The sequence below is a fragment of the Nerophis lumbriciformis genome, linkage group LG18, assembly GCF_033978685.3.
Source record: "Nerophis lumbriciformis linkage group LG18, RoL_Nlum_v2.1, whole genome shotgun sequence".
NCBI classification, from domain to species: domain Eukaryota; kingdom Metazoa; phylum Chordata; class Actinopteri; order Syngnathiformes; family Syngnathidae; genus Nerophis; species Nerophis lumbriciformis.
In genome coordinates this window covers 27,005,247-27,149,425 of record NC_084565.2, presented here as the reverse complement: position 1 = coordinate 27,149,425, position 144,179 = coordinate 27,005,247, and the positions used below count along the sequence as shown (strand labels likewise).

General features: G+C 39.8%; 3 protein-coding genes across 3 annotated transcripts in view; all 3 read left to right on the top strand.

Moving 5' to 3' along the window:
- lingo3a (leucine rich repeat and Ig domain containing 3a) overlaps positions 1-15,444 on the top strand; it is a 116,844-nt gene extending 101,400 nt beyond the window's left edge. Inside the window, exon 2 of the mRNA XM_061977920.2 lies at positions 11,674-15,444. Coding sequence (XP_061833904.1) covers positions 11,686-13,566 — 1,881 coding nt within the window. The 5' untranslated portion in view covers positions 11,674-11,685 and the 3' untranslated portion in view covers positions 13,567-15,444. The remainder of the gene's footprint in view (positions 1-11,673) is intronic.
- A 19,529-nt stretch (positions 15,445-34,973) lies between these two features.
- Positions 34,974-39,040, top strand: LOC133618104 (protein mono-ADP-ribosyltransferase TIPARP-like). Its single transcript, XM_061978573.1, has 6 exons — positions 34,974-35,031; positions 36,915-37,392; positions 37,500-37,659; positions 37,737-37,924; positions 37,984-38,232; positions 38,343-39,040. Exons 2-6 carry the CDS (start codon positions 36,995-36,997, stop codon positions 38,728-38,730), a joined length of 1,383 nt encoding a protein of 460 aa, XP_061834557.1. The 5' UTR covers positions 34,974-35,031; positions 36,915-36,994; the 3' UTR covers positions 38,731-39,040.
- Positions 39,041-82,062: 43,022 nt separating this feature from the next.
- On the top strand, positions 82,063-140,641 carry atp8b3 (ATPase phospholipid transporting 8B3). The gene is made up of 28 exons (XM_072915051.1): positions 82,063-82,075; positions 82,123-82,173; positions 89,563-89,654; positions 89,733-89,846; positions 99,257-99,355; positions 99,851-99,912; positions 102,801-102,873; positions 104,707-104,777; positions 104,856-104,947; positions 105,017-105,175; positions 108,361-108,449; positions 114,182-114,375; positions 114,470-114,678; positions 121,620-121,651; positions 121,749-121,905; positions 124,580-124,768; positions 124,848-124,960; positions 126,482-126,649; positions 126,808-126,919; positions 126,997-127,072; positions 127,155-127,278; positions 132,501-132,687; positions 132,761-132,984; positions 133,115-133,198; positions 135,301-135,525; positions 135,610-135,748; positions 137,439-137,569; positions 137,641-140,641. Exons 1-28 carry the CDS (start codon positions 82,063-82,065, stop codon positions 137,827-137,829), a joined length of 3,468 nt encoding a protein of 1,155 aa, XP_072771152.1. The 3' UTR covers positions 137,830-140,641.
- Positions 140,642-144,179: the final 3,538 nt, after the last annotated feature.

Sequence of the window (144,179 nt, the reverse complement as noted above, 5' to 3'; positions counted from 1 at the left end):
ACCAGATGGCAGTATAAGCCACCAGGAGGCGTTCCGGGGTTAAAGAGAGTGAAACTCCAATGAGCGGTGGTGCCCGGCTGATGACCCTCCAGCTGACCAAAGCGCTGTAGGAGGCGCGTCAGGCATAATTGCCCAGCAGAAACAACACCATATCTGTACAATCAAACCAGATCGGCATAAGACCCCAATTCAGTAGTGTACACAATTTTGGAAATAAGAGCTAAAAGGTGCTGTCCACGCATGTGGCCACTAAAGCCTTTAGAGGTTAAGCAAAAGAGCATGAACGGGTCAAAAATAAATTGCATGTTTAATCTGCGTATATACTTTATTTATACAATATTTTCTGTGATCATCACAAGCTAACTCTTTATTTTTGACAGGCATAATCACAGTATTTAAGTTTGTTAACGGCATCATGTATACGTAAACACAATGTTAGAAACAGCTCCATGATCACAAACATTTTGTTCGATTGACGCAGCATTTTGGTTTAAAAACTGCATTTGTTGATCCCACTGTTCTATTTGCTCTCATTCCATTGGGCATTTACAAACCCCGTTTCCATATGAGTTGGGAAATTGTGTTAGATGTAAATATAAACGGAATACAATGATTTGCAAATCCTTTTCAACCCATATTCAATTGAATGCACTACAAAGACAAGATATTTGATGTTCAAACTCATAAACTTAATTTTTTTTTTGCAAATAATAATTAACTTAGAATTTCATGGCTGCAAATGTGCTAAAGTAGTTGGGAAAGGGCCTGTTCACCACTGTGTTTCATGGCCTTTCCTTTTGACAACACTCAGTAAAGGTTTGGGAACTGAGGAGACACATTTCTTAAGCTTCTCAGGTGGAATTTTTTCTCATTCTTGCTTGATGTACAGCTCAAGTTGTTCAACAGTCCGGGGGTCTCCGTTGTGGTATTTTAGGCTTCATAATGCGCCACACATTTTCAATGGGAGACAGGTCTGGACTAAAGGCAAGTCAGTCTAGTACCCGTACTCTTTTACTATGAAGCCACGTTGATGTAACACGTGGCTTGGCATTGTCTTGCTGAAATAAGCAGGGGCGTCCATGGTAACGTTGCTTGGATGGCAACATATGTTGCTCCAAAACCTGTATGTATCTTTCAGCATTAATGGTGCCTTCACAGATGTGTAAGTTATCCATGTCTTGGGCACTAATACACCCCCATACCATCACAGATTCTGGCTTTTCAACTTTGCGCCTATAACAATCCGGATGGTTCTTTTCCTCTTTGGTCCGAAGGACACGACGTCCACAGTTTCCAAAACATTTTTGAAATTTAGACTCATCAGACCACAGAACACTTTTCCACTTTGTATCAGTCCATCCTAGATGAGCTCAGGCCCAGCGAAGCCGACTGCGTTTCTGGGTGTTGTTCATAAACTGTTTTCGCCTCGCATAGGAGAGTTTTAACTTGCACTTACAGATGTAGCGACTAGCTGTAGTTACTGACAGTGGGTTTCTGAAGTGTTCCTGAGCCCATGTGGTGATATCCTTTACACACTGATGTCGCTTGTTGATGCAGTACAGCCTGAGGGATCGAAGGTCACGGGCTTAGCTGCTTACGTGCAGTGATTTCTCCAGATTTTCTGAACCCTTTGATGGTATTACGGACCGTAGAATGGTGAAATCCCTAAATTCCTTGCAATAGCTGGTTGAGAAAGGTTTTTTCTTAAACTGTTCAACAATTTGCTCACGCATTTGTTGTCAAAGTGGTGACCCTCGCCCCATCCTTGTTTGTGAATGACTGAGCATTTCATGGAATCTACTTTTATACCCAATCATGGCACCCACCTGTTCCCAATTTGCCTGTTCACCTGTGGGATGTTCCAAATAAGTGTTTGATGAGCATTCCTCAACTTTATCAGTATTTATTGCCACCTTTCCCAACTTCTTTGTCACGTGTTGCTGGCATCAAATTCTAAAGTTAATGATTATATGCAACAAAAAAAAATGTTTATCAGTTTGAACATCAAATATGTTGTCTTTGTAGCATATTCAACTGAATATGGGTTGAAAATGATTTGCAAATCATTGTATTCTGTTTATATTTACATCTAACACAATTTCCCAACTCATATGGAAACGGGGTTTGTATATCTAATGTATGTGCAAACAAAGCTGTGAAAATGTAAATGTAATCCCCATAATAGTCGCGTGTACATGGAGAAAGCTGACACGCCATCAGTCTCGTTGCAGCAGATAATGCAGGTAAACAGGCCTAAATGTGCTAAAGACCTGGTGAATGGTAAAGGCCGAGAGACCCGGGGAATTAGGGTTTAATCCGCTCGACTGTGAAATGAGAGAAGAAGAAGAACGAGCAGCCGTGGAGTACAAATGAGCAGCAGGTGTGATGGCAGGTGGCTGGTGGCCGAGACGCTTATGTGTAAGACGGTGCACAGATGCAAGCAACCCCGCCGAGGGCTGCTACAGGACAGGTGTCTGTGTGTATGTATGGCTTGACGGAGATGGCGTCGCTATGACAACACCAATTGTTGACTCATAGATGCAATCTTCAAGCGGTGAACTTTGCGGATCATTATTATTGTGCGGCATGAGGCGAGCACTTTAAATGTCAGCGCATGCTGTTTAATCAAACACCGGCGCCAGGTATCACTTCCCCTCAGACAGCAGGCAGACGCCGCCGATGCCTTGCATCATCCGAGACGACACACTACGGCAACCCGCCTGGCGTCTGACCCGCGATGCGTTCACTTGCCGACTTATTAATGAACTCAATGTGCTCTCGGAAAATGAGGATCAAAGGGGAACTGCACTTATTTTAGAATTTTGCATATCCTTCACAATCATTATAAAAGACGAAAAGACAAAAGTTTTTTGTTTTTTTTCTTGCATTCTAACATGTAAAAAATCATCTCTTTCTTGGTGGCGAGCAATGCAGCTAATGGGAGCAATCAATTCTACCTCTCAATCACTTTAAAAAATGCGTTCCGTAACCTGAATAATAACCAAGCTGTAGCGACATTGTTATTGTAAGCGCGAACACTGAGGAACTCTTTTTCTAGCGTACTAACTAGAGATGTCCGATAATTGCTTTTTTGCCGATATCCAGATATTGTCCAACTCTTATTTACCGATTCAGATATCAACCGATACCGATATATACAGTCGTGGAATTATTAACACATTATTATGCTTAATTTTGTTGTGATGCCCCGCTGGATGCATTAAACAATGTAACTTTACCATGAATTGATTAACGTGGACCCCGACTTAAACAAGTTGAACAACGTATTAGGGTGTTACCATTTAGTGGTCAATTGTACGGAATATGTACTGTACTGTGCAATCTACTAATATAAGTTTCAGTCAATCAATCAAAAACAAGGTTTTCCAAAATAAGAGAACAACTTCAACTCCAGTTATGGAAAAAAGTGCCAACATGGCACTGCCATATTTATTATTGAAGTCACAAAGTGCTTTTTTTTTTTTTAACATGCCTCAAAACAGCAGCTTGGAATTTGGGACATGCTCTCCCTGATATAATCCTGATACCCATTACAACTATGGGAAATACTATACTTTGACTTTCACAAAGTGCATTATTTATTATTTTTTTTAAACATGCCTCAAAACAACAGCTACAAAAACAATGAAGGCACACAGCTTCAGTCCAGAGTATACTAGCCTACGTCCGTGTTTTACCGGATATGTACTGCTCCGTACAGTGGTGTTTTAAAAAGTCATTAATTTTATTTTTTGAAACCGATACCGATAATTTCCGATATTGCATTTTAAAGCATTTATCGGCCGATAATATCGGCCTGCTCTAGTACTAACACATCGGCATGCTTCGGTGTTAGCCGCATCTCTGTCTGGACTGGAGCCTGCAGTGCCTCAGACTGGAAGTCTCTGCAGAGAGTGGTGAGGACGGCGAAAAGCCGCTGCCTGACCAGGGCTCAGAAAATCTGCAGAGACTCCTCCCACCCCCACCAAGGACTGTTTTTACTGCTGGACTCTGGAAAGAGGTAGTCACCTGAAATGGTTTTCACTTCACAGGTGTCATAGTTTTGATGCCTTCATTGATAATCTACAATGTAAATAGTCATAAAAATAAAGAAAAACGCATTGAATTGAGGTGTGTCAAAACGTTTGGCCTGTACTGTGTGTGTGCGTATATATATATATATATATATATATATAATATATATATATTTATATATATATATATATAGAGTCGAGGTTTCTGTGGTTTGTCCGTTATACAGTGCTATATAGTGATATAGCCTCTGTGTTTTTCCTGACCTAACGTATATATATATATATATATATATACATATATACATATACATATATATATATATATATATATATATATATATATATATATATATATATATATATATATATTTCTCGCTCACTTATTGACTGAAAGAGCGCGCACTTGCTGATGATGTCACGTTATCGATAGGAAAATGCATTTTTAGACAATATGATTTGCCTGAGCGACGAGGAGACGGCGAGAGTAACAAGCGGTAGAAAATGTAGAAAATGGATTAGAAAGGATAGATTAAAAAAAATAAAAAATAAAAAATACATGTAAATATATATATATATATATATATCTGCATATATATATATATATATATATATATATATATATATATATATATATATATATATATATATATATATATATATATATATATATATATATATATATATATATATATATATATATATATATATATATCCATCCATTTTCTACCGCTTAATCCCTTTGGGGTCGCGGGGGGTGCTGGAGCCTATCTCGGCTACAATTGGGCGGAAGGCGGGGTACACCCTGGACAAGTCGCCACCTCATCGCAGGGCCAACACAGATAGACGGACAACATTCACACTCACATTCACACACTAGGGCCAATTTAGTGTTGCCAATCAACCTATCCCCAGGTGCATGTCTTTGGAGGTGGGAGGATATATATATATATATATATATATATATATATATATATATATATGTTTGTTTTTTTTACTTGCCACTTTCCGCGGGCCGTACTTTGGGGACCCCTGCTACAGTAATTACATTGGACAACCTGACATTTTTATTTTATTCATGTACGGTTTGTGTTTTGTTGATTACATTCTGTCAGTGTTATTTAAATGTGTCTATGTTGATAGGAAGGAGTTGTATTTCATTTTACTTACCGCTATTGCAATACAATTGGCAGGACGAGAGAGAGTGATAGAATGTGGAGAGAAGGGAGTAACAGTGCATGGAGGAACAGAAAGAGAACAGGGTGAAGGCAGAAGTTGCAGAATTTCGACCTCATTATTTGTCAAATCCTAGTTACGGCTCTGGTTCCAGTTAGAAACCGGCCGCCGGCTCTCTGGGTTCGACCAGATAAACAAAACCAGACGTCAGTTCCAGTTCCATCACTCGTGCGCCAACATTTGAGTGACCAGTGATGTAACCTTATGTGTCAGTCACTCTACCCTCTGCTGTGAGTTTGCCCTGCGGCCCCTCCGCTTGCATGACCAGCCTTTTTTTTTGACGATATGAACGTAGACTGGTGAAGTAGACATGTTGCAGTATTGATTTACAGAGAGCATAATGCAACTCACTGATTAGTGTCCAACTACACTGTATTCATTGTAAGTCTGCTCCCCTGCTATCGCACAGCTCAGCTGGCATTTTTAGACATTTAGTTTAATTTATGTCTGAGCCAGGAAGGTGAAGGATGTTAAAGTGGTTGTTAAGTTCTGTGAAACAGGAGCAGGTGGTCATTAAAATGCTTGTAAAGGCATTTTTACCTTGTCTTTTGTGTCATGTAAAAAGCTTTAGCAAACTTCTTTGATCAAATACATTTTGCACTAAACCCATTTGCAAGACGGAAACCAGCGACCTTAGTGCCCTAAAGTAGTACATTTAAAAAGGATTTTCCAAGTACAAAAGTTAATGCTAGAGTCACGTTTGTCCGTGTTATATCTTTCGTTAATACCTTGAGCCATGAAAGTACCCCACTAACAAACCTAAAAAGGTCATTCCACAATTTTATACAGTAGGGTGCGTGATCTCACAATGCTTAGTGCAGTGGTTCTTTAACCTGGGTTCGATCGAACCCTGGGGGTTCGGTGGAGCTTCCGCCGCGGAGGTCAAGACACATCCGACTCATCTTGTAAATAAAAACTTCTCCCTATCGGCGTACTATGGATACCCCCAAATATTGTTCCATCTGATTTGCAGGTGTGTCATTTGTTGTGAGTTCATGCACTGTGTTGGTTTTGTTCTTTGAACAAGGTGATGTTCATGCACAGTTCATTTTGTGCACCAGTAAAAAAAACATATAACTTTGTCGTGAATTTGAAAAAAATAAAAACATTTTATTTATCACTAAAGAAGGGTTTGATGAATGCGCATATGAAACTGGTGGGGTTCGGTACCTCCAACAAGGTTAAGAACCACTGGCTTAGTGGGTTGCAGATACCATTTTTGCAGGCAAACGTTTTTGTTTACCACCAATGAAAAATGGACTTTGCAAAATAAAAGCAAGATACAGTACCAAGACTAAGTAGACCCTATTCCAAAGACTTGGTTAATTGATCAGTATAAGCATATCCACTAGCTAAGCAATTTCAATCAAATCAAATCAAATCAACTTTATTTATAAAGCACATTTAAAATTTACCACAGGGGTAGCCAAAGTGCTGTACAATGGGCAGGTTAAAAGATAAAACGAGTACCGAGCAAACACAACACAACACAAACAGAACACGATAAAAAATAAATAAATAAAATAGAATAAATAAAAACATAAAAACATAAAAACAGGTTCACAGCAGGTGTATTATGGGGCGCCATTGCAGGATGGATATCACTCAGTGTTAAAAGCCATGGAATAAAAGTATGTTTTTAAGAGGGATTTAAAAACAGGAAGAGAGGAGGCTTGTCTAACACTCAGAGGTAGGTCGTTCCAGAGCTTGGGAGCAGCAACGGCGAAAGCTCTGTCACCTCTAAGCTTCAGCCTTGTGTCAGGGACCGTCAACAGTAGCTGATCGGCTGATCTTAAGGATCGGGTGGGGCAGTAAGGCTGAAGGAGGTCGGAGAGATAGGTTGGCGCGAGGTTGTTTAGACATTTAAAAACAAATAAAAGGAGTTTAAAATTGATTCGATAACGCACATGGAGCCAGTGAAGGGACGCTAAAATAGGGGTGATGTGCTCACGTCTGCGGGTCTGTGTTAGCAGACGAGCAGCAGAGTTCTGCACGAGCTGCAGGCGGGCGAGGGAGGCCTGGCTAATGCCAACATACAGGGCATTACAGTAGTCAAGACGAGTCGAGATAAAGGCGTGGATTAATTTCTCAAGATCATGTCCTGATAGAAGCGGTTTCACTTTCGCTATTTGGCGTAATTGATAAAAGCTTTTTTGTACGACGCTGCAGATTTGTTTTTCGAATTTAAAATCTGAGTCGAACTTTACCCTCAATGACCTGTTGCAGAGTTCTTGTCCTCGTTGCCGAGTCAGTTTTCATACCGAAGAATTTCGTAAGTCTGTAAAGGCTAATGGACAAACCAACTTTAGGTGGCTGCTTGACCTGCAAATTTTCCATCAAAAAGAAAAGACCATTATTTCAACTATATCCTGGAGATAAGTTGATTGGCAACACTAAATTGGCCTTAGTGTGTGAATGTGAGTGTGAATGTTGTCTGTCTATCTGTGTTGGCGACTTGTCCAGGGTGTACGCCGCCTTCCATCCATGTGCAGGTGAGATAGGCTCCAGCAACCCCCGCGACCCCGAACGGGACAAGCGGTAGAAAATGGATGGATGGATGGATGTTTACAAAAAACACCCTAAATTCAAATACTTTGATCTTATTTCTATGGATGTTCTCATTCATCCAGGTCATTGTATTCGGGCACTCAAACGATTGCAACTGGACTGTTTGGTTTTGTCAGGCTTGGTAAAAAGGATAGGACTCAGATGCAGAGTAGGGAACTTAGACAGGCTTTTATTTTGACAGCTACCTTTCACCTCCAAAGTCAAGGAATACATTATCTATTTTAACCAAAAACTAATCGGCAAAAAAGGTTCCAAAAAAAAATAGGAACAACCGAAAATCACTCCGAACGGAGGAAAACACAAAAGCAAAGACAAACTATAATTGGCGCCGTATATGCTAAACAAAAAACGCTCCAACAGGAGGAAGAAACAACAGCTATGAAAAATTCTACACTATCTAATCTAATAAAGTTTTAACAAAAATTGTCACTCAAAAATTTGAGGAAAGAATGAAAAATAACTGAAACTCACTACTTCGGCTGAATAAACTAAATAACAAAAAATCACTCTGCTGAGGAGGAAGAAAGGAAAACTCAAAATTGCAACGAAGGGATTCAGGATCAAGGAACATAAGCACAAGACGAGGCAAGGCAAGACAAGGCATGGACATGGACATGGACATGGAAGCTAGAGAGCACGAATAAACGAGACAATCTGGCACAGAACAAAGGGAGGAGTGGGCTTATAACACACATGAGGGTAATAGGGAACAGGTGGAAACAATCAGGGAACCGGGATGACGTCAGACTGATGACACAAAAGGAAGGGCAAGTGACCTGAAACGAGAGGAGAGTTACTTTTCAAACTAAAACATGCACATCACAAGACAGAAAAAAACAAGACAAGACATCCCTCACCGCGGTGTGACAGGTTTGGCTCAAAGATTAGATCAGTCAGATCTCGTCTTGCGGCTGATGCCAAAACCCCCAACTATTTATACTCCAAATTTGATAATATGGCGCTTCTTCTGCGAAAGCAATATTCACTTTTTTGGATCTTACACGTCACTCCAAGACGACAAGTTTGTTCTTTGTTTGCAACCTGCAGCTAGCTCGGCTGACGCTAACGCTAGCAGCCTGCTCAATTTTACGTGTGAAACAGTATAATCATAATCAGAGTCAGAAATACTTTATTTAATACCCGAAGGGAAATTAAGATTTTCAGCACAATCCCATTCAAGAGCAGACAAACATTACAGGGAGACAGAACAGGAGAGAAAGGTGAGAAACAGGTAAACGCTGGGGGGAGTGAGAAAAAAAAGTCTAAGCCTGGGGGTCCAGGCCGAGGTCAAGGAAAAGAAAATCTCATAGCCATAACACACGTGTGTAGGAGGGAAACATCAAAGAACACAAAGGACATTAAAGACATTAAAAGAGCAGAGGTGATGCAACCAGCCACTTCTACACACAGTCACAAAAGTAAAACAACAAAAACATATACACTGTGGTGGCCTCTGCGGTGTTCCATGCCATCGTCTGCTGTGGTGGGTGGAGCATGGCCAGAGACAGGAGCAGACCCAACAAAGCAACCAAGAGAGCCGCCTCCACCCTCAACCGGCCACCAACTCTGGACCAGTGTCCAGTCCGCATGGATGAGCGAGGATACGTACAAAGAGACTGAGGTGTCCGATACTTGCTCATTCAGCCAAGATACTGTGAAGCTTGTCCAGCTGCGCAGCCCTGCTTTGATTCAAACTTATCAGTTTGAAAATGCCATGAACACGCCAACATGTGTCAGGTGATGGAACAGAAAGTGTTCATCTAGACCAGTGTAACCATACCCATAAAACACTCCCTACAGGGCTGCCAAAAAATATCTGTGTCTTAGCTGATTGATTGATTGATTGAGACTTTTATTAGTAGGTTTCACAGTGAAGTACATATTCCGTACAATTGACCACTAAATGGTAACACCCGAATAAGTTTTTCATTTTGTTTAAGTCGGGGTCCACTTAAATTGATTCATGATACAGATAAATACTATCAGATATATACTATCATCATAATACAGTCATCACACCGCAGCGGTACTCAGTTGTAATGCACTTTTTCACCACGTGTGGCAGTAATGACAATATCAACCAAACAGATGAAGACTGCAGCTAAAGTCATAGAGAAGTTTCTTAAGCGCAAAAATTATGACTTAAGTGGTGAAGGTGTGTTTTGATTTGCACACTTAAATTTGTGTTAAGAAAGATACTTATTAATTTATTGTAGTTATTTCAACACTACATGAGCGTATGAACATTTATTTTTCATCAGTTATTTAGGAGTGCCTTCCTATTCAGTATATTCGGTTAGTACTTATTATTCTAATCAGCCTGACCTCAGCCAAAGGTTTATGTAATGACAAATAAATCTTTGTGATTAACACGTGGTTCCATATAATTTTACAAGGTTGTAAACTGTAAGTAAGATAGATATAATTATTGAATATTATTAAAATTCAAGAGTAAGAAGACTGATTCAGGGTTAATTTTTTAGTAGGCCTTTGTCCCCTGTGTAGTGGAAAAGTCAAGCCCCGAGTGAAAAAAGGTTAAGAACCTCTGTTCCAGACCATTCGGCATCCTCATTAGATCACTGATCTGATGTTTTTGGCTTTGCATCACGTTGTAAATTTTAAAAAAGTAGGGTTTTTTTCTCTGACACGATCGTGGTGAACGATTGTGCCAGTTAATAATGAATCATTTTTGCACCATGTTTTAAACTTGTTAAGAAAATAACAAAAACTCTACACTTGCAGTCTGCGTAAACACACTTCAGATACAGTTTTTTCATTTCCGCCACCACACCCTTTCAAGCCCTATTTTAACATTTCTCAAATGCTGGAACAAATCCGCCCTTGTGCCCCTGGTTAGAGTGTCCGCCCTGAGTTCAAACCCCGGCCGAGTCATACCAAAGACTATAAAAATGTGACCCATTACCTCCCTGCTTGGCACTCAGCATCAAAGGTTGGAATTAGGGGTTAAATCACCAAAAATGATTCCCAGGCGCAGCTACTGCTGCTGCCCACTGCTCCCCTCACCTCCCAGGGGGTGAACAAGGGGATGGGTCAAATGCAGAGGACGAATTTCACCACACCTAGTGTGTGCGTGACAATCATTGGTACTTAAAACTTAAAAAAAATAATTTGGTCTACCATAAATAGAATTGGCAATACCAGCTGTATGTGAATGGAGCTTACAGCATCCTCACTGTCCTTCTTAAAAAAAGTTAATATGCTCCTTTGTCTGCCAGAGAATAAGAAGAAATAGCAGGAGGGAGCTGTGTTGCAAATTTAGCAAAAATTCAGACGCCTCTAGATTCTCTTATTGAAAAAAGCGACTAGCAACAAATTCAAAGGCTTTTCATGGCCTTTTGGAGACTCGAACATGAAAGCACAAATTGCTCTTTGCAATCAACCGCTATCTAAAAGCACACACAGGTGGCTCTGTCTTGTTTGTATTGCTTAAAAAACAAACAAAAAAAAGACAAAATAGGCGACAGAAGAAAGATAATTTGTTTAGATTTAATTTACCATTTGTGCTATACATAGGCCATGGACAGTTAAGCAAATTAGACAAGGTTGTTTCATTTTGATGTGACCAATTCCTTCCTCACCCTGTGTGTCTATTTTTTTTTTTTTACATTTGGTTACTGGGTACTTGCTAAATATTAAAGAAAAACATTTTTATCACTTTTATGACCAAAATGTTAATGTCCTATCGTTCATCATGCTCGACCAGGAAGTAGACTGGCAAGATTCAGACAAACAACACAAATACTGTTTAACCTTGACAGAGGTCTGCTATCCTACTTGTAATTGTCTTTCCATTATTTCCCCATCTTTGTTTTCTCAGGTTTTTGGCCCGATGATTGTAGCCCGAAAAGGAAAAGGAGGCAGCAGAACCAGGACGGCCATGGAAATCAACCTCAGCCAGAATGTGGCTTGGCTCCTGCCTTTCTTCTTCCTGCTGGTGATGGTCAATGTTTGGTCCTCCCAGGGCCAAGGATGTCCTCAGCGTTGCGACTGCATCGGCAAGCTCAAGACCGTCTCCTGCCGCGGTAAGCGTCTGTCTACACTACCTGAAGGCATCCCTATGGATACCAGAATCCTGGACCTGAGTGGGAATAAACTGCGCTGGGTGGAGCATGGTGACCTGCTTCCCTTCCTCCGCCTGGAGAGGCTTGATCTCAGCGAGAACATGATCAGCGTTTTGGAACCAAATGCCTTTTCTAGTCTCCAGAGTCTGCAGTCGCTTTCCCTCAGGGCTAACCAGCTGAAACTGGTCCCCATGGGGACTTTTTCACACCTGTCCAATCTCACCTCACTGGATCTTAGTGAGAATAAGATTGTGATTCTTTTGGACTTTACTTTCCAAGACCTTAAAAGTCTGAGGAAGTTAGAAGTTGGAGACAATGATCTGGTGTATATTTCTAACAAGGCCTTTTTGGGTCTGGTGGGACTGAAGGAGTTAACCATTGACAGGTGCAACCTGACGTCTGTGTCAAGCCAGTCTTTGTCTTACCTTCACAACCTGGTCACACTGCGACTGCGCTACCTCAGCATCTCCACCTTAGAGGACCAGAACTTCCGTAAGCTAGGAAACCTGAGGGCCCTGGAGATCGACCATTGGCCCTTTTTGGAGTTCATCTCCTCCCACGGCCTGCAGGGTCTCAACTTGTCGTGGCTGTCTATCACGCACACCAATCTCACCTCTGTGCCCACCTCTGCCCTACGCAGCCTCTCTCACCTCACCAGCCTCAACCTGTCCTTCAATCCTATTTCCGTCCTGGAGTCCTGGGCACTGAGGGACCTTCTCAGGCTAAAGGAGCTCCATCTGGTCAACACCAGGCTGGTGACGGTGCAGCCATACGCACTGGGCGGTCTCAGACAAATCCGCCTCCTCAACCTCTCAGCCAACAACCTTGTTACCCTGGAGGAGGGTGCTTTCCAGTCGGTCAACACTCTGGAGACCCTGCGTTTGGACAGGAACCCATTGGCGTGTGACTGCCGCTTACTTTGGATCCTTCAGCGCAGGAAGACGCTTAATTTCGACGGTGCGTCCCCCGTGTGTATGACGCCTGTCGAGGTGCAGGACCGAGCTCTGAGCGCCTTCACGGACTCAGCCCTCTTTGACCATTTCACATGCCAGAAGCCCAAAATCCGCAACAGGAAACTGCAGCAGATATCGGCTCGTGAGGGGCAGGTGGTGTCGTTCATTTGCAGGGCGGAAGGAGAGCCCACACCGGTCATATTCTGGATATCCCCTCAGCGCCGTCGCATTACCACTAAGAGCAGTGGCCGCTTGACGGTATTAAAAGAAGGCACCTTAGAAATAAGGTATGCGCAGGTGATGGACAGCGGAACCTACATTTGCATCGCCAGTAACGCTGGCGGGAATGACACTTATTTCGCTACTCTCACAGTCAGTGGTCTCCCGCTCGACGCCGCCCTAATGGCCAACCGCACCTACTACGCCGGAGACCTTAACGACACCAACCTGAACGATACCAGAGTCTTTCTGAAGTTCACTCTGGACCTCAAGACCATCCTCATCTCCACGGCAATGGGCTGTATCATGTTCCTGGGCGTCGTCCTCTTCTGTTTCATCCTGCTCTTCGTGTGGAGTCGCGGGAAAGGACAACACAAAAACAATTTCTCAGTGGAATACTCTTTCAGAAAGGTTGACGGACCTGCCACCAGCGGAGGGCAGGGGGGTGCACGCAAGTTTAACATGAAAATGATTTGATCCAACAGGTGGAGGTGTACTTTTTTAGTACTACCTTGCTAAAACCTGTGGGGGCATCAGGACTCAGCGCCTTGCCTAAGAGCACCTAGAAAGGGGCAAACTAGTGACCGATGTACAAATTCAGCCGGGGTAAGCTCTAGCTCCCCCATGAGCTTGAACAGTACTGTTAAGCATTCTAGAAAATGAATGAATGAACTTCTCCTTTCCTTGATGCTCTTTTTAAATGTCAGACACATTCATCATTTGGTCTTTGTGTTCGCAACATTAAACACAACCTGAGTATACATTTTGGGGAAAAAGACAGACTTCACTAAAAGAAAACTTGTTGGAGGAACCAAAAAATGTCTATTTTTACGAGAATTTAGTCACATTTCTTACGACAAGTATCATCAAAGATCGGAATAGTGAGTGTTAGCATGTCTGTCCGACAGACTGAAGCAACTTTTTATGTGTGGAGTTTGAATGTTCTCCCTGTGCTTGTGTGGGTTTTCTCCCACATCCCAAAAATGTCAGGCTAATCCATCCATTGACTACCGCTTGAAGCAATGAAGAGGTGGGGACTTGCGGAAGATGCCTCCTGTGAGTGTGGGGACCCAGTCCAGACAGTAGAGCATATAGTAACTAGTTGCCCCAAACACCGGCCACCGAATGGCGAACAAGGTCTGATTGACCTGGACGATGACACGTTGACCTGGCTTGCCTCAACAGAGCTGAAAATCTAAAGACACACGACAGAAGACAGAAGAAGAAGACTACCGCTTGTCCCTTTTCAGGGTCGCGGGGGGTGCTGAAGCCTATCTCAGCTGCAATCGGGCGGAAGGCACGGTACATCTTGGACAAGTTGCCATCTCATCACAGGGCTAACACTCACATTCACACACTAGGGCCAATTTAGTGTTGCCAATCAACCTATCCCCAGGTGCATGTCTTTGGAGGTGGGAAGAAGCCGGAGTACCTGGAGGGAACCCAAGCAGTCACGGGGAGAACTAACCGGAGGCTCTAAATCAGGCCTGGGAAATTATTTTGATTCGGGGGCCACATTTAGAGAGAAAAAATTTGTCTGGGGGCCGGTATATCTATTTTTAGGAACACTAGTACCAAACCTTACAATAATGTCTGATTAATGCTAAAAACTTAATGACAGACCGCCTTAAAAAACGTAATGGAATTTTACATTTTTCTATGAAGGATAAAACACTGAATATTGACAAAATATGAACGTCTCCCCCCCTTTCGATCGACACATTTTACAATCAAGTGAAACGCAACAAAAATGCAACAAACAGTAAAATATGAACGCGAAGGGTACAAAATAAACCCACCTACAATCTGATACATCTGATATTTGCTGAATTCCCTCCAGGTATCAATAAAGTACTTCCTATTCTATTAAATTCTATATATTACTAAGCTTTAGAACTTTGTTGTGAAAATCTCCTTCCGCGTCTGTGGAAACGCTTCCCGCCCACACTGCTTGGTGCCTCGTCTGAGCTGCTGTGGCGTAGATGACCATAGTAATTAATTAGATGACCATAGTAACTAATTAGATTACCATAGTAACTAGTATATCATCCAACCATTGAAATACTTTGTATAGTTGAAGACTTACGGTCATTAGAAAACATCACTGCACATCATAATGGCAGCTACAGTTTCCATCTTAAAGCATACTTGCCAACCCTCCCAAATTTTCCGGGAGACTCCCGAAATACAGCGCCTCACCCGAAAACCTCCCGGGACATATGTTCTCCCGAAAATCTCCTGATTTTCAGCCGTAGCTGGAGGCCACGCCCCCTCCAGCTCCATGCGGACCTGAGTGAGGACAGCCTTTTTTCACGACGGGAGGACAACAGGGTGACAAGAACTAAATCATCCAGACTAGAGATAAATTGTATTATTATGTTTATCTTACCTAAAAATAAATATATTTATTAATTTAAAAAAAACATATATATATATATATATATATATATATATATATATATATATATATATATATATATATATATATATATATGTATGAAATACTTGACTTGGTAAATTCTAGCTGTCAATATACTCTTCCCCTCTTAACCACGCCCCTCCCCCCCTTACCACGCCCCCCCACCTCCCGAAATCGGAGGTCTCAAGGTTGGCAAGTATGTCTTAAAGATCTAAAAAAATGATTTGGGAATGTCCGGCGGGCCAGATTAAAAAGCTTAACGGGCCGCATGTGGCACCCGGGCCTTAATTTGGCCAGATCTGCTCTAAATTGTCCATAGATATAAAATATTTTTCAAACGCTTGAACATGGTGAGAAATCTTCCAATAAAAAGATTGTGACCAGAATGAAGTGGTAACTCTACAGGACGATAGATATAGTTAGGGATGGGAATCAAAAAACTGTTCAGAACCGGTTCCGACTTCTCAGTGTATCGTGTACTTGGAATGGCTTGCCATTTGTTCAAACGATTCTCTTATCCATCCTTCCGGGTGGGGATGACGTCGTGTAGTGACGTCACATCTCAAAATGGCAGAGCCCGTGTGCAACAAACGTTCTATAGCTGACTACATTTTACAAGAAAAGACTGCAACAGCGCTACTTGTAGAAGTCATAAGGCTGCTAGTTCATCAAGAGGACATGCGAGCAATATGCTGAACGCATACCATGCGCTGAAACTGAGCAGCGACTAAATTTGTGGTCAAAAGTTAGCATTTTCGGTCGGTGAATGTTCAATTGTAGTCAGAAAAGTAGCATGTTTTCCTGAAACCGTTGATTGGCAACACTAAATTGGCCCTAGTGTGTGAATGTGAGTGTGAATGTTGTCTGTCTATCTGTGTTGGCCCTGAGATAAGGTGGCGACTTGTCCAGGGTGAACCCCACCTTCCGCCCGATTGTAGCTCAGATAGGCTCTAGCACCCCCCGCGACCCTGAAGGGAATAAGCGCTAGAAAATGGATGGATGGATGGATATTTTCTCTCAGTCATTATATCATACAGGTGAAACTCATAAAATTAGAATATGGTGTCAAAGTCTATTCATGTTAGCAATTAACTTCAAATGTGAAACTAATATGTGATATTAACTCATTACACGCCAGCCTTTATTTGTTATAATTTTGATCATCATGACTTAGAGTTTGAAACCTTACTTTTTCTGAGATTTTCAATTCAAAGTTTTCATAAACTGTAAGCCTTAGTCCTCACAATCATAACCAATAAAGACTTGACATATCTCACTTTGCATGTAATAAGTTAATATCACATGTTACAACTAAATGTTACATTCTTGTGTCATTTGCAGATGATAAAATTCTACAGAAGAATATTAATTTATTATATTAATTTACAAAAAAAAAAAAAATGTTTTCTTCTATACTATATACGATTTCACTATAGGCTTTGTAAGGTCATGTTACCACTAAACTAAAAAAAAAAAAGTATGCTAATCCACCCTTTCTTCTCTTGTTTCCCCCAAATAAGAATCGATAAGAGAACCGTTAAGGAACCAAATCGTTAAGCGAAAGGGTAATCGGAACCGGAAAAATCTTATCAATTCCCATCCTTAATTGGGTTCATATTTATTGAAACAAATGTCTACTTAATAAACAGTGTAAACATAAATAATGGGTTCCAGCCTTGGCAAAAGTCCATATTTTAGTAAAAGATTGTCTTCGCTTTGAACACAAAACAAAGAACTATACAGTAATGTATATCAAATAGGGATGTTCGATAATGGCTTTTTGTCAATATCCGATATAGCCTTAATTACCGATACCGATATCAACCGATACCAATGTATACAGTCGTGGAATTAACACATTATTATGCCTAATTTGGACAAACAGGTATGGTCCTTTTTTTAAAAATTAATTAAAATAAAATAAGATAAATAAATTAAAAACATTTTCTTGAATAAAAAAGAAAGTAAAACAATATAAAAGCAGTTACATAGAAACTAGTAATTAATGAAAATGAGTAAAATTAACTGTTAAAAGTTAGTACTATTAGTGGATCAGCAGCACGCACAATCATGTGTGCTTACGGACTGTATCCCTTGCAGACTGTATTGATATGTATTGATATATAATGTAGGAACCAGGATATTAATAACAGAAAGAAACAACCCTTTTGTGTGAATGAGTGTAAATGGGGGAGGGAGATTTTGTGGGTTGGTGCACTAATTGTAAGTGTATCTTGTGTTTTTTATGTTGATTTAATTAAAAAAAAAATAAAAAAAATAACCGATACCGACAATAAAAAAACAGATACCGATAATTTCCGATATCACATTTATCGGCCGATATTATCGGCATACTTGCCAACCTTGAGACCTCCGATTTCGGGAGGTTGGGGGGGGGGGGGGGGGCGTGGTTGAGGGCGTGGTTAAGAGGGGAGGAGTATATTTACAGCTAGAATTCACCAAGTCAAGTATTTCATATATATATATATATATATATATATATATATATATATATATATATATATATATATATATATATATATATATATATATATATATATATATATATATATATATATATATATATATATATAAGGAATACTTGACTTTCAGTGAATTCTAGCTATATATATATATATTTATTTTATTATATATATATATATATGCATATATATATATATATATATATATATATATATATATATATATATATATATATATATATATATATATATATAAGAGAAACACTTGAATTTCAGTGTTCATTTATTTACACATATACACACACATAACACTCATCTACTCATTGTTGAGTTAAGGATTGAATTGTCCATCCATGTTCTATTCTCTGTCACTATTTTTCTAACCATGCTGAACACCCTCTCTGATGATGCATTCTGCTTCGTCTCCTTGATGTGTGCGCAGTTGTGCACTGCACTCTCTAAAAGCCGTAGATGTTAGTGTCACATATGCATGTACAGTAGATGGCAGTATTGTCCTGTTTAAGAGTGTCACAACATTGCTGTTTACGGCAGACAAACTGCTTTACGGTAGACGAAAACGTGACTGCTGTTGTTGTGTGTTGTTACCGCGCTGGGAGGACGTTAATGAAACTGCCTAACAATAAACCCACATAAGAAACCAAGAACTCGCCCTCGATCATTCTACAGTTATAACGTGATTGGGCAGGCACGCTGTTTATATTGTGGGAAAGCGGACGTGAAAACAGGCTGTCGACACGTCCCTCAGGTCCGCATGGAGCTGGAGGGGGCGTGGCCTCCAGCTCCGCCTGAATTTCGGGAGATTTTCGGGAGAAAATTTGTCCCGGGAGGTTTTCGGGAGAGGCGCTGAATTTCGGGAGTCTCCCGGAAAATCCGGGAGGGTTGGCAAGTATGATTATCGGACATCTCTAATATCAAACAAACATAACTTGGGGTGATAGATCCACTTTCTATCTAATAAGAAAGTCAAAATAACAACTAGCTGATCCGTCCTGATTTGCAGTCGCCTTGCCAACACGCAGCACTGTCACTAGCCCTGTGGTGCACTCAGTTTGAAACATTAACATAAACTTTAACAGCCAGCTCACTCTAATGATTAGAAATAAAATAAATATAATGCACTAATCGGTTAATCGTCTGGTGTGCAGCGCAAGAAAGGGAGAGGGGGGAAGGCAGTGTCGACAACGCTGTGGATACTTTCTGGATGTTTCAAACCACACATCGCTTGCCCATTGCTTCCTTTGGAATCATGTCGAGCTCGCAAAACTATAAAAATACTTAAAAGCTCACAAAGTAGCAATTAACACAGTAGCACTGCTTTGCTGACTGAATGAGCACCTGGGAGCGATCAGCCCGCCCACAATGGATGTGCTGCAAGGGCACAAAATGGCTGCACTGCAGGCACACAATGGGAGGATGAAAAGTTCATACACTAACAAACGTTTTTGTATAAGAAAGCATATTTTTATCAAAGTAAATCAAAAAGTTTGTACAATGAGGGCTTCGTAAGTGGAGGTGCCACTGTATCACAGAAATAAAGTCGTAATCTTGACGCGAAAAAGTCACAATTTAACGAGAAACGAGAAGAAGGAGAGCTTAATGTATAAAATTGTAATGTTATTCATTGTACAGCGATGATGAATCTACATCTTTTTTAACTGAATGAATGTCATGAGAAAAACAAGCGGCAATCTCCAAACACTTTGAGTAGCAATTTGTTTGGAAAATGCACGCACTTTAAGTCTTTGGACGAGCCAATTAAAAACAAAAATACATCAAATGAGTACAATTCAAGCCTAGTAACGACTGCCTATTCAATTGTCATTCATGACAAACGTGGACGATTTCAAGTGTATTTCCAGGGTAGTGTTCTTCACTGAAATGCCATGGACTTGCCAAATATAATTGTGTTTGTGTACACGTTTTTTACTACCAGGCCTATAAGCGAGGGAGTATTTTGTTGGTATCATCAATACGAGAAGTATTTCCCACTTTCACAATTAAAGCAGCACATGCAAGTGTGCTAAAATGCACACTTGATCCGCAAACACTGTGTGTTAATGCTAAATGACCTATAGTGTAAAAAAGGGAATATACTGTATACATTATATTGTACTATACATTTAACAGTTTTGGCATCCTTGCTTGTTTTCTACTCACTTTTTTTACTATCCGGCTTTGGCGGGGTTTTTCTCATCAAGACAGATATTGCGCTGAGACATGAATGCTCCCCGAGCTCACACAACAAATCAGAAAAACTGTTTATTTCTGGTTTGTGTTGACTGGACTTTTTATTTATTTATTTGTAATTTTTTTGGGGGGGCAGCAGCAGGTAACGTTTGAGTTGTGTGTCCTTGTAGACCAGATGGGTTAATAATGACATGTGTGCTGGAACAAAACACTGCAATGAAAACATTTGTGTAAGAAGAATGAGGGTTTGCAAAAGCTCAAAGATCATTTCTGGTAAAAAATAAATAAATAAATAAATAAAATAAAAATGATAATCTGAATTACCGTATTTTTCGGACTATAAGTCGCAGTTTTTTTCATAGTTTCACAGTGCGATTTATATATGTTTTTTTCCTTCTTTATTATGCATTTTCGGCAGGTGCGACTTATACTCCGAAAAATACGGTAATAAGCACATACTAGCATATATTGCTATGGTGGTTGTCAGATGTGTTCAAACTAATACAATATAAAGCTGAATGGCCCTAAAATTGGTACAATTTCGAGCTCATCCTGAATTTGTCTGGGAAAATATGTCTCAAAAGTTCAAACTAACACTTCACACCACTTTTGTTTTTAGCTCATGCTCAGTGGCCTTGTGGTTAGAGTGTCCGCCCTGAGATTGGCAGGTCGAGTCATACCAAAGACTATAAAAATGGCCCCCATTACCTCCGTGCTTGACACTCAGCATCAAGGGTTGGAATTGGGGGTTAAATCCCCAAAAATGGTTCCCGGGCGCAAACACCGCTGCTGCTCACTGCTCCCCTCACCTCCCAGGGGGTGATCAAGGGTGATGGGTCAAATGCAGAGAATAATTTCACCACACCTAGTGTGTGTGTGACAATCATTGGTACTTTAACTTTATATTGTTTTTATTTCTGAAGGTTGCCAGTAACAACAGAGCAGGGGTCGGCAACCCAAAATGTTGAAAGAGCCATATTGGACCAAAAATACAAAAAACAAATCTGCCTGGAGCCGCAAACATTTAAAATCCTTATATAATCCTTATATAAGTGTTATAATGAAGGCAACAGTGTCTATATTAGCTATAATAGCCTACTATCAAAATGACTGTGTCGCAGGCTAACGCAAAACTTCGTTGACAGAAATGTTGAAATGTAATATTTATTCTACACATTTTTACAACATTGGAAAACATTAGTAACACTTCTCCGAGGGTGGAAATGACTGTCTTAGAATGGCCAAAGGTATAGATGTGTGTGTCCAAGTTAAAGGAAACGGCAGGCTGTCTTCTTCTAATGGATTTATGACAATCTTTGCAAGCTGGGTAACGTTTGCTGTGGTCTGGAACAACATGGCACACAAACAACATCAGACATGCAGCCAATATTACATACAGATAATGTGTCATGAGACATGCAAATATAAGTTAAATACACAGAGGACATAAGTAAAGGAAATTAAATGAGCTCAAATATACCTACAAACGAGGCATAATATTGCAATATGTACATACAGCTAGCCTACATAGCATGTTAGCATCGATTAGCTTGCTGTCATGCACTGACCAAATATGCCTGACTAGCACTCCACACAAGTCAATAACATCAACAAAGCTCACCTTCGTGCATTCACTCACAGCATAAAACGTTTGGTGGACAAAATGAGACAAAGAAGGAGTGGCATAAAGCGCGTCTTTCTGTGGCAGCGTCGGAGAAAGTTGTACATGTAAACAAACTAAGGTGAGTTCAAGGATCGCTGAAATTAGTAGGACAAAACGGGGCTGGCCAAATACTCTCATCAGTGAAGCATGTTTATTGTAAACAGTGGGATTTCTAACAATGAGGAAGGTTTGTGTCATGTTTGTTCTCCTACAGAAAATATATAAAACAACAAATATATATTTTTTCCATTTTCACACATCTCTAAAAGAGGTCCAGGGAGCCACTAGGGCAGCGCTAAAGAGCCGCATGCAGCACCAGAGCTGCGGGTTGCTGAACCCTGGCATAGAGGATAAGACCTTGTGTGTGAAGATCTGTCACTTCACTTCTGGTTGTGTTACCTTGGTTGGGGTTTGATTCCTGTCGGTGCTCTTATTTTTGTTCCCCTTCCTGCATTTATCCCTGAGCGCTCGTTTCCCTCACCTGTCCCTGATTGGCAGCCTGGCACACCTGGTTGCAGTCGCCAATCAGCCTGCTATTTATGCCTGCCTCGCCCTCCAGTAAGGGCTCGAGGATTGACTATGTTTAGGATCTTTTGCATGCATGACTGCTTTTTCCTATTTTGAGTATATTAAAAGACTCTTACCTGCACGTTGTTCTCCTGTTTCCTGCATCCTGGGGTCACAACTACCGCAGCCATATGCCAGTTCCCCACAGAACCCTCGAGCCTTGACTGGAGGGCGAGGCAGGCATAGATAGCAGCCTGATTGGCAACTGCAACCAGGTGTGCCGGGCTGCTAATCAGGTGAGGGAAATGAGCGCTCAGGGAGACATGCAGGAAGGGGAACAAAAATAAGAGCGCCGACAGGAAACAAACACCAACCAAGGAAACACAACCAGAAGTGAAGTGACAGATCGTCACATGTTGCGACATAAGAAAGGGTTTTGCAGCGCGGTAAAATATGAGCAATCGAATTAAATATGAAATAGATAAATAAAAAATAAATAAATATATTTCCCCGTGAATTCTAAATAATTCCATGATATTTTTATGAAATGTTTCCAACTTCCTGGAAAAATCCTGGAATTTTGCATCCCTTGATATGAATCAATATCAAGGTATAAATGACTCAAAAGTGTTGATTTGGAATATGTAATAAGAATACCAGTTAATAAACAAACAAATTGATTGATTTGACATTTAATTTAAGCTGAGTTTAAATGGAAACTGGACTTTTTTGGTCATTTTACCTATCATTCACAATCCTTCAGTAAGACAGGAACACATGTTTTTCCTTTTATATGCATTCTAATTTGTAATATACAGCAAGTACCAGGTGACTAACAATGCAGCTAATTAAAGGACTTCTATGGTACCCATAAACCCTTGAAAAAAACATTTAAAAAACGCCAACAATACTCCATTTACATGTCAAGATCTGAATATCAACCAATTATTAGCGATATGGGGGCTAACGTCAAGGAATTACTTTTAGCAGCGTCGTGATCATAGATAGGTAACTATCTTATGCAGCTATTGATATACTGAGCTGGTGAGCTGCTGCTGCATCGCCTTTGATTTGGAAAAAGTTAATTCTAGATAATAAATCATTAGACATTTAACTTAGACCCTGAGATGGCAAGAAATAAGCAAAAATAATCTAGTGTGCACCCACTTAAAAAAAAGTTGTTTACCTGGTTGAAGATTATGATTAATTCTTCAACAAAACAGGAAGATATGAACATCCCATCAGTCGGCATCCCAGTGAGAGCAGACATTGTGCAGTAAGTGATTGTTTTATTATGTTTGCAGTTTGTATTCCTTGTTTGGCACTTAGGAATAGTGCTAATAGTAGGCCACCTGTTCAGTTGCCTTGTGGTTAGGATGTCCGGTCGTGAGTTCAAACCCCAGCTGAGCCATACCAAAGACTATAAAAATGGGACCCATTACCTCCCTGCTTGGCTCTCAGCATCAAGGGTTGGAATTGGGGGTTAAATCACAAAAATGATTCCCGAACACGGCCACCGCTGTTGCTCACTGCTCCCCTCACCTCCCAGGAGGTGGAACAAGGGGATGAGTCAAACGCAGAGTGTACTTTCACCACATCTAGTGTGTGTGTGACTAGCAGTGGTACTTTAACTTTTGCTGGATCTGCTAATCACACAGCTAATAAAACTTGTAGCTCATCCTCCTTATATTCAGGCTCAAAAATATAAGGTCATCATTTGACCCAAAGTAGTTGTTATTGGCTCTCATGATTAGCAGAAGTGTTGTTGAAGGAAATAGCAAACGTTGTGATGCGTCTGTGAAATTAATGCGTCGCCGTATGCTTAAAATGAGCAAGATATGTAAATATTACATGAATGTACCTGTAACTACATTATTTATTTTCCTACAGTGTGTATATAAAACGTTGATGGAGGATTTTGGAAGTATTTTAGCGCACTTTATAGGCGGAATAGAGCGAATCCCATTATCTCCATTGTAAGCTGACTTTTCCTAGCCTTTATTTACTAGTTAGAATGCATAAAAAGAAAAAGAAACCACATGTGTGTTCTTGCCTTGCATTGTGAATGATAGACAAAAAATTCCCAAAAGAGTGAAGTTCCCGCTTTAAGAAGAAGGCATGGCACGTTTGCTCATGTTGCTGTGCTGCCCTCTGTTGGTTCTATACTAAACTGCATTAAACCAATACAATAAGAAGCATACTACCACTTACAATATCACATTTGGTCTCACTGAACATCTTAGACATAAAGTGCATTCTGTTGGCTTTAGATGGTATTAAATAATGTATTTAAAAATATATATTTGGACAATAAGGGGCCATTTTAGTTTTAGAATAAAGTACTACTTTGCTTCTCTCTGTTGGCTTTACATGGTACTGCATACTATTCAAATAAAGTACTACTAGGGTCTACTTTTTTATTTTAAAACATGGAAGGCTGCAATTTTTTGGTCATGCTAAAATCACGACATGTAAATATTGACTTTATTGTCGATGGATAATGTATTGCTGTTTTGTAGTATGTAGTTTTATACACATTAATAAATACAAATAAAGAGGAAGCACAGTGTTTAAAAAGCATGCAATGTGATATCTGGTCTTTTCACCCATTTTTTTTTAAATTGCAGACATTTTTTTTATTCTCCATGACAACTACGACACTGTGAGATGATGGTCCACCTTAATCAATCCATTTGTATAAAAAAGGCTATTTGTTGTATTTGTTAATTTGCTATGAGAAACATATTTGGTAAAAAAAACTAAATAAAGAATGGTGTGAGCAGACATAACAAATATGGTTGTTTGACTTTGTTTTTTCCAAAATACACTCAAATCACAACATGCATCCTGAGCTGAGATTAGATGAATATGTTTTAATGTATTGTTATATGATATTATCATAGTCAGTGAAGAATATGTCCATGTTCTAGCCAATGGTGTGTGTAATTGTGTTGAAGTGATGATACCCACAGCTCTCAGGCTATATCTTTCCCCCCACACCACTGAACAAAAATGTCAATACAGCAGGAAGGTCTGTCATATTTTTAGACATATTTGACATTACATTTCAGAATCAAAATCAGAATCAGAAATACTTTTATAATCCCCGAGGGGAAATTAAGATTTTCAGCACAATCTGTTACGTACGGCAGGGGAAGGAGACGACACAACGGCAGGGATCAGTACAGTAGGTTTATTGAAGCTGATGATATGTTGGGGTGTGTATGCTACTCTAAGTGAATGGTGAATGGTTACCAGAGGTTGTTGTTTGTGCGTGTTGGATGAATCCTTCAACAGTCCAGAGGGGCAAGGCAAGAAGACAATCCATGGGCAAGCCAGAGATCTGGAGAGAGGCGACGAGGTCCGTGTCCAAGCGGGGGTCGAGGATCGAGGGAAGCAGTCCAAAGTCCGGTGGGAAGTCTAGGCGCACAGCTCGATCACAGGATACTGAGGTAACACTACGGGGAACACAGAGGACACAAGACACGGGCAGGGGGAAAGCACAGACAGAGCAGGAACGAGGAGGGAAGCCAGAGACGGGATGCTTACTACAAAGAGTGAACTACGTTCCGGCACTGGATCTTCGGGTCCGCTGGTCTTTATTCCGTCTGCCCTCATCAGACCCAGGTTCGGAGATTGCTGATTGCCTGCAGCCATGCAGCGCGAGCAGGGGGCGTGTCCAGGCTGCAGATGGCATGCGGGATTGCGCATGCGCCGTGACACAATCCCATTCAAGAGCAGACAAACATTACAGGGAGACAGAACAGAATCCAGGCCAACTTCCGGCGCCCCTTACAAACAAAAAGGGGAGAAACAGGTAAACGCTGGGGAGGGGGGAAGGGGGGAATATTCAGTCGAAGCCTGGGCCCCTGGAGAGGGGGTCCAGACTGAGGCCAAGGGGAAAAAAAACTCATAGCCATAGCACACATAAACATGTGTGTAAGAGGGAAACATCAAAGAACACAAAGGACATTAAAGACATTAAAAGAGCAGAGCTGATGCAAACAGCCACTTCTACACACAGCCACAAAAGTAAAACAACAACAACAAAAACATACACACTGTGGTGTGTATAATAATAATAATAATAATAATAACTGGGATTTATATAGCGCTTTTCTAAGTACCCAAAGTCGCTTTACATGTAGAACCCATCATTCATTCACACCTGGTGGTGGTAAGCTACTTTCATAGCCCCAGCTGCCCTGGGGTAGACTGACGGAAGCGTGGCTGCAATTTGCGCCAATGGCCCCTCCGACCACCACCTATCATTCATCATTCAATTCACCGGTGTGAGTGGCACCGGGGGCAAAGGGTGAAGTGTCCCGCCCAAGGACACAACGGCAGCGATTTTTTGGATGGTAAGAGGCGGGTGTATGTATCCTAAACGTTTTTGTGTGTCTGTATGCGGAGTAAAACTATGGAACAAACTGGACTTACAACACAAGCAATCCCAAACTATTAATCGATTTAAACTAGTATACACACATGGGGTCTGGTTCAAATATAGAGATGAGGGTCTTTAATTCGACCTGCTCAAAGTGTTAACATGTGCTCAATGTTTCCTTACCATTATTGCTATGTTGTCTATTACCATTGTTGGTATATTCATTATTCCTACATTGTTGATAGAAATTATTGTTACAGTGTAATAATTATTGTTGCCTGTGGTAATGCCACTATGATACAACATCTGTATTATAATCCTTGAACAAAGTAAGAGTGAAACTCATGTGAATAATCACTGAATGGAGAACTGGTGGTGGGATTAAATAAGTTATCTTCTTCCCACTCCCTTTCAGGCAAAACTGGACAATCATGCATTACATACTATACATTACCTTTTGCACTATATTAATTTATATTATTATGTGTTGTCAACTTTGTACTTCTTTATGTCATTGCCTGAAATAAATAAATAAATGAAAAATGAAAAAAATGAATGGTGGGCTCTGCAGTGTTCCACGCCATCGTCTGCTGGGGTTGGGGGAGCATGGCCAGAGAGAGGAGCAGACCCAACAAAGCAGCCAAGAGAGCCGCCCACCAACTCTCGGCCAGTGTCCAGTCCACATGGATGAGCGAGGATACGTCCAAGGAGACCGAGGTGTCCGATACCTGCTCATTCAGCCAAGACACTGTGAAGCTTGTCCGTCCCGGCGCTCGGCGCCAGCTCCGCAGCCCTGTCTCTTCATCCGCATCTCCTCCAGTCTCTCCAAACTGACTCTGGTTTTGGCAGAGACCCAGCAGTTGGTCTCCATGGCCAAAAAGCTCCCTGGAGGCGGATCTAGAAGTTCACAAAAAAGCACCGCAGAAGTCAGGAAAGTGCCACCATTTGTCACACAGTCCAGAAGGGTCCCGAACCAAAAGGCAAAAAAAAAACAAACATGAAAACATCAGGAACACAATAATAATAATAATAATAATAGATTTTATTTGTAAAAAAAACAAACACTTTACATTAAGTAAACAACCTCAAAGTGCTACAGTGTATGAAAAAAATAAAATAAAATAAAAAGATAATAAAAAAAATAAAAAATAAAAACTAGAACAGCCTAATAGCTAGAACTAGTATGCATATATCTAAAAAAATGCTTTTTTCAAAAGAAGGGTTTTTAAGCCTTTTTTAAAAGCATTCACAGTCTGTGCTGCCCTGAGGCGGCCAGGGAGAGCGTTCCACAGACTGGGAGCGGCGGAGCAGAAAGCCCGGTCTCCCATTGTTTGTAGCTTTGTCCTCGGAGGTTGGAGGAGGTCAGCCTGTCCGGAGCGGAGGTGTCGTGTGGAGGATTTGGGGGTGAGTAGTTCTTTGAGGTAGAGGGGGGCATTTTCCATGGAGGCACTGTGTGTCATCCACAAAACGATGACACAACAGCTCCTGCCACCAGCAGCCACTACAGCGGCACCATCCTGGAAAACAAAATGTGCACCAATCTATGATTTTACTGGATGTCACCTTGTGATATTTTACTGTTGTGCTGCAGCTGATGACACCTGCAGGAGCCCCTGTTTGTTCAAATGTCTCATTATTATTCATCCATCTATTATTCATGATGAGTCACAATCATAATGACATTTTATGTAATTCATTGCATGCAATTAGTCTGGCTGTTTGTCTTTTGTGTGTACACAACACAACCCATAATGCCATTTCCTCAGTAATGTGACACAGGAAACAGTTATAATCGTGAAAAAATGGAAATCTAAGACTTCAACTGATTGTAATGGAATTGATATGGAAAACGATAAAAAAAGGTTATTGAAGAGATCTCAGGACCATTAATGTATATTAGTAACCTATCATTTCAAACAGGTACATTTCCAAACAAAATGAAAATAGCTAAAGTTGCACCAATTTATAAGACTGGAGAAGAACATCAATTTACAAATTATAGACCTGTTTCTTTACTTCCACAATTTTCTAAAATCATTGAAAAACTGTTCAATAACAGATTATAGAGTTTCACAAACAAAAATAGAATACTCAAAGAGAACCAATATAGATACAGAGCTAATGTTTCAACTTTAATTGAAATTACAGAAGAAATGACCAATGCAACAGATAGTAAAAAAATGTGCGGCAGCAGTGTTTATGGATCTAACTAAAGCAATATTTTAATGAGAAAACTAGAACGATATGGCATCAGAGGGTTAGTCCATACTTGCCAACCCTCCCGGATTTTCTAGGAGACTCACGAAATTCAGCGCCTCTCCCGAAAACCTCCCGGGACAAATTATCTCCCGAAAATCTCCCGAAATTCAGGCGGAGTCAGGTCCGCATCGCTTTCCCACAATATAAACGGTGTGCCTGCCCAATGACGTTATAACTGTAGAATGATCGAGGGCGAGTTCTTGGTTTCTTATGTAGGTTTATTGTTAGGCAGTTTCATTAATGTCCTCCCAGCGCGGTAACAACACACAACAACAGCAGTCACGTTTTGGTCTACCGTAAAGCAGTTCGTCTGCCGTAAACAGCAATGTTGTGACACTCTTAAACAGGACGATACTGCCATCTAGTGCATTTGATGAAAACACTTTTGTGTGTGCCACACAGCAATGCATCATCAGAGAGGGCGTTCAGCATGGTTAGAAAAATAGTGACAGAGAATAGAACAAGGAGGGACAATTCAACCCTTAACTCAACAAGTATATGTGTAAATAAATGAACACTGAAATTCAAGTATTTATTTTATATATATATATATATATATATATATATATATATATATATATATATATATATATATATATATATATATATATATACAATAAAAGAAATATATATTTATAGCTAGAATTCACTGAAAGTCAAGTATTTCTTATATATATATATATATATATATATATATATATATATATATATATATATATATATATATATATATGAAATACTTGACTGGGTGAATTCTAGCTGTAAATATACTCCTCCCCTCTTAGCCACGCCCCCCCACCCCCCGAAATCGGAGGTCTCAAGATTGGCAAGTATGGGTTAGTCTTAAACTGGATAAGAAGTTATATAACAAACAGGAAACAATACGTGAAGCTAGGCAAACACACTTCTACAACGCTAAATATATCCTGTGGTGTACCTCAGGGATCAATGCTAGGACCAAAATTATTGAATCTCTATATAAATGACATTTGTAAAGTTACAAAAGATTTAAATTTGCGGATGATACAACAGCGTTTTGTTCAGGAGCGAACACACAGAAGATAATACAAATAATAACAGAAGAAATGAACAAATTAAAAGATGGTTTGACAAACAATTGTTGAATCTCAGTGAAACTAAAATAATGCTGTTTGGTGACAGTAGAAGAGAAAGTCAAACACAAATACAAATAGACGGAATAGAAATTGAAAAAGTAAATGAAACCAAATATCTAAGTGTTATGATTGATGATAAATTGAACTGGGAATCTCATGTAAAAATAAATATACAACATAAAGTAGCGAGAAACACGTCAATAATGAATAAAGCAAAAACATTTCTAGACCAAAAATCACTTCATATTCTCTATTGCTCGCTAGTGTTACCATATCTGAGTTATTGTGCAGAAATATGGGGAAACAACTACAAAAGTGCACTTCATTCACTAACGGTGTTACAAAAAAGATCAGTTAGAATAATACATAATGTTGGATATAGAGAACATACAAACCCTTTATTTATTAAATCAAAGCTACTGAAATTCCACGACATAGTGAATTTGCAAACAGCTAAAATTATACACAAAGCAAACTATAATCTGCTACCCAAGAATATACAACAATTCTTCTCACAAAAAAGAGGAGAAATATAATCTTATAGAAAAATGTAATTTAAAACATTTGTACGCACGTACAACACTTAAGACCTTCAGTATATCAGCTTGTGGAATTAAATTATGGAATGGATTAAGCAAAGCGATCAAAACAATGTACTAATATGATCCACTTTAAGAAACTCTTCAAACTTAAAAGTGTTTACAAAATACAAAGAAGAAGAACCATGATAAACATTTTGAACGTATTTCATCTCACCATATGAAATATAACTTACTTCACAAATTATTATTTATTTATTTATTTATTTTTATTGTGATTTACTTATGGAGTACATTGTGAATAAATTGAGAACAGGAAGTGAACAAAATTTTAGCAACTGTTACGTAAAAGAAAAGGGATAGGATTAAACAAGCTCTGCTTCTTTCTACTCCTTTTCAAACTTGTTGAAAAGACAAACTGGAAATTGTGATGCGTCATGTTGTATGCTTGCATGTTCGAAATAAACTCAAACTCAACTCAACTCAACTCAACTCAACTCAACTCAACTCAACATAAGCCCTTGAGTCATGAATGATTGGCCCTCCAGTAGTTGAATGTAAAATGGTTATGAATGTGGTTTTAACCATAAAATAATGGTAATGTATTATGCAAACTTGTGTGTGCACCAAAGTGTTTGTATGAATAATACAGTCAACAGAGCTCCTATTATGTAAAGCAGGGGTGTCAAACTCATTTTAGATGGGGGGCTACATGGAGAAAAATCTATTCCCGAATAGGCCGGACTGGTAAAATCATGGCACGATAACTTAAAAATAAAGACAACTTCAGATTGTTTTCTTTGTTTAAAAATAGAACAAGCACATTCTGAAAATGTACGAATCATAATGTTGTTGTGTTTTTTTTTACACTTACATGTTGCGGTTAATAGTATTCTATCTTTTTTTTTTTTTTTTATATATATTTTCTGAATAAATTATGTGATAATGTTCATCAGACAACTTATTGGTGTTCATTTTCAATTTATCAAGATAAAAAAATCATATCAAAATCAAATTACAGGATGTTATTTATGTAGTTTGCTCATCATCATGTGGCATATGTAGCATCATATACAAAGAATTGCTATTGTTGTCCCGAAACCAATATTTTGGTAACGGTATCGGTACCAAAATTATTTTGATACTTTTCGGTACTTTTCTAAATAAAGGGCACCACAAAAATTGCATTATTGGCTTTATTTTAACAAAAAAATTTAGGGTATAATAAACATGTTTCTTATTGCAAGTGTGTCCTTAAATAAAATAGTGAACATACAAGACAACTTGTCTTTTATTAGTAAGTAAGCAAACAAAGACTCCTAATTTAGTCTGCTGACATATGCAGTAACATATTGTGTCATTTATCATTCTATTATTTTGTCAACATTATTAAGGACAAGTGGTAGAAAATGAATTATTAGTCTACTTGTTCATTTACTATTAATATCTGCTTACTTTCTCTTTTAACATGTTCTATCTACACTTCTGTTCAAATGTAATAATCACTTTGTCAGGACTTAGTTCTTGGTGTTTGTTTTTCTGGAAGGCAACGGAAAGTTGGTTCGGGCGAGACGGGAATGTGAGTACATATTTATTTTTACTATAACAAAAAGAACAAACTAAAGGCGCGCACAAGGCGGAAGTACAAACTTGACAAATGAAAACAAAACTTGCACAAAGGCAGAAACTGTGAACAATGAAACAAAAACTTACTTGGCATGGGACTGTGAACATGGCATTATGCAGAGTGATGATAAAGAGTGTGAAGCAGAGTATCAGGGGTATGATGTCGCCAGGGAGACTTCCTGGCAACAATGGGTTTAAATAATAGTGACATGAATAAAGACAGGTGCGTGAGTCGTGAGGGCAGGTGAAACTAATGGATAACCATGGAAACAAGACAAGGGAGTGAAAAGCAGCAACTAAAAAGAGTCCAAAACCAAGCAGAACATAACTTAAACAAAACATGATCACACAGACATGACACACTTATTCTTTGGTTGTTTGGATGCTTTACATTAGTTTTGGATGATACCATAAATGTGGGTATCAATCCGATACCAAGTAGTTCCAGGATCATACATTAGTCATATTCAAAGTCCTCATGTGTCCAGGGACATATTTCCTGAGTTTATAAACATAATATAAATTAAAAAAAGAAGATGTTGTGATGCCAAAAAATATCGACGTAATCATCATAGTATCAACTAGATACGTGCCTGTACTTGGTATCATTACAGTGGATGTCAGGTGTAGATCCACCAATGGCGTTTGTTTACATTTTGACGGTGAGCTACGGTGTGTAGTGAAGCATGTTTAGCTATTCCTCGTCCTGCAGGGATGATACTTGTAAGAAACGTACTTTATTTGTCACCATGGAGGCGAGGATTAGTGATTTAGAAGTAGCTAAAACACTGCCGACTGGGGATGGACTTTAGCCGCTAGATAGCTAGCCATGTCTTAAAGCACCTCTTCCTGAGGGTGTTTCAGTGTTATAACTTCACCTTTATCGTTAGTTTTTAAGCCTAAATACGTCAGTTCTCCCTTTTCTGTCTACACACTGTGTCTGCTTGTAAGTACTCTGTGATTGTGCGCTGCCGAACATGCTTGTCTGCTCGTAAACCAGCAATGACATGACGTTACGACGACGGGGGTACGGGGGGAATGGCGGACCGGTACTTTTCAGAGGCGGTATAGTAGCGAATATGATCGCAGTACTACACTAATACCGATATACCGTACAACCCTTGTGGACAGCATTTTTTATTTATTTAAAAATTTCAGGTTTATTTTCATACTTAGCAAACTCATCCCACAGGCCAGGTAAAACCTGTTTGCGGGCCTGATCCGGCCCTCGGACCATACATTTGACACCACTGATGTAAAGCGTATAGACTGCCCCCGAGCAGTTGAGGCACGCACAGTAGCTAATGGGACTGAAGACGAAAAACGTACATTGTATTTTCCCCCATCATAAAATTGTTATTAAAGTCATGTTATTTAATGTGATTTCTTTTAGATATTCGACTGTATTTGCTGAGATTTAATGCATAGGAGGTCACTGCAGCTTTAGAAAAATAGAAAAAAAACAGCTGAGCAGACCTCAGCTTTGTTAAAAGCAAAGTGACTTTCCGATTTATTACTAGTAGTTTTCAAACTTTTATCACCAAGTACCACCATAATGACCAACATTAAAATGCAGTAGCATAGTAGGCCTATTTAACAACTTTATTTAAAATTGTGTCCATTGCTACATTACACACTGTTTTTGAATATATTAAAGTTAAACATAGTAGTTTATTCAAGTGATTCTTTGGCGTACCACTTGAAGGAGCCCGCGTACCACTGGTGGTACACGTAATAATAATAATAATAATAATTTGTAAAAAGCCCTTTATATTGAGTAAAAAATCTCAAAGTGCTACAGTGTAATAAAAAAAAAAAATAAAATAAAATAAAATTAAATTAAAAAATGTTTTAAAAAAAATAATAAAAAAATAAAAAGATAATAAAGAAGTAAATACAAATAAAAACTAGAACAGCCAAATAGCTATAACTAGTATGCATATATCTAAAAAAAAAAAAGGTTAAAAAAAAAAAAAGAAGGGCTTTTAAGCCTTTTTTAAAAGCATCCACAGTCTGTGGTGCCCTCAGGTGGTCAGGGAGAGCGTTCCACAGACTGGGAGCGGCGGAGCACAGTTTGAGAATCCCTGTCCTACACAGAGTATATTTACAGTATCATCTTTTTGTCATTTAAAAGATGACATGACCTTTATGGTAGTTATGGCCACAGTTATGAGTATTAGTTTAAAAAAAATGTTTCGTGTCTGATTTGCTTAGTTAAAATTACATTTTGTATTTATATTTAAAATGGGAAAATACACAATTATTTGTAAATACAATTTGAAAAATATGCAGCATATTCCCATAAAACAATTTGGATTGTATCTATAGTAAGTAAAATAAAGTTGTAATTGAAAAAAATGTTGATTAAAAATGCCAGGTTGCTTATAATACATAGATTGATTTAATATAATATAAACTCCATATTTTTGTTATAACTAAAATGCACAATGCTAGGTTTTAGTCATTGGTATTGTACTTATCAAAACAGACAATACTATGCACAATACAAAGTTGAACTGATTTTACTTTTAATTGTTTTTTTCATTTTTTTAAATCCATACTTTGAACAGCCAGTCAAATAATACAAAGATAAAAAAACAAGCTTTTACAAAGCATTAAAGACATGAAAAAAATCAACCCGTCTTTCATCATCATTACCATCCTGACACCGTCCTTGAGGAACTTTCTCTTTGCAGTCCACATTGTCCCTGCAGTCAACGTTCAGGAGCCGAGAAGGTAAGTTTCTTAACTATAAACTTTAATTTATTGACCAAAGTCGAGTAAATTACGTCATTTTGGGGCTAAAGGGTGTTTGCTTTGACTAGACGAGACTTCTAAAAGCTAAGTGGATTGAATAGAAAAAAAAGTCTGAATTTACAAAACCCAAAACCAGTGAAGTTGGCACGTTGTGTAAATCGTAAATAAAAACAAAATACAATGATTCTCAAATTCCTTTCAACCTATATTCAATTGAATAGCCTGCAAAGACAAGATACTTAACGTTCAAACTGAAAACCGTTATTTTTTGCAAATACTAGCTCATTTGGAATTTGATGCCTGCAACAAGTTTCAAAAAAGCTGGCACAAGTGGCAAAACAGCCTGGGCCTGAGCTCATCTATGATGGACTGATGCAATGTGGAAAAGTGTTCTGTGGTCTGACGAGTCTATATTTCCAAATTGTTTTTGGAAACGTTGTGTCCTCCGGAACAAAGAGGAAAAGAACCATCCGGATTGTTATCGGCGCAAAGTTCAAAAGCCAGCATCTGTGATGGTATGGGGGTGTATTAGTGCCCAAGGCATGGGTAACTTACACATCTGTGAAGGCACCATTAATGCTGAAAGGTACATACAGGTTTTGGAGCAACATATGTTGCCATCCAAGCAACGTTATCAAGGACGCCCCCTGCTTATTTCAGCAAGACAATGCCAAGCCACGTGTTACATCAACGTGGCTTTATAGTAAAAGAGTGCGGGTACTAGACTGGCCTGCCTGTAGTCCAGACCTGTCTCCCATTGAAAATGTGTGGTGCAACATGAAGCCTAAAATACGACAACGGACACCCCGGACTGTTGAACAAATTAAGCTGTACATCAAGCAAGAATGGGAAATAATTCCACCAGAAAAGCTTCAAAAGTTGGTCTCTTCAGTTCCCAAACGTTTACTGAGTGTTGTTAAAAGGAAAGGCCATGTAACACAGTGGTAAAAATGCCAACTTTTTTGCAATGTGTTGCTGCCATTAAATCATACTTGCCAACCTTGAGACCTCCAATTTCGGGAGGTGGGGGGTGGGGGTGGGTGCGGGGGGCGTGGTTGGGGGCGTGGTTAAGAGGGGAGGAGTATATTTACAGCTAGAATTCACCAAGTCAAGTATTTGGGTACATATATATACATATATATATATATATATATATGTAAATATGTATGAAATAAATATATATATATATCCCCGCGATACATATATATATATATGTATATACATATATGTATATATATATATATATATATATATGTATATATATATATATATAAAAGAAATACTTGAATTTCAGTGTTCATTTATTTACACATATACACACACACACATAACACTCATCTACTCATTGTTGAGTTAAGGGTTGAATTGTCCATCCTTGTTCTATTCTCTGTCACTATCTTTCTAACCATGCTGAACACCCTCTCTGATTATGCATTGCTGTGTGGCACGCACAAAAGTGCTTTCATCAAATGCACTAGATGGCAGTATTGTCCTGTTTAAGAGTGTCACAACATTGCTGTTTACGGCAGACGGACTGCTTTACTGTAGACGTTCTTTATATTGTGGGAAAGCGGACTCAGGTCCGCATGGAGCTGGAGGGAGCGTGGCCTTGAATTTCGGGAGATTTTCGGGAGAAAATTTGTCCTGGGAGGTTTTCGGGAGAGGCGCTGAATTTCGGGAGTCTCCCGGAAAATCCGGGAGGGTTGGCAAGTATGCATTAAATTCTAAGTTAGTGATTATTTGCCAAAAAAAAATACGTTTTTCAGTTCGAACATTAAATATCTTGTCTTTGCAGTCTATTCAATTGAATATAGGTTAAAAAGGATGTGCAAATCATCGTATTCTGATGTACTCTTCTGAAGCCAGACTAACCAACCCCTTCCAAGTCAGCATCCACTTGACCCAGAAGACCAGCAGCTTCACCCAGCAGCTCCCCATCAGCATGACCTCGCCCAAGGTTGTGAAACATGGCTCGACCCACAAGACCTGTGCGTTACTCAGCATCTCGGATAACGTGCTTCAGCCTTCCCCTCCTGGTCTGGCGCCCCCAGATGGCCAAGCGTCTCCATCGCCAGCCGCCCAGATCACCTCCGAGTCCCCTGCACAGCCGCTTTTGTTCCACACAAAGAGCTTGAACGACGTGGAGATCTGCGACAGTTTCCTGCTGGGGAAGTGCCCCGAGGGGACGTCGTGTCCAAAGCATCACACGGCCTTGCCATTCCACTGGCAGCTGTGGTGCCTCAAGACGCTGACCTGGGTGGATGTGCAATCTTCTGCCCAAGTTCTCCTGGAGCGTAGGTACTGCCAAGTGGACCGGAACATTGCCTGCCTCCATGACGGGTGAGTGGACGGGGAAGGAGGTTGGGAAGGGGGTTGGAAACAGTGTTGGGGGGCGTTGAGGGGGCTCACTCGCCTCTGCTTGGTTTCAACTGGTCTCTGCTCTATAGGAAAATGATCTACACTGTGGAATTCAACACCATGGAGATATCCTGCTCGTCCAAGTACAGCAGAGTCAGACGTCTGAGCAACTCGGAGAGTCACCCGTACTTCCCCGCCAAGTGGCGCATCTACTGGAGGGAAATCTTAGAATGGAAGGAGTACACCCAGGTCCATTTGTCCCGCCAAGTGTCATGAAGATTTCTCAGGCGTGGAGTCTGGAACTTTTATTTGTGAATGTGTTGCAGGACCAGTCCGACTTTCTCCTTAGGAAAATTAGCCAGAAGGAGCCACACTGTTCTTTAATCATCGATGCCCAGAAGTACAAGGTGGACTTTACCAACATGACCCAAATCAATGTCAAGACCGGCTACAAGAGGGATGTCCGCTGCGTAGCAGTTTACCGCTCGCCTGAATCTATGCACCCTTACTTGAAGTTGGTAACCCCGTTGATCAAGTTCTTGGCCGTGACTCACTTTGCCTCACCTCCTCCAGGACAGAGCCTGCCCAGCCTCTCCTTCAGCCGAACTTTAGTGTGGACCCTCTGGAGGACTTCACCTCCTTGTACCCTCCAGTGTGGTCTTTAGACTCAAAGCAGGACATGAACCTGGTGAATGTTCCGGCCTGTTCAAGGGCCTTCAAGACTGTCCAGAAAGTCTTCACCGAGGGTCTGCATAAGACCATGGTGGACATTGTCAGCATCTATATGGTCCAGAATGCCCTGCATTGGGACAAGTATCAAAGGTCAGACTGTACTTATTGAAATTACCTCAGTTTGGGACAACATTTTGGATCAGTTCCATGGTAAGCTGTGCCGTGATGTTCTAAAGATGGGCATTGTTTTGCGCTTGCAGGAAAAAGGTGTCCATGCAGAAAAAGCATGACAGCTGCCAGGAACCCTTGGAGCGCCATCTCTTCCACGGCACTAAACAAAGGGCCGTCAATGACATCTGCCAGAACAACTTCGACCCGCGTAGGGGTAACGGCTCTTACTTTGCCGCCTCAGCCGAAACGTCCTATCAGTTCACGACTTCGGGGGAGCCTGATGGGGTCCGCCACATGTTCTTAGCAAAAGTCCTGGTGGGGAAGATGATCTTGAACCCGTATTCTTGGCAAGACCGCTACGACGCCTGTGTTAACAAAGCATATTTGCCCGACGAGTTTATAGTCTCTGACAGCTGCCAGATCTACCCCTACTTCCTCATCAAATTCAAAGATGCGTCCCACTTCATTGACATTTGACGCAGTCCACGTTGGCAAAGAATATTCCGTTTGTCATCCACAAAGAAAGTGAAGCACTGACATGTACCAGGCGGTCTATTTCTGGGCGTACCAGAGAGAAAAAAAAGGTACTTAGTCGGATAAGGCGTTCACTGACCTCGTTTGATTCAAGATCACATAAGAGTATCTTTAACATGTTTCTCTCTTTAAACCACATTGCATTTCTTAAGATTTTAAATATTATCTATTCGCAACTGGCACTTAATTAACAAAAGTTTTGCTTGTGAATGATTATAATTATTGACTATATAAAAGTTGTTGTTCAAAATGATCTATTGTTGGTTTTGACTCATTTAGCAAGTCATTTTAAAGGCAATACAATGCTGAGTTTGATTTGTTCAAATATTCTGTCTCAGCATGGGCTCCTGAAGAGGGGGTCCAGACTAAGGCCAAGGGGAAACAACTCATTGCCATAGCACACATAAGCATGTGTGTAAGAGGGTAACATCAAACATCAAAGAAAACAAAGGACACTAAAGACATTAAAAGAGCAGAGCTGAAGCAACCGGCCATTTTTACATACAGCTAAAAAAATAAAAAATAAAAAAAACATACAGACTGAGGTGGCCTCTGCGGTGTTCCACGCCATCGTCTGCTGGGGTGGGGGGAGCATGGCCAGAGACAGGAGCTGACCCAACAAAGCAACCAAGAGAGCCAACTCCACCCTCTGCCAGTGTCCAGTCTGCATGGATGAACGAGGATGCGTTCATAAAGGTATAATGTTAAATGTTCATTTCTACATTTCATCATTCAAATGTATTTCACATTGTTTTCTGTATATAAAACAATAATTATTCTTTATAAAATGTGTATACATTATTTCTTATGAAAGGTAAGTTTTTGTATGAGTAGTTTTTTGTTGGACCCTTTGCAGTGGATTACTAACAAAAGCAGAGGTACCAATTTACCGTGAAACACTTTAATGTACAGCACACAACGTCATTTTCAAAGTGTGACAAGAGTACAGTCGTACCTTGGGAGACGGGCGCCCCAGTTCACAAGTTTTGCAGGATACGAGCGGTTTCTCGGCTAATAGTTGTTTTAGGTTGCGAGCAAACATTTGGGTTATGAGCCTCCCCACCGTTAGTTGGCACAGAGCAGGGTTGTCAAATTCGTTGTAATTTAGGGCCATATCGCAGTTATAGGGCCACTTCTGACAGTGAATGATATTACACAATTTCCCAGTGCCACCCACACTGGTTTAAATGTAACTTAGATATTGGGTTTCACGATGTAAAGCGCTTTGAGTCACCAGAGAAAAGCGCTATATAAACATAATTCACTCACAATTCACACACAATTGCCTACACATTTGATGATTTGTTTTTTTATGTACAATGTGAAAATCGTTTGTGGATTTTACAGTAAAAAACTGACAGGTCTGTCGCAAAAATGTTATCGTAAAATGGAAAAAACAGTACCACTGTTTTTACGGTACTAAACTGCCAGCTCAGTTGATAGAATTTTACTGTCGAACTTAGTGTTTTTTTTACTGTAAATACAAAACTGCATTTTTACAGTAAAATTCTGGCAACTTAGCTGCCTGATTTTACCGTAAAAACGACAACTGTAGATTTTACCGTGTACTATTGTGAATAGCAAAATAGTACCAGCGTTTTTTACAGTAAAAAACTGGCAGCTCAGTTGCCAGCATTTTATGGTCAAAATAAAACCACAGTAAATTCCATAAAGTCTCTGTAAAATGTATTTATAAAATCGGACAATTTGAGGAATAACTTGCTTTGAAATCATGAGTCAAGCAGATAAAAAGTATTTATTTCTAGTTTAACAAAAACATTGTTTGAATGTATGATCATATATTTGTTACATTGTAATATTTATGTTTAAAAAAATATATGCCATTGCATTGAGTGCATGTATTTTTTTCTGTAAAAATGGAAATAACTAATAGATTTAATAAGAAAATATAAATTACTTTAATGACTCATATTATTTCCAGGCTTTCGAGGGCAAAATGAGTCAATAACGCCAACCAGTAATATCTAAACGGCGGATATTTTTCCATAAAAATATGGAGAAGCTGCTAATGGTGTTTGACGGAGATAACGTAAAAGTCCATTCTGCAAGATAAATGCTGTACGTTATTACGTTACTTCATAAAACCACTGTAGCTGTGCGTAATACATTATTTTGTAATGCTTTACAGACAATATTTTTGAGCTAAAAGTCCCATCTTATTCCGCTTATCCGAACATGGGTTACTGGGGCAGCAGCCTATGCAGAGAAGCCCAGACTTCTCTCGCCCCAGCTACTTCGTCCAGCTCTTCCCCGGTGATCCCAAGGCATTCCCAGGCCATACATAGGTACCTACGCTCCCACATACATACACAAATACAGCACACTCATACACACTCACGGTACATACATCCACATGCACATTCACTGTACAAACATACATATACACATACTGTACATATACATACATACACTCATGCATATAATCACATCTAATCAAACATATATTAACGTGGTTGCCCTAGGGGAAACTGGGTAACACAAGGTACATTGACAAAGCTTAACCCATTGATACTACAACAATCTACAAGGTTAATACAGTTCGCTTCTCTTTCTTCCCCTCCATTTGTCTGCTGTCTTTTGTATTTCAAGTTATCATTACATATATGTATTGTTGCATTTGAAACAATTGTATTGTTGATAATAGAGGTAATTATTTTTAATATTTATTATCAATAGTGCTATTTTTATTGGTATTTGTATTGCTCCATTTGTAGTGTAATAATGCTCATTGTCATTTCTGTGTTATTAATATTTACTTCACTAACTGCTTCTTTGCTATCACTTTTACCATCATATTTGTACATATCCTATTTGCTGATGCTGTTCTGTTGTTGTTGTGCTTGTTATTGTTATTGTTGTTGCAATTTCCCCCTCAGTCATCCTTTTTTTCTCTTTCTATCCCCTCCTTCTCCAATTCAGCTTTGCCAAACAATGATATAAGTCCATTTAATAAAGTCAGACACATTATTTCAACAAGAGAAATATCCCACACTTTTCTTTTGTAAAGTAAATCTGTAGAGCAAATATTGGCATCTACATCAAAAATAGGATTTGCCTGAGTAGCTGGACAGGACAAAAAAAGAAAGAAAATGCTTTTTGACAACGTTTAATCGTGTTGGGTTCTGACGTTCATTTGACCGTTGAATTTTGGTCATTTCCCAACCAATATTGTACAACACAAATTGAAATTATGTTTGAAGAACTGTCATATTTAGTATGACAGTTATACTGTCATATTGAGTAAAACAAACTCATTTTTGTGTTTGCAAACCATACAGAAGCACCAGATTCTCGTAAAACTCACAAAGATACATTAATACAGGCATTATTAGACATATTGCATGTTTGGTTTTGGACTTATGTTTGAATAACTGTCATATTTGAGTAAAACAAACTCATTTTTGTGTTTGCAAACCATACAAAAGCACCAGATTCCCGTAAAACTCACAAATGTACATTAATACGGGCATTATTAGACATATGGCATGTTTGGTTTTTGAGTTCTGTTTGAATAATAGTCATATTTAGTATGATAGTTATAGATAGATAGTACTTTATTGATTCTTTCAGGAGAGTTGTACTGTCATACTGAGTAAAAATTTTTTTTTGTGTTTGCAAACCATACAAAAGCACCTGATTATTGTAAAAACTCACAAAGATACATTAATACAGGCATTATTAGACATATTGTATGTTTGGTTTTTGGAGTTATGTTTGAATAACTGTCATATTTAGTATGAGAGTTATACTGTAGATAGATAGTACTTTATTGATTCCTTCAGGAGAGTTATGCTGTCATATGGAGTAAAACAACCTCGTTTTTGTGTTGAAAAACCATACAGAAGCACCAGATTCTCGTAAAACTCACAAAGATACATTAATACAGGCATTATTAGACATATTGCATGTTTGGTTTTGGAGTTATGTTTGAATAACAGTCATATTTAGTATGAGAGTTATACTGTAGATAGATAGTACTTTATTGATTCCTTCAGGAGAGTTATGCTGTCATATTGAGTAAAAATAAATATTTTTTGTGTTCGCAAACCATACAAAAGCACCTGATTATAGTAAAAACTCACAAAGACACATTAATACAGGCATTATTAGACATATTGCATGTTTGGTTTTGGAGTTATGTTTGAATAACTGTCATATTTGAGGAAAACAAACTCATTTTCGTGTTTTCAAACCATACAAAAGCACCAGATTCTCGTAAAACTCACAAAGATACATTAATACAGGCATTATTAGACATATTGCATGTTTGGTTTTGGAGTTATGTTTGAATAACTGTCATATTGAGTAAAACAAACTAATTTTTGTGTTTGCAAACCATACAAAAGCACCAGATTCCTGTAAAACTCACAAATGTACATTAATACGGGCATTATTAGACACATGGCATGTTTGGTTTTTGAGTTCTGTTTGAATAACAGTCATATTTAGTATGATAGTTATAGATAGATAGTACTTTATTGATTCTTTCAGGAGAGTTATACTGTCATATTGAGTAAAAAAAACTATTTTTGTGTTTGCAAACCATACAAAAGCACCTGATTATTGTAAAAACTCACAAAGATACATTAATACAGGCATTATTAGACATATTGCATGTTTGGTTTTTGGAGTTATGTTTGAATAACTGTCATATTTAGTATGACAGTTACACTGTCATATGGAGTAAAACAACCCCATTTTTGTGTTTGCAAACCATACAGAAGCACCAGATTCTCGTAAAACTCACAAAGATACATTAATACAGGCATTATTAGACATATTACATGTTTGGTTTTGGAGTTATGTTTGAATAACAGTCATATTTAGTATGAGAATTATACTGTAGATAGATAGTACTTTATTGATTCCTTCAGGAGAGTTATACTGTCATATTGAGTAAAAAAATATATTTTTTGTGTTCGCAAACCATACAAAAGCACCTGATTACAGTAAAAACTCACAAAGACACATTAATACAGGCATTATTAGACATATTACATGTTTGGTTTTGGAGTTATGTTTGAATAACAGTCATATTTAGTATGAGAATTATACTGTAGATAGATAGTACTTTATTGATTCCTTCAGGAGAGTTATACTGTCATATTGAGTAAAAAAATATATTTTTTGTGTTCGCAAACCATACAAAAGCACCTGATTACAGTAAAAACTCACAAAGACACATTAATACAGGCATTATTAGACATATTGCATGTTTGGTTTTGGAGTTCTGTTTGAATAACAGTCATATTTAGTGTGAGAGTTATACTGTAGATCAGTGACGTGCGGTGAGGTTGATGGCTGGTGAGGCACTGACTTCATCACAGTCAGATTTACAAACATATGAACCCTAAAGAGTATCTTATTCACCATTTGATTGGCAGCAGTTAACGGGTTATGTTTAAAAGCTCATACCAGCATTCTTCCCTGCTTGGCACTCAGCATCAAGGGTTGGAATTGGGGGTTAAATCACCAACAATTATTCCCGGGCGCGGCGCCGCTGCTGCCCACTGCTCCCCTCACATCCCAGGGGGTGATCAAGGGGATGGGTCAAATGCAGAGGACACATTTCACCACACCTAGTGTGTGTGACAATCATTGGTACTTTAACTCATTGGCATTGTTAGGCCTATTTTAGGGGGGCTCAAGCCCCCCTAAAATATTCTTAAGCCCCCCTAAATAATTTGGTGTTTTTTGGGGGTTTTTTTACAAATAAATGCCGACATATTCATTATAAAGTGGCCCAAATATGAGTTTAAATAAATAATCATATAACCTGTTATTATTCACTCAGTTTCCCCTCACTTCGTAGCGTAAGGTAGAGAGCCCCTTTCGTGCGTCGGTATCCAATCCATTCCACTTGTTCATATAGAAAATGCCCACATCACTCAAATTCCAGCCCGCATTTTCTCTGCGACCTTGTTTGCGGTCCTGCAGGTGTACGAAGCACATTATCTTCCTTTACAATGAGTGAAGCTGCACAAAACCTTGTGTGTGCAATTGTAAATCATTTATTTTTTAAGTTTTGTGTTTCTTGTAGAATCTATATAAAGTAATATACATAAGCCTATTGTTAAAATAATGAAAAAAACATCATTAAATATATTTGTTTTATTGTATTGTTACATTAATAGCTGTTTTATTATTATAGGATGGCTTGTTAAACATTTAATAGGATTTTCAGAGGGAGGAAAAACCAAGACATTTAATATAAAATGTAAATGAATAAATACATAAAAAGAAAAAGAAAATATATGGTTAAAAGCCATCGTCCCGGGGAGCATTTCATTTCGTCCCGTGCATTTAAAAAAAATAATAATAGTAACAATGAATAATTTCTAAGTCTTTGTTAGCCGTTTGTGAAGTTTTGTGCTCGTGCGTAACATTGGCTCGCATCCTGTGCATCTCCTGGGGGCAAAGCCCTCCCTGTCCTTAAAAGCTAGTGACGCCCCTGCTTTAACTTAACTTTAACTTTACACATACAAACTGTAGCACACAAAAAAGCACATTTAATAAAAAAAACATTATTATGGTCTTACCTTTACTTATAAGTGCGGGAACAGTGGTGTTCGTGTTGGAGGAGTTGTGAATGAATGAAATATGAAATCCGTGCTGCAGTCTGCAGGTGTACCTAATGTTGTGTCCTTGCAGTCGTTCACGGCTCCTCCGGCGCGAGCAATGTTGTTTTTGCACTTTTTGGCTTCTTGTTAAGTGACTTTTTTGGGTGGATTCGGTCTTGCACGTGGAGGGTTTGGGTGTGGGCTTTGGTTGGTGTGGCGCTCTCGTCGGGGGGTGCAGTCTGCGGCGAAGGTGCCTTAACCAGCACCAGGAGGCGAGGTTACGCGAGCCTCAGCCAGTGCGTCTTCGCAGCAGTTTTATGATCGCTCAGCACAAGAAATACTTTACACACATACAGTTGTTGACAAAATACACTGTACATTATATACCTCAGCTAACTAAACTATGGAAATGTATAATATAATTCATATAGCAATACGGTCTCACTGCACAGCAGACCAGCAGTTAGCCGAGTCCGTCCATGTTGAGGCACTGAGTGACGTGCCGCGACTGGTTGCTGTTCACCGCACCGTCTCTTCTCAGTATTTGAACGGCAAATGTGAAAATTCAGCGATTTTGAATAAAAATAATCTAAAACTGGTGAAGTTAAATGGAAAATAACTTTATAGTATAATCACTGGATACATATAACAATTTAATTTTTTTTTTTTCTTTTTACATTTTTTTTCTTTCCATGATGGTAGGTGAGGCGCCGCCTCACCTGCCTCTAGTGACCGCACATCACTGCTGTAGATAGATAGTACTTTATTGATTCCTTCAGGAGAGTTATACTGTCATATTGAGTAAAAAAATATATTTTTTGTGTTCGCAAACCATACAAAAGCACCTGATTACAGTAAAAACTCACAAAGATACATTAATACAGGCATTATTAGACATATTGCATGTTTGGTTTTGGAGTTATGTTTGAATAACTTTCATATTGAGTATGAGAGATCATATTTCCCTCTAGTGGTTAGCTGTAAAAAGTAATTAAAGCAATGTTCTTCATGAAAAAAAAAATAGGCACATTTTTTAATCTTACTCAATTATTTACTAAATTTTTGGGATTTGACTCCCCAAATGTCAAGCATTGCACTGTCTCTTCCATAGGTCAGTTAGACGGATCCATCCAGGAGGTTTTGGATCATCTTCTGCTGAGTTTGAGGTACCAGCAATCCAGGTTGGACCATGTCCGTCTACCGAAGCTCCAGGAGGGGTGAAGGTCTGCTGGGGCTGCCCCAACAAGGAGTAGATGGGTGGGTACGTGCTGCCAGATGTGTTTGCATACAAAAAGCTTGTCATGCTGCCTATGTGTGCTGGAGTCTGCATTCTCGGGTGGTCCCAACCTCTCCAGTAGTACCGCTGGTTGGCAGTGAGGACCAGGCCCTGATGGACTTTCATAGCCATCAATTCCGCATGCAGCCTGACGTTCTCCTCTCTGAGGGCCAAGACGTAACGCTCCAGCATGGAATCTTGAATCCTCTTCTTCTCCCGGGAACGCTTAGCCGCCTCGTTGTTCTTGTGGCGTTTCTCCCAGTAGACCACGTCCTTCTTCTCCTCGGGTGTGAACCTTCTCTGACGCCGGCTTCTTTTCTTCAGGACCACATTGTTTGCCGCAGGCAACGTGTGCCCTCCACGCACAGGAAGTGACATGATGAAGATACTGGAGGATTCAGCTGTGTTGAAAGAACGAAGAAGAACCTGTGTTGAAGGTTGGCACTTTAGAAGGCACACTGCACAATGCTTCCATAGTCACTTCCTACAGTTGTGGTCAAAAATGTACATACACTTGTAAAGAACATAATGTCATGGCTGTCTTGAATTTCCAATCATTTCTACAATTCTTGTTTTTTTTGTGATAGAGTGATTGGAGCACATACTTGTTGGTCACAAAAAACATTCAAACATCACATGGACATAGATAAGACCTTCTGGAGGAAAGTTCTATGGTCATATGAAACAAAAATGGAGCTGTTTGGCTATAATACCTAGCAATATGCGTGGAGGAGAAGAGTTGAGGTCTTTAATCCCAGGAACACCATCCCTACCGCAAAGCATGGTGGTGGTAATAGTATGCTCTGGGCCTGTTTTGCTGCCAATGGAACTGGTGCTTTACAGAGAGTAAATGGCACAATGAAAAAGGAGGATTACCTCCAAATTCTTAAGGACAACCTAAAATCATCAGTCCGGAGGTTGGGTCTTGGGCGCAGTTGGGTGTTCCAACAGAACTATGACCCCAACACACGTCAAAAGTGGTAAAGGAATGGCTAAATTAGCTAGAATGAAGGTTTTAGAATGGCCTTCCCAAAAGTCCTGACGTGTGGACAATGCTGAAGAAACAAGTCCATGTCAGAAAACCAACAAATTTAGCTGAACTGCACCAATTTTGTCAAGAGGAGTGGTCAACAATTCAACCTGAAGCTTGTGGATGGCTACCAAAAGCGCCTTATTGCAGTGAAACTTGCCAAGGGACATGTAACCAAATATTAACATTGCTGTATGTATACTTTTGACCCAGCAGATTTGCTCACATTTTCAGTAGACCCATAATAAATTCATAAAAGAACCAAACTTCATGAATGTTTTTTGTGACCAACAAGTATGTGCTCCAATCCCTCTATCACAAAAAAAAAATAAGAATTGTAGAAATGATTGGAAACTCAAGACAGCCGTGACATTATGTTCTTTACAAGTGTACCACGACTCTATGTTATTAAAACACTGCATACACTCTTAAACAGGGTTTTTAACCTGGCCCGGGATTGACACCTTACCGGCCCTCGGGTTCAGCGTGCTAACTTTTTTGCCAACTTCACCAGCCGTACACTTCAGTTAACGTTTAACTTGACACTTGCTAACTGTTAGTACACCTGAGAGGTATATAACTTGGTACTTGACACATGTTTATTATATATTATATATATATTCTGGATCATATACAGGTAAAAGCCAGTAAATTAGAATATTTTGAAAAACTTGATTTATTTCAGTAATTGCATTCAAAAGGTGAATGAAAATCCAAAATTCCGTGTGTCACAAAATTAGAATATTACTTAAGGCTAATACAAAAAAGGGATTTTTAGAAATGTTGGCCAACTGAAAAGTATGAAAATGAAAAATATGAGCATGTACAATACTCAATACTTGGTTGGAGCTCCTTTTGCCTCAATTACTGCGTTAATGCCGCGTGGCATGGAGTCGATGAGTTTCTGGCACTGCTCAGGTGTAATGAGAGCCCAGGTTGCTCTGATAGTGGCCTTCAACTCTTCTGCGTTTTTGGGTCTGGCATTCTGCATCTTCCTTTTTACAATACCCCACAGATTTTCTATGGGGCTAAGGTCAGGGGAGTTGGCGGGCCAATTTAGAACAGAAATACCATGGTCCGTAAACCAGGCACGGGTAGATTTTGCGCTGTGTGCAGGCGCCAAGTCCTGTTGGAACTTGAAATCTCCATCTCCATAGTGCAGGTCAGCAGCAGGAAGCATGAAGTGCTCTAAAACTTGCTGGTAGACGGCTGCGTTGACCCTGGATCTCAGGAAACAGAGTGGACCGACACCAGCAGATGACATGGCACCCCACATATGCGGTCCTCTCCAAGGTTTCTCATAGTCATTCACATCGACGTCCCACTGGGGTGAGTTTTTCCTTGCCCTTATGTGGACTTTGTACCGAGGATGTCGTTGTGGCTTGTGCAGCCCTTTGAGACACTTGTGATTTAGGGCTATATAAATAAACATTGATTGATACAAATATAAAAAAGGTAAGCTTGTAGTTGTATTTATTTTGAATTTGTTGTTGGTAATTGGTTTTTAATCTTCATTGTTAATTCAAGTTATTACAGTATGTTTCTATACACCTATTTATTTATTTTATTTTTTTAATTAATTTTGTCCAAAGAGGGCATATTTAAATTTCTTACACACTTATTACATATGTTGGCCAGAGGGGGAGCACTTAAATTTTTTACAAACACTTGTTATTTCATATGTTGACCAGAGGGGGAGCACTTTTAAAAGCGACACACAGTCAATTTGAAAAATCCCTCCTTTTTGGGACCACCCTAATTTTGGTACCAGGGGTGCAAATGAGACATTATCTATTAGATGCAATGGTTTTCCGTATTGGGACCATGGTTTATGTCCTAGCTGGTTCACCGGTCCTCATATGGAAGCTACTTTTTCTTGTTGATGTCTCAAGAAGGGTAGAAATACAAGAACACACACACACACACACACACACACACACACACACACACACACACACACACACACACACACACACACACACACACGACTATTGTTTAAATGTGTGTGGTTACTGCACAAGTCAAACACTCCTTCCTGTTCTAACCTCAGCTCACCTCCAAAGCCACCTATGCTGAAGACCACATGATGAAACGGCAGGAAACCTCTACGTGCTACTAGTCATTATACTTTAATGTATACATTATCTATTAAGTACCTGGACAAATATTAAAGTTGACACTGCTTCGACAATGACGATGATAATAGAGTCTGACATAAAAGATTGTTGAACAAGAAAAGATGGAACTGAAAAACTTCTGCAAAAAAGAGAATAAAAGCCATGATTTGGAGAATGTTATAGATCCAATTAAAAAAAAAAAAATCCCATATCAGTAATAATTGTTTTTATTATACAGAGGAATAATATAATAGTAACATTAAATTTGATAACAAATAGTCAATTATTGACTTCAACAGCACAAGCTGTTTTAGAACAATTCAACGAACCCTTCAAAGCTGTCTCAGACACATGGATTGATGATCAAAAAAAGGAATAGATTTTGATCTGGAAGGACATGAACTAAATTACATCAACAGAACCAACAAAAGACTTCTATGGAACTACAACAACATGAACTCAGATTTCCCTCGCCCGGACGCGGGTCACCGGGGCCCCCCTCTGGAGCCAGGCCCAGAGTTGGGGCACGATGGCGAGCGCCTGGTGGCCGGGCTTGTTCCCATGGGGCCCGGCCGGGCACAGCCCGGAGAGGCAATGTAGGTCACCCCTCCAATGGGCTCACCATTCATGGGAGGGGCCATATAGGTTGTGAGCTGGGTGGCAGCCGAAGGCAGGGAACTTGGCGGTCTGATCCTCGGCTACATAAGCTAGCTCTTGGGACGTGGAACGTCACCTCCTTGGGGGGGAAGGAGCCTGAGCTAGTGCGCGAGGTAGAGAAGTTCCGGCTGGATATAATCGGACTCACCTCGAAGCACAGCAAGGGCTCTGGAACCAGTTCTCTCGAGAGGGGCTGGACCCTCTTCCACACTGGCGTTTCACGCAGTGAGAGGCGACGAGCTGGGGTAGCAATTCTTGTTGTCTCCCGGCTCAAAGCCTGTACATTGGAATTCAACCCAGTAGCCTCCCTCCAGCTTCGGGTGGGGGACGGGTCCTGACTGTTGTTTGTGCTTACACACCAAACAGCAGTTCAGAGTACCCACCCTTTTTGAAAACACTCGAGGTAGTACTGGAAAGCGCTCCCCCGGGTGATTCCCTTGTCCTACTGGGGGACTTCAACGATCATGTTGGCAACGACAGTGAAACCTGGAGAGGCGTGATTGGGAAGAATGGCCGCCCGGATCTGAACCCGAGTGGTGTTTTGTTATTGTACTTTTGTGCTCGTCACAGATTGTCCATAACAAACACCATGTTCAAACATAAGGGTGTCCATATGTGCATTTGGCACCAGGACACCCTAGGCCGCAGATCCATGATCGACTTTGTAGTTGTGTGTAGTTGTCATCGGATTTGCGGCCTCATGTTTTGGACACTCGGGTGAAGAGAGGGGCGGAGCTTTCTACCGATCACCACCTTGTGGTGAGTTGGCTGCGATGGTGGGGGAGGATGCCGGACAGACCTGGCAGGCCCAAACGCATTGTGAGAGTCTCCTGGGAACGTCTGGCAGAGTCTCCTGTCAGAGAGAGTTTCAATTCCCACCTCCGGAAGAACTTTGAACATGTCACGAGGGAGGTGCTGGACATTGAGTCCGAGTGGACCATGTTCCGCACCTCTATTGTCGAGGCGGCTGATTGAGGCTGTGGCCGCAAGGTAGTTGGTGCCTGTCGTGGCGGTAATCCTAGAACCCGTTGGTGGACAACAGCGGTGAGGCATGCCGTCAAGCTGAAGAAGGAGTCCTATCGGGTTCTTTTGGCTCATAGGACTCCGGAGGCAGTGGACAAGTACCGACAGGCCAAGCGGTGTGCGGCTTCAGCGGTCGCGGCGGCAAAAACTCGGACATGGGAGGAGTTCGGGGAAGCCATGGAAAACGACTTTCAGGAGGGCTTCGAAGCGATTCTGTACTACCATCTGCCGCTTCAGGAAGGGGAAGCAGTACACTGTCAACACCGTGTATGGTGCGGATGGTGTCCTGCTGACCTTGACTGCGGATGTTGTGGATCGGTGGAAGGAATACTTTGAAGACCTCCTCAATCCCACCAACACGTTTTCCTATGAGGAAGCAGTGCCTGGGGAATCTGTGGTGGGCTCTCCTATTTCTGGGGCTGAGGTTGCTGAGGTAGTTAAAAAGCTCCTCGGTGGCAAGGCCCCGGGGGTGGATGAGAGCCACCCGGAGTTCCTTAAGGCTCTGGATGCTGTGGAGCTGTCTTGGTTGACAAGACTCTGCAGCATCGCGTGGAAATCGGGGGCGGTACCTTTGGATTGGCAGACCGGGGTGGTGGTTCCTCTCTTTAAGAAGGGGCACCGGAGGGTGTGTTCCAACTATCGTGGGATCACACTCCTCAGCCTTCCCGGTAAGGTTTATTCAGGTGTACTGGAGAGGAGGCTACGCCGGATAGTCGGAACCTCGGATTCAGGAGGAACAGTGTGGTTTTCGTCTTGGTCGTTAATTGTTTTCCTTTTTTATTCTCCATTGTTTTCATCTTGTTATAATGGCTTTTAAGGCTATAGCACTGTATTGGATCAGGCTTGCTCTTATTTTTTTGCATATTTGAAATAAAAATATATCAATCAATCAATCAATCAATCAATTCACTAACCGTGTTACAAAAAAGATCAGTTAGAATATTACATAATGTTGTCTATAGAGAACATTCAAAATCCTTTGTTTATTGACTCGAAAATATTGAAATTCCATGACATAGTAAAATTGCAAACAGCTAAAATTATGCACAAGGCAAACTATAACCTGCTACCAAAGAATGTACAGCAATTCTTCTCAACAAAAGAAGAGAAATATAACCAGGAAAAAAAATAAAAATCGAATGATTTGTATTCAATTTCAATGTATTCAGGATAGACACTTGAGATGCAGCATCTCATTTATAAGACTTATTGTATGCACGTACAACACTTAAAGCCTTCAGTACCATCTCAGCACATTATGTGTAATTTAATTATGGACTGGATTAAGTGAATAAATCAAACAATGTACTACCGTATTTTTCGGACTATAAGTCACAGTTTTTTTCATAGTTTGGCCGGGCTCCAGCGCGACTTATATATGTTTTTTTCCTTCTTTATTATGCATTTTCGGCAGGTGCGACTTATACTCCGGTGCGACTTATACTCCGAAAAATACGGTAATATGATCCAATTTAAGAAAGTGTTTAACTCAAAGTGTTTGCAAAGTACAAAGAAGAACCATGATAAACATTCTGAATGTGTTGATAATCCTATTCATCTCACTGTATGAAATACAAATGACTTTACTATTTATTATTTATTTATTTTATGTTATTATTTATGGAATATATTGTGAATACATTGAGAACAGGAAGTGAACAAAAGTGGTAGAAAGTGCTATGTAAAGGAAAAGGGGTAAGATTAAATAAGTTCTGCTTCTTCCTACTTCTTTTAGAACATGTTGAAAAGAGAAACAGGAAATTGTGATGTATCATGTTGTGATTGTTTACATGTTCCAAATAAACTTAAAACAACAATAACCATATTATTACATTATTTTAGTTTACACAACTGACCTCCAATTTTTTTTTTAATTAAATGTATTATTTTTTCATCATCAGCATGGTGTTTACAAAATGTAAAGTTTTTTTGAATGTTTTAAATTTTGCATACCATAATAGTCGCAAAGTCTTGCCACGATTAGTGGTAACAAACAGATACTACTACTAATAATAATACTAATAATAACAATAACAAAAACGTTTTTGTTTTTTTGTTTTTTTTTAACTGAACTCTCGGGCCACCAGTTGAAATGCCTAAATGATGAAAAAGAGAGGACCTAAAATGGAACCTTGAGGAACACCACTAGTATAGTATTGAAAAACATGAAGACTGACTCTATTCGAAGTAAACAAGCTACAGCAACACTTTAGTTCCATAACTCATATTGTGAAGATAAATTGTAATTGCTAAAAAGGAGAGACATTATAGGGTGCCTTGAGGATTGCCTCAGTTGTGTAGATCACAAGTTTGGACCCCAGTGTTCTATGTTTGCTTGCGAGGTTAAAATGTCATTGATAGGATCTGATAGGATAGGATAATTATACTGTTTTTAGGACTTTGCTGTAAAAATGTTTGTCTTCCAAGTTTTGAACGGAGCCCGCCAGTTGAATAGCCCTGATATGTGGTATTATCATAGGTTTGGCAAATGTTGTTCATTTCATAATGCATCAACCATTGAGATTTTCATTACATTTTTGAAAAATAACAAGCAATTGGCCATTGATGGAATACATTTTTTCTGCTCTATATTTGTACAGGTGTTTATCATAAGTGTTATCATAAAATAATCCATATTGCACATAAGTGTATGTCTTCCAACATTTCAATGTACTGGTCATTTTCATGTCAGTAATGCTTTGTTAGTGCAACTTGTGTCTCTAAGTGTCATATGTGTGATTATTGTCCATTATAATCAATCACATTGCATTTGATTTAAGTTTGACTAATAAAACATTCTCAAAATGGATTTGAATGAAAACAAAATGTTTTGTGTTGCTCTAATTAAGGAATCAAATTTGATGGATTACATAGTGCACCAAATTGTTACATTTGGTGTATAAAAAAGAGGACCACCCACATTTGTCAATAATCATCACCCCACCTGGCTCTAACTAATCCTCGAGAACACCTTGGTCTGCTTAACATGGGAAAAACGTGTATCCTTATATTATAATACTGACACAATAAAACTTTTTACGACCCAAACATTGGTGAATTTTAAATATTTAAAACATAACACTGACCCTAAATTGGCAGAATGCCACACACGTTATTACAAAATGCATTAAATTATTTTATTACAAAATGCAGCAGATTATTACAAAATGCGGCATTATTACATAATGAGGTGATAATTTATTACTTCATTACCTTTATTACATAATGCGTTGGTACAAGAAAATAAGAATCCCCATTAATTGTATTGTTAGCCGCCTCGCGTTGGCAGTTTTTCACTATTCATGACGCACAGAAAAGAGCAAGCCGTGTGTTATTGTCTCACATAAGGATTGTGAATGATTGGCAAAATTCCAAAAATGTGCAGTTCGTTGTGTCCGGGTCACATGTGGTCATTTCCCCAAGATGCAGAAGGACGTCTGGAAGCAGCGTGCACGAGGGCTGCAGCAAGCAAATAGCAACACAAACTTACAAGAAGTCCCAAAAAGCAAATTAAACCCAAAGTCACAAGAGGGTGGAGTTGGTGAGAGGTTGCCAGGCCAGGTGATCCTGAAGCCACCGAGGATGAGGCACGAGTCAAATGTTGCTGCAGCTGGTAAGGCGGGCATCCATGCACTTGGTGGACGAGATGGTGGACCACCAGAACCTCAGCAGCCAAAGAGTTTTTCGCACCAAGTCCTTGGCCCCACTGAAGAGCGTCCATGAATTGGCCACATACGCGGGGGACAAAGGGGCGGACATGGGCGAGAGTATTTCCTCAGCAGCCACTGTGGTTTACGCCCAGGTCTTGGGAATGGCTGTTGACTGCACGGGGAGCGTCCATGGACTGGCCACATTCGTGGCCGATGAAGAGGCAAGACCGCGAGCGCCAAACGTACGCTTCTACGTCAGGCGAGCAGGTTGCTGGGCTGGAGGTCGAGCTGAATTAGGCTGTTGGGCTGGAGGCCAAGCTGAAGCAGGCTCCTGAGGAAGCTGCGGCTGTTGGTGTCAGACCCACTTGAGACGAGGATGGTGGTGTTGGACCCACTTGAGACAAGGATGGTGGTGTCTGCAGGCCCACTTGAGTAGCTGGTGGCATCTGCAGGCCCACTTGAGTGGCTGGTGGTGTCTCCAGGTCCACTTGGGTAGCTGGTGTCGTCTGCAGAGCTGAAGAAGCAGGTGGCTGAGCCGGACGTAGGACTAGCGGTGGAGGCCGTGCAGGAGGTGGCAGCTTGGCTGGATGTAGGACTGGCGGCAGAGGCCATGCAGAAGGTGGCAGCTTGGTTGGACTTAAGACAGGCGGCTGAGGCCAAGCAGCTTGGCTTGTACGGGCATCGAAGCTCGAGCGAGCTTGGCTTGAGCGGGTGTCAAAGCTGAAGCAAGCTTGGCTTGATCAGGCTTTGAAGCGGGAACAAGCTTGGCTGCTGGTGGTGTCAACACAAGAAACTGATCCCCCAATTCCAGCTCTATCAAAACCTTCCAGTGCCACTCGTCAATCCACCCTGCGTTGTACTTCTCCGGAGGGTTCCCCCGTAGAATGCGGCACTGGAGCAGCAAGTGGAGCTAGAGCTTTAGCCTCCGCCGGTGGAGAGACAGGCAGGCGACTACAGTGGGAGGAGCTGTGCTTCCCTAGCTGCACCGCTACCAGCACTAGCCCCCCTTCAGGAAGCGGATTCAAGAAGCTGTTAGTACAAACCCTGTTTCCATATGAGTTGGGAAATTGTGTTGGATGTAAATATAAACGGAATACAATGATTTGCAAATCATTTTCAACCCATATTCAATTGAATGCACTACAAAGACAAGATATTTGATGTTCAAACTCATAAACTTTTTTTTTTTTTTGCAAATAATAATTAACTTAGAATTTCATGGCTGCAACATGTGCCAACGCAGTTGGGGAAAGGGCATGTTCACCAATGTGTTACATGGCCTTTCCTTTTAACAACACTCAGTAAACGTTTGGGAACTGAGGAGACACATTTTTTAAGCTTCTCAGGTGGAATTCTTTCCCATTCTTGCTTGATGTACAGCTTAAGTTGTTCAACAGTCCGGGGGTCTCCGTTGTGGTATTTTAGGCTTCATAATGCGCCACACATTTTCAATGGGAGACAGTGCTTGACTTCAGGCAGGCCAGTCTAGTACCCGCACTCTTTTTCTATGAAGCCACGTTGATGTAACACGTGGCTTGGAATTGTCTTGCTGAAATAAGCAGGGGCGTCCATGGTAACGTTACTTGGATGGCAACATATGTTGCTCCAAAACCTGTATGTACCTTTCAGCAATAATGTGTAAGGTACTAGTACACCCCCATACCATCACAGATGCTGGCTTTTCAACTTTGCGCCTATAACAATCCGGATGGTTCTTTTCCTCTTTGGTCCGGAGGACACGACGTCCACAGTTTCCAAACACAATTTGAAATTTGGACTCGTCAGACCACAGAACACTTTTCCACTTTGTATCAGTCCATCTTAGATGAGCTCAGGCCCAGCGAAGCCGACGGCGTTTCTGGGTGTTGTTGATAAACGGTTTTTGCCTTGCATAGGAGAGTTTTAACTTGCACTTACAGATGTAGCGACCAACTGTAGTTACTGACAGTGGGTTTCTGAAGTGTTCCTGAGCCCATGTGGTGATATCCTTTACACACTGATGTCGCTTGTTGATGCAGTACAGCCTGAGGCATCGAAGGTCACGGGCTTAGCTGCTTACGTGCAGTGATTTCTCCAGATTCTCTCAACCCTTTGATGATATTACGGACCGTAGATGGTGAAATCCCTAAATTCCTTGCAATAGCTGCTTGAGAAAGGTTTTTCTTAAAGTGTTCAACAATTTGCTCAGACATTTGTTGACAAAGTGGTGACCCTCGCCCCATTCTTGTTTGTGAATGACTGAGCATTTCATGGAATCTACTTTTATACCCAATCATGGCACCCACCTGTTGCCAATTAGCCTGCACACCTGTGGGATGTTCCAAATAAGTGTTTGATGAGCATTCCTCAACTTTATCAGTATTTATTGCCACCTTTCCCAACTTCTTTGTCACGTGTTGCTGGCATCAAATTCTAAAGTTAATGATTATTTGCAAAAAAAAAAAGGTTTATCAGTTTGAACATCAAATATGTTGTCTTTGTAGCATATTCAACTGAATATGGGTTGAAAATGATTTGCAAATCATTGTATTCCGTTTATATTTACATCTTAACACAATTTCCCAACTCATATGGAAACGGGGTGTGTAGATGAAGGGAGGAGCGTTTGACCACCAACCTCAACAGGAGCCACAGGTTGATGGCCCTTGGGAAGTCGGTGTACCGACAGGAAACAGGTAGTCTCGACAAACATGGTTGGTGAGATGGGTGGAGTTTGAGTCTTAGGGGCGGAGCTTGCATGATCGGGGGCGGAGTTTGCTTATGGGGAGGCATAGACTGGCTAGGGAATACAAATTGTTTTTTTCAAAGAATCAAAGAATAATTGCGCATGATATTAAATTTGACGGCAAACTTGATCCGAGCCGTTTAGTGTGAATAACACAAAATTGAAGCAAAACAATATAAATGCTAAGTAATTTATAATAATCTAATAAAGATAATTTCTCTGTTAGCATAAAGGTCTATGCATCTTTTATGCCAAATGACGTGGGTTCGATACTCTGCAACACCCTTGTCATTTAATGTCAGTAATTGTCTTACAAGAGGAATCACTCCATACTTGGTGGTGGTGAGCTACTATATTAGCTACAGCTGCCCCTGGGTTGGACTGACGGTTTTATGGGTGCCGGCCCTGCAGAACCACGTGCCACCCCTGGTAAAAAAAAAAAAGTCTGGACAAACAAAGGAATAGTAAAATAAACTTATAATAAGGACTGCCAGGCAGAGTGTGGCCCGAGGCAGAAATAAATAACTATTTGATTAGTGATCAGGAGCAGGTGCGCGTCCTGACCACTAGCCAGAGGCAGGTGCAAATAATTTGTTTCCATGGCAAGAAAGGAAGCATAAGAACAGAAATAAACACTAAATTCAGGAGATGTAACCAAACTAAATATCAGTAACATGACCCGGGGAACGGGCCATGACACAGTTTTTTCTTTAAGGGGAAGTTTTTATTGGTATTTTTATATTTTTGCTTTATGCCAGCTGTTTATTGACTTTTACAGTATGTTATCAATGGTTGTTGTTTTAAATATAAATCAATGAAATACAAAATGCTTTAAACACTTCAAATAATTCAACAATTAAATATTTCTTCCATCAGTCGACACACAAATATTGAGAAATAGTATACATTATCATTTGTTTATAGATTAGAAATAATTCAAATCATTATAGTAATAATAATAATAATTTAGATCAGGTCAGAAACTTGCTCAATGTGCTCTATCATATTTCCAAAATGAAGGAATTCACTTTTAATTTTTAATAAGAATATGTGAACAAACTATCACTATCACTAATACCATATTGTTTCATTAATATAATTTTTTTTATAAATATTTATGCATATTTTATAAGATTAAAGATTGGATAAAATGTTATTTTTAATATGTAATACTTGAAGGTGGCTAACAAAAAATGCTTACCCACAAAAAAGTCAGGTTAAAAAAAAGGATAAAACTATGATAAATTATAAAGAATATGTATGCACTATAATTATTAATGCAGATGACAAGACATCGATAGAATGTAGGTCAAAACTGTGTATATATAAATACAGCGTAGGATTATTTTCTGTAAAACAGTGCTCAATACATGGATGTAGGTTGTAGAGCAGTGGTTCTTAACCTTGTTAGAGGTACCGAACCCCACCAGTTTCATATGCACATTCACCGAACCCTTCTTTAGTGAAAAATAAAATGTTTTTTTTCTTCAAATTCAAGACAAAGTTATGTTTTTTTTACTGGTTTACAAAATGAACAGTGCATCAACGTCACCTTGTTCAAAGAACAAAACCAACACAGTGCATGAACTCACAACAAATTACACACCTGCAAATCACTCTGACTTCTGCTGTTGCCGTATCCATAAAGCCGATAGGGAGAAGTTTTTATTTACACGATGAGTCGGGTGTGTCTCGACCTCCGCGGCGGAAGCTCCGTCGAACCCCTGAGGCCGACTCACCGAATCCCTAGGGTTCGATCGAACCCAGGTTAAGAACCACTGTTGCAGAGGCTTGTAGGATGAACTTGTAGTTTGTCTCTCCGATTATTATACATATACAGTACAATATATATATATAGTAGAGCAGTGGTTCTCAACCTTTTTTCAGTGATGTACCCCCTGTGAACATTTTTTTAATTAAAGTACCCCCTAAGCAGAGCAAAGCATTTTTGGTTGAAAAAAAGAGATAAAGAAGTAAAATACAGCACTATGTCATCAGTTTGTGATTTATTAAATTGTATAACAGTGCAAAAATATTGCTCATTTGTAGTGGTCTTTCTTGAACTATTTTGAAAAAAAGATATACAAATAACTAAAAACTTGTTGAAAAATAAACAAGTGATTCAATTATAAATAAAGATTTCTACACATAGAACTTAAAGTGCCCTCTTTGGGGATTGTAATAGAGATCCATCTGGATTCATGGACTTAATTCTAAACATTTCTTCACAGAAAAAGAAATCTTTAACATCAATATTTATGTAACATGTCCACAAAAAAAATCTAGCTGTCAACACTGAATATTGCATTGTTGCATTTCTTTTCACAGTTCTTTTTGACAGGCATTTTAGTGAGAGACCTGAGCTTGTGCTTCACTTACATTCATATTTTGTTGAAGTATTATTCAATAAATATATTTATAAAGGATTTTTGAATTGTTGCTATTTTTAGAATATTTAAAAAAAATCTCACGTACACCTTGGCATACCTTCAAGTACCCCCAGGGGTACGCGTACCCCCATTTGAGAACCACTGTAGTAGAGTGTATATACACTGTAGTAGAGTGTATATACACTGTAATATACTGTATGTATATATGTATATATATATATATATATATATATATATATATATATATATATATATATATATATATATATATATATATATATATATATATATATATATATACTGTAATGTACTGTATATATATATATATATAATGAGGACAAGCTGTAGAAAATGGATGGATGGATGGATGGAGTATAATATGCTGTACAAATAAAATTTTAAACAATTTAAAAAATAAAGTTATGTATACAAGTATGTAGAGATTCATTGTAATTCTCCCATTAAGTGTTCCATTTTTTAGTACATCACATTCACTGGATATTCTTGTTAATATATATATTTTTTTATAAACACATTGTTAAAAGACTAAATGTTTGGTGTGTATTATTGTGATTGAAAATTATACAATACGCTATATTACATCCTATCAATAAACATATTTTTACATTGGAACCAATCAAAACACAGCATAATTAGGCAATTAGAATTATTGATACAACAATTCTTGATTTGGATCTTAGTCAATTGTACCGTTCTTCAATTTGTGAGCAATGAATATTAAAACCAGACTGAGGCTTCTTACCTTATCTTGACTTGTGTAACACACTATACCCACATACATACACACGCACTCCCTCCCTCTTAATAGTTGCACTTTATTGATGCTTTGTGTCATTGCGAAAGTCCACCTTCAGTGTGTCGTCACACTTATGACTGAATGTGTCATATACCAGCCCCACTATTGCAGTCGTTTGCTAATAATTGCATCACCGTCGTGGGTTATTAATTAGGCTAAACAAAAACGAGTGGTGTTGACTTGAGCGTGCACATCAACAAACATGGCCGTCCTCTTAACTGCCAGTATATGTTTCATATTAACTTTGGCCTCTTACTTCACCAGCTCCACTTTGTACCACATCCACACTTCAGTCGCCTTCTGCATGCGACATAAAACCACATATTGTCGGTTCAATTGGAAATATACCAGCACGCACTGGAAAATGCTTACCTATTGTCAGGGGCAATTATTACTTCCTGTTGTGTTACAGTAGAAAAAAAATATATATAGTCACAGTGGTCCGTGAAAAGATTTGTCATCTTGCCAAAAACCACAATGGAATTTTTTTAGGTTTCACGTTCATACTTCTACATGTATCCACCAATGTTACTTTATTCATTGTAGTAGAATGTATACTGTATGTATAGGATCAAAGCAGATAATCGGAATAATTAAAACTTAGATTTTCCGGCTAAAAATACGTACATGGATTTAACTATTGGCGAGTAAGCCTGGACATTAAATATTGTGGAGTTTTTTTATTTTTTATTTATTTAGTTTTTTTTAGACATGTTTTTATTTATTTTAGAATTAGACTTAGACAAAATGTATTGATCCACAAGGGAAACTGTTCCACACACTAGCTCAGTTACAAAGGACGGAAAGGGTAAAGTAGACTAAAAATGTACCATTGTAGCAATATAAAATATAACATATATGTAATATTTACATATTATATAAACAGTATATAATATATACTGATATATTATATTTTTATATAATATACACAATTTTTTTCGTATGTTTTTTTAATCTGTGATATGGATAAAATGACTACATATATGTACATATGTATTTTAAAGTCTGTTTATGTCAAGCTGCTTGAGTACGTTTGCTGCATCCCTGTTGGCTGTGTCCTATAGTGTCCTCTGCTGGTAGAAATCCGAACATACAGCCAGTAATCGATTTTTATCTTGAATATCTATCTAAAATTTAAACACATGGAAATTCAAATAAAAATTATAATACGTGTCACAATTTTTTTGAATAATTTATTAACTTTAAAATATTAATAATATAATTATCATTGTAATAATAAAAAAAACCAAATAAAACCAGGACGACATTGACATGTTGTCAGTTTATTTAATTATAACAAAATTAATCAATTTTCACTCTCTTTTTTCCATTTTATGAATTAATTTCGAACACGAAAAACAAATATACTCTCCATATACTAAGCATCTTTAATCAATTCTGTCATCTAAAAAACAACAACAATACTAATATTAAAATATATATGAAATATATATGACAAGGAAACATGGTGTGTGGATGGAGCAAAAACTTATATTGTTCTGCCCCATCATTAAAATACAGTACATGCCAAAAGTTTGGACACACCTTCTCCTCATTCAATGTGGTTTCTTTATTTTCATGACTATTTACATTGTAGATTGACACTGAAGGCATCAAAAGTATGAATGAACACATGTGGAGTTATGTACTTAACAAAAAAAGGTGAAATAACTGAAAACATGTTTTATATTCTAGTTTCTTCAAAATAGCCACCCTTTGCTCTGATTACTGCTTTGCACACTCTTGGCATTCTCTCGATGAGCTTCAAGCACACCTGTGAAGTGAAAACCATTTCAGGTGACTACCTCTTGAACTGCCAGAATTGAACAGTAAAATAGATTGTGACATTTTCACTGTAAATTTTATGGTCCATTTTTTGGACCGCCAAATCCAAAGATTTTTTCTTCTTACAGTGTAGGAAAAATATACATTTACTAATCAAATGCATAGGTAATCGTGTGACAATATCATGCGGCTAATCCTTATATATGTATGTTTCTTTTATTAATGTTACACGAGGGCAGCCAAAACTGCAACGTGGCCCTCAAGGAAAACAAGTTTGACATCCCTGGGCTAAGGTTAGGGCGAAGCATTAAGGCAGGTCATCGATACCAGGAAGCAAAATAATAACAGACACGCACTCATGTCACATGACGACGAGGGAGTCGGAGACAGAGGGACGCTTCAAGCTGACTCAAAAAAAAGAAACATAAGCAGATTAGATTTTTCCTTTAGTGATGAAGACGACATCCGGGAAACCCACATTAATGCGTGTCCTTGGCCATATTGAGATAAATGTATGCAATTGGAGAAAACATTGTCCAAAACCTTAGTTTTTAGTTGTTTACTCTGTAAACCAAAATCATAACTGCTCTCTTCATCTAAGACATGGAACACAAATTTAGGAGCACACATTAAGGTGTGTTGCATTCATGAAAAGTTGTACTACAAACCCCGTTTCCATATGAGTTGGGAAATTGTGTTAGGTGTAAATATAAACGGAGTACAATGATTTGCAAATCCTTTTCAACCCATATTCAATTGAATGCACTACAAAGACAAGATATGTTCAAACTCATAAACTTTAATTTTTTTTTTTGCACATAATAATTAACTTAGAATTTCATGGTTGCAACACGTGCCAAAGTAGTTGGGAAAGGGCATGTTCACTACTGTGTTACATGGCCTTTCCTTTTAACAACACTCAGTAAACGTTTGGGAACTGAGGAGACACATTTTTTAAGCTTCTCAAGTAGAATCCTTTCCCATTCTTGCTTGATGTACAGCTTAAGTTGTTCAACAGTCCGGGGGTCTCCGTTGTGGTATTTTAGGCTTCATAATGCACCACACATTTTCAATGGGAGACAGGTCTAGACTACAGGCAGGCCAGTCTAGTACCCACACTCTTTTACTAAGAAGCCACGTTGATGTAACTTGTGGCTTGGCATTGTCTTGCTGAAATAAGCAGGGGCGTCCATGGTAACGTTGCTTGGATGGCAACATATGTTGCTCCAAAAACCTGTATGTACCTTTCAGCATTTATGGCGCCTTCACAGATGTGTAAGTTACCCATGTCTTGGGCACTAATACACCCCCATACCATCACAGACGCTGGCTTTTCAACTTTGCGCCTAGAACAATCCGGATGGTTCTTTTCCTCTTTGGTCCGGAGGACACAACGTCCACAGTTTCCAAAAACAATTTAAAATGTGGACTCGTCAGACCACAGAACACTTTTCCACTTTGTATCAGTCCATCCTAGATGAGCTCAGGCCCAGCGAAGCTGACGGCGTTTCTGGGTGTTGTTGATAAACGGTTTTCGCCTTGCAGAGGAGAGTTTTAACTTGCACTTACAGATGTAGCGACCAACTGTAGATACTGACAGTGGGTTTCTGAAGTGTTCCTGAGCCCATGTGGTGATATCCTTTACACACTGATGTCGCTTGTTGATGCAGTACAGCCTGAGGGATTGAAGGTCACGGGCTTAGCTGCTTACGTGCAGTGATTTCTCCAGATTCTCTCAACCCTTTGATGATATTACGGAGCGTAGATGGTGAAATCCCTAAATTCCTTGCAATAGCTGGTTGAGAAAGGTTTTTCTTAAACTGTTCAACAATTTGCTCACGCATTTGTTGACAAAGTGGTGACCCTCGCCCCATCCTTGTTTGTGAATGACTGAGCATTTCATGGAATCTACTTTTATACCCAATCATGGCACCCACCTGTTCCCAATTTGCCTGTTCACCTGTGGGATGTTCCAAATAAGTGTTTGATGAGCATTCCTCAACTTTATTTGTATTTTTTGCCACCTTTCCCAACTTCTTTGTCACGCGTTGCTGGCATCAAATTCTAAAGTTAATGATTATTTGCAAAAAAAAAAAAGTTTATCAGTTTGAACATCAAATATGTTGTCTTTGTAGCATATTCAACTGAATATGGGTTGAAAATGATTTGCAAATCATTGTATTCCGTTTATATTTACATCTAACACAATTTCCCAACTCATATGGAAACTGGGTTTGTACACATAACCATTGGCAACTGTTCCCAAACAACACACAAGTCATTGTTTTTTTTTGTTTTTTTTTTTTGGATCAAGATATAGATAGATGCTGCTTTTTTAGGGCAGAGAATGTGACGACGGTGATGTGGGGTTGTTCTCCCAGGAATGTAGACAGGCTTCAGACACAGTGTGCAGGTAAGAAAATTATTTATTTAAAGACATAGCCCTCTGATTAGTGCCCGGACAACAGGTGAGCGTCTCGAACACTAACCAGAGGCAGCTGAGCGCAATCTGCAGTCATGGCAACAGAAACAAACAAACTCAAGAGGTGCTGAAAACACAAGTGACTTGAAAACGTAAACAGAATATGATCCGGGCAGCGGATTCTAACAGTGAAAATGAATATAATTATAGGGGTGGGCCAAAGAAAAGGCAAACTAAAATAAATACATACAATGGGGTTCGGGGACCCCTAGAGCCTGTTATTATTGTTATTTTTATATTATAGTTATTTTTGGTTCCATTTGTACACTCTCAGTTACATTAACATTGATTTTATACATGTGCCTCGTGACCCCAAGAGTGATAAGCGGTATAAAATGGATGGATAAATGGATTAAACCAGTGAAGTTGGCACGTTGTGTAAATCATAAATAAAAAGAGAATACAATGATTTGCAAATCCTTTTCAACCTATATTCAATTGAACAGACTGCAAAGACAAGATACTTAACGTTCAAACTGGAAAACCTTGTTATTTTTTGCAAACATTAGCTCATTTGGAATTTGATGCCTGCAACATGTTTCAAAAAAGCTGACACAAGTGGCAAAAAAGACTGGGAAAGTTGAGGAATGCTCATCAAACACTTATTTGGAACATCCCACAGGTGAACAGGCTAATTGGGAACAGGTGGGTGCCATGATTGGGTATAAAAGCATCTTCCATGAAATGCTCAGTCATTCACAAACAAGGATGGGGCGAGGGTCACCACTTTGTGAACAAATGCGTGAGCAAATCGTCGAATAGTTTAAGAACAACATTTCTCAACAAGTTATTGCAAGGAATTTAGGGATTTCACCATCTACGGTACGTAATATCATTAAAAAGGTTCAGAGAATCTGGAGAAATCACTGCACTATTACGGACCTTCGATCCCTCGGGCGGTACTGCATCAAAAAAACGACATCAGTGTGTAAAGGATATCACCTAATGGGCTCAGGAACACTTCAGAAAACCACTGTCAGTAACTACAGTTTTTTCGCTCCATCTGTAAGTGCAAGTTAAAACTCTACTAGTGGAAAAGCGAAAGCCATTTATCAACAACACCCAGAAACGCTGCCGGCTTCGCTGGGCCTGAGCTCATCTAAGATGGACTGATGCAAAGTGGAAAAGTGTTTTGTGGTCTGACGAGTCCACATTTCAAATTGTTTTTGGAAACTGTGGACATCGTGTCCTCCGGAACAAAGAGGAAAAGAAGAGATTGTTCTCGGCGCAAAGTTCAAAAGCCAGCATCTGTGATGGTATTGGTGTGTATTAGTGCCCAAGGCATGGGTAACTTACACATCTGTGAAGGCACCATTCATACTGAAAGGTACATACAGGTTTTGGAGCAACATATTTTGCCATCCAAGCAACGTTACCATGGACGCCCCTGCTTATTTCAGCAAGACAATGCTAAGTCACATATTACAACAGCGTAGCTTCATAATAAAAGAGTGCGGGTACTAGACTGGCCTGTCTGTAGTCCAGACCTGTCTCCCATTGAACATGTGTGGGGCATTATGAAGCCTAAAATACCACAACGGAGACCCCCGGACTGTTGAACAATTTAAGCTGTACATCAAGCAAGAATGGGAAAGAATTCCACCTAAAAAGCTTCAAAAATTGGTCTCCTCATTTCCCAAAGAGTTAGGAGAGGATGCCCTCTAGTGGATTCTGCAGACCTCCACACACTGCCAGGAGAGCCCGGGATTCAGGGTATAACACTGTTTTATTGTCATATAATAGTGCCAGTCTTTTGCTTTCCAGCAAGGTGTCTTATTTGCGTCCGTTTCTCACTCGCTTACTCGCTCTCGCTCCCATTCCAGCTCCAACAACCTGTCTCAATCCTGGCTGCTGCCAATAAAGGCGACAGGTGATTAGATAACAAGGCCCACCTGGGCCATTTACGCACCTGCCGCTGTCTTAGAGGCCGGTCCTGGCACACCCCGTTCCGCGGCAGGCCCGCAGGCCACGCCCCCCCTCCACAATGTTGTTAAAAGGAAAGGCCATGTAACACAGTGGTAAAAATGCCACTGTGCCAACTTTTTTGCAATTTGTTGCTGCCATTAAATTCTAAGTTAATGATTATTTGCAAAAAAAAAAAATAGTTTCTCAGTTCGAACATTAAATAGCTCGTCTTTGCAGTCTATTCAATTGAATGTAAGTTGAAAAGGATTTGCAAATCATCGAATTCTGTTTTTATTTACGATTTACACAACGTGCCAACTTCACTGGTTTGGGGTTTTGTATATGTCGTTAAATGGGGGTCTTGTAGCATCATGCATGTCATACTGGAGGTGATATAATAGCTTTAATGGGGATAGCTATGTTTAATCAAGAGTAACTTGGAGCTTGCTTACTGCATTTTCCAAGTAGCCACGAGCGAGCAGGCTCTCAACAAAGTAGCCCAATGCATTTTTAGCTTCTTGATCGACTACTTTCTGTTGCACGTCACAATTTGCGGAGCAATGACTCGTGGAGGGGAGGAGGGGTTTGCGTGGAAAATTTCACACCAGCGTAATGTTAGAGTGAGGAGGCATTTTTAATTGCTGTAAATTGTAAAACCGGTTAATTGTTGCATCCCTATTTACACGTATTGTATCAATCAATCAATCAATCAATCAATGTTTATTTATATAGCCCTAAATCACAAGTGTCTCAAAGGGCTGTACAAGCCACAACGACATCCTCGGTACAGAGCCCACATAAGGGCAAGGAAAAACTCACCCCAATATTGTAGTTCATCATAGCGCCACCATGTGGTGTATATTTTAGAAAAAAATAATATCACAGGCAACACCGTACATGTTTTGACAAAATGTTCACCCTTTTGTGTGATTTACTAGCTTTCGCTGAAAAATGCATCCAGCAGGCGTGTCCATAGTGCAGCTGCGGTCCATTTATGGACCGCAGCTTATTTTCAACGGCCCACGGCACATTCTAAAAATACTAATACTAAAAACCGGTATTACAGGTACCACCTGCAGCTCAACATTCTTTTTAAATAACCCTGTATTAGGGTTGTGCGGGATACCGGTATAAGTATAGTATAGAGCTAGCGGCTAAAGTCCATCCCCAGTCGGCAGTGTTTTAGCTACTTCTAAATCACTAATCCTCGCCTCCATGGCGACAAATAAAGTAAGTTTCTTACAAGTATCATCCCTGCAGGAATAGCGAGTAATAGCTAAACATGCTTCACTACACACCGTAGCTCACCGGCGTCACAATGTAAACGAACGCCATTGGTGGATCTACACCTAACATCCACTGTAACGATACCAAGTACAGGAGCGTATCTAGTCGATACTACTATGATTACATCTATTTTTTGGCATCACAACATCTTCTTTCATTTTTCTTTTATTTATATTATGTTTATAAACTCAGGAAATACGTCCCTGGACTTTGAATATGACCAATGTATGAACCTGTACCAACTTGGTATCGGATTGATACCCAAATTTGTGGTATCATCCAAAACTAATGTAAAGTATCAAACAACAGAAGAATAAATGTGTAGAAGTTGCCCTCTAGTGGGTTCCTCAGACCACCACACACTGCCAGGAGAGCCCAGAATTCTGGGTATAACACTGTTTTATTTTCATCCAATGGTGCAAAGTCTTTTGCTTTTTAGCACAGTGTCTTTTCTGCCTCTGTGTCTCTCAGCAGCACCCCCAACTACCACACCCATTTCCTCACGGCTGCTGCTAATAAAAGGCGACAGGTGATTAGATACAAAAACCCACCTGGGTCATCTACGCACCTGTCGCTGTCTTCGAGGCCGGCCCTGACACACCCCGTTCCGCAGCAGGCCACGCCCCCCTCCACAAAATGATTAATACATTTTAACAGAAGTGTAGATAGAACATGTTAAAAAAGAAAGTAAGCAGATATTAACAGTAAATGAACAAGTAGATTAATAATACATTTTCTACCACTTGTCCTTAATAATTTTGACAAAATAATAGAATGATAAATGACACAATATTAGACTTAGACTTAGACTTAGACTTCCTTTTTATTGTCATTCAAATTTGAACTTTACAGCACAGATAAGAACGAAATTTCGTTACATAAGCTCATGGTAGTGCAGGATAAAAAAGCAATAAGGTGCATACATAAATAAATAAATATATATAAATAATATATAAATACATATATAAAATAAATAAATATCAATCAATCAATCAATCAATGTTTATTTATATAGCCCTAAATCACAAGTGTCTCAAAGGGCTGCACAAGCCACAACGACATCCTCGGTATAGCCCACATAAGGGCAAGGAAAAACTCACCCCAGTGGGACGTCGATGTGAATGACTATGAGAAACCTTGGAGAGGACCGCATATGTGGGTAACCCCCCCCCCCCCCTCCCCTCTAGGGAGACCGAATGCAATGGATGTCGAGTGGGTCTAACATAATATTGTGAGAGTCCAGTCCATAGTGGATCCAGCATAACAGTAAGAGTCCAGTCCACAGTGGGGTCAGCAGGAAACCATCCCGAGCGGAGACGGGTCAGCAGCGCAGAGATGTTTCCAACCGATATACAGGCGAGCGGTCCACCCCGGGCCCCGACCCCGGACAGCCAGCACCCCATCCATGGCCACCGGATCTGTGTGTCTCCCCTTCCACAAGGGATAGGGGGGAGCAGAGGAGAAAAGAAAAGAAACGGCAGATCAACTGGTCTAAAAAAAAAAAAAAAAGGGGGGGCTATTCAAAGGCTAGAGTATACAAATGAGTTTTGAGATGGGACTTAAATGTTTCTACTGAGGTAGCATCTCTAACTGTTACCGGGAGGGCATTCCATAGTGCTGGAGCCCGAATAGAAAACGCTCTACAGCCCGCAGACTTTTTTTGGGCTCTGGGAATCACTAATAAGCCGGAGTTCTTTGAACGCAGATTTCTTGCCGGGACATATATATAAATAAATAAATAGATTACAGTACAGATAAATATATTGCACAGATAAATATATTGCACTTTTTCACATGCGTCCACGTTTATGGATGTATGTTGTATTGTCTTTTTTATTCCAGCGAGTTAATCCATTTTGGTGGGAGTTGAGGGGATCATTTAATTATGATGCGTTCAAGAGAATTAGGAATTATGATGCATATGTCAGAAGACTAATTAGGAGCCTTTGTTTGTTTACTTACTAATAAAACACAATTTCTCTTGCATTTTCACTATTTTATTTAAGGACAAACTTGCAATAAGAAACCCTGCGATGAGGTGGCGACTTGTCCAGGGTGTACCCCGCCTTCCGCCCGATTGTAGCTGAGATAGGCTCCAGCGCCCCCCGTGACCCCGAAGGGAATAAGCGGTAGCAAATGGATGGATGGATGGATGTTTAAAGGGGAACATTATCACAATTTCAGAATGGTTAAAACCATTAAAAATCAGTTCCCAGTGGCTTATTTTATTTTTCGAAGTTTTTTTCAAAATCACGCAATATCCCTAAAAAAAACTTCAAAGTGCCTGATTTTAACCATCGTTATAAACACCCGTCCATTTTCCTGTGACGTCACATAGTGATGCCAACACAAACAACATGGTGGATAGAACAGCAAGATTTAGCGACATTAGCTCGGATTCAGACTCGGATTTCAGCGGCTTAAGCGATTCAACAGATTACGCATGTATTGAAACGGATGGTTGTAGTGTGGAGGCAGGTAGCGAAAACGAAATTGAAGAAGAAACTGAAGCTATTGAGCCATATCGTTTTGAACCGTATGCAAGCGAAACCGACGAAAACGACACGACAGCCAGCGACACGGGAGAAAGCGAGGACGAATTCGGCGATCGCCTTCTAACCAACGATTGGTATGTGTTTGTTTGGCATTAAAGGAAACTAACAACTAGGAACTAGGTTTACAGTATATGAAATACATTTGGCAACAACATGCACTTTGAGAGTGCAGACAGCCCAATTTTCATCAATTAATATATTCTGTAGACTTACCCTCATTCGCTCTCTTTTCCTGAAAACTGATCTGTCCAGTTTTGGAGTTGATGTCAGCAGGCCAGGGAAGCTAGGGTCGATATTCTTCTCTTGATCATCTTCGGTGGCATAAGGGACGGTGTGAGCCAAGATATCCAGGGGGTTTAGCTCGCTCGTCTGCAGGAACAAACTGCCGCCATTGCTTGCCGTGCTACCGAGGTCCTTTGTCCCTGAATTGCTCACACACTCCGGCAGATTCAATGGGGGTCTGGCGACAGATTTCTTTGACTTTTTCGTTGGAAATGCATCTGCTTTGAGTGTCGCAGGATATCCACACATTCTTGCCATCTCTGTCGTAGCATAGCTTTCGTCGGTAAAGTGTGCGAAACAAACGTCCAATTTCTTGCCACTTTCACATCTTTGGGCCACTGGTGCAACTTGAATCCGTCCCTGTTCGTGTTGTTACACCCTCCGCCAACACACCGACGAGGCATGATGTCTCCAAGGTACGGAAAACAGTCGAAAAAACGGAAAAAAACAGAGCTGATTTGACTCGGTGTTTGAGAAAATGGCGGATTGCTTCCCGATGTGACCTCACGTTGTGACGTCATCGCTCCGAGAGCGAATAATAGAAAGGCGTTTAATTCGCCAAAATTCACCCATTTAGAGTTCGGAAATCATTAAAAAAAATATATGGTCTTTTTTCTGCAACATCAAGGTATATATTGACGCTTACATAGGTCTGGTGATAATGTCGATTTTTTGTTAAAATAAAGCCAATAATGCATTTTTTTGTGGTCCCCTTTATTTAGAAAAAGTATCGAAAAGTACCAAAAAGTACCAAAATATTGGTATCGTACACTACCCTGTATGTTGTATAGGTTTTGAACATGAAAAATATGTAAATGGCCTTCGCATCCATAGATATTCTTTGTTTCACTGTGTGACCCTCAGTAGAAAACGTTTGGAGGCCCCTGGTATACAGTCATGGGAAACCGACATTAAGTATGTCAGAAAGTATTTCAAGGTTGGCTCTGAGTTCTGCTTCGAATAAACAATCTATTCTTTTTTCTTTGAAATGATGCTCAGGAAACTAGATCATCTCTTAACCCCAAGTATTGAGAAGACATGGGAGGACCTCATTAAAGTGTGAAAAACCACATGCAATGCAATGCAATCTTCTGCGCTTTGAGTGGAAGATTCTCTTCTCTGTGTACAGTGGGGGGGTTGCCCAGGTTAGGAGCGGGGGGAGTCTCGGTTCTCCTGCTTTAACTGGTTTTCTTGTTCTTGTCTGACTCACTCTAACCACAGAGGCCACATTCTAGTATGTTCCAACAGCCTACGGGCTCATGCATTGCCTCGCTTCCGTCAGTCTACCCCAGGGCAGCTGTGGCTACAAATGTAACTTACCACCACCAGGTGTGAATGAATGATGGGTTCCCACTTCTCTGTGGGCGCTTTGAGTATCGAACAACAGAAAAGCGCGATATAAAATCTAATCCATTATTATTATTATTTATTATTTGTTTTCTAATGTTATGCCGTGTTCGTAAACCAGGCACGGGTAGATTTTGCGCTGTGTGCAGGCGCCAAGTCCTGTTGGAACTTGAAATCTCCATCTCCATAGAGCAGGTCAGCAGCAGAAAGCATGAAGTGCTCTAAAACTTGCTGGTAGACGGCTGCGTTGACCCTGGATCTCAGGAAACAGAGTGGACCGACACCAGCAGATGACATGGCACCCCAAACCATCACCCAACCATGCAAATTTTGCATTTCCTTTGGAAATCGAGGTCCCAGAGTCTGGAGGAAGACAGGAGAGGCACAGGATCCACGTTGCCTGAAGTCTAGTGTAAAGTTTCCACCATCAGTGATGGTTTGGGGTGCCATGTCATCTTCTGGTGTCGGTCCACTCTGTTTCCTGAGATCCAGGGTCAACGCAGCCGTCTACCAGCAAGTTTTAGAGCACTTCATGCTTCCTGCTGCTGACCTGCTCTATGGAGATGGAGATTTCAAGTTCCAACAGGACTTGGCGCCTGCACACAGCGCAAAATCTACCCGTGCCTGGTTTACGGACCATGGTATTTCTGTTCTAAATTGGCCCGCCAACTCCCCTGACCTTAGCCCCATAGAAAATCTGTGGGGTATTGTGAAAAGGAAGATGCAGAATGCCAGACCCAAAAACGCAGAAGAGTTGAAGGCCACTATCAGAGCAACCTGGGCTCTCATAACACCTGAGCAGTGCCAGAAACTCATCGACTCCATGCCACGCCGCATTAACGCAGTAATTGAGGCAAAAGGAGCTCCAACCAAGTATTGAGTATTGTACATGCTCATATTTTTCATTTTCATACTTTTCAGTTGGCCAACATTTCTAAAAATCCCTTTTTTGTATTAGCCTTAAGTAATATTCTAATTTTGTGACACACGGAATTTTGGATTTTCATTTGTTGCCACTTCAAATCATCAAAATTAAATGAAATAAACATTTGAATGCATCAGTCTGTGTGCAATGAATAAATATAATGTACAAGTTACACCTTTTGAATGCAATTACTGAAATAAATCAAGTTTTTCAAAATATTCTAATTTACTGGCTTTTACCTGTATATATGATATGTGTGTGTATATTACTCATCAGTTACTCAGTACTTGAGTACTTTTTTTACAACATACTTTTTACTTTTACTCAAGTAAATATTTGGGTGACTACTCCTTACTTTTACTTGAGTAATAAATCTCTAAAGTAACAGTACTCTTACTTGAGTACAATTTCTGGCTACTCTACCCACCTCTGGTGCTGACACACATAGTCACTACCCCAGCAGCACTGCTGTTTTTGAGGACCCACTACAAGAACACGAGTCAAAGATCCTCTTTTTACCAGGAGCATTCATCTGTTTAAAAGACCTGCTGTCAAAGAGCACAGGAGCACTCTGCTGTTTTAACGGACCGACTCCAAAAATGTTAGTCAAAGATCCTCTGTAAGAGGGACGATCAGCTGTTTCTAAGGACTTACTGCAAAAGCACGAGTCAAAGATCCTCCCTCTAACAGGAGAATTAGTCTGTTTAAAAGACCTGTTGTGATGACAAGAGCCTACTCAGAATATCCCAGTCAAAGATCCTCCATGAGAGGGATTTTGGCTGTTTTTGGGGACTTACTACAAAAACTTAAGTCCTCCTTATGGCTGGAACACTATTGATTTTGAGGACCCACTGCAAAAACACGAGTCAAAGATCTTCTGTATAACAGGAGAATTAGTCTGTTTAAAAGACCTGATGTCAAAGAGCACAGGAGCGCTCTGCTGTTTTAACGGACCAACTCCAAAAATGTTAGTCAAAGATCCTCTGTAAGAGGGACGATCAGCTGTTTCTAAGGACTTACTGCAAAAGCACGAGTCAAAGATCCTCCCTCTAACAGGAGAATTAGTCTGTTTAAAAGACCTGTTGTGATGACAAGAGCCTACTCAGAATATCCCAGTGAAAGATCCTCCATGAGAGGGATTTTGGCTGTTTTTGGGGACTTACTACAAAAACTTAAGTCCTCCTTATGGCTGGAACACTATTGATTTTGAGGACCCACTGCAAAAACACGAGTCAAAGATCTTCTGTATAACAGGAGAATTAGTCTGTTTAAAAGACCTGATGTCAAAGAGCACAGGAGCGCTCTGCTGTTTTAACGGACCAACTCCAAAAATGTTAGTCAAAGATCCTCTGTAAGAGGGACGATCAGCTGTTTCTAAGGACTTACTGCAAAAGCACGAGTCAAAGATCCTCCCTCTAACAGGAGAATTAGTCTGTTTAAAAGACCTGTTGTGATGACAAGAGCCTACTCAGAATATCCCAGTCAAAGATCCTCCATGAGAGGGATTTTGGCTGTTTTTGGGGACTTACTATAAAAACTTAGGTGCTCCTTATGGCTGGAACACTGTTGATTTTGAGGACCCACTGCAAAAACACAAGTCAAAGATATTCTGTATAACAGGAACATTCTTCTGTTTAAAAGACCTGCTGTCAAAGAGAACAGGAGCGCTCTGCTGTTTTAACGGACCGACTCCAAAAATGTTAGTCAAAGATCCTCTGTAAGAGGGACGATCAGCTGTTTCTAAGGACTTACTGCAAAAGCACTAGTCAAAGATCCTCCCTCTAACAGGAGAATTAGTCTGTTTAAAAGACCTGTTGTGATGACAAGAGCGCTCTGCAGTTTTTGAGGGCCTACTCAGAATATTCCAGTCAAAGATCCTCCATGAGAGGGATGCTTGGCTGTTTTTGGGGACCTATTACAAAAACTTAGGTGTGTTATGATCCGCTGCCCGGATCATATTTTTGTTTTTGTTTTCAAGTCACTTGTGTTTTCAGCACCTCTTGAGTTTGTTTCTGTTGCCATGACGGCAGATTATAGTCACCTGCCTCTGGTTAGTGTCCCGGACGCGCACCTGTTGCCCGGGCACTAATCAGAGGGCTATTTAGTTTACGCGCTGGCCTCATTCGGTCTGTTGGTTTTGTTTGCTCCTACGCAACAAGTTACGCTCCTAGTTTCGCTCATAGTTTACATTTTTGATATTAGCATATTTGCTACCCTCTTGTTTTCCGTGCCGTGGTGCACCGCGCAGCATTTTGTTCTGCAATCAGAATAAATCATTTATTCTCACCTGCAAGCCGCTTCCTGACATCCCTCTGCATCTTGAAAAGACGACCTCCGGCATCACAATGCCTCGCTATCGTAACAAGGTGCTCCTTATGGCTGGAACACTGTTGATTTTGAGGACCCACTGCAAAAACACGAGTCAAAGATCTTCTGTATAACAGGATAATTTTTCTGTTTAAAAGACCTGCTGTCAAATATGACAAGAGCGCTCTGCTGTTTTTAAGGACCTACTCAATAATGCTAGTCAAATATCCTCTATGTGAGAGGGACACTCACCTTTTTAAGGACTTACTGCAAAAAAGCTATTCTTGAATCCTCTATATGGCAGGAACACTGCTGTTTTTGAGGACCCACGGCAAAAACGCGACTCAAAGATCCTCTTTATAACAGGAGCATTCATCTGTTAAAAATACCTGCTGTCAAATATGACAAGAGCGCTCTGCTGTTTTTAAGGACCTACTCCAAAAATACAATTCAAAGATCCTCTATATCAGTGGTCCCCAACCACCGGGCCGCGACCCGTTACCGGTCCGTGGATCGATTGGTACCAGGCCGCACAAGAAATAAAAAAAAATAAAACAATATTTTTATTTTTATTTTTATTAAATCAACATAAAAAAACACAAGATACACTTACAATTAGTGCACCAACCCAAAAAACCTCCCATTCGCAGAAAAGGGTTGTTTCTTTCTGTTATTAATATTTCTGGTTCCTACATTATATATCAATATAGATCAATACAGTCTGCAGGGATACAGTCCGTAAGCACACATGATGTATTGTATTTATGACAACAACAAAAAACAAAAAAAACACAAAAAAAAAAACATTCATGCACTGACCAAATATGCCTGATTAGCACTCCACACAAGTGAATAACATCAACAAAGCTCACCTTTGTGCATTCACGCACAGAATAAAATGTTTGGTTGACAAAATGAGACAAAGAAGGAGTGGCATTAAACACGTCTTTCTTAGGCAGCAATGAAGAAAGTTGTACATGTGAACAAACAACGGTGCGTTCAAGGACCGCCACAATTAGTAGGCCAAAACGGCGCTTGCCAACTACTCTCATCAGTGAAGCATGTTTAATATAAACAGTGGGATTTCTAACAATTAGGAAGGTTTGTGTCATGTTTTTCCTCCTACAGAAACCATAATAAAACAAAAATATATTTTTTCTCTCATCTTTTTTCCCATTTTCATACATTTTTGAAAAAGCTCCAGAGAGCCACTAGGTCGGCACTAAAGATGGGTGCCACACTTTGACCACACCTGCTCTATAACAAGAGTACCTTGCTCGTCAATGATGGTCCATAGGACAGGATTTCTCTGCTGCTTTTAGGAAACTGCTGACGACCAAAACATGTCAACTTATACTAGATACCATATTGTGCAGGTGTACCTAATATTGTGCATCCACACTTTAAAAGAGAATGCTGTTTTTGTGTTGTCTGCTGACGTTGCAGTGATACAGTGATAGTGTGTGTACAGTTAAACCATGTCTGGCCTAGAAAGGACCACCACACACCATCTTTATAACCAGCAACCGCTCAGAGAACTGAGATCAACTCACATATTCTCTATTTAGGTTTGAATATGAATACACACACACACACACACACACACACACACACACACACAAACACAAACACACGCACACACACACACACACACACACACACACACACACACACACACACACACACACACACACACACACACACACACACACACACACACACAACACTCTTGTACTTCTTACCTTCTTGAGACCGCCGAAAAATGCCTACCTCTTTAGGACCACTCTTTCTCGATATATACATTAATAATATATACATACTATGCAAATATAAAAAAGCTTGTTGTGAAAAATGAATTGAAATTTCACAAGAAAAAGGTCCCAATTTCACAAGAACAACTTAGAATTTTGGCTTTTACTCAACGCAAGTCAAAATCATACAATAAAAACTGAACATTTGTGCAATATTATGATAAAAGTTGGAATTTTACTTAATAACAGTCGCAACTTTACGAGAAAAAATAAAAATTTGGGCAATTTTATGAAAAGAGTCCTAATTTTACGTCACAAAAAGTCACAATTTTATAAGAAAACTTTAAAATGTTGGCAATATTATAAAAAAATAATCAGAATTTTACATGGCAAAACTATGACAAAAGTCATAATTTTACTCCAAAAATTGCACTATTTTACGAGAACAACAATAAAAGTGGCAATATTGTGATAAAAGTCAAAATTTCATATGACTAATGTCATCATTTTGCATTAAAAAGTAATAATTTTGCATTAAAAAGTAATAATTGTACATTAAAAAGTAATAATTTTACAAGAAAATAATTGCAATCTCACAGAAACAGAAATAATATGAGAAATTGTTCCCAATTTTATAAGAAAAAAGTCGACACATTGTGAGAAAAAGACTGCTTTTAGTTATTTTTATTTATTTTAAATGTTTTTGTTTATAATTGGTTTTTAATCTTCATTATTTACTTCAAGTTATTACAGTATGCCTCTATCTACATCTACATTTTTTTTATTTTTTTTAATCAATTTTGGCCAAAGGGGGCGCATTTCAATTTCTTACACACACTTGTTCTTTCATATGTTGACCAGAGGGGGAGCACTTTTAAAACTGACACGCAGTCAAATTGAAAAATTCCTCCTTTTTGGGACCACCCTCATTTTGATGGATTTCACCACCAGGGGTGCAAATGAGACATTCTCTATTAGATGCAATGATTTATGTTCTAACTTGTTCACCGGTCCTCATATGGAAGGTACTTTTCTTTGTTGGTGTCTCAAGAAGGATAGTAATACAAGAACACACACACACACACACCCACACACACACACACACACACACACACACACACAAACACATGCACACACACGCGTGGCTCCAACCTCACTTGAAGAGCAGGAATGACACCTAAAAACCACAAGAGGCCTCTTTGACTGGCACTGACAGAAGACATAAATTGGGGCATACATCTTTTTTTTTTTCCCCACAAGCCATTGTTATACATTCTAGTGGCAGCTTATGTCCACTAGAGGACGCTAGATATTAAAGACAAACATGAGAATGTACTGTACTGCTATAACAGGTAGATAACAGATGATAGAGATAAAGAGAGAGAGAGAGAGAGATAAAAGTTCATGTTAAGATGTAAATAAACAATATTTCATCTTAAAAATATGTACTTAAAAAAACTAAAAAATCTAATTTTAGCTGAACATTTTATTGTATTATTTTAATATATGCACATTTTTAGTTAGACGGCAATTTGAAATGATCAAAGTTAATATGCAAAGACAAAAACAAAAAATATATGTATTGAATAACATACGAATTGGCCATTTGAAAATGATAATAATAATAATAATAATAATAATAATAACAATAATTATAATAGTAATAATAATAATAACAGTGTTTTTATTCTTTTTGGTCAAACTTTAAAAATATTTGATACTTTAAAGTTGATGTTTTGGACAAAAAAGAAAGGGGATAAGCGATAGAAAATGGACAGATGGATGGATAATAATAACAACAGTGTTTTTATTTTATTGGAAAAAACTTTAAAAATATTTGATACTTTAAAGTTGATGTTTTGGACAAAAAAGAAAGGGGATAAGCGATAGAGAATGGACAGATGGATGGACAATAATAATAACAGTGTTTTTATTTTATTTGGAAAAACTGGGAAAAATATGTGATACTTTAAAGTAGATTTTTTTGGAGTAAAAAGAAAGGGGATAAGCGGTAGAAAATGGACAGATGGATGATTAATAATAATAACAGTGTTTTTATTTCATTTAGAAAAAACTGAAAAAAAGATTTGATACTTTAAAGTTGATGTTTTGGACTAAAAATAAATAAATAAATAAATGGGGTGTACGCCGCCTTCCGCCCGAATGCAGCTGTGATAGGCTCCAGCATCCCCCGCGACCCCAAAAGGGACAAGCTTGGATGGATGGATGGATGGATGGATGGATGGATGGAGATACATGCTTTTTGTGTATGCACTTTGTTTTATTTTATTTTTCAAAGCACATACAATCTAACATCTACATGCCCTATAAAAGCTAAACTATTATCTTTGTTTTTTTGGATAAAAACAAAAAAAAAGAAAATATTTTAAAACCGATTTTGTTTTATTATTGTGTATGTAAAAAATATAGAGAAACTGAGAGATCTTATATTGTTGTCCAATAAAAACCCGAATCCTTTTATACTTTTGATATGAAAAAAAAAAAAAAAGAATGTGAAAGCTCCTGTATTTTTTATGTGAGACATTTCCATTGTTTGATTTCAAAGCATGAAAAAAAATTATATGTTCCAGCCCAGGGGCGTCACTAACTTTTAAGGACAGGGGGGGCTTAGCCCCCAGGAGATGCACAGGATGCGAGCGAACGTAGGGCACGAGCACAAAACTTCACAAACGGCTAACAAAGACTTAGAAATGATTCATTGTTATTATTATTATTTCAGTCGGTTTATTTTCAATCTGTGTTCAGTACAACAACAAACATGGGTTTGCACAGTGACATTTTGTTTACAGCATCAACAAGAAACAATTACTTGCATGATGATTATTATTATTATCTACTGATGATAGTCATATGTGAATGAGCTCAGCTCCTGTTCTCCTCCATGTGTAAAGTGAGAAACACAGCTGATGCTCCAGAAGGAAGTAACCCCAAAGATAGCAAATGGTAAAAAAGAGTGCACATTTAACTTTATAAATAATCAGGACCTTAATGATGCATTTCAGGCTAACTAGCTAACTAAGTAGCAGCATTGTTTTAGAGCAGGAATGTCAACTTTTTGTCAAACACAGACCTGGTGTAAAGTGGAGCTAATACATTTTACTACAAGCAGTGATGAATACTTACTTTCTTGAAAAAGTTTCTTATGTCCATTTTGCATCCGTTCACGTTCTTGTTCTGCAGTGCTGTGTGCTAATGTGCTTCGTACACCTGCGGGACCGCAAGCAAGGTCGCGGAGAAAATGCGGACTGGATTTTGAGTGATATGGGCATTTTCTATATGAACAAGTCCAAGGACCGCAAGCAAGGTCGCATAAAAATTGCGGACTGGATTTTGAGTGATGTGGGCATTTTCTATATGAACAAGTGGAATGGATTGGATACCGACACACTAAAGGGGCTCTCTACCTTACGCTATGAAGTGAGGGGAAACTGAGTGAATAATGACAGGTTATATTATTATTTATTTAAACTCATATTCGGACCACTTTATAATGAATATGTCAGCATGTATTTGTAAAAAAAATATATATAATATATATATATATATATATATATATATATATATATATATATATATATATATATATATATATATATATATATATATATATATATATATATATATATATATATATACATATAACACCAGATTATTTAGGGGGGGTTAAGAATATTTTAGGGGGCCTTGAGCCCCCCTAAAATAGGCCTAACAACGCCAATGTTCCAGCCCCTCAATGCAAACTTGTGTGTTCTCCGGCACACCTGTAAGCTGATACTTCCACCGATGTGCTGTGATCCACTGCGCATGCCCACAACACTCCCTGAGAACTGCTTCCAGCTGGCTGAAAACAGATGACATTTTTGGAATGTCTGCTTTGGGGTCTGCTTCGCGCTAGATAACATTATCTTTGTGTATATGGCATGCTACTGTCGCTCCAGGGCGATGTGCATGGGGAGTAAGGCTGTGTTACCAGAGTCCTCACCTGGGAGCTGAGACGGAAGGCGGGGTCAGGGGCCATGTTGCACCAGCCTGAGCCGAGAGAGGTTAGTGGGTTGAAAATCGGTGCAGGTGGTGGAAAAACATGTCAACAATGCTTGTGGTGGGGCAAACACAGCTTTGCGGTGCTTTGTGAGCATCTGCTTGCACAATGGCACTATGATGAGGAGCGCTTGAGCCAATCACTGCAGGTAAATAAATGCACAACTTATTATTGTTATCCATGTTTTTTTGCACAATTTACACCGTTTGCTCACATGTGGTCCATATTCTGTATTTCTCGTGTTATGTTCATTGCTGGTGCGCACAGTGTTTGGCGTTTGTGGTGATTTGTAAACACAGCGTGCGCAACAGTAATGTGTCGGCATGGCAACGCAATGTAATGAGTTACAATATAACCGAGTAAGCAGCCGTGTCTCCTTCCAGCACGCATTGTACGTCTCATCACCACCATGGACGCAGAAAGTGCAGAATCAGGTATGTTTGCTTTGGGTCATATCTTTGGAATGAACTAACTTATGGCTTTCATGTCCTCTGAAGGATGAGCCCCTTTCACACAACGAGCCGGCAAAATAGCTGCTATCAGTGATGTACCAGAACATCCGATATTTATCCACTTTTGCCTTTCACACAGACACCATATTCCCACCTTTTTTCTGAGTGACTGATTTGTTTAAAAGGCACAATGGCTCTTTTCCACTGTGACCGGTACCAAAATGTATTTCGATACTTTTCGGTACTTTTTTTTTAAATAAAAGGGGTCCACAAAAAATTGCATTATTGGCTTTATTTTAACAAAAAAATCTTAGGGTACATTAAACATATGTTTCTTATTGCAAGTTTGTCCTTAAATAAAATAGTGAACATACAAGACAACTTGTCTTTTATTAGTAAGTAAACAAACAAAGGCTCCTAATTTAGCTGCTGACATATGCAGTAACTATTGTGTCATTTTCCATTCTATTATTTTGTCAACATTATTAAGGACAAGTGGTAGAAAATAATAATAATAATAATAATAATAATACATTTTATTTATAAGGCGCCTTTCTGGGCACTCAAGGACACCGTACAAAATCATGAGGATAAAGAAGAGGCGTGCTTTGTGTGGGTGGAGGAGGGGGACGGGGGGCTCCCAGACCGTAGTTGAGGGACGCAGGGGAGACGTTCCTCCAGGGCCTATGTACTTCGGGGCTAACAACCTTCACTTTACCCGAAAGTGGGTCTTTACAGCTGAGGGTGAATGACGAGGCCGGCGGTTTGTTGAAACTTTGTGACTTTATTGGACGCAGCCATCCACCAAGCTAGAGCACCTGCACACACTCACTTTTGCCGGTCCCTCACTTCTCTCGCCCACTCACTCACTGACCTCACTCACCTCACATGCTGTCATATCTTAAAGGGCCACACACACACACACACACACACACACACACACACACACACATACGCTACTCTCATAACAACTAACATGACATCGTGGTGAAGCCAGAAGTCGAGTTTCTTAACATGGAGATATTCTCACTACTTTTCTTTTGTCGAGCACAAAGAAAAGAACATTTTAGTTAAATGTAAGTTGTGTCTTGGATCAAAGATCCTATCTACTTAAAGTTAAAGTTAAAGTGCCATTATGTTGCAGCTATTTAAAATAGTTTTGTCAATTTGTTCTGGCCTGAAATAAATTGGCCCTTGAAACATATCTTTGTTTTTGTGTGTTGTATGTAGACCACATTGCTTTCTGAGTTCAGTGATGCAAATGCATGTCAAGTTGATCAACAGATTGTATTATTCTCCAGTGCAATAACAGTACTGAAATGAAGGTTAAAAGGGCATTAATGGGAGCCTTAAAAAAAAGGGGGGGGGGGTGGGGGGAAATAAGTAACTATATAGTTACTTTTCACAGTAACGCATTACTTTAAGTAACTGAGTTAGTAACTGAGTTACTTTTGAAATAAAGTAACTAGTAACTGTAACTAGTTACTGGTTTTCAGTAACTAAGCCAACACTGTATATAATACATTAATAATATATTTTTTTTTAGATAAGCTGCAAAAAAAAATATTGAAATTTTACTTTAAAAACTGGCAGCTCAGTCACCAGAATTTTACAGTAAAAGCAGTGTTTTTTTTTTACAGTATATAAAAAACATGAATAATTGGAATGGAATGGAGAAACAATACCACTGTTTTTAGCGGTAAAATTCAAGCCAGTTTTTGTTTGTTTTTTTACCGTAAAATTTTGTTTTAATGTTTTTTTTTTTAATGTTTTGTAATGTTCTAGTGTCTTACTGTTACCAAAGTAAAATAAAATCTATTGTCAATTTTCCAGTCTACATGTCAGAGTTTGTTGGTGACGAACCCCAAGATGCAGAGATGACGGCAGGCATTGAGCGAGAAAACATGATTTAATTAAACACTATGGCAAAAAAACAAAAACAAAAGGGTACAAACAAAAGGCGCGCACAAGGCGGAGAACAAACTTGGCTGTGAACTAAAATAGCACAAAGGCTAACTGTTGACAAGAAACAAAAACACTTACTTTGACACGAAGGAACTATGACAAGAGCAGAGTGAACAAAAGTAGACAGAGCTACAACAACAATTATTATGACAGGTAGTAGTGACAACAAGTATTAGCGACAATGACAATGACAATAATCCAGCACTGACTGGAGGGGAAGGCAGGTTTAAATAGCAGCTGGCTGATTGACACCAGGTGTGGCCAGGTGCCAATCAGCCACAGATGAGGGGACACAGCACTCAGGGAGACAAACAGGAAACAGAACCAAAACAAGAGCGCTGACAGGAAATACTACACACACACAGAGAGGAAAAACTAAAACACAACCAAACTGTCAGGGGCAAGCCTGACACTACAATTTGATTGATAATTTGTTTTGAAATCATAAGTCAAGTAGATATTTAAGTGCAGTATTTATCTTTATTTTAAACAAAAATATTTTTGGAATACATGATAATATAATATTTGGATTTTGATAATATTAAATTTGAAAAGATATGCAATTGCATGCAGTACATGATTTTAATGTCAAAGGGGAAAGAACAAATATATTTAGTAAGAAAATGTGGCATTTTATTAACGCATATAATTTCCAGGCTTTCGCGGGCCACATAAAATAATGTGGCGGGCCACATTTGGCCCCCTGGCCTTGAGTTTGACACCAGTGGTTTAAATAAAGGGACAGTGAGATGGATGGATGAAGAGGATTTTAGGGAAGGTGAGGGCGTGGCGACATGGATCAGGTCAGAGAGATATGATGGAGAGAGGTTATGGGTGACTTTGAAAGTGAGGAGAATCATTTTAAAGTGGATACGATGTTTGATGGGTAGCCAGTGGAGTTGCTGCAGAACAGAAAATGGATTAATAATCTACTTTTTCATTTACTGTTAATATCTGCTTACTTTCTCTTTGAACATGTTCTATCTACACTTCTGTTCAAATGTATTAATCACTTATTCTTCTGTTGTTTGGATGCTTTACATTAGTTTTGGATGACACCACAAATTTAGGTTTTAATCCGATACCAAGTCGTTACAGGATCATACATTGGTCATATTCAAAGTCCTCATGTGTCCAGGGACATATTTCCTGAGTTTATAAACATAATATAAATAAAAATATAACAAAAATAGATTTTGTGATGCTAAAAAATATTGATCTAATCATAGTACTATCGACTAGATACGCTCCTGTACTTGGTATCATTACAGTGGATGTTAGGTGTAGATCCACCCATGGCATTTGTTGTCATTAGCGGTGACGCCGGTGAGCTACGGTGTGTAGTGAAACATGTTTAGCTATTCCTCGTCCTGCAGGGATGATACTTGTAAGAAACTCACTTTATTTGGATTAGTGATTTAGAAGTAGCTACAGCACTGCCGACTGCGGGTGGACTTAGCCGCGAGCTAGCTAGCCATGTTTTAAAGCACCCCTTCCTGACGGTGTTTCAGTGGTATAACTTCATCTTTATCGCTAGTTTTTAAACCAAAATGCGTCCGTTCTCCCTTTTCTGTCTACACACTGTGTCTGCTTGTAAGTACTCCGTGATTGTGCGCTGCCGAACATGCTCGTCTGCTCGTAAAATAAGCAATGACACGACTTGACGACGAGGGCCCGAGGGGGGGGGGGTTGTGGACCGTTACTTTTTAGAGGCGGTATAGTACCGAATATGATTTATTAGCGTCGCGGTACTATACTAATACCGGTATACCGTACAACCCTAACAGAGACCTCACAAAATTGTCAAATGACCACTGCAACTGTCTATCCACTAATCCGCCTTTTCAAGTTCACATTTTTCCACCATGGGAATTATTAGCCTCTTTCCCACAGAGAAAATTGCTTCAACGGATTTTGCAACGTTGTTTCAAAGTCAGTTTTAGAGGACACGAATGAATAATCAACATTGTATCAATGTCCGGTGCCTACTGGGAAAAACAATTGTTCACAAAGTATTTTCTTTTTAAAGGGCACCTATGATGATTTGCCTCATTTTGGTCTGATAAATGTTTTTACAATGTTGAATACAAAGGTTAAAAAAACACCAAGGCGTGAGCGTGAACGCACTTTTGTATGTTTCTGTTAGTGCACTGCAAAAAGTCAGTGTTCAAAAACAAGAAAAGAAAATACAAACATTTGTGGTATTTTGTTTAAACTAAGCAAAATTATCTGCCAATAGAACAAGAAAATTTGGCTTGTCAAGACTTTCCAAAACAAGTCAAATTAGCTAACTTCAATGAACCCAAAAATACCTTAAAATAAGTATATTCTCACGAATAACAAGTGCACTTTTCTTGGTAGAATAAAAAATGAGACCTTTTTGCTCAATATGTTGAAAAATATTCTTAAATGAAGTAAATGCTAGTGTCATTATCTTGACATAATGATATGCGCTCAGCATTACATTTCTTAAAACCAGCAAACTTACACTAAAAACTAATTTATTGTTCTTAATGGAAAGGCAACAAGGCAACCGCTTGTTATTCTCGGGGTCTACGAGCCGCTCAGGCAAATCATATTGTCTACAAATACATTTTTCCATCGATAACATGACATCATCGCGCCAAGTGTGTGCTCTTTCAGTCAATTAGTGCGCATATATACAGCCCGGCCCCCGGCCAAAATTGTAAATTTGAAGAATTTATTTGAATGTGTATGGACTATTTCTGTTCAAAATTGTTAGAAATGGTAAATGTTTAAATATTAACTGTCAGTTTACTGTACTGTGCCAACTGTACTACTATATGAGTACGTATTTTCTATTGTTTCATTGAAAATAAAACAGCAAAGTCCATTTGGCTGTCATCTGTTTTAATTATGAGACACAATTGTGTCAAAGTCATGATTTTTTATTATGCTTGAAATAAGAAATGATTACTTTAAAAAAGTACTTTTATACTTGTGAGTGTTGATGACACAGCTTTGCAACAGTTAATATTCTAGTTTCAAGCATGCTTTACTCAATATAGGTCATAAAATCTCAGCAACAAGCTGTAATATCTTACTAAGATAATTTAGGACCAAAACCCTTAAAACAAGTAAAACACTCGAACATAAAATCTGCTTAGTGAGAAGAATTATCTTATCAGACAGAAAATAAGCAAATATCACCCTTATTTGAGATATTTAATCTTACTTAGATTTCAGTTTTTGCAGTGTGGGTTTTTGCAGGCTACATTGTGACATCACAGTGAGGTTGACGTTCTTAGTTAGACATAAAAGCTTCTCCCCCTCTGATTCGGTCTGTGATGAAACACAAGCTAAATGTTGGATGAAATAGTATTTTTGTCAAGACTTGGTCCTTGGGTTTTGTTTTTCCGGAAGGCAACGGAAAGTTGGCTCGGGCGAGACGGGAATGTGAGTACATGATTTAATATAATGACAATAAAAAGGAACAAACAAAAGGCGCTCACAGTGGAGGTACAAAACTTGGCTATAAACACAAAACTTGCACAAAGGCAGAAACTATGAACAATGAAACAAAAACACTAACTGTGGCATTAATAAACAAAAACTTACTTGGCATGGACTATGAAGCAAGCAGCGTGAACTGGGCATGAAACGTAAACATGACATGAAGCAGAGTGTCAGGGGTGTTATGTTGCCAGAAAGACAGCCTGGCAACTCGAAGCTTAAATAATAGTGACATGAATAGTGAAAACAGGTGCGTGACTCAAAACATGAAACAGGTGCATGACGTGACAGGTGAAAACTAATGGTTTCTATGGTGACAAAACAAGAGAGTGAAACCAGGAACTAAAAAGTGTCCAAAAAACAAACAGCACATGGCCAAACAGAAACATGATCAACAATAAAGAAGCCAGACTGACTGACTGGAAAAGGCAGGCTTAAATAATGTCAGTGAATACAACAGGTGCACGTCAGAAACACAAGCGGCAGGTGGAATTAATATGTAACTATGGTAACCAACTCAAAGGTGCACAGACAGGAACAAAATGAGTCCAAGACTAACAGAAAACACAGAAAACCCAAACAGAAATATGATCCGGGCAGCGGATCATAACAGATAATGCAGATGTAAAGTAGACTAAAAATGTACCATAATAGCAATGTATAAAATTCAACATATATGTAATATTTATATTATTATATATACAGTATATAATATATACTGATATATTATATTATTACATTATATTTTTATATAATATATACAATATCGAACAAATCCCAATTACCATGTACACCATTACAGTATATGTGTCATGTCTGTGTGATCATGTTTTGTTTTAGTCATGTTCGGTTTTGTTTTTGGACTTTTTGTGCACTTTTGTTTTGTTTTGTCACCATAGCAACCATTAGTTTTCACCTGTCACGTCACGCACCTGTTTCACGTTTTGAGTCACGCACCTGTTTTCGTTAATCATGTCTATAGTATTTAAGTTCATTGTTTTCAGTTTGTCGTTCTGACAACATCCCCGCAGTTATACTCTCCCCACACCCTTATGACCCTTGCTGCGCTTTTTCATGCCGTTTTTTCATCCAAAGTAAGTTTTCTTTATTCATGCCATAGTTTGCAAGTTTTGTTTAATTGTTCATAGTTTCTGCCAATGTGCAAGTTCTGTGTTTATAGTCTAGTTTTGTACCTCCTCCCCTGTGCGCGCCTTTTGTTTGATCCTTTTTTTTGTAGTTATAGTGTTTAAATAAATCATGTATTTACCATCACGCCACATCTGGTCCAATTCACTTGCACCTCGGGAGAACAAACCACGCCACAGTCCTAGTCCTGACAGATGTCGTCAGCATGACAATATGTAAGAGCTGCAGCAAAAACAAAGAAAAAAACGAAAAAAAAACCATACATACTACCAAGCATACTTGCTTTGTTGGTGTTGAAAATTGCAACATTACTTAGATAAAGTTTTGCTGAGTTCTGCTTGAGTGATTGTTTCTTTGGGCTGGAGTTTAGTCTGCAACCGGACATGATAAGCAACAAATATATCGAAATATGGCACATTTCCATTTTACGTGACTCGATACCCGATAACAGAATTCGATCGGTGCCTAAAAAAGTTGTGAAATCAGAACCCATCCCTACATGTGTTTATAAGGGAGTTGGATGTGACGTTAGCATATGACATTCACACCTGCTTGTATTCTCAACATCACACCACAATGCAGCGACGTCCCTCTGTGCTGGACCCAGGTTGATAAAAATGATTGCTTATACACTCAACTGCAACCATTTTGCGGGATCTCTGTGTGACAGAGGTCAAGTTGGGAAACTGCCAGGTGCCTCGTTGGAGCCCTTTGTAGACAGAAAACGGCATGATGATGACAATGACGTGAGAAGCTGAGCACTGTTGTGTCAATATGTGGTCTCAGGCCTCTCATGGGAGGTGAGGGCCAACCAGCATCACTACCACAAACGACAGCAGAAGAAATCCTTCCTGTTCTTCCGTCGGGGACGATGCTCGGTGAGTGACACCTCATTCCCGTGTGTGATGCTGACGGATTCGGCTTTTTATCGTATGCTCTATTTTTCTCGTTGCCAGGACAACGTGGTGCGCAGCTATAAGTACTCCGTGCTCACTTTCCTGCCCCTGACGCTGTTTGAGCAGTTCCAGCAACCGGCCAATCTCTACTTCCTCTTCATGGTGGTGTTGCAGGTCGGTTCGGCATCTCCTCCATGTCTGTCTCCTCCTAACTGTGGCAGGGGTGGGCAAACTACGCCCCGAGGGCCACATCCGGCTCGTTGCTCCCTTTAATTCGGCCCGCCAAATATTAAAGGGGAACATTATCACAATTTCAGAAGGGTTAAACCCATTAAAAATCAGTTCCCAGTGGTTTATTTTATTTTTCGAAGTTTTTTTCAAAATTTTACCCATCACGCAATATCCAACAACTATGAACTAGGTTTACAGCATACATTTACATTTGGCAACAACATGCACTTTGAGAGTGCAGACAGCCCAGTTTTCATCAATTAATATATTCTGTAGACATACCCTCATCCGCTCTCTTTTCCTGAAAGCTGATCTGTCCAGTCCAGTTGAAAATGCATCTGCTTTGCGTGTCGCAGGATATCCACACATTCTTGCCATCTCTGTCGTAGCATAGCTTTCGTCGGTAAAGTGTGCGGAACAAACGTCCAATTTCTTGCCACTTTCGCATCTTTGGGCCACTGGTGCATCTTGAATCCGTCCCTGTTCGTGTTGTTACACCCTCCGACAACACACCGACGAGGCATGATGTCTCCAAGGTACGGAAAACAGTCGAAAAAACGGAAAATAACAGAGCTGATTTGACTCGGTGTTTGAGAAAATGGCGGATTGCTTCCCGATGTGACGCCACGTTGTGACGTCATCGCTCCGAGAGTGAATAGTAGAAAGGCGTTTAATTCGCCAAAATTCACCCATTTAGAGTTCGGAAATCGGTAAAAAAAATATATGGTCTTTTTTCTGCAACATCAAGGTATATATTGACGCTTACATAGGTCTGGTGATAATGTTCCCCTTTAAAGCAGAATTGAGCAAAGATCTGTTATAAGAATTGCCACAAATAGAGATGTCTGATAATATCTGACTGCCGATAATATCGGCCGATAAATGCTTTAAAATGTAATATCGGAAATTATCGGTATCGGTTACAAAAAGTAAAATGTATGACTTTTTAAAATGACGCTGTATGGAGTGGTACACGGACGTAAGGAGAAGTACAGAGAGCCACTAAACCTTAAAGGCACTTCCTTTGCGTGCCGGCCCAGTCACATAATATCTACAGCTTTTCACACACACAAGTGAATGCCATGCATACTTGGTCAATAGCCATACAGGTCACACTGAGGGTGGCCGTATAAACAACTTTAACACTGTTACAAATATGCGCCACACTGTGAACCCACACCAAACAAGAATGACAAACACGTTTCGGGAGAACATCCGCACCGTAACACAACATAAACACAACAGAACACATACCCAGAACCCCTTGCAGCACTAACTCTACAATATACACCCCCCGCTACCCCCCACCTCAACCCCGCCCACCTCAACCTCCTCATGCTCTCTCAGGGAGAGCATGTCCCAAATTCCAAGCTGCTGTTTTGAGGCATGTTAAAAAAAAAAATGCACTTTGTGACTTCAATAATAAATATGGCAGTGCCATGTTGGCGTTTTTTTTCCATAACTTGAGTTGATTTATTTTGGAAAACCTTGTTACATTGTTTAATGCAGTGGTTCTCAAATGGGGGTACGCGTACCCCTGGGAGTACTTGAAGGTATGCCAAGGGGTACGTGAGATTTTTTTTTAAATATTCTAAAAATAGCAACAATTCCAAAATCCTTTATACCGTATTTTTCGGAGTATAAGTCGCACCGGAGTATAAGTCGCACCTGCCCAAAATGCATAATAAAAAAGGAAAAAAACATATGTAAGTCGCACTGGAGCCCGGCCAAACTATGAAAAAAACTGCGACTTATAGTCCGAAAAATATGGTAAATATATTTATTGAATAATACTTCAACAAAATAAATGTTTGGATTTAAGTTCATGAATCCAGATGGATCTCTATTATAATCCCCAAAGAGGGCACTTTAAGTTGATGATTACTTCTATATGTAGAAATCTTTATTTATAATTGAATCACTTGTTTATTTTTCAACAAGTTTTTAGTTATTTTCATATCTTTTTTCCAAATAGTTCAAGAAAGACCACTACAAATGAGCAATATTTTGCACTGTTATACAATTTAATAAATCAGAAACTGATGACATAGTGCTGTATTTTACTTCTTTAGCTCTTTTTTTCAACCAAAAAGGCTTTGCTCTGATTAGGGGGTACTTGAATTAAAAACATGTTCACAGGGGGTACATCACTGAAAAAAAGTTGAGAACCACTGCTTTAATGCATCCAGCGGGGCATCACAACAAAATTAGGCACAATAATGTGTTAATTCCACGACTGTATATATCGGTATCGGTTGATTACGGAATCGGTAATTAAGAGTTGGACAATATCGGATATCGGCAAAAATGCCATTATCGGACATCTCTAGCCACAACAAAACTGATACTAGACTTCAATGCGCTTGCGAAAAAGGGTAATCAACAACACGGCTCCCCCTAAAAGAGAATGTAAGTGTTAACCCTTTAATACCACTTGTATATTTATTTGATGTTCTGATGTGATATTGTTGAAAATAGATGTATTATGATTAAAATAGCCCCTGTTTGAGGTACTTACTTAGTTTCAACATATTTGATATCCTTTGAAATGCATCACGTGCTTGCCTGGTCTGACTGTCGAATTTCAAAAGCCGATGTGGCCCCTGAGCCAAAATGTTTGCCCACCCGCCCCTGAACTATTTAAGTTAAAGTTAAAGTACCAATGATTGTCACACACACACTAGGTGTGGTGAAATTTGTCCTCTGCATTTGACCCATCCCCTTGATCACCCCCTGGGAGGTGAGGGGAGCAGTGTGTAGTTGTTTAAGTTTATTGTGGACATGAATACAGTTACAATATGGTACATCACACATTTCCAGTTTCTAATTACAAGCTGTCCAATAAGGAGTAGGAAGAAGCAGAGCTTACTTAATCATACCCCATTTTTCGGGGTATGATCCCAATTTGTAACAAACAAATTAAATAATAAAAGTTAGTTAAAGTACCACTGATAGCCACACACATGCTAGGTGTGGTGAAATTACCCTTTGCATTCAACCCATCCCCTTGTTCCACCCCCTGGGAGGTGAGGGGAGCAGTGAGCAGCAGCGGTGGCCGCGCTCTGGAATTATTTGGTGATTTAACCCCTAATTCCAACCCTTGATGCTGAGAGCCAAGCAGGGAGGTAATGGGTCCCATTTTTTATAGTCTTTGGTATGACTCATGACCTATCGATCTCAGGGTGGACACTCTAACCACAAGGACACTGAGCAGCTATATTTAATGAGTAAATAAAAAAGTACATGAATAAATAAATGTCCATAGAATTAAAATGGAAATGATAAAAAGGGTATCTAAAGAGATTTCAGAACCTGTACCATTGTTACGTTCCCAGATGTCTCTAAAAGTGTATAAACTAAACATTAAGGAGGTGTATATTAAAGACAACGAAGGCAAGAATTGAAAACAAAAGTAGTGTTATTGAAAGGTAACCAGACTAGGTGGCACACTAGTGTTGTCCCGATACCAATATTTTGGTACCGGTACCAAAATTATTTCGATACTTTTCGGTACTTTTCTAAATAAAGGGGACGACAAAAAATTGCATTATTGGCTTTATTTTAACAAAAAAATCTTACAGTACATTAAACATATGTTTCTTATTGCAAGTTTGTCCTTAAATAAAATAGTGAATATACAAGACAACTTGTCTTTTAGTAGTAAGTAAACAAACAAAGGCTCCTAATTTAGTCTGTTGACATATGCAGTAACATATTGTGTCATTTTCTATTCTATTATTTTGTCAAAATTATTAAGGACAAGTGGTAGAAAATAAATCATTAATCTACTTGTTCATTTAATGTTAATATCTGCTTACTTTCTCTCTTAACATGTTCTATCTACACTTCTGTTAAAATGCAATAATCACTTTTTCTTCTGTTGTTTGATGCTTTACTTTAGTTTTGAATGATACCACAAATTTGGTCATCAATCTGATACCAAGTCGTTCCAGGATCATATATTGGTCATATTCAAAGTCCTCATGTGTCCATGGACGTATTTCCTGAGTTTATAAACATAATATAACATAATATGCTGTGATGCCAAAAAATATTGATGTAATTATAGTAGTATCGACTAGATACGCTCCTGTACTTGGTATCATTACAGTGGATGTCAGGTGTAGATCCATCAATGGCGTTTGTTTACATTTTGACGCCGGTGTAGTAAAGCATGTTTAGCTATTCCTCATCCTGCAGGGATGATACTTGTAAGAAACTTACTTTGTCGCCATGGAGGCGAGGATTAGTGATTTAGAAGTAGCTAAAACCCTGCAGACTGCTGCTGAACATTAGCTGATAGCTAGCTAGCCATGTCTTAAAGCACCTCTTCCGGTGGGCGTTTAAGTGTTCTAGCTTCACCTTTATCGTTAGTTTTTAAGCCAACATGCGTCTTTTCTCCCTTTTCTGTCTACACACTGTGTCTGTAAGTACTCTGTGATTATTTATGCACTGCCGAACATGCTTGTCTGCTCGAAAACCAGCAATGTCACAATGTGACGATGTGACGATGACAGAGGTGGTATAGTACCGAATGTGATTCATTAGTATTGTGGTACTATACTAATACCGGTATACCGTACAACCCTACTGCACACTATACAGATACTTGCAAAACACGGACAGTTGAAAGGTGGAAAAAAACAAAGTAAAAAAAAAACAAAAACGGGTGGCACAAGTTAAGCAAAGAGCTTAACAAAAATGGGTACAAAAAAACAAAGTGACGTCAAAGACAAAGTAGATCTCACAATAGCAAAATCAAGTAGAGTCTATCAAGGCCACAACATGGCATGGCAGGAAAAGAATCAACCTGTTCCAGTGGTGAGCAGGTGGTTTTAAGCAGGATGGGAGGATGAATGGTGGACTGGCTGATTAACAGGTGAAATGAGGAGCAGCTGGGAACAGGAACCGGTAGATTGGCAGCAGAGGCAGTGAATGAGCGTGACCTGTAGAAACAATAGGGGAAGAAACACAAACAAACCACCACTACGTGGAACGTAATAACCGTACATTAGTAACCCATCAGTTCAAGCGAGTACATTTCCAAACAAAATGAAATAAGCAAAAGTTGTACCGATTTATAAGACTGGAGACAAACACCAATTTACAAACTACAGACCTGTTTCTTAACCTTTGCAATGTTTAAAAATGTGTTGAAAAACTACTTATAAATTCATAACCAGACAACCAATATGGATACAGAGCCAACATTTCAATATCAATGGCATTAATGGGAATAACAGAATAAGAAATAACGGAAGATATTACCAATGCAAATGATGGTAAACCGTGTGCAGCTGCTGTGTTTATGGATCTAACAAAACATTTAACACAATTAACCATAATATTTTAATTTACAAATCTACAAAATGTACAAATTTACAAAATAATAATAATACGACTCCTTTAAAGGCCTACTGAAATGCGATTTTCTTATTTAAACGGGGATAGCAGGTCCATTCTATGTGTCATACTTGATCATTTCACGATATTGCCATATTTTTGCTGAAAGGATTTAGTAGAGAACATCGACGATAAAGTTCGCAACTTTCGGTCGCTGATAAAAAAGCCTTGCCTGTACCGGAAGTAGCAGACGATGTGCGCGTGACGTCACAGGTTGTGGAGCTCCTCACATCCGCACATTGTTTACAATCATGGCCACCAGCAGCGAGAGCGATTCGGACCGAGAAAGCGACAATTTCCCCATTAATTTGAGCGAGGATGAAAGATTTGTGGATGAGGAAAGTGAGAGTGAAGGACCAGAGGGCAGTGGGAGCGATTCAGATAGGGAAGATGCTGTGAGAGGCGGGTGGGACCTGATATTCAGCTGGGAATGACTAAAACAGTAAATAAACACAAGACATATATATACTCTATTAGCCACAACACAACCAGGCTTATATTTAATATGCCACAAATTAATCCCGCATAACAAACAGCTCCCCCCTCCCGTCCATATAACCCGCCAATACAACTCAAACACCTGCACAACACACTCAATCCCACAGCCCAAAGTACCGTTCACCTCCCCAAAGTTCATACAGCACATATATTTCCCCAAAGTCCCCAAAGTTATGTACGTGACATGCACATAGCGGCACGCACGTACGGGCAAGCGATCAAATGTTTGGAAGCCGCAGCTGCATGCGTACTCACCAGAGGTGTGGACTCGAGTCACATGACTTGGACTCGAGTCAGACTGGAGTCATGAATTTGATGACTTTAGACTCGACTTGACAAAATGTAAAAAGACTTGCAACTCGACTTAGACTTTAACATCAATGACTTGTGACTTCACTTGGACTTGAGCCTTTTGAATTGACATAACTTGACATGACTTGCTACTTTCCCCAAAACCCAAAGATGAAAAAGTTATTCGGGAGCGCTCCGTATTTTTCATTGTGTACTTGTCTATCAGCGTTGCGTGTGTCAGCTGGTGTGGTCTCAGTACAACAGCCAATCAAATTAGATCTACTTTGTTTTCATCACACAGCATTCATCCAATCAAATTGCAGGACAACCAACGAAGAAGACATGTCCAAACCACACGCCAGTGAACAAAAAATGATACCTAAAATAATTTCGTTTGGGTATAAAAATTACGAGGTGGTCAACACAAAACGGTTTGCAGTATGCAACACACGCGGTTCGAAAATTACTGATGGAGAGGCAACAACTTCCAACTTCGTCCGGCATTTGAAGTTGCACAAAGAACGGTAAGTTTTGAATGTAAGATAACGTTTATTGGCTAAGTAACGTGACTTTTATTTGCTGTGTAGTTAAATCAGTGAGGCTGTAAACTCACTGCTAACGTTATAACGTTATTGCAAACACGGGAATCTGTTGCAGTTCACTACCTTATTCATACTTTTTGTTCAGTGATTTTTTTTAAGCAGGGTTACGTTAGTCAATATATCACACGTAACGTTAGACGGCGGTCAGCAGCACCGCGTATTTTAGCCACCTAAAAAAAAGACAAAAATAGTCAAATAAAGGTCAGTTAAAATGTATACTATATTATGAATATGTGTACCGTTTTAGCTAGCTTTCTGACATACTGTTGGTTGTTTACCTCAGTGGTCCCCAACCACCGGGACGCGGCCCGGTACTGGTCCGTGGATCGATTGGTATCGGGCCGCACAAGAAATAATTATTATTATTATTTTTTTTTTTTAATTAAATCAACATAAAAAACACAAGATACACTTACAAGTAGTGCACCAACCCAAAACAACTCTCTCCCCCCTTTTGTTCTGGGCATTGAACATTCCTTCACTGTTCCGAGTGGCCATGAGAGTCTTGGCAGTGCCTGCCTCCAGTGCTCCAGTGGAGCGAGTTTTCAGCCATGGTGGCATCATACTACGCCCCCATCGTGCACAAATGACTGACAGACTCTTGGCTAATTTGGTCTTTTGCAAATGCAATGCAGCATAGGGCCCTGACATATAAAAAGTACAACTTTTTTGTTGTGTTCACGTATATGTCATGTTTTTTCAATGTTAACACTTTTGTACAAATAAGTACATTTGCACTTTATTTTTCAATGTGTTTGTTCTGTAAAGGAATGAGTTAATGTTTAAAATGACTGGTTAATAGTGCTATTATAAAGTGCAATGTCAGCACAATTTTCTTTCCTGCAATTTAAAATGCACTTGTTTTAATAAATAAATACAGCGTTTGAAAAGCATACACAATCTGTGTTAATATATTAGTCTGTGGTTAAAAGGACTTGAAAGGACTCGAAACTCATAATGCAGGACTTAGGACTTGACTTGAGACTTTCCAGTCTTGACTTTGGACTTGACTCGGGGCTTGCCTGTCTTGACTCGGGACTTGACTCGGACTTGAGGGCAAAGACTTGAGACTTACTTGTGACTTGCAAAACAATGACTTGGTCCCACCTCTGGTACTCACGGTACCGCGTCTGCGTATCCAACTCAAAGTCCTCCTGGTAAGAGTCTCTGTTGTCCCAGTTCTCCACAGGCCAATGGTAAAGCTTGACTGTCATCTTTCGGGAATGTAAACAATGAAACACCGGCTGTGTTATCCGGCACAACAGTCAAGGGGTGCATTCTACGGCGGGGGTGCGTTATCCGGCACAACACCTGCCGCAATACACCGCTTCCCACCTACAGCTTTCTTCTTTGCTGTCTCCATTGTTCATTGAACAAATTGCAAAAGATTCACCAACACAGATGTCCAGAATACTGTGGAATTTTGCGATGAAAACAGACGACTTAATAGCTGGCCACCATGCTGTCCCAAAATGTCCTCTACAATCCGTGACGTCACGCGCTGACGTCATCATACTGAGACGTTTTCAGCAGGATATTTCGCACAAAATTTAAAATTGCACTTTTGTTAGCTAACCCGGCCGTATTGGCATGTGTTGCAATGTTAAGATTTCATCATTGATATATAAACTCTCAGACTGCGTGGTCGGTAGTAGTGGGTTTCAGTAGGTCTTTAATACGCCCTATAATCCGGTGCGCCTAATATATGAAAAAAGATTTTAAAAAATAGACCATTCATCGGCAGTGCGCCTTATAATCCGGTGCGCCCTATGGTCCGGAAAATACAGTAGCGGGATAGTTAAAGTTAAGTTAAAGTACCCATGTGTGGGGGGAGATGTGGCCAGCGCGCTTGCAGGAGCAAAGATCACCGCCGCTGTCCATGGTGCTGAGGACGAGCACCATCGGGCAGAGGCGGGGCATGTGCTGACGGTGAGACACAGCTGGCAGGTGATTAGATTTCACAGGTGGTAAGTGTTAATCTAATCATCTGAGCAGCCGGGTGCAGGAGGGGGAGGAGGATTGGCGAGACTGCAAAGTCTGGAGCGAACGTATCTATTGAAGAGCTTGTGAAAACATTAAAACCTGTGTCAACTCTGCGCAACTGCGTATCAGTGAGACCGCATGTACGCGACTCTTACACCATGATTGTCACACACACACACTAGGTGTGGCGAAATTATTCTCTGCATTTAACCCATCACCCTTTATCATTCCTGGGAGGTGAGGGGAGCGGTGAGCAGCAACGGTGGCCACGCCCGGGAATAATTTTTGGTGATTTAACCCCCAATTCCAACCCTTGATGCTGAGTGCCAAGCAGGGAGGTAACGGGTCCCATTTTTAGTCTTTGGTATCACTCACGACCTACCGATCTCAGGGCAGACACTCTAACCACAAGGCCACTGAAAAGGTGGATAATTAAAGGGATGGATTTGAATGCTTTCATTAAGATGCAGTCATCAAAAGATGGCGAGCCATATATTCCCTATGCCCGTGCTCGATTGTGTTAGTTCAGTCCAGTATTTCATACTTTGCTTTGTCGTGTGTGTGTGTGTCTCCCAGTCTATTCCCATCATCTCGTCCATCGCGTGGTACATCTCCGTCGTGCCGGTGCTCATCATTCTCTCTGTGAAAGGCATAAAGGACCTCATTAACGACATGGTGAGACCGCCAGCTCTACTGGAGCCCCCTGGGCAGGTCCCTGAACACACCATTCAAAGCCCAAATATATGAGCACCGCCATGCATGGGTTTGCACACTCTTTTTTTCCCCTCTCCTCCCTCGTCCTCATTGACTCCTCGTCCTCTCCTCATTGACCAAACTAGTCATCCCAGTAGCATTACTTCCCTCCCCGCTCTCATTAAAGCTTTTGCTCTTAAATGCAAGGGTGATGTTTTGCATGCAGAATTCTCCGGTTAAGTGCATCACTGAGTTACGGCCATTAGGAGCCCCGGCTGAAACGCTTGCTTGACCCCTCTCTATTGACTAATCATTTAGCAAGGGTGTAAATCTCCGAGCTGGTGTCACCGCCGGGCCGCCGTAATGGCGTCTCTACTTTCCCCTGTCCAACCTCTTCTTTTCCCTCGGTGTCCATCACTACCTTTCCCTCTGGTTCCTATCACCCTCTCTCACCTCAACTCTCCTCGGGGTTTCCAGGCAAGGAGAGGCAGTGACTCTGCGATCAACTCCCGACCATGTGACGTGCTCGTCTCCCAGAGGTGAGGACAAAGACGCAGGGGTGATCCTCCCAGGACTCGGCACTTTGAAACAGCCTTCTAATGAAGCTCTAATGAAGTGTGAATGAGTGAAACCGGCGGCCAAGCATTTTTCACGGAAAACAAGAGACGAGATCGAGTGATCTCTCAGCGTGACATTTGATAATTTGGTTGATTCAGAGAGTGGTTCAGTGTCAATGCTGAACAAAAATGCACCTAAAAAAACAACACAACACAACACAATAAAACTACAACACCGGCATTCACGGATGGCACAAAACATGATGTAATTGCGTCCGTGCTGAGACAAGCGTTCCTACTAAAGCTACTTTGAATAAACAAAAACGTGTAAATGCCGAGACCACCATGTTATCGTGCCTTCCGGAAATACAATTAAAATACAAACCCCGTTTCCATATGAGTTGGGAAATTGTGTTAGATGTAAATATAAACGGAATACAACCCATATTCAGTTGAATATGCTACAAAGACAACATATTTGATGTTCAAACTGATAAAAAAAAATTTTAACTTTAGAATTTCATGCCAGCAACACGTGACAAAGAAGTTGGGAACGGTGGCAATAAATACTGATAAAGTTGAGGAATGCTCATCAAACACTTATTTGGAACATCCCACAGGTGAACAGGCAAATTGGGAACAGGTGGGTGCCATGATTGGGTATAAAAGTAGATTCCATGAAATGCTCAGTCATTCACAAACAAGGATGGGGCGAGGGTCACCACTTTGTCAACAAATGCGTGAGCAAATTGTTGAACAGTTTAAGAAAAACCTTTCTCAACCAGCTACTGCAAGGAATTTAGGGATTTCACCGTCTACGGTCCGTAATATCATCAAAGGGTTCAGAGAATCTGGAGAAATCACTGCACGTAAGCAGCTAAGCCCGTGACCTTCGATCCCTCAGGCTGTACTGCATCAACAAGCGACATCAGTGTGTAAAGGATATCACCACGTGGGCTCAGGAACACTTCAGAAAACCACTGTCAGTAACTACAGTTGGTCGCTACATCTGTAAGTGCAAGTTAAAACTCTCCTATGCAAGGTGAAAACCGTTTATCAACAACACCCAGAAACGCTGTCGGCTTCGCTGGGCCTGAGCTCATCTAAGATGGACTGATACAAAGTGGAAAAGTGTTCTGTGGTCTGAAGAGTCCACATTTCAAATTGTTTTTGGAAACTGTGGATGTCGTGTCCTCCGGACCAAAGAGGAAAAGAACCATCCGGATTGTTCTAGGCGCAAAGTTGAAAAGCCAGCATCTGTGATGGTATGGGGGTGTATTAGTGCCCAAGACATGAGTAACTTACACATTTGTGAAGGCACCATTAATGCTGAAAGGTACATACAGGTTTTGGAGCAACATATGTTGCCATCCAAGCAACGTTACCATGGACGCCCCTGCTTATTACAGCAAGACAATGCCAAGCCACGTGTTAAATCAACGTGGCTTCATAGTAAAAGAGTGCGGGTACTAGACTGGCCTGCCTGTAGTCCAGACCTGTCTCCCATTAAAAATGTGTGGTGCAATATGAAGCCTAAAATACCACAACGGAGACCCCCGGACTGTTGAACAACTTAAAGTTAAAGTTAAAGTTAAAGTACCAATGATTGTCACACACACACTAGGTGTGGCGAAATTATTCTCTGCATTTGACCCATCACCCTTGATCACCCCCTGGGAGGTGAGGGGAGCAGTGGGCAGCAGCGGTGGCCGCGCCCGGGAATCATTTTGGTGATTTAACCCCCAATTCCAACCCTTGATGCTGAGTGCCAAGCAGGGAGGTAATGGGTCCCATTTTTATAGTCTTTGGTATGACTCGGCCGGGGTTTGAACTCACAACCTACCGATCTCAGGACGGACACTCTAACCACTAGGCCACTGAGTAGTAAGCTGTACATCAAGCAAGAATGGGAAAGAATTCCACCTGAAAAGCTTCAAAAATTGGTCTCCTCAATTCCTAAATGTTTATTGAGTGTTGTTAAAAGGAAAAAAGTGAATGGCGAAAGATGGCCACTACAAAAAACAAACATAGACAAATATATAAATCACATATCACAGACCGCTATTGTGCATAAACTAAATGTAATTGTGCCAATGCTGAGAGACAAACATTCCTACTAATGTGTGAATGCACAGAGATAAGCATTCATTGTTATACATTTGTGCATAAATAATGGGGAAAAAATTAATTGCGGAGAGACAATAACAATAATTAAAACATTTTTAAAATATGGTAACACTTTAGTATGGGGAACACATATTCACCATTAATTAGTTGCTTATTAACAAGCAAATTAGTAACATATTGGATCTTAACTAGTCATTATTTAGTACTTATTAATGCCGTATTCTGCATGGCCTTATTATACAACCAGTAAGCCATTAACTAAGAGTCTTCCCTCAATAACCTCAGAATTATTGCTTATTAGTAACCCTAACCCTTATATGTTCCCCTAGTGTCCAAATCACTCTAAATTAAGTCTTTGTTACTTTAATAAGCAACTAATTAATGGTGAATATGTTCCCCATGCTAATGTTGTACCAAAATTACACATTTTGCTATTTGCCGTTAATTTAAAAAAGGTGTGAATGCTGAGAGACAAACATTCTACTAATGACAATTGACGAAAACAATAGCAACTTTTTCTGTAATAAAATTGTATCCATTTGAGGGATTTCAATGACATTTGTTATGTTTTATCCATGTTTTGTCCTCAATACACCAATCAATTTTGGGGTCATGTTTCAGCATTCACACTAAATAGTCTTATAATAAAATATCTATAAAAATTCATATAGTGAGTTTTTCTATCACATTTTTGCCCTTTTTTTTTAACCCATTTGTGCCTCACGTTTTCCATCTGTTTGCAGTTTCATTACAGCACAATGGAAGGATTTGTGTGTGGGAGACATTGTGCGCATCCACAAAGACCAAATCATTCCTGTGAGCTGCTCATTCCATAATAATACCGTATTTTTCGGCGTATAAGTCGCTCCGGCCGAAAATGCATAATAAAGAAGGAAAAAAACATATATAAGTCGCACTGGGGTATAAGTCGCATTTTTTGGGGAAATTTATTTGATAAAACCCAACACCAAGAATAGACATTTGAAAGGCAATTTAAAATAAATAAAGAAGAGTGAACAACAGGCTGAATAAGTGTACGTTATATGAGGCATAAATAACCAACTGAGAACGTGCCTGGTATGTTAACGTAACATATTATGGTAAGAGTCATTCAAATAACTATAACATATAGAACATGCTATACGTTTACCAAACAATCTGTCACTCCTAATCGCTAAATCCCATGAAATCTTATACGTCTAGTCCAGTGGTTCTTAACCTTGTTGGAGGTACCGAACCCCACCAGTTTCATATGCGCATAACCTGGGTTCGATCGAACCCTAGGGGTTCGGTGAGTCGGGCTCAGGGGTTCAGCGAAGCCTCCACCGCGGAGGTCAAGACACACCAGACTCATCGTGTAAATAAAAACTTCTCCCTATCGACATATTATGGATACCCTCAAACAATGTTCCCTTTAATTTTCCATATGCGTGAGCAAACGTAAAAACTCCTTGAGCATTCAGTGGAGCACATATGAGCGACGTCAGACGTGCACATACACTGTGGTCACACCTGCAGCACACCTGTCCCAAACATGACTAAATGACAAGTTAAAAGTTTTATTATTCTAATCAAATGACAGCAGTCATTTCCATGAGATTATTTTCTGATATAAGTGTTTTGGCCCACTTACAATGACAATAACAAAAAATATTGTTTTTCATGAGCTGTGCACTAGTATTGTATGTCTGGGTGGGGGTCCTACTTTGTAAATAATGTGTACCCCTTTCAGATATCGCATTTAGTTCCCACTAAAGCATTCACATGTTGCACAATGAGATGTAAACATGGGATCATGTGTACATTCCTGTAACTTTCTATTTGTAAAATATATCTTTATTAACATAATTTCATGATTAATATTTATAAATTAAGATTAAATTAAGAAAACAACATTTTATTTTTCACTAAAGAAGGGTTCGGTGAATGTGCATTTGAAACTGGTGGGGTTCGGTACCTCCAACAAGGTTAAGAACCACTGCTCTAATTAATAAAGACTTAATTTAGAGTTATTTGGTTAGGGTTAGGGTCAGGGTTAGAGGGTTAGGGTTATAATAAGGCCATGCCGAATAAGGCATTAATAAGTACTTATTAATGACTAGTTAAGAGCCCATATGTTACTAATTTGCATGTTAATAAGCAACTAATTAATGGTGAATATGTTCCTCATACTAAAGTGTTACCATGTTTTTTTACTGGTGCATAAAATGAACCGTGCATGAACATCACCTTGTTCAAACAACAAAACCAACACAGTGCATAAACTCACAACAAATTACACACCTGCAAACCAGTCAGCTGTTGCCGTATCCGTAATACGCCGATAGGGAGAAGTTTGTAATTACACGATGAGTCGGGTGTGTTTGGACCTCCGCCGAACCCCTGAGGCCGACTCACCGAACCCCTCGGGTTCGATCGAACCCAGGTTAAGAACCACTGGTCTAGTCTCTTACGTGAATGAGCTAAATAATATTATTTGATATTTTACGGTAATGTGTTAATAATTTCACCCATAAGTCGCTCCTGAGTATAAGTCGCACCCCTGGCCAAACTATGAAAAAAAACTACGACTTATAGTCCGAAAAATACGGTAATTATCTCTGAAAAGACAGGACGTATGCACTGTTTGTTTATTATGTTGGTTCTCAGGCAGACCTTCTGCTCCTGTGCAGTTCAGAGCATCAGAGTCTGTGTTATGTGGAGACAGCTGACATTGACGGGTAAGACTTGCATGCAAAATGTATTGAAAATAATAATAATAATAATAATAATTGTATATATTATTTCTACTCACACAGCGAGACAAACCTGAAGTACAGACAGGCTCTCGATGGAACACACCATGTCTTAACCTCTCACCCTGCAGACGGGACGCTGGCTAACTTCGACGGTAATAGACCACCCCCCCCCCCATTTTATGGTTTAAAAAAAAAAAAAAAGTCATATTTTGAATTCCTAGGTGTCGTTCTCTGTGAGGAGCCCAACGATCGCTTGTACACCTTCAGGGGACAGCTCCACTGGCGGAGGCAATGTCTCCCGCTGGACAGCGAGCATATCCTGCTGAGGGGGACAGTGCTGCGGAACACGCCGTACGCTTACGGCTTGGTCATATACACCGGTAAATGTACCCCCATTTCACCTCAATGGACACAACATTAGGTACACCTCCCGTAGATCCCAGACGAAGGGCAACGCATCCTTAGTTCACCTCCAATCGCCTCAAAGGCAAATTTGAGTCGAACACATTACCCTGTTAATTATGCGGCCGACTCTAAAATCCGGGTCATCTAAACGTCTCGTATATCGCACACTTCTCCAGTCTTTTAAAGTGATCATTGATCGGATAATACCACCCTGACCCTGTCACTTCTTCCAGAGATGGCTTTTACACCATGTATTGCACACGTTACCTCTCAGTACGAACCGGTTGTAAAAATATAATTCTCCCTGGGTTGATTGTTGTGTGTGAGTGGCAGGAAGAAAAGCTCACACTCACTTGGGGGTGAAGTAATTTCACCCACCTGTTGGGTTACATGTATGCCATACTTGCCAACCTTGAGACCTCCGATTTCGGGAGGTGGGGGGTGGGGCCGTGGTCGGGGGTGGGGCAGGGCGTGGTTGGGGGCATGGTTAAGAGGGGAGGAGTATATTGACAGCTAGAATTCACCAAGTCAAGTATTTCATATATATATATATATATATATATATATATATATATATATATATATATATATATATATATATATATATATATATATATATATATATATATATATATATATCCTGAAAATATGCAAACAAAACTGTGTTTAGATAATTGATACTTCAAACTTGCATAAATAAATCTTAAGGAATATAACATAACCTGGCTTCTGAGAGCTTCAAAATGTAATGAATAAAATGCCAAAGTTGTTGATAAACAAGCAATTGTTTTAATAATTAAATATGGTAATTTTAAATAAATTATTATGATGATTTAAAATGTATTATTTCAAATATGTTTATTTTAATGTATAATTCTAATGCCTGGATGTAATATGGAGTCATAAAAAAATAAAATAAAAATACAATTAATTTTGATGTTTTTAGCAAAATATAGTAAAAATTTATTCATTTATTTATTTTTTTAAATTAATAAATATATTTATTTTTAGGTAAGATAAACATAATAATACAATTTATCTCTCGTCTGGATGATTTATTTCTTGTCACCCTGTTGTCCTCCCGTTGTGAAAAAAGGCTGTCCTCACTCAGGTGCATGGAGCTGGAGGGGGCGTGGCCTCCAGCTCCGGCTGAAAATCGAGAGATTTTCGGGAGAATATTTGTCCCGGGAGGTTTTCGGGAGAGGCGCTGAATTTCGGGAGTCTCCCGGAAAATTCGGGAGGGTTGGCAAGTATGATGTATGCATGTCTAGACACAGTAGGAATGGAATTCATATGGCCCCATTGGTCACGGTTTATCTGACACATGAAACGTGACGTAATGGGGGGCGGTGTACTATCCACTTTAGCCGCCAGATGGCAGTAGAGTGTTGGATATCTTAAATGGGTTTTGTTGGCATTCCCAACTTTGACTACATAGTCAGTTGCTATGTAGAGTGGCGCTTTCCATCATTTTCAATAGACTGCATCGCAAAATAATTAACCCCTCCCACCCCCTTTCGCTCACGCAAGATCCACCCAGGAATAGGGTCAAATGAATCCCTTACATAAATATAAGTACAAAACCCAAAACCAGTGAAGTTGGCATGTTGTGTAAATCCTAAATAAAAACAGAATACAATGATTTGCAAATCCTTTTCAACTTATGTTCAATTGAAAAGACTGCAAAGACAAGATATTTAATGTTTGAACTGGTAAACGTTGTTATTTATAGCAAATATTAGCTCATTTGGAATTTGATGCCTGCAACATGTTTCCAAAAAGCTGGCACAAGTGGCAAAAAAAGACTGAGAAAGTTGAGGAATGCTCATCGAACACTTATTTGGAACCTCCCACAGGTGAACAGGCTGATTGGGAACAGGTGGGTGCCAGGATTGTGAATAAAAGCAGCTTCCGTGAAATGCTCAGTCATTCACAAACAAGGATGGGGCGAGGGTCACCACCTTGTGAACAAATGCTGAGCAAATTGTCCAACAGTTCAAGAACAACATTTCTCAACAAGTTATTGCAAGGAATTTAGAGATTTCACCATCTACGGTCTGTAATATCATCAAAAGGTTCAGAAAATCTGGTGAAATCACTGCACGTAAGCGGCAATGCCCGTGACCTTCAATCCCTCAGGAAGTACTGCATCAACAAGCCACATCAGTGTGTAAAGGATATCACCACATGGGCTCAGGAACACTTCAGAAAACCACTGTCAGTAACTACAGTTTGTGCCTACATCTGTAAGTGCAAGTTAAATCTCTACTATGCAAAGCAAAAGCCATTTATCAACAACACCCAGAAACGCCGCCGGATTCGCTGGGATCGAACTCATCTATGATGGACTGATGCAAAATGGAAAAGTGTTCTGCGGTCTGACAAGTCCACATTTCAAACTGTTTTTGGAAACTGTGGACGTTGTGGCCTCCGGACCAAAGAAGAAAAGAACCATTCGGACTGTTATAAGCGCAAAGTTCAAAAGCCAGCATCTGTGATGGTATGGGGGTGTGTTAGTGCCCAAGGCATGGGTAACTTACACATCTGTGAAGGCACCATTAATGCTGAAAGGTACATACAGCTTTTGGAGCAACATATGTTGCCATCCAAGCAACGTTATCATGGACGTCCCTGCTTATTTCAGCAAGACAATGCCAAGCCACGTGTTACAACAACGTGACTTCATAGTAAAAGGGTTCGGGTACTAGACTGGCCTGCCTGTAGTCGAGACCTGTCTCCCATTGAAAATGTGTGGCACAATATGAAGCCTAAAATACCACAACGGAGACCCCGGACCGTTGAACAACTTAAGCTGTACATCAAGCAAGAATGGGAAAGAATTCCACCTGAAAAGCTTCAAAAATCGTTCTCCTCATTTCCCAAATGTTTACTGAGTGTTGTTAAAAGGAAAGGCAATGTAACACAGTGGTAAAAATGCCCCTGTGCCAACTTGTTTGAAATGATTATTTTCAACAAAAAATTAAGTTTCTCAGTTCGAACATTAAATATCTTGTCTTTGCAGTCCATTCAATTGAATATAAGTTGAAAAGGATTTGCAAATCATTGTATTCTGTTTTTATTTACGAATTACACAACGTGCCAACTTCTCTTGTATTTCATTGGCTAGCGCTACATCAATATGTTTAATCCGTCCTCTCAGGTACAGACACAAAGATTCTGAGGAACTGCGGAAAATTGCGGAAGAAGGGAACTCGAGTGGAAAAAGTTCTCAACGGAGCGGTGATCGGGGTGAGTATCTTTTACCTGAAGGTAAACAACATTATGAATTGTCTATTGAGATATGTACTGGGGCTGTCAAACGAGTGAAATATTTAATCACGATTAATCGCTTTTTGTACATTTAACTCAAAATGAATCGTGAACAATCACAGAAAAATATAAATGTTTTGTCTTTAATGAGTGTACCTTGGATCATTTTGAAGTTTTGATATGATCAACATTGGACTCTTCTCTATGCAAATGTATTAAACACAATACTGTTTTAAACAGCGCAACACAAAATGGACACAAACACTCTTTATGTCCCACACTATGGCCAGAGTGGGACTCAATTTCAGCCCTGGAGTTTAATCCCCCACTTTGGATCATTAACTGACCTCTTATAGTAGGTCTGTAAAATAATATAATAACAACCTACAAAACCCAAAACCAGTGAAGTTGGCACGTTGTGTAATTCGTAAATAAAAACAGAATACAATGATTTGCAAATCCTTTTCAACCTATATTCAATTGAATAGACTGCAAAGACAAGATATTTAATGTTCAAACTGAGAAACAGATTTGTTTTGCAAATAATCATTAGCTTTGCATTTAATGGCAGCAACACATTGCAAAAAAGTTGGGACACGGGCATTTTTACCACTCTGTTACATGGCCTTTCCTTTTAACAACACTCAGTAAACATTTGGGAACTGAAGAGACCAATTTTTGTGTAAGATGGATGGTTCTTTTCCTCTTTGTTCCGGAGGACACGACGTCCACAGTTTCCAAAAGCAATTTGAAATGCGGAATCCTCAGACCAAAAAACACTTTTACACTTTGCATCAGTCCATCTTAGATGAGCTCGGGCCCAGTGAAGACGGCTGTGTATCTGGGTGTTGTTGATAAATGGCTTTCGCTTTGCATAGTAGAGCTTTACCTGGCACTTACAGATGTAGCGACCAATTTAGTTACTGACAGTGGTTTTTTGAAGTGTTCCTGAGCCCATGTGGTGATATCCTTTACCCACTTTTGTCGGTTTTTAATGCAGTACCGCCTAAGGGATTGAAGGTTGGTAATATCATCGCTTACGTGCAGTGATTTCTCCAAATTCTCTGAACCTTTTGATGATATTATGGACCGTAGATGGTGAAATCCCTAAATTCCTTGCAATAGATCGTTGAGAAATTTTGTTTTTAAACTGTTCGACAATTTGCTCACGCATTTGTTCACATAGTGGTGACCCTCGCCCCATCCTTGTTTGTTAATGACTGAGCATTTCATGGAAGCTGCTTTTATACCCAATCATGGCACCCACCTGTTCCCAATTAGCCTGTTCACCTATGGGATGTTCCAAATAAGTGTTTGATGAGCATTCCTCAACTTCCTCAGTCTTGTTTGCCACTTGTGCCAGCATTTTTGAAACATGTTGCAGGCATCAAATTCGCAATTTGCAAAAAATAACAACGTTTTCTGGTTTGAACGTTAAGCATCTTGTCTTTGCAGTCTATTCAATTGAATATAGGTTGAAAAGGATTTGCAAATCATTGTATTCTGTTTTTATTTACGATTTACATAACGTGCCAACTTCACTGCTTTTGGATTTTGTACAATATGGGGTGTTAAATCTGTTTTCAAACGTCTTGTAATTCTGTGTATTTATCCAAACAAAAACATTTCCAATTTAGAGAAAATTAGGTTTTCATCAGAGTTTAAGTGCAAATTTTCAACATATCCAAAACAAAACTTTCCCTCGGTTTAACTGCACTTGTATCCTAAATAATATAATAATCATGTGCTTTAGCACATTTGGTTGGTAAAGAATATTTTGCCAAAAAATTCTGATTGTTTTAATGACGAAATATGGAGGGAGGTTTATATCACAGTATTGTCATCCTATTGTGCTTTATATACGGTATCTACTTGTGTGCCCCTATAGGCTGTACACAATTCAGAATAAAATTACGAAAGTACTTAAAAATTTTGCATTAACTTGTTATTATTGCGTTAACTTGAACTGGCCTATTGTGTACCAAAACAATGCTGCTTGTGCAGGTAATACTACAAGGAAAACATGACAATCCTTAAGATTTTGCAGTAGTCCTCACATTAGCAGCAGAATTAACGCTCCTGTTAAATTGACAATCTTTGGCTACTACTTCGCTGTTTGTTTAATTTAATTGGCATAATGATGAAATATAACATCCAAGAGTATTTTTGTACAAGTACTTAGGTATGCGTATTGCTAGAGTTTGCACCAACTTTTTAACATGTAGCATGCCTTTTAAAAAGAAAAAACTAACTTTTGGATAAGAAATATTGTATATATGTCATGACTTGAACTATGGCGTGGTTTATTCTCCCGTGGTGCAAAGGATTTGGACCATACGTGGCATGAAGGGGAGTACATGATTTAATTTAATATGATCAAAAAAAGAACAAACGAAAGGCGCGCACAATGGCGGAGGTAAAAAACTTGGCTAGTGAAAACAAAACTTGCACAAAGACAGAAACTGTGAACAATGAAACAAAAACTTACTTGGCATGGGACTGTGAACATGGCATTATGCAGAGTGACGATAAAGAGTGTGTCAGGGGTATGATGTCGCCAGACAGACAGCCTGGCAACTGGAAGCTTAAATAATAGTGACATGATTAAAGACAGGTGCGTGAGTCGTGAGGGCAGGTGAAAACTAATGGGTTGCTATGGTGACAAACAAGAGTGCACAATGAGTCCAAACGTGGAACAGGTGAAACTAATGGGTAACCATGGAAACAAGACAAGGGAGTGAAAAGCAGGAACTAAAAAGAGTCCAAAACCAAGCAGAACATAACTTAAGCAAAACATGATCACACAGACATGACAATATAAAACAATACAATAGAATGTACTAGTAACAACTACAGGATTTTTATGAAGTAATGTGTTAATAATGTATCATTTATCTTGGAGATTGGACTTCTGCAGTATCTCCTTCCAGATGCTCCTCTGTCAAACACACCATCAGGAGCTTTTCCATATTTTCATGGATAAATGTCTGTCGTTTGTACATATTTATTTTAACCTTCTTGCTTGATGTGAGACTCATTCTGTTTCAGTATGGTGCAGACGAGCAGTGATACGCTCAAATTGCTACATGCTCGGTCATGTTTTTTTATCATTTAATTCTTTGATTCTATGAATATAATCCTCTTTTTATCCTCAACACTGTCCTTCACACTCACTTTCTTGGGGTTCAATGTGACATTTGCTATGTCAACTAATGGCGAGGATGCTTGTAGATCAAATTTTTGCTTCCAGCTTACAGGTAAAAGCCAGTAAATTAGAATATTTTGAAAAACTTGATTTATTTCAGTAATTGCATTCAAAAGGTGTAACTTGTACATTATATTTATTCATTGCACACAGACTGATGCATTCAAATGTTTATTTCATTTAATTTTGATGATTTGAAGTGGCAACAAATGAAAATCCAAAATTCCGTGTGTCACAAAATTAGAATATTACTTAAGGCTAATACAAAAAAGGGATTTTTAGAAATGTTGGCCAACTGAAAAGTATGAAAATGAAAAATATGAGCATGTACAATACTCAATACTTGGTTGGAGCTCCTTTTGCCTCAATTACTGCGTTAATGCGGCGTGGCATGGAGTCGATGAGTTTCTGGCACTGCTCAGGTGTTATGAGAGCCCAGGTTGCTCTGATAGTGGCCTTCAACTCTTCTGCGTTTTTGGGTCTGGCATTCTGCATCTTCCTTTTCACAATACCCCACAGATTTTCTATGGGGCTAAGGTCAGGGGAGTTGGCGGGCCAATTTAGAACAGAAATACCATGGTCCGTAAACCAGGCACGGGTAGATTTTGCGCTGTGTGCAGGCGCCAAGTCCTGTTGGAACTTGAAATCTCCATCTCCATAGAGCAGGTCAGCAGCAGGAAGCATGAAGTGCTCTAAAACTTGCTGGTAGACGGCTGCGTTGACCCTGGATCTCAGGAAACAGAGTGGACCGACACCAGCAGATGACATGGCACCCCAAACCATCACTGATGGTGGAAACTTTACACTAGACTTCAGGCAACGTGGATTCTGTGCCTCTCCTGTCTTCCTCCAGACTCTGGGACCTCGATTTCCAAAGGAAATGCAAAATTTGCATGGTTGGGTGATGGTTTGGGGTGCCATGCCATCTGCTGGTGTCGGTCCACTCTGTTTCCTGAGATCCAGGGTCAACGCAGCCGTCTACCAGCAAGTTTTAGAGCACTTCATGCTTCCTGCTGCTGACCTGCTCTATGGAGATGGAGATTTCAAGTTCCAACAGGACTTGGCGCCTGCACACAGCGCAAAATCTGCCCGTGCCTGGTTTACGGACCATGGTATTTCTGTTCTAAATTGGCCCGCCAATTCCCCTGACCTTAGCCCCATAGAAAATCTGTGGGGTATTGTGAAAAGGAAGATGCAGAATGCCAGACCCAAAAACGCAGAAGAGTTGAAGGCCACTATCAGAGCAACCTGGGCTCTCATAACACCTGAGCAGTGCCAGAAACTCATCGACTCCATTCCACGCCGCATTAACGCAGTAATTGAGGCAAAAGGAGCTCCAACCAAGTATTGAGTATTGTACATGCTCATATTTTTCATTTTCATACTTTTCAGTTGGCCAACATTTCTAAAAATCCCTTTTTTGTATTAGCCTTAAGTAATATTCTAATTTTGTGACACACAGAATTTTGGATTTTCATTTGTTGCCACTTCAAATCATCAAAATTAAATGAAATAAACATTTGAATGCATCAGTCTGTGTATAATGAATAAATATAATGTACAAGTTACACCTTTTGAATGCAATTACTGAAATAAATCAAGTTTTTCAAAATATTCTAATTTACTGGCTTTTACCTGTATAGTAGCAGTAGAGTGGAAAAACAAGTTGACTTCATATCCTTAATTTTGTTTCATTTTATCCATTAAACCATATCCAATTACTATTTACAATCCGCAAAATTTGTGAAAAAATGCCAAAAATTCATTTGGCCATTTTGAATATTCCGCTCCGAATACCTTTGGCTATTTTTGGAGAGTGACATCACTGTAGTAACGCTTCTGCACTCTGACCATATTATCAGCTCAGTCATACTGGAAATACGCAAAAATTGGAAAGAGATGTGTTGCTTATCATTCCCCATCCTTATGTAAGTCAAGAACACAAATGTTTGGCTTTTTTATGCATTCGAAATAAATAAATAGCTAACAAATGAGTCAACAGATGGAGGGTCCTCGGTTGCACTCATTATACTCTCTCTAAAAACACCCAGAAACTGCCAACAATACTCCATTTACATGCCGTGACCTGTAAACCAAATATGAGTGATATTGTTATTATAAGTCACGTCCATATCCTCTCTCCCCTCCTGCTCCCGGCCGCTTACTGTTAACGACAACAGATGATTAGATTAACACGTACCACCTGTGAAATCGCCGTCAGCACTGCCACGCCCCCGTCTGATGGTGCTCTGTCCTCAGCACCATGGACAGAGGCGGTGACTTTTGCTCCTGCAGGCAGCGCTGGCGACATCTCCCTCCACACTATTATACTATATATAGTCTATTTAAAGTGTAAGAATTAGCCGAGTGACAAAACACTCTCACGTTGAGGTACCACTGTGTCTAATAGAATAGGTGAAACAAACCTTTCATGTTTTTAATTTTTAATTTTAATCATTACGTTTATGACATCTAATGAAGTAGCTACTATGTTTGGGATTCTCAGATAGTCGTGGCCATTCTGCTGACTGCGCTTCTTCTGGCCGTGGGGAACGGACTATTCGCCAGCCGGGTCATGACCCACACGGAGGTTCTGTCTTCTCTGGTCATCAACAACGACCCGGCCTACACAGGCTTCCTCACCTTCTGGAGCTACATCATCCTGCTCAGCCCCGCCATGCCTCTTGCACTCTTCTTCACGTCAGTAGTGACTGGTGGCGCCGCTTTGGTTTTATGTCGTTAGTGATCGTGTGTGTGTGTGTGTGTGTGTGTGTGTGTGTGTGTGTGTGTGCAGGTTTGAGATGATCCACACAATGCACAGCAAGTTCATTGGGTGGGATCTGGAGATGTACTGGCAGAAGACTGACAGCCCAGCACAGGCACGCCACACCTCCTTATGTGAGGAGCTGGGCCAGGTGGAATACCTGCTCAGTGACAAGACTGGGACCCTGACCCAAAATCGTCTGCTTTTCAGACAGTGCTGCATAGCTGGCAAGATTTATGGTAATTTCCATTTCCCCTCCCTCATTTCATTTATAATATATCAAGAGTTAATCTGCAAAAATCAGCTGTGCTATAATTGTTTTCATCCCTTTCTGATTGGGATACAAACCCCGTTTCCATATGAGTTGGGAAATAGTGTTAGATGTAAATATAAACGGAATACAATGATTTGCAAATCATTGTATACCGTGATGAGAGAAACAGCTGTTTCACATTTTTAAGAGACTTTCAGGAAATGTCAGTAATGGAATAAGGAACAAGTGATTACATTTTAGGGGTGATTCAGAATCACGAACTGCACTCTCCGAGTGCTTTTATAGTTATTTAATGTATGAATTTATGCATGTTATATTATTATTCATTTTTTTTCGTCTATTATTGAAAATGCATGGTTTGATTAATCATTTTTTTATCCTATATTTTGTCGCATTTTTTTTCAGATTTGGGGTATTTATTATTATTATGATCATGAGTCCAAATGGTTTTATGTAGTAAATTTTTTTTATTTTTGCTATCTTGCTTGCTTTTAATCAAAATTTTCTATCAAATGTATTCAGCATATCAACGACAGTATTATTTGTTATTTGTGACAAGAACATATGGTTCTATTTAAAAAAAAAAAAAAGTATTACTTTTATCACAATTTTACCCTGCTGTTGATCAGAACATGTGATACTATATGTTTTTCATGTTATTTATTTATGTTTACCTAAATAGTTTTTATTTAGAATAGAATATAATATATCTTTATTGTCATTGTACATTATACAACGAAATTGTATGCAAAACAAATTTAGTGCAAATTCATTATAACACATAAAAACATAAGAACATAGATAAATGGATAAAAATACAGAAAATACATAAAAATACCAAGCACACAGCTCACATGCACAGTGATTATTATCTTGTGTTCAGCGACACTATTGCTCTCGTAAATATAAACGGAATACAATGATTTGCAAATCATTGTATTCCGTTTATATTTACATCTAACACAATTTCCCAACTCATATGGAAATGGGGTTTGTACATCGAATGTGCAATAAATAAATACGTTTTAGTGCAATATAGAGTACAGGCCAAAAGTTTGGACACACCTTCTCCTCATTGTGAAGTGAATTATATTTATATAGCGCTTTTCTCTAGTGACTCAAAGCGCTTTACGTAGTGAAACCCAATATCTAGGTTACATTTAAACCAGTGTGGGTGGCACTGGGAGCAGGTCTTGCCCAAGGACACAACGGCAGGGACAAGGGTGGCGGAAGCGGGGATCGAACCTGGAACCCTCAAGTTTGTGGCACGGCCACTCTACCAACCGAGCAAAACCCCCTCCTTCAATGCGTTTTCTTTATTTTCATTGTAGATTGTCACTGAAGGCATCAAAACTATGAATGAACACATGTGGAGTTATGTACAAAAAAAGGTGAAATAACTGAAAACATGTTTTATATTCTAGTTTCTTCAAAATAGCCACCCTTTGCTCTGATTACTGCTTTGCACACTCTTGGCATTCTCTCGATGAGCTTCAAAGCACACCTGTGAAGGGAAAACCATTTCAGGTGACTACTTCTTGAAGCTCATCGAGAGAATGCCAAGAGTGGGCGAAAAAGTAATCAGAGCAAAGGGAGGCTATTTTGAAGAAACTAGAATATAAAATATGTTTTTACGTATGGCAGGGGAAGGAGACGACACAACGACAGGGGTGAAGCTCAACAGGTTTATTTGAGCTTGATTATGCGGTGGAGTGTGTATGCTACTATGTGTGCGTGAAGTACGACTATGTGAATGATTAAACAATTTTACCAGGAGTTTGTTGTATATGCGTGTTGAATGAGAAGTCCAGAAGTCCAGTGGGGCGAGGCTGGAGGGAAGTCTGTGAAGCATGCGAGAGGTCCGGGGGCTAGAGAGGATACGGAAGAAATACTGCGGGAACAAAAGGGGCAAGTGAGGACAAGGGTAGAAGGAACACGGAGAGCAAGTACACAGGGAGAGGAGCCAGAGACGCGATAGCTTACTGTGAGACAGAGAACTGCATTCGAGCACTGGATCTCAGGACACACTCGCTCTTATCAAATCAAATAAACTTTATTTATAAAGCACATTTAAAATGTACCACAGGGGTAGCCAAAGTGTTGTACAATAGGCAGGTTAAAAGATAACACAAGAGAAACGAGCAAGCACAACGCAACACAAACAGCACGGTAAAAAAAAAAGATGAAATTATGGTGTGGAGTCTCATCAGGAACAGGTGCGTTGATTACTGATTGTCTGCAGCCGTGCAGGGCTGGAGCGGAGCGTGTAGGGGCGTGTCCAGGGGTGCTCTCAGCGGCGCTTGCAGAGGAATGAATGGTGGTATGATCACGCATGTTTTCAGTTATTTCACCTTTTTTTCGTTCATTCATAGTTTTGATGCCTTCAGTGACAATCTACAATGTAAATAGTCATGAAAATAAAGAAAACCCATTGAATGAGAAGGTGTGTCCAAATTTGGCCTGTACTGTATATTAATTTATATCAGTTATATTTTCATATGTGTATTATTTGCGCAGCCTTAGGGGAAAATAGCTGTATACATTGTGACTACAACAAATGTTTTATCCTTTATCGATTCAATTCAACTACTTTATTTATCAGTAAAGAATTGGAGGTGTGAAGCAGTTTACCAAAGCACAACAACAAACATCCACTATACACACAACTTAGGCAACACGGCACAGATCTCATAAAAATAATAAATATGCAATACATCTGTTGGATAGCTAAAATGTCAAGAATGTGAGCTCTTTAATCCTTAATCAATGATAAAGACATACAGTGAGTCTACAGAGATAAAATACCTGGAGTTAATCAATAACGCAATACACAAACCCCATTTCCATATGAGTTGGGAAATTGTGTTAGATGTAAATATAAACGGAATACAATGATTTGCAAATCCTTTTCAAGCCATATTCAATTGAATGCACTACAAAGACAATATATTTGATGTTCAAACTCATAAACTTTATTTTTTTTTGCAAATAATAATTAACTTAGAATTTCATGGCTGCAACACGTGCCAAAGTAGTTGGGAAAGGGCAGGTTCACCACTGTGTTACATCACCTTTTCTTTTAACAACACTCAATAAACTATTGAGAACTGAAGAAACTAATTGTTGAAGCTTTGGAAGTGGAATTTTTTCCCATTCTTGTTTTATGTAGAGCTTCAGTCGTTCAACAGTCCGGGGTCTCCGCTGTCGTATTTTACACTTCATAATGCACCACACATTTTCGATGGGAGACAGGTTCTGACTGCAGGCGGACCAGGAAAGTACCCGCACTCTTTTTTTTACGAAGCCACGCTGTTGTAACACATGCTGAATGTGGCTTGGCATTGTCTTGCTGAAATAAGCAGGGGCGTCCATGAAAAATACGGCGCTTAAATGGCAGCATATGTTGTTCCAAAACCTGTATGTACCTTTCAGCATTAATGGTGCCTTCACAGATGTGTAAGTTACCCATGCCTTGGGCACTAATGCACCCCCATACCATCACAAATGCTGGCTTTTCAACTTTGCGTCGATAACAGTCTGGATGGTTCACTTCCCCTTTGGTCCAGATGACACGATGTCAAATATTTCCAAAAACAATTTGAAATGTGGACTCGTCAGACCACAGAACACTTTTCCACTTTGCATGAGTCCATCTTAGATGATCTCGGGCCCAGAGAAGCCGGCGGCGTTTCTGGATGTTGTTGATAAATGGCTTTCGCTTTGCATAATAGAGCTTTAACTTGCACTTACAGATGTAGCGACCAACTGTATTTAGTGACAGTGGTTTTCTGAAGTGTTCCTGAGCCCATGTGGTGATATCCTTTAGAGATTGATGGCGGTTTTTGATACAGTGCCGTCTGAGGGATCGAAGGTCACGGTCATTCAATGTTGGTTTCCGGCCATGCCGCTTACGTGGAGTGATTTCTCCAGATTCTCTGAACCTTTTGATGATATTATGGACCGAAGATGTTGAAATCCCTAAATTTCTTTCTATTGCACTTTGAGAAACGTTGTTCTTAAACTGTTTGACTATTTGCTCACGCAGTTGTGGACAAAGGGGTGTAACTCGCCCCATCGTTTCTTGTGAAAGACTGAGCATTTTTTGGGAAGCTTTTTTTATACGCAATCATGGCACCCACCTGTTCCCAATTAGCCTGCACACCTGTGGGATGTTCCAAATAAGTGTTTGATGAGCATTCCTCAACTTTATCAGTATTTATTGCCACCTTTCCCATCTTCTTTGTCACGTGTTGCTGGCATCATCTTCTAAAGTTAATGATTATTTGCAACAAAAAAAAAAGTTTATCAGTTTGAACATCAAATATGTTGTCTTTGTAGCATATTCAACTGAATATGGGTTGAAAAGGATTTGCAAATCATTGTATTCCGTTTATATTTACATCTAACACAATTTCCCAACTCATATGGAAATGGGGTTTGTATGTATACCATGAATAAAAAGAAAATAGCAAAAATAGAATAAAAATCACAGTGATATTATCATTATTTGTCTGATTGTTATGAGATCATTTGCTTTCTAACCTCATCCAGGGGATTTATGTTATCATTCCGTTTGTTTGTACTTTAGTTAGATAGTTAATCATATTTAATCAAGCTGTATTGCAGACTCCAACGTCCAAGTAGACATACAATCACATACAGTACATAAAACAAACAAAATACAGTATAAAAGGCATTATCACATACTATTAAAAACAGTGTTTGTGCATATTAAAAAAAAGGCATCTAATAAATAAAAGCAGCAATAAAAAAATATATAAATACTTTGAAAATGCGTCTACAAATTCAATAAAAGTCAGAGATACTAGTGTTTCCATAGCTGGTTAGCTAAATATCTTAATAAGTTATGGGCAGCTTTTCATGCGACTTTCAGGAAACGTCTAAAATGGGAGCAACTGACCCTAATCCGGATTATGTTTACTACATTACCTAGCGTTTACGTATCGAGCTTCAACTTCGGTGTGTGTATGCTTGAGGACCCGCCTCCACCCACAGACACGAAGACAGTGGATGACAGACAAGTGGGTTCACTCTGTTTCTTTCATTCCACTATAGATATCTCAAAAAGATATTGGCACATTTTTAAGAGACTTTCTGGAAATGTCAGTAATGGAATAAGGAACAAGTGATTACATTTTAGGGGTGATTCGGATCACCTTGTGGATTCAGGACTTTTTCACGAACTGCACTCCCCGAGTCCTTTTATAGTTATATAATGTATGAATTTATGCATGTTATATTATTATTCATTTTTTTCCTCTATTATTGAAAATGCATGGTTCAATTAATAATTGTTTATCCTATTTTTTTTCCCGCATTTTTGTTCAGATTTGGGGTATTTATTATTATTATGATTATGAGACCAAATGGTTTTATGTAGTCATTTTTTTTTTTTTTGCTTGCTTGCTTGCTTGCTTTTAATCACAATTTTCTATCAAATGTATTCAGCATAGTTATTGTCATAACTGTTATGAATCATACTATCAACGACAGTATTATTTGTTAAATGTGACAAGAAAATATGGTTGTATTTAAAAAAAAAAAAAAAAAGTTTATTACTTTTATCACAATTTTACCCTGCTGTTGATCAGAACATGTAATACTATATGTTTTTCATGTTATTTATTTATGTTTACCGAAATATTTTTTATTTAGAATAGAATAGAATATATCTTTATTGTCATTGTACATTGTACAATGAAATTGTATGCAAAACTAATTTAGTGCAAATTCATAATAACACATAAAAACATAAGAACATAGATAAATAGATACAAATACATAAAATACATAAAAATACCAAGCACACAGTCATTATTGTCTTGTGTTCAGCGACACTATTGCTCTCGGGTAAAAAGTGTTCTTAAATTGGATTGTCCGGCATTTTATTGTCCTGTATCTCCTGCCCAAGGGCAGCAGTTCAAAAAAGTTTATGTCCAGGGTGAGATGGGTCCCTCATGATGTTTTGGGCCTTTTTGAGGAACCTGGCACTGTACAGTTCATCTAGGGAGGGGAGAGAGCAGCCATCCTTAGTATTTCATTCCATTTCATAATTTAAAACAAAAACAAAAACAAAGCAAAAATACTCCCATCTGCACAATTCAAACTAAAAAGCATCTCCAACACAATGTAGTAATCTGAAAAAACAATAGTAATATTGAAAGAAAATATGACAAACAAAAAAAGAAACATGGTGTGTCCGAAAAAGAGGAGGAATTAGCAAGACAGTACATGATGACATTATATACAAATATTTAATATACAATTACAGCATACATTGAATGTATAATTACATTAATGAATACTCCCAAGAAAAAAAAAACTTATCATTTCATCAAATGTATCAAAATACATAATTAAGAGATTTACTTTTCTCCACCTATCAAAAAATAATAATATTTTATTTATTTTGTATCTATTCATTAGTAGTAATTGTAGTAGGATTTGTTATTATTGTTACAGTTATATTGTTATTTGTTACGTTTCGTGTCACAGTAGCGTTGTTCTTGACCCCAGGCTGCAGAGACGGCAGGCGAAGTGCACAATAATGCATTGGGGACGTGCACAAGAAGGATAAACCGTCACAGGAAGTATAGACAAAGAGGTACAAAGCTCTGTCCATAGGACATGGCTGGCATGAAAAGTGTCCTGATTGGCAGCTAGGAACAGCTGTGTACTGATTGTCAATCAAGGTCAGACAGGAGAAATAGTGACCCAAAAAAAGCAAATGTAAACACAAATTAGAGCACTGCACAGGAAATAAAGCAAAATAACAAAAACTAATAATAATTGTCATAAGAGATCATGAGTTGTTATTGTATGCATGCTATAGGTGAGAACATGTGTGTTTTGTTTATTAATTTATCAATATCTTACCTCCAATAGGTGATGTTTCAATAAGGGCAGAAGACACAAAGGTACCCATAGTCACACCCTTAACGAGTCAATATGATGCCATCTACTGTACATCTACTGTATGTCTGTCAGTCAGTCATGCATTTTTTTCTGGCATAGCCGATGGACCTCAGATGGAATCCTTTCTCCCGTGGGGGTCTGTTCATGTGGGCTCCCACCCTGGTGAGGCGTCTCCGAGCACAGCAGTGTGAGACCACGAGACAATTCTTCACGGCGCTGACCGTGTGTCACACCGTCATGGCCGAGTGGAAGAAAGGTGAGAAGTTTCTGTCAATAAATGCGGAAAACAGAGAACAGCTTTTCTGCAGTGGCGTGCCGTCAGGGCCAACAAGGCCTTCTCTGCTGGCCTAACATAACCAGAAATGATGATCATAATTAAAGATAAATGTACTTTTTAATTAACTTTCCCGAAATATCTAAAAGTATTCATATTCTCTTCATGTCATATTATGCTATTTCCAGTGCTGTTGTTTTTAGGTTAGAGTTTGTATCCAAACAGAATTCAGCTTGAAATGTTGCCATGCTGTACGAAATCTGCCCGGGGCCTTCAGAATCAACAATGCGGGCGTCTATGCACTGTAAGTGAACGGAAACATACAGTTGATAGACTGTTGTGATAGCCAATCAGATCACGAGTTGTTGTCAGTAAAGCCTTCTAGCTGGTCTAAGGTCATACTTGCCAACCCTACCGGATTTTCCGGGAGACTCCCTAAAATCAGCGCCTCTCCCGAAAACCTCCCGGGACAAATTTTCTCCCGAAAATCTCCCGAAATTCAGGCGGACCTGAGTGACGTGTCGACAGCCTGTTTTCACGTCCGCTTTCCCACAATATAAACAGCGTGCCTGCCCAATGACGTTATAACTGTAGAATGATCGAGGGCGAGTTCTTGGTTTCTTATGTGGGTTTATTGTTAGGCAGTTTCATTAACGTCCTCCCGGCGCGGTAACAACACACAACAACAGCTGTCATGTTTTCGTCTACTGTAAAGCAGTTTGTCTGCCATAAACAGCAATGTTGTGACACTCTTAAACAGGACAATACTGCCATCTACTGTACATGCATATGTGACAATAACATCTAGGGCTTTTAGAGAATGCACAACTGCGCACACAACAAGGAGACGAAGCAGAATGCATCATCAGAGAGGGTGTTCAGCATGATTAGAAAAATAGTGACAGAGAATAGAACAAGAATGGACAATTCAACCCTTAACTCAACAATGAGTAGATGAGTGTTATGTGTGTGTATATGTGTAAATTAATGAACACTGGAATTCAAGTATTTCTCATATATATATATATATATATGTATATGTATAGCTATAATTCACTAAAAGTCAAGTATTTCTTATATATATATATATATATATATATATATATATATATATATATATATATATATATATATATATATATATATATATGAAATACTTGACTCCTCCCCTCTAAAATCGTGCCCCCCCCCCCCCCCCCCCCCCCACCTCCCGAAATCGGAGCTCTCAAGGTTGGCAAGTATGTCTAAGGTTGAACATGACATTTACGCGTCCTGTGATTGGGTACTCACCGGGACCGTTAGCAGATGAATTTGAGAACACATACAGTCGATAGACAGTTGTGATAGCCAATCAGATCACAAATTGTTGACAGTAGCCTATCTAGGTAGCCTGATGTTTACGAGACTGTGATTGGATACTCCCTCGTCATTTCAAAGTGAGTATCCAATCACGAGTTGCAACATAGCCGGAAGCAGGAAGTGTTGACCCACAAAAAAGGAGAACAAAACGTTGATTAGGTGGCAGATATATATTTGCAAGGCCATTTTGAAGAACGATATTTACAGAGAAACTACATCTTGTGAGATGATTTTGGCGATGAAACGGGGAAATGCCTGCCATTTCCACTCGAATCAACCGACTTCGAGGGCTTATACGGTGTCAAACGGGTGCTACAAATTGTGAGTTTGAATATTTTATTTCTTAATTGTTTCACGTAATATGTTTTTTGCAATTTTAATTTTGACAGTGCCACATACGATATGTTTAAGTTGCTGATGCGGGTTTATCGATGCGGTTTTGTACACTGTTGAGGTGATTCAATGCTTTCTCCAGCAATGGTCATGTGGTGACACAAATGATGGTATATTGAGAGGTAATCATTGAAGTCGGACATCACTGAAGGCCTTGTTGGGAAACGCACGGCCCGCCACTGCTTTTCTAGGTCGTCTTTTGCCAAGCCACTGTAACGGTACAGCGGGAGAAGGAGACAGTGGCGTCGTTAGCTGGCAGCGTGTTTATTGGAATAAACAAATGTGTGTGAAGTGTGTACGTAATCCAAATGAATATGGTGTGACTATGCGTGGCAAGTATGTGAGGGTTGTTACCAGGGGGTGTTGAAGGTGCGTGTTGAAATCGAGGCGGAAGTCCAGATAGGGCAAGGCAGGCTCGGAAGTCCAGAGACAGGCGGAAGGTCAAGGGCTGGAGGGAGGTGTCGTGGTCAGAGGGCTGGCGTGAGGTCGAGATCCAGAGAGGCAGCAGAGAGTTCAGGGGGGATCCGGGAAGATGAGACACACTGCTCGGCAACGGGGAAGGAAGACGGGAAGCTGGATGACGACACAACACAGGACACAATGAGCACGACAGGGGAAGAATACAAAGAGCGAGGAAGCACATAGGCAATGAAAGCTGGAGACGTAATAAGGCTTACTGTATGGGTACGAGGAGCTACGTTCTGGCCCGGAATGCAGGTTTGCACTGGCTTAAGAAGTGTGGCGTCTCATCAGCTTCAGATGTGCAGATTGCCGATTGATTGCAGCCGCCTCCTGCAGCCGTTGTGGCGCGCGCAGGTGTGCGCTTGGAGGTGCACAGATGAATGCGCATTGGAATGCGCCCGGGCCATGACAGCCTCTGCAGTGATCGCTCATCTACTTCCAGGCGCTCCAGTTTACCAAGTGGCATCTCCAGACGAGGAAGCTCTTGTTTGTGCCGCCAGGGAGTTGGGCTGGGTCTTCCTGTCCAGGACCAGAGACATCATCGATGTCTCCGAACTGGGAGTCACCCGTCGCTATAAACTTCTGGCGTTGCTTGACTTCACCAGCCAGAGGAGAAGGATGTCTGTGCTGGGTGAGCGCAGCCAGCCATGTTTTCTCATGTCCACATTGGAGGTAGATCCTCATCCTGGTCCTGTTTCTGTTTGACCCAGTTCAGGAGCCAGGGGGAGCTTTGAAACTTTACTGCAAGGGAGCTGATATAGTGATACTGGAGAGGCTACAAAGGGGCTGTCCACATCAGGAGATGACTGAACAAGCCTTGGAGGTGATAAGGCTTTTCCTACTCATTTAACACAACAACATTAGGCAAATAATGAAGGCCACAGTTGTAGCAGAGACCATAAGGTCCGAAAACCAACACACAGGTCTGGCTATAAGAATGAAAATTACAACATTAGGCACACCTACAGTGAACAGGCCAAAAGTTTGGACACACTTTCTCCTCATTCAATGCGTTTTCTTTATTTTCATGACTATTTACATTGTAGATTGTCACTGAAGGCATCAAAACTATGAATGAACACACGTGGAGTTATGCACTTAGCAAAAAAAGGTGAAATAACTGAAAGCATGTTTTATATTCTAGTTTCTTCAAAATAGCCACCCTTAGCTCTGATTACTTTTTCGCACACTCTTGGCATTCTCTCGATGAGCTGCAAGCACACCTGTGAAGTGAAAACCATTTCAAGTGACTACCTCTTGAAGCTCATGGAGAGAATGCCAAGAGTGTGCGAAAAAGTAATCATAGCAAAAGGGTGGCTATTTTTGAAGAAACTAGAAACTGTCTTTGCCCATAAATAATAATGAATGAATATTCATGTTGATTTGAAACATTGACCTATTTAAAGCTCCAAATATTTCACTTTGAACATTTTTTGGAAGAAAAAATAGAATTTTTTGTGGTTTTGCAATAAAAAAACAACTTTTGACAAAAAGGGGATAAAACATTAAAAAAAAAGAACCTTATATTAACATATAGACCTGAAGTTGATGTAAAGATTTAAGCATTAATGATAAAATAACATTATATATGACTTAATTTTAACATTTTTATGACAGAAACCCTCTGGGTCCCCAAAACCAAACTTGAGGTGAGCCCTAAAGGTAAAAATATATATATATTTATTGGTTTAAAAAATGGGCTCTGTGATGAGTTGGCGACTTGTCCAGGGTGTACCCCGCCATCCGCCCAAAATGCAGCTGAGATAGGCTCCAGCATACCCCGCGACCCCGTAAGGGACAAGCGGTAGAAAATGGATGGATGGATGGGTTTAAGGTTTGCATGCTTTAATTTTTCAGTGTGCGGCCCTCAGTGGAAAGAGTTTGGACACCCCTGGTTTATCCTAACCTATCGTCTCCTATCCATTCCTATCGACTGATGTAATTATTGTACTGACGGAATATAGGACGATATTTTTCCCCTCTTACATTCATGGTGTGAACATTTTTCCATGCAAAACTAAATGGGCGCCCTAAATTCCACCTCTCTAAACAACTAACACACACACACACAAAATTACTTTTCCAAAAACACGTTGTCTTATATTCAGGGTCATTTTAAATTTGTATCAAAATTGACAGTTTCCATATAGAACGTTTGCTGGTTTTTGAGTTAGTTAGCAATGTTACACAAAACTACTCAACTGATTGAACGAAAAATAAAAAATGAGGTAACATTAGTGCTGTTATAGTCCACGTGCATTGAGGCCAAGTGGGCCTGGTACTGATCACATCCAACAAGGCGGGGTCTGTGAGTCTCTACTGAGTGCTGTAGGTTTTCTTTCAGCTGTTTTCCCAGGCCTCTCTGAGGACTTTGTGTATTGCTGTCCGGTCGGTTGCTGAGGCGTCATGGAAGCAGTGGCGCAAAACGCTGGCCAGGGCGGCGGCCATGGCGACCTGTGACCGCGGCAACCTGCTGGAGAAGCTTTATGAAGAGATGGAGCAAGAGCTTCAGGTAATTATGTGGCACTTAGGTGATTTGTGGATTATTATGAGCCTCTATTTTTTATTATACAAGGTTTGCGGCTTTGACTAATGTGACGCTTGTATGTGCATGTTTGTGTCATGGTCTGTTGTGAGTGAGCCCTAAAGCTTAACATTTATGATCTGTAGCTTCTGGGAGTTACGGGCATAGAGGACCGACTCCAGGAGGGCGTTCCAGAAACTATCGCTTTACTTACACAGGCTGGGATTAAAGTATGGGTGCTAACAGGGGACAAAAAAGGTATTGTGAAACACTTCATGCAATATAGCCATGGGTTGTGTTTTTCCTAATTCCTTTCATTGTTTCTGGCCTTGTAGAGACCGCAGTCAACATCGGCTATTCTTGTAAACTGCTGGATCCTGATACAAAATTACTTGAGTGGCAGGAGTTGAGGTTATCAGTGCTGGAAAATACCCACACACACAGGGGAACATGAATGCATCATATCACTGATGTTTATTTGTTCGACCAACAGAAACATCCTGCAGTCCCCAGACCCTGAAGTCAGTTTCCTTAAGGCCCGTGAAACACAGCTGTGGGCTATTGAAAAGGACAAACCCGGATCAAAGACGGCGATGGTCCTGACTGGTCCCGAACTGGTAAACACAGTATCTCACCAAAAACATTACCCTTATATATCAGCAAGCCTTTTTTTCATATCTTCTCAAGGGACAATAGTAGAAAGCAGAGGAGTATAGTAGCGTGAACACTTAATTAATTTTTTGGATAAATTGTACTTGTCAGTGTTACGTGTATGAGGCACAGACAGCAGGGATGTCGTTTTAGCTCTGTATTTATTATTTAACACGATATATATATACAAGGGAATGGAGTGTGACTAATCCAGAATATGTGTGGTGTGCGCCTATGTTTGGAAATTAAAGGGGAACATTATCACCAGACCTATGTAAGCGTCAATATATACCTTGATGTTGCAGAAAAAAGACCATATATTTTTTTAACCGATTTCCGAACTCTAAATGGGTGAATTTTGGCGAATTAAACGCCTTTCTAATATTCGCTCTCGGAGCGATGACGTCACAACGTGGCGTCACATCGGGAAGCAATCCGCCATTTTCTCAAACACCGAGTCAAATCAGCTCTGTTATTTTCCGTTTTTTCGACTGTTTTCCGTACCTTGGAGACATCATGCCTCGTCGGTGTGTTGTCGGAGGGTGTAACAACACGAACAGGGACGGATTCAAGTTGCACCAGTGGTCCAAAGATGCGAAAGTGGCAAGAAATTGAACGTTTGTTCCGCACACTTTACCGACGAAAGCTATGCTACGACAGAGATGGCAAGAATGTGTGGATATCCTGCGACACTCAAAGCAGATGCATTTCCAACGATAAAGTCAAAGAAATCTGCCGCCAGACCCCCATTGAATCTGCCGGAGTGTGTGAGCAATTCAGGGACAAAGGACCTCGCTAGCACGGCAAGCAATGGCGGCAGTTTGTTCCCGCAGACGAGCAAGCTAAACCCCCTATCGACCCTAGCTTCCCTGGCCTGCTGACATCAACTCCAAAACTGGACAGATCAGCTTTCAGGAAAAGAGCGCGGATGAGGGTATGTCTACAGAATATATTAATTGATGAAAATTGGGCTGTCTGCACTCTCAAAGTGCATGTTGTTGCCAAATGTATTTCATATGCTGTAAACCTAGTTCATAGTTGTTAGTTTCCTTTAATGCCAAACAAACACATACCAATCGTTGGTTAGAAGGCGATCGCCGAATTCGTCCTCGCTTTCTCCCGTGTCGCTGGCTGTCGTGTCGTTTTCGTCGGTTTCGCTTGCATACGGTTCAAACCGATATGGCTCAATAGCTTCAGTTTCTTCTTCAATTTCGTTTTCGCTACCTGCCTCCACACTACAACCATCCGTTTCAATACATGCGTAATCTGTTGAATCGCTTAAGCCGCTGAAATCCGAGTCTGAATCCGAGCTACTGTCACTATAGCTTGCTGTTCTTTCCGCCATGTTTGTTTGTGTTGGCTTCACTATGTGACGTCACAGGAAAATGGACGGGTGTTTATAACGATGGTTAAAATCAGGCACTTTGAAGCTTTTTTTAGGGATATTGCGTGATGGGTAAAATTTTGATAAAAACTTCGAAAAATATAATAAGCCACTGGGAACTGATTTTTAATGGTTTAAACCATTCTGAAATTGTGATAATGTTCCCCTTTAACTGTAGTGTGTTACCAGTAGTGTTGAGTGAGAGGCGGAAGTCCAAGAGGGGGCAAAGCCGGCTCGGAGATCCTTGAGCAGGCAGGAAGTCGGGAGCAATAGAGATGCGTCAAAGTCTGTGTCCAGGCGGGAAGTCGAGATCCAAAAGGGGCAGCCAGAGAAACAGAGAGGATCACAGGGAGACGAGACACACTGTTCGTAACGCGGGAACGGAGGAATGCTGCTGGAAGACGACAAGGGGGACACAAGACCAATCAACACGGAGGGGGAGAAACACAGAGAGAGAGTATATATATATATATATATATATATATATATATATATATATATATATATATATTCTTCGGTCAATCGTCAACAAAATAAACAAACAGTTGTACATTCATAGATTGAAAATGAAAATGTTGCAGACCGAAAGGGTTTAGGCTGAAGTTGAACACTTATTGCGCCTAACCCTATAAACAATGTCAAGTACAAAATGAATTTCCGAAAATTATGAAATGTCCTTTGTACAAGATGAACTTCCGAAAATTATTAAATGTCCTTTGTACAACATATTATAAATACACATTATACACAACATAAACTCAGTTCAATTATATATACAGTAAAGGCATGTGAAATATCCTGGTACACGTGTTAAACCTTTGTACCAATTATATACTATATACAAGCAATTATACTTCCATTATTATTTATATCCCACATTAGGTATTTTTAATTAACATTGATCATAGTATTAACTACTCTCTTGATTCAAGAGTGATATATTTTTTCAAGACATTGGTCTTAAAGTGTTTTTTAAATGTGTGAATGGAACTGGAACATTTTAAGGAATCATCCAAGCTGTTCCACAGTTGAACCCCACTGACAGAAACACATCTACTTTTTAAGCTCGTTCTTATGTTTGCTTTCTGAAAGACAGCTGAACCTCTGAGGTCATAGGGATTATCTCTTGGTTTAAACCTCTCCTGTAGACACCCAGGCAGCATGTGGTTATGAGATTTGTACGTCACAATAGCAGTGTTGAGGTCAACAAGATCGGGCAGTTTTAATGTTTTTAATTTAATAAACAGAGCATTGGTATGGTCATGATAATCTGCATAATTTACAATTCTAATCACTTTCTTTTGAAGTAAGAATATAGAGTTGATGTTTGTTTTGTAATTGTTACCCCAGATTTCAACACAATAATTAAGATAAGGGAGTACGCATGTAGCTTGGAGAAGTCTCGGCTAACTGTACAGGAACAGGTCGCTACGTTCTGGCACAGGATAGCAGGTTGCGCTGGCTTAAGAAGGCAGGAAAGCTCATCAGTGACAGGTGTGTAGATTGCTGATTGGCGATTGAATGCAGCCGCTTGCTGCAGCTGGAGTGGCGCGCTCCGGCGCAGATGAATGCGCACTGGGGTGCGCTCGGGCCGTGACAGTCAGAGTAACTTATTGCAACCTACTTTTTACTTTACTTAGGTATTTTTGTGTTACTATTACTCCATTACATTGAGTTTCATTTTGATTTCCACATTTATGCGTGGGTTCTTCCCGGGTACTCCAGCTTCCTCCCACCTCCAAAGACATGCACCTGGGGATAGGTTGATTGGCAACACTAAATTGGCCCTAGTGTGTGAATGTGAGTGTGAATGTTGTCTGTCTATCTGTGTTGGCCCTGTGATGAGGTGTACCCCGCACCCCAGTGCAGCTGGGATAAACTGCAGCCACGCCCCGCGACCCCGAGAGGGACAAGCGGTAGAAAATGGATGGATGGATAGACAACAAATACATATTCCAAACAAGTGTTGTTAAAATAAAATAAAAAATGCATTAGTATCTGCTTGTCACCCTGATTTAGTATTTCAAGGCAAGTTAGCCATCATTTTCCATTCCATTTCCATTTTTATTTTTATTTCATTCACTCAATGCAAAGTATAAACAATTGATACAACATTAAAATACAGCTTGAATGAAAAGAAGCAGAAAGGAGTATACATGTATAATATCTTCCCCCGATTCACCCAAATACAACATTAGCTATTTAACTGAGTAGACTATTAAGGCCATATTTCTATTTTATAACATACAACAAAAAAAACTTTTAAAAAAAACATCAGCTTATCCAAAGCCACATCTTTTCATCATCATGATATTTACAATTTTGTAAATACAGAAATAAATGTATATTGTTTTGTTCCTCTTCCAATGTTTTCCATAAACAAACACTTCTAAATTGAAAGTTATATTGTCACAGAAAATATTAATCAGATGCACAGGCAGTTTTGTAATAACATCATGAGTAGATTATACAAAACCCAAAACCAGTGAAGTTGGCACGTTGTGTAATTCGTAAATAAAAACAGAATACAATGAATTGCAAATCCTTTTCAACCTATATTCACTTGAATAGACTGCAAAGACAAGATATTTAATGTTCAAACTGAGAAACTTAATTTTTTCTTGGCAAATAATCATTAACTTAGAATTTAATGGCAGCAACACATTGCAAAAAAGTTGGCACAGGGGCATGTTTACCACTGTGTTACATGGCCTTTCCTTTTAACAACACTCAGTAAACATTTGGGAACTGAGGAGACCAATTTTGGAAGCTTTTCAGGTGGAATTATTTCCCATTCTTGCTTGATGTACAGCTTAAGTTGTTCAACAGTCCGGGGTCTGCGTTGTGGTATTTTTGGCTTCATATTGTGCCACACATTTTCAATGGGAGACAGGTCTGGACTACAGGCAGGCCAGTCTAGTACCCGCACACTTTTACTATGAAGCCACGCTGTTGGAACACATGGCTTGGCATTGTCTTGCTGAAATAAGCAGGGGCGTCCATGATAACGTTGCTTGGATGGTAGCATATGTTGCTCTAAAACCTGTATGTACCTTTCAGCATTAATGGTGCCTTCACAGATGTGTAAGTTACCCATGCCTTGAGCACTAATACACCCCCATACCATCACAGATGCTGGCTTTTGAACTTTGCGCCAGTCCGGATGGTTCTTTTACTCTTTGGTCCGGAGGACACGACATCCACAGTTTCCAAAAACAATCTGAAATGTGGACTCGGCAGACCACAGAACACTATTACACTTTGCATCAGTCCATCTTAGATGAGCTCAGGCCCAGTGAAGCCAGCAGCGTTTCTGGGTGTTGTTGATAAATGGCTTTCGCTTTGCATAGTAGTTTTAACTTGCACTTACAAATATAGCGACAAACTTTAGTTACTGACAGTGGTTCTCTGAAGTGTTCCTGAGCTCATGTGGCGATATCCTTTACACACTGATGTCGCTTTTTGATGCAGTACCGCCTGAAGGATCGAATGTCCGTAATATCATCGCTTATGTGCAGTGATTTCTGCAGATTCAGAGCTAATCTTTGCGAAAAATAACAAAGTTTTCCAGTTGCAAAGTTAAGTATCTTGTATTTGCAGTCTATTCAATTGAATATAGACTGAAAAGGATTTGCAATTCATTGTATTCTGTTTTTATTTACGAATTACACAACGTGCCAACTTCACTGGTTTTGGGTTTGGTACATTAATATTCATATATATTCACTGTAACAAGTGGCCCTCTGAGGGCAGGTTTGACACCCCTGCCTTAAAGGTTGTAGTATAAAAGATATTCCTCTTCAGACAGAGTTTGACCAGAGACCGGAATGGGGGTCCACGTTCATGAGCCTGGCCAAACAGTGTCAGTCGGTGTTGTGTTGCCGGGTGACACCTGGGCAGAAGGCCAACATCGTCACTTTGGTCCAGAACCACACCAGCTCAATTACGCTGTCAATCGGGGACGGCACCAACGATGTCAACATGATTAAGAGTAAGTAAAAAATTGATATTGAAAAATGTTTTGATGGTGGTCCTGAATCTTGTTGTGCATTTGGCAACATTAGCGGCTCACGTTGGCGTGGGTCTGGTAGGAGTGGAGGGAGGCCAGGCTGTGCAGAACGCAGACTTCGCCTTGTCCCAGTTCAGGTTCCTGCAGAGGTTGCTCCTGGTCCACGGGCGCTGGTCTTACCGCCGCATCTCCCTTTTCTTGAGTTACTACTTGTTTAAGACATGCAGCTATACGCTTGTCCAAATATGGTTTGGCATCTTCAACGGCTTCAGTGCTCAGGTACGACATCCTTAACCCTTGGTTAATTTTTCCAGGGTAAAAGATGATGTTCCACCACCAGTAATAATTACTAGTCGGTTCCTATTTTTTTTTTATATTGAAAATGCCTTTTAACTTTTCTCTCTTGTAGTCAGTATATGAAGGATGGTTCATAAGTTTGTACATCGCCTTCTACACGGCTTTCCATATTCTGTTTGTGGCCTTCTTTGAAAAGGTGAGAAAGTTCAAATGTTTTAATATAATATTCAATTGAAAAAAATCAGAAATAAAATCCAAAATGTCAAAATATGCAACGAATACAGATTTCTACCAATTCAAGCAGACGAGTTTGTTGTATAATATTAATATTTATAATTATTTTATTTTGTTGAATGTCATTTTTATGTTTATTTTTAAAAATGTTTATATTTATTTACAATAATAATAATACTCAAGCTTGGGTCAATGAAGCTACTTGGAGAAACAAAATCATTGTAAATAATAGCATATATTTTATGTTATTATTATTATATTATTTTAGTAACATAATGTGATTTTAAAACATGCATATTTATTTATAAAAAAAATGCATTAGTTTGCTACAGTATCATTTTATTTTCATTAATATTTTTGTGTGTATATTATTATTATATTTAATTATACAGTACTAATGGTTATACACACGCTTGCAAATTATAGAATGACTAGAATGAAAAAATAATATATAATTTAATAATATAACAATAGTATTAAAAAATGTATTAATATATTATTTGAATAATATTTTTATTATTCATTCTGGAAAACTAAAATGTTGTTAAATACAAAGAAAATGTACAAACCCCAAAACCAGTGAAGTTGGCACGTTGTGTAAATCGTAAATAAAAACAGAATACAATGATTTGCAAATCCTTTTCAACCTAAAGTCAATTGAAAAGACTGCAAAGATATTTAAGGTTCGAACTGGAAAACTTTATTTTTTGCAAATATTAGCTCAATTGGAATTTGATGCCTGCAACATGTTTCTAAAAAGCTGGCACAAGTGGCAAAAAAGACTGAGAAAGTTGAGGAATGCTCATCAAACACGTATTTGGAACATCCCACAGGTGAACAGGTTAATTGGGAACAGGTGGGTGCCATGATTGGGTATAAAAGCAGCTTCCATGAAATGCTCAGTCATTCACAAACAAGAATGGGTCACCACGTTGTGAACAAATGCGTGAGCAAATTGTCGAACAGTTTAAGAACAACATTTCTCAACAAGCTATTGCAAGGAATTTAAGGATTTCACTATCTACGGTCCGAAATATCATCATAAGGTTCAGAGAATCTGGAGAATTCATTGCACGGTCCTTCGATACCTCAGGCGGTACTGCATCAAAAAGCGACATCAGTGTGTAAAGGATATCACCACATGGGCTCAGGAACACTTCAGAAAACCACTGTCAGTAACTACAGTTCGTAGCTACATCTGTAAGTGGAAGTTAAAACTCTACTTGTGTGCTCCGGCACAAAGAGGAAAAGAACCATCCGGATTGTGGGTCTCTGTAGGTCGAAAAAGAGTAAATTTGCAAAAGTAATTATGAGGGCAGCCCCAAGAAAAATACAGAGAAAAAAAGAACGTGCAACTTAAAGAGCAGTTAGTGAAGAAGAAATAAACCCCATTCAGAAAAACATAAATACATGTATATTATATGATGCCCAAAACCAAACTCCCCTTGACATTGCAGACACTTCTCTGAACCTTTTGATGATATTACGGACCGTAGATGGTGAAATCCCTAAATTCCTTGCAATAGCTCGTTGAGAAATGTTGTTCTTAAACTGTTCGACAATTTACTCACACATTTGTTCACAATGTGGTGACCCTCGCCCCATCCTTGTTTGTGACTGACTAAGCATTTAATGGAAGCTGCTTTTATACCCAATCATGCCACCCACCTGTTCCCAATTAGCCTGTTCACCTGTGGGATGTTCCAAATAAGTGTTTGGTGAGCATTCCTCTACTTTCTCCACTTGTGCCAGCTTTTTAGAAACAGGCATCAAATTCCTAATGAGCTAATGTTTGCAAAAAATAGCACAGTGTCCCTGTTCCAACGTTAAGTACCTTGTCTTTGCAGCCTATTCAAGTGAATATAGGTTGAAAAGGATTTGCAAATCATTGTATTCTGTTTTAATTTACGAATTACACAACGTGCCAACTTCACTGGTTTTGGGTTATGTATTTGCATTATGAGAATGTTGAATTCCAAAATAAAGGTACATATGTCTTTCATTCATTAGCTTTGTGCGAATGCAGGTATTGCAGTCTCAGTTACTTAAGGTTCTTTCTTCTAGGATGTGAGTGCAGAAAACAGCCTAAAACGGCCTGAGCTCTACAAGTCTGGACAGAGGCAGCAGCTTTCCAGTCCTCTGGTCATATTTGTGTCACTGGTGTACGCCGTCTACGCTTCACTTGCTCTCTTCTTCATCCCGTATGGAGTCTATTCCGACACAGCTTTCGACTACCAGACCATGGCAATCACTGTGTCCATGGCAGCTACTTTTACTGCCATCATTGAGGTCAGACTAGCACACAATGCGATTCGATGAAAGACTATTTTACTTGTTGGCCTGAACTGTTTATTTTCTCTTCTCTTCTATCAGAATGTGTTGATCAGCAGATATTGGACAATGTTGAACATAGGAGCAGTATGCTGTTCTTTGCTCATGTTCTTCATCGGCACCTCGGTCACAAATTCCAAGTTCCTGTTTCTTAGAGCACCACTGGACTACTACTTTTATGGTACAATCTTTATTCAATTTAATTTTTGAGTACGGTACTTTGTAGATACACTTGAGCCACTAAATTTAGGAATACGCAATGTTTTTAGTAGCGATCGGTGCCGATATTTGCTTTTTTCTTCACCGCAGCTGTGCCCTAGATTTTACTGTCCATAGCTAAAGATTGTACTCATGTCAAAGATTCCTTCAAAAGGCACGCTCAGGGAGATCCAATTACATTTCCATATTCCTTATTGCACACATGCAGGAGTTGCATAAATTCCAGGAGGGTGCATGTCTTGCCAGAACACGGGCTAGAATTTGAAAGCAAGCTGCAACAATTTTTTTGTGTGTCTATAAAAATATGCATATACTGTATTTTTCGGAGTATAAGTCGCAAAATATCCGTTTTCTACCGCACCTGTTCAAGAAGTTGCACTCATGGTAAGAAGTATTTTATTTGTTATTGGTTAGCTTCAGAATAACAATGTTATTAAAAAAAATAAGAGACCTATTATACTCTAAAAATGTTGGTCTTACTAAATAAATGCACGCATTTAGTTATATTCAGTGTTAAAAAATATTATACGGCTCTCACGGAAATACATTTTAAAATATTTGGGTTTCATGGCTCTCTCAGCCAAAAAGGTTCCCGACCCTTGGGTTAGAGTGTCCACCCTGACATCGGTAGGTTGTGAGTTCAAACCCCGGTCAAGTCATACCAAAGACTATAAAAATGGGACCCATTACCTCCCTGCTTGACACTCAGCATCAAGGGTTGGAATTGGGGGTTAAATCACCAAAAATTATTCCCGGGCGTGGCACCGCTGCTGCCCACTGCTCCCCTCACCTCCCAGGGGGTGAACAAGGGGATGGGTCAAATGCAGAGGACAAATTTCACCACACATAGTGTGTGTGTGACAATCATTGGTACTTTAACTTTAACTTAACTTTTTCTTGAGGGGGCATAACATAAAATAATTGAGAAGCACTTTATTGAACATTTGAAACAGTACAGAAGTGTGCCAAATTTCTTCATGGAACACACTGAGTGTGGGACAGGAAGTGTTACTGCCTTAGGATTTTGACGCAACTTTGTCTATTCCATTAGTAAATAGTGTGCGGCCCCAACGTTGGCTAGCGGGGGTCATGCCTAGCGACTGTGCCAAGGAAAAGCCACAGCCTGAAAAAAAACCCTTTTATTGTGAAAAGCCTTACAGGTAAAATACGTAAACGGACAAAGACAGGATTATTGTTCAGTAGAGATAGAGAACTAAGCTACAAGCTTAAACTTTTAATGAGGCACTTTGAGCAATAAGATTCTTTGTTCGACTTGTGCAGGGTGTACACTGCCTTCCGTCCAAGTGCAGCTGGGATTGGCTCCAGTGCACAAGCGGTAGAAAAGAGATGGATCAATGGCATTTCCTAAAACAAAGAGATCATTCACTGTTCAAACTGTTTCTGTTGTACTTGTCTGCATTGTTGCACTTTCCTAAAAAGAAACCTTGTTTTTGAGCACAATCACTGGGGAATTGCCAGCTACTAGTGTACAGTTTGTTTCATTTCAAACATTCTTGGAGTGGTATTACACTAAAGTTAAGCAGTTTTATGTTTGTGTTCTTTTTCCTTACTCTACCCGAAAATTAACTGTAATGACAAATGGCAATTTAAGAAATAAGTAAACAACCTGATGTGTGTGGATTTTTCATCAGGTGCATCCGTCATGGCCTTCAGAGATCCAGTCGTATGGCTCACGGCTGTGCTCGCCGCCTTGACGGCCGTGTTGCCTTCACTGATCTTTCATGCAGTCAGTGCCATCCGCCCCAGCCAAGACAAACATAAAGTGAATAAATTTTACTTAATGTACATTTCTGGATAACAGCCACTGATGTCTTACCTGGATGTGTGATGCAGGTCCACAGCATGACTCCTCAGCCAGTAGAACTGAATCCAAGGTTCAAACGGGGATCATCTCGGCGTCGTTCTTCATTTGCTGTCTCTCAAGGACCTGCGCCTGAACGCCTGATCTCTTCAGGCATCCAAAACACAGTTATGGATACCAACGGTGTGGACTCGAGTGATGCGATTTCGTCTCAAGTATAACACGAGTCGCAATTATTCTGATTTTGGACTCAGCTTGACAACATCATGAAAGACTTGCAACTCGACTCGGACTTTTACATCACTTTACTCGGGCTTTAGCAATACAACCTCCCAGCCAACGTTCCCTCTAAGGTGCGTGCCTGTGCAATTGCGCACTGCTCAAGCATCCTCTGCGCACAGCAAATCTATGCCACGCACAAAATCAAATAAGAAAATAAGCGCATAACAATTTTCGTCACAAGGACACGACAGAGAAAACAGTTTTCGTCATCATTGTTCAAATATTGTAACGTCTGTCGAGACGCTTTGAGGACATGAATTCCATCGATCACTTTACTGAGCAAAACTCTTTATTGTCGGCCATAAACACATCACCAAAACATTAGTAAAAAAAATTATATCCAGCAAAAGTGGTCATTTTCTGCAGTACAAACCAGACCAAAAGCAACTTTGTTATATCAACAGCAGCCGCTCGCTCTTTCTCACTTGCGCCAACACATGCACATATGGCACTTAGCCAGTGATGCGTTTACAGCCACACAAAAAGTCGGACAACTCCAACACCACACATAAAGTGTAATTCCAGGTCGTTACACTATGATTTACCAATCAAATGTGTGCTTATTCTTGTGTCATTTATTAGGAATCTTAATTTATAAATATTAATCATGAAATGCTGTTAGTATATTAAATAAATACTAATAAAAATATATTTTTTACAAACAGGAAGTTGCAGGAATGTACACAGGATCCCCTGCTTACATCTCATTGTGCAACATGTGAATGTTTTAATGGGAACTAAATGCAATGTCTGAAAGGGATACAAATTATTTCCAAAGCAGGACCTCCACCCAGACAAACAATACAAGTACACAGTTCATGAAAAACAATATTTTTTGTTATTGTCATTGTAAGTGGGCCTAAACACTTATATTAGAAAATAACCTCATGGAAATGACTGCGATCATTTGATTATAATAATAAGAGAATGTTGTCTGTCTATCTGTGTTGGCCCTGCGATGAGGTGGGGACTTGTCCAGGGTGTACCCCGCCTTCCGCCTGAATGCAGCTGAGATAGGCTCCAGCACCCCCCGTGACCCCGAAAGGGACAAGCGGTAGAAAATGGATGGATGGATGGAGATTGAACTTGTTATTTAGTCAGGTTTGGGACAGGTGTGCTGCTGGTGTAGCCACAGTGTGCACGTCTGATGTTGCTCACATGGGCTCCACTGAATGCTCAGGGAGTTTTTGCGTTTGCTCACACACATGAAAAATTAGAGGGAACATTGCTCATAACACTTGAGAGATTAGGTAAGAGTGTTCAGCAAATGTGTCCTCAGCAGTTATATACAAAATGTATTTTAAAGACAAAGTCGATGCAACTATGATTATCTTGACCATGTGACAAGTTTGCACTGCAGCATATTCCCTGGGTAATGTCCCAGCAACCGCATATCAATGTCAAAGATAGCATGCCACTCAAATGTGCAAGTACTCCCTGTCACCATTATGCATTCTGTCTAGTAAGTACACTGAACAAAAATATAAACACAACACTTGTTTTTGCTCCCATTTTTCATGAGTTGAACTGAAAGATCTAAAACTTTTACTGTATACACAAAATACCTATACCTCTCAAATATTGTTCACAAATTTAAGTGAGCACTTCTTCTTTGCCAAGTTATTCCATCTCATCTCACAGGTGTGGTATATCAAGATGCTGATTAAACAGCACGATTATTGCACATGTGTGCCTTAGGATGCCCACAATAAAGGGCCAGTCTGAAATTTGCAGTTTTGCTTCATTGGGAGACTGGGGGGGGTCAGAAAAGCTTTCAGTATCTGGTGTGACAACCATTTGCCTCACGCAGTGCAACACATCTTCTTGGCATAGAGTTGATCAGGTTGCTGATCGTGGCCTGTGGAATTTTGGTCCACTCTTCTTCTATGGCTGGGTGAAGTTTCTGGATATTGGCAGGAACTGGAACATTCTGTTGTATACGCCGATCCCCAGCATTCCAAACATGCTCAATGGGTGACATGTACGGTGAGTATGCTGGCCATGCAAGAACTGGGATGTTTTCAGCTTACAGATCCTTGCAACATGGGGCCGTGCATTCTCATGCTGCAACATGAGGTAATGGTCTCAGGTGAATGGCACAGCAATGGGCCTTAGGATCTCGTCACGGTATATCTGTGCATTCAAAATGCTATCGATAAAATGCACTTGAGTTTGTTGTCCAGAACATACACCTGCCACACCATAACGCCACCCCCACAATGGACAACTCGATTCTCAACGTCTCAGCAAACCGCTCTCCCACATGACACCCGACACTCTGTCTGCAATCTGCCCTGAACAGTGAAAACCAGGATTCATCCGTGAAGACAACACTTCTCCAACGTGCCAGACGCCATGGAATGTGAACATTTACCTACTCAAGTCGGTTACAACGACGAACGGCAGTCAGGTTGGGACCCCGACGAGGACGACGAGCGTGCAAATGAGCTTCCCTGAGATGGTTTCTCACAGTTTGTGCAGAAATTATTTGGTTATGCAAACCAATTGTCGCAGCAGCTGTCCGGGTGGCCGGTCTCAGACGATCATGGAGGTGCATCAGCGGGATGTGGAGGCCCTGGGCTGATGTGATTACACATGGTCTGCGGTTGTGAGGCCGGTTGGATGTACTGCCAAATTCTCTGAAACGCCTTTGGAGACGGCTAATGATAGAGAAATGAACATACAATTCATGGGCAACAGCTCTGGTGGACGTTCTTGCAGTCAGCATGCCAACTGCACTCTCCCTCAAAACTTGTGCTGTGTGATAAAACTGCACATTTCAAAACGGCCTACCTGTGCAATAATTATGCTGTTTAATCAGCATCTTCATATGCCACACCTGAGGTGAGATGAATTATCTTGGTAAAGAAAAAATGCTCACTGACACAGATTTAGACAGATTTGTGAACAAAATTTGAGAGGAATAGGTCTTTTGTGTATATAGTAAAAGCTTTAGATCTTTGAGTTCAACTCATGAAGAATCGGAGCAAAAACAAAAGTGTTGGGTTTATAATTTTTGTTCAATCATTTGCAATCAGAATCAGAATCTGAATCAGAATCAGCTTTATTGTCATTACGCAAGGTAACGAGATTGAGGCCATTCCATATAGTGAGATGTGTGCATGCTAGAAAAACAATGTGCAAATATATAAAAATTTAAAAAATGTAGAAGTGCAATGAATATGGTGTGAAATGAATATATACATGAAAAAACAAAACAAATGAATATATACATGAAAAAACAAAACAAAAACAGGGTTGTTGGTGGAATGGGTTATTGCACCGAAGAGAAGGCAGTTATGAGGGACAATGGGGCAGTCCGTTCAGGATGGTTATGGCCCTGGGGAAGAAGCTGTTCTTTAGCCTGTTTGTTTTGGTTTTAATGCACCTGTAGCGCTTCCCAGAGGGCAGCAGGTGGAACAGGTCAGAGCCAGGGTGGGTGCTGTCTTTGATGATGGCACTGGCTCTGTTGAGGCAGCGGGAGGTGTAGATGTCCGTCAGAGAGGGGAGAGGGCGGCCGATGATCTTCTGAGCCGTCTTGACCACTCTTTGCAGTCTCTCCCTGTCTGCTGCAGTGCAGCTGCCGTACCATACCGTAATACAGTAGGTCAGCAGGCTCTCGATGGACGAGCGGTAGAAGGTCAGCAGCAGGTCAGGCTTCAGGTTGTACTTCCCGAGGACTCTAAGGAAGTGTAGCCGCTGCTGAGCCTTCTTGATGATTGATGTGGTGTTGACTGTCCAGGAGAAGTCATTAGAGATGTGGACTCCAAGGTACCTGAAGGTGTGGACCCTCTCTACACGCTCGCCGTTGATGTAGAGGGGGGCAGGGTCGGTGCTGCTCCTCCTGAAGTCGACGATGATCTCTCTGGTCTTGCTGGTGTTGAGAGCGAGGTTGTTCTCCGAAGACCAGGCCGTCAGCTTCAGGACCTCCTCTCTGTAGGCAGCCTCGTCACCCCTGGAGATGAGCCCGACCACTGTGGTATCGTCGGCAAACTTGACGGTAAGGTTGTCACTGTGGGCCGGACTGCAGTCATGGGTGTAAAGGCAGTAGAGGAGGGGGCTCAGCACACAGCCCTGTGGGGAGCCGATGCTCAGCGTGCGGGAGGATGAGAGGTGCGGGCCAAGTCTCACATTCTGGGGTCGGTCCGTTAGGAAGTCCCTTATCCAGGCGTTTGTGAGAGGGGGGAGGCCAAGAGTGTCCAGTTTATTGCAGAGTCTGTCCGGGATTATTGTATTGAAGGCAGAGCTATAGTCCACAGAGAGCATCCGGACGTAGCTCTGCTGCTGCTCCAGGTTGTTCAGAGCAGAGTGGACCCCAACAAGAAACCCTGGATGACCAGCCAGGTCCGCACACTCCTCAGGGCCCGCGACGCAGCCTTCAGGTCAGGGGACAGGGCACTGTACAGTGTTGCTAGAGCCGACCTGAAGAGAGGGATTAAAAAAGCAAAGGCGGACCACAGGAGGTGCATAGAGTCCCATCTGTCCAGCAAAAACTCACGGGAGGTGTGGCGGGGCATTCATGACATCACGAACTTCAGAGGCTGCAATATGACAACTGCGGATCAGAGTGCGACACTGGCAGAGGAGCTTAACTGTTTCTTTGCCCGTTTCGAAACCCCCCAGCGACACTCATCTGCTCCAGCCCTGCCCCCGCCCCCACCGGGCTCCGGCGCCACTCCACTCACTGTACAGGAGCACAGTGTCAGACGAGTGCTCCTGGCTGTGAACCCCAGGAAGGCTACCGGACCAGACGGAGTACCTGGAAAGGTGCTCAGGATGTGCGCCCACCAGCTCGCTCCCCCCTCACCAGGATCTTCAACCTCTCCCTGGCTCAGGCAGTCATCCCATCCTGCCTGAAGTCATCTACAATAATCCCGGTGCCGAAGAAGTCTCCCATCACCAGCCTGAATGATTACCAATCAATTACCAATGATTACAATCTTAGTTGACATAACTTTTTTACTTGCCGTTGAAAACAGGCAAAGAATTGACTAAAAAGCAAGCTTTCTAAACATAAGGCCCTAAAAAGTTAGAACCAAATTAGAACACACAAAACCAAGTTAAGTAAAACACACTAACTACTGCAGGGGGAATAACCAATAACAATGTATTTATAGCATTGATAATTGAGAGCTAACTATAGTTTATGCTGCACTGGACTCAAAGAGAGACTTTAATGTAAAACAAAAACCAAAGATGGCAGTAATGCAACATATATGGATGCAAACTGCCGTAAAACTGTAAAGGACAAAAAGGAGCTCATGCAGCACTTCAGCATTAAGCCGGAGATGTCTTGTTTGCTGCCGTTCCTGCTACTGCTGCATCGCATCAAAGTTATTCTAGATTAGAAATCATGCCTCTTATCCATATATTAGGAGAATTTAGCCGTAAATCTAAAAGTTGTTCATCTGTGACATTCAGTTTATCCCTGCAGATGTGGACAAACGCACACAACAGGAGACAGTTTCAGCAGCAACTTTTTCAACCCTTTGTGTGGATTAAAATTAATTTGTCGTCTCAGAGGGAAGATATAAACATTGTATCAGTCGTCATCCCAGTGAGAGCAGACAATGTACAGTAAGCGATCGTTTTATTATGTTTGTAGTTTGTATTTGTTTAGCACTTAGCGATACTGCTACATGATGCTTAGTGTTTCACAAAAGCTGGATCTGTTTAGCCGAGCTTCTAAAACGTGTAGCTCACCTTCCTTATATTCAGGATAAAAAAATGTAAGGTTCTGGACCATCATTTGTCCTAAAGTAGTCGCCATTGGCTCCCACAAAGTCTGCACGATTTGTATTGTTGTTGGTAGGGAAGGCATATGCGGTCCCTACCAGTATGTCACGCCAAACACATGACTGGCTAGCTCATTATCTCTCAAAATGGCTCGGGAATCCTAATGAGATTGATACTATTTTGATCATATCTATTATACTCGCAAGCTTTTTAAGTCTTTCGGTGTCATATATCAGATATAGGACTTAGACTTCCTTTTTACAATACAGATAAGAACGAAATGTCGTTGCATTAGCTCATGGTAGAGCAGGATAAAAGAGCAATAAGGTGCAGATATAAATAAATAGATTACGGTACAGATAAATATATTGCACTTTTGCATATGCATCCATGTTTATGGATGTATGTTATATTGTCTTTATATTCCAGCGAGTTAATCCATTTTGGGGGGGGGGGTTGAGGGGATTATTATAATGCGTTCAGGAGTCTTACGGCCTGAGGGAAGAAGCTGTTACAGAACCTGGAGGTTCTGCTACGGAGACTGCGGAACCTC

Coding starts and splice junctions, on each gene's coding strand:
- atp8b3 (XM_072915051.1), top strand. Junction 89,655..89,732: donor TCCGTCGGGGACGATGCTCG/GTGAGTGACACC, acceptor TCTCGTTGCCAG/GACAACGTGGTGCGCAGCTA. Junction 99,913..102,800: donor GACGTGCTCGTCTCCCAGAG/GTGAGGACAAAG, acceptor ATCTGTTTGCAG/TTTCATTACAGCACAATGGA.
- LOC133618104 (XM_061978573.1), top strand. CDS start 36,995: ATGACCTCGCCCAAGGTTGTGAAACATGGCTCGACCCACAAGACCTGT. Junction 37,393..37,499: donor ATTGCCTGCCTCCATGACGG/GTGAGTGGACGG, acceptor TCTGCTCTATAG/GAAAATGATCTACACTGTGG. Junction 37,660..37,736: donor AATGGAAGGAGTACACCCAG/GTCCATTTGTCC, acceptor AATGTGTTGCAG/GACCAGTCCGACTTTCTCCT.